The following is a 104,207-nucleotide window of genomic DNA, read 5'->3' on the forward strand; positions in this document are numbered from 1 at the left end:
TTTGGCTCCAGTTTGGGGATCGGAATACCAAGTTCTTTCATACGACCACCTTGGTGCGGAGGAAGAGGAACCGTATTGAAGCCTTGCTGGATGTAAATGGTAATCTAATTACTGATTATGATGTTCTTAGGAATATGACCTTTGATTTTTTCAGGACTAGTTACATGGAGGATGGAATACATGTTCCCTTGGTGTGCAACACATCCTTTACCCCTCTGTCAGCGGCGTTCCTAGATCACCTCCATGCTGAGGTAAATGACTTTGAGGTGAAGGATGCTATCTTCAGTATGGGCCCCCTGAAGGCACCAGGTCCTGATGGGTTTCAACCTATCTTCTTCCAGTCCCAGTGGCATCATGTGGGGGAGAGCACCATCGACTTTGTCCTACGTTACTTTGCGGACCCATCTTTGATTGGTCAGATCAATGAAACTCTTATTGTGCTCATCCCTAAGATTGAGAGTCCGGAGCGGATTAACCATTTCAGGCCTATCTCTCTTTGTAATGTGATCTTCAAGGCTGTTACCAAAATCATCACCAACAGATTGAGAAGTGTCATGAGTGATCTTATCTCTCCAAATCAGTGCAGTTTTGTACCTGGCCGCCACAGCTCGGATAATATAATCATTACCCAGGAAGTGTTCCATTCTATGAGAACGCTTCGGCGGGACAAGGGGTGGATTGCAATCAAAGTTGATCTTGAAAAAGCTTATGATCGCTTGAGATGGTCGTTCGTGTTGGACACTTTGCGGCTTGTTGGCCTGGAAGAACATCTTTGCAATCTCATTATGCAATGTGTCACTACTTGTAGCTACAGGGTTTGTTTTAATGGTGACCGTACTGATGCTTTTAATCCTCAAAGAGGTCTTCGCCAAGGGGATCCTCTCTCGCCTTATCTTTTTGTCCTTTGCATGGAAAGGTTGGCTCATAGGATTAATGATGCTATTGTTGCTGGGGAGTGGAAGCCTATTAAATTGTCAAGGAATGGACCTTCGCTTTCCCACCTTTTCTTTGCGGATGATCTTTTGTTATTTGGGGAAGCTTCTATTGGTCAAATGGATACTATTGTGGCTTGCCTTGAGGACTTTTGTCATGATTCTGGCATGAAGGTTAGTGTGGCGAAAACTAAGATGATGGTGTCATCTAATGTGGGTGCAATTGTGGCTAACCAGTTGTGTGATGTAGCGGGTATCTCTCTTACTCATGACCTAGGTAAATATTTGGGTGTCCCTCTAGCGCACCAAAGGATGACTGCTAGTTCCTATCAGTTTATTCTTGACAGAACCCAGAGGCGTTTATCTTCTTGGCGATCAAATGTTTTAAACTTTGCAGGGAGGGTCACTCTTGCAAAATCTGTCATAGCTGCCCTTCCTACTTACTGTATGCAGACAAATCTTATGCCTAAAGAAGTCTGTAACAGATTAGAGAGAATGCAGAAGGTGGGAGGGTGGCACACCCTGTGGCTTGGGATAAGCTTTGTCGTCCAAAGCGAGAAGGTGGGCTAGGGCTTCGCCAAATGCATGCGTTTAATCGGTCTCTTGTGATGAAGCTTGGTTGGGGCATGGTTACCAACAAGGAAGCGTTGTGGGCTCGGGTTCTTCGTGAGAAGTATGCTTGTGGCTCGGGTCCGTTACCAATTGTTCAGAAGCGTCATTCCGAGTCTCACGTTTGGCGGGCTATTCGTAACACCTGGGAAGAGTTGAACTTGAACCTTCGGTGGAGAATAGGGGACGGTTCTCATGTCAGTTTCTGGTGTGATAAATGGGTTCATTCGGGTATGATTCTGAGGGACGTGGCTATGCATCCTGTCAATTTGCTAGATGAAGTTTTAACTGTCGCAGATTTCTTTAACCATGACCTGCGGGCTTGGAAAATCTCTCGGTTTCAGCATCTCCTTCCTCCCCACGTTTGTGCTGAAATCCTTGCTATGCCTCCTCCTGCTCCTAACATCGGGCCAGATAGGATAATTTGGAACCTGACTCATAATGGTATTTTCTCTTCCAAATCAGCGTATGATGCGCGCCCCGGGATGGTGGAGGGGAACCCTGGGTTGTCGTGGCATCACATATGGAAGTGGGATGGGCCGTTCAAAGTTGCTAATTTTCTGTGGAGGGTTCTTAATAATGGTATTTGGGTTAATTACCGGCGCTGGCGTGCGGGTATGGCTTTGGACTCTCTTTGTCCCCTCTGTAATGAAGAGAGTGAGACAATTATACATCTTCTTCGAGATTGTGCTTGTGTTCGTCCTCTTTGGCAGCAACTTGTTCCTGGTCACCTTTTTCAAGCCTTTATCGCGAGTGATCTCCGTCCTTGGTTGCTGGGGCAGCTTCGCAGTAGCTTGCTAGCGCCTATAGGAGGAGGTGTTGTTCCTGATTTTGGTCTTCTCCTGTGGAATATTTGGACTTCTCGCTCGTGCTTTGTGTTCCAGGGGGTTCCTTTCGATTTGCATAAAGTTCTGACGTCTGGATTACGGCAGCAACTGGATTATGTGCATTGCAGAAATATGATGCAGAACCCAGCTCTTCCCCGTCGAGCTAGTTACCACACGGTGCAAGTTGGTTGGTCTCCACCTCCACCGGCGTGGGTGAAGAGTAATACCGATGGCTCGGTTAGAGGCACATCGAACTTAGCGGCGTGTGGTGGCGTGTGTCGTGACAGCTATGGGCGTTGGCTCTTTGGCTTTTGCAGAAACTTGGGAACTTCCAACGTGTTGTGGGCTGAGCTGTGGGGGATATTTTCAGTCATTCAGCTTGCTTGGGATCGGGGTGTGCCGCGTTTAGTGGTGGAAAGTGATTCTAGTGTGGCTGTGAAGCTCATCAATGAAGGTAGTGATGTTCTGCATCCTTATGGTGGGATGATTTCTCAAATTCGACAGTGGAAGGACAGAGATTGGGACTTCCAATGTGTTCATGCTTGTAGAGAGGCTAATAGTGTGGCTGATGAACTCGCTAATATGGCGCATGATCTCGATTTCGGTATCCACATTTTGGATTATCCTCCCCCCAGGGTGTCCAACCTTCTTCTTTTTGATGTAATGGGAGGTTCTCTCCCGCGCGCTACTCGCGTGTAGTATTTTCGCTTTGGGTTGTAATCCCTCCTTTTAACCAAAAAAGACAAGTAAAGTTTTAATATAGAAAACACATTTCTAACAGAAATGCTACGGAATTATTGGAATAACACAGTATTATTCAATCAAAAAGTAAATGAAGAATATGATCATGATATTAGTTGTTTTCATCGACCTACATGAGTAGGTGCTGCTACTCAAAGAGAAGTTGTGATTATTCTACAATTAATGACCACACACCATACATAATTAAGTGGTTAAGGTCTTAAGGAGGTAAATTAAAGAGTTAAGCTGGGTAAAATTTAAGAATTTAAGTTAAATAAATGGATTGAAATTAGTTCAACAACGATAAATATGTTTTTAATTTCTGTAAAATATGGATGAATTTAGTCTGGTCTTTTGAAAAAAATAAAATCAAAGCTAATAGTCTCCAACATTATTGAATTTAGTCTTTGTCATAGTTTTTGTGTATTAGCGGTAATTTTCATCCGTCACAAATTATTTATCTTAGTTTTAGTGAATAATGAACCGATGACTAATTTCACTTATTTCATTAACTTTCAAGAGCTATGAAACATTTTTAAAGATATTAGAACCAATTCATCACTATTTTATAGGGACTAGAAACATATTTAAACCTTAAAAATTTCTAGGTTGAAGTGATTCAAGTCCGTCATTTTCATAGAAAAATCGACCCGAACAAGTTCAATTTTATCTTGGGGTTATATAAATTTTAATTTGAGGTCTGCTGTTAAACTACCTTTTAAGGCGAGACTAATATAAATTGATTATTGATCATTCCATATGTGTTTTTCAATTTTTAGGAGCCAAGTTATCTATAATTACACTTTCAAAGATTTATTGGTGAATTCTTAAAAAAAAAAAAAAAAAAAACCGATAACTACATTTTAAGGGACTCAAATTAATGATGCTTCGTTGTTTCTATTAATGATGTTTTTTCTTGGTTGAAGGAGAAAGTTTCAGGGCTCTAACCAGCTATGCGGCAAATGAAGGATTATGATGATCAAAGCAACTTTTGGTCATCACCTTTTCCACTTTGATTCAAGTTCAAGCAGGGTTAGTCATGAAACGAGTCCCTTCCATAAAGAAAATGGTAGGCTCATTGAAGTTGATTAGACAGAACTAAGGCTTGTTTGGTGGACAGGATAAGTAGACATGATATGTTAGCAATCATATCCTGCTGTAATATATCGTTTGTTGCGTCAGCAGGATAAGATAATACTATCGTGTTCCTTATTATATCTTGTCTAATATATGTAAAAATTATTCTGAGTTGAGAGTTATGATAGAAATTATCCTGATAGAATAGGATATCAGTTTATGAAGATTATGAATTTTTTATTTTAAAGGAAAATTTGATACATTTTCCACTGTTTCTAGGATAAAAGTCTATCATTCTTTTATCATAACATGTTCTTATTCAATCATTTATCATATCCCGCTCTTATCATATCCTGACCACTAAACGAGCCTTAAATGTGTAAGGGTACAGATTTTTTATTTTATTTTTTTGGCTTGAATCTAGTTAGAATTTGACCAGATTCAAAACTTTTAAATAGTCAAGGTAATAAAACATTTGTTTGTTCAAAAGGTGAATCAAATTATTAATGCGGATGTTTGTTGATAGAAAATTAAATATGAGTACTGTTCAACTATCACATTCTTCATTTCTCGTGACCAATTTTTACTCTTTCTCTTTTGCATCACTCTCATGTGGTTATTTCTATTGCTATCTACTCTAAGAATGTCTCTTTCAAGCAAGTTCGTCGTGAGACAAACTCTTGTCTTGATTGCTTAATTAACTGCTTCACATTTGTGCATGCAAATTTTATATTGTTAATTTTTTTAGGACTGAACCCTCAATTTATTCGTTAAAAGATATTGGGTCGGACGATGTAATTCGTATAATGATATATCTCTGGTTGTCCTTAAATATATATTTTGACATGATAACTTTTGTCGGACATACAAAAGTCACAACATTAATATATGTGAATCTTAATTATTACTGGCAGCCACAATATGCAAAGTAAAAGTATTTTAAGCAAAGATACCCAAGTGGTTTGGCAATGTTTAGTAAGAGTTTCTATTGGCATAAACTTTTTTTTCACTCTTCCCATTTAGAGGTAGTCAAAAACCGATGTTAAACACATATTAAATGTATGTCGCACGACGCAATTCATGTATAAGGACTCTTTCGTCATTAAGCTTATAGAAAAAAATGATGTGCTAGACTCTGTTTACACGCCCCTGTTTTCAAAATTATGTTTTATATAGCTCAAACATCAAATTTTGAATTAAGCAAACAAAATTCTCTTCATAAATACATTAGTCCAACAAAATCTGTTACATATAAAACATCCTTAATTGGAATTGAAATATAGCTGTGTACAAGATTTCAGTACTAAAATTAGAACACCCAAAATGAATGAAAACCCACTAGATGAAGTAAAGAGTGAGGTGATGAACAGAAAGCTGAAGCACTATTCATTCAACTTCAAGCAGAGAAGAGGCAGTTAGAAGCAGCAGTGGCAATTTGGGTTCTGGGTTCCAAAACCCAGTTCATATTCACATTGGCAACCTGCAGCTTCTTTTCCTTCATCCTCGACACCATCGTCGATGCCCAAGAAAACATGTCAATTTCTGCCGCTGCTAATCCTACACCGCCACCATTACTAGCACCAGCTCTTTTTAAAATCTTGACCCTCCTTTCATACTCCTCAGCCACCAACATAGCAATGTCAGACATCTTAGAATTGAATCTCAATCACTGTAATATGAAAGCAAATGAAGTGTGGAATGTGATGTGAATGTTAACTTGTTGTGTGCTTTTGATTTGAAGGTTAATGGAAAGTGAAAAACGATTTATATAGGAAATGGAAGGTACATCATATTTTCAAGTTGAATAGAATACTGTGAGCGGTTTTGGATAAGGCTGAGGCCTAATTGTGAAGTTGTTGCTGCCTGTTGGATCTTTTTTTGTTTGTTTCCTGAATCATACTTTACTTTACTGTTATTGTGGGTCGGCACATAGTTTTTTAATAATAATGTTGCGTTTAGAACATAATATTTCACCTGTCAATTTAAGCGTGAAATCCTTTCGTCTCATGTGCTCGCATTAAATTGTAGATGCTTAACAACAAAATACAATTCATATTAATAAGAGATAATCAAAAAACCTTAAGAAATGAGGTGAGCAACAAAATAAGTCTCATGATACTCAATTCAATCAATTGCACATCATGGTTTTTTAATGATTATTGATAAGAATGCAGATGAGGATGTTTTTTGATAGATATTTTATTAATAATCGAAGTGGGGGGTGAGTGGGGGAGCACATTGAATGAGGAACGTGTAGAAGAAAAAGCTCAAAGGTAGGCCAGGGGAGATGTCATTGTTCTGTTCGGTGTGCATTGCATAATGCATACTGCCTTGCCTGCCCACCGGATCACATGCCCAAGTCTCTTTCCAAATTGATTATCCCAACAACGTGAAAAAACACAATCCAGGTGAAATCACAACAACACTGTTGTAATCACTTGCACACGGTAACAAGGTTATCTTTTAATACGTGTTTGGCCCAATTATAGGCCCAATCCGATCCATATGAACCATCCCAATCACCCGACCACCGATTGAACTTGAACCCTAACCGCCCGACTGTGCCAATTTGGTGTGATTGGGCAACGCACTACATGTATTGGTTTTAGATGGATAGAGCTAAATGGGCTCGAACCGACCGAACCACCCAATGCTCTTCCTACACCCAAACATCACTATGTCTTGGCTTATGGTAGAGCTCGAGTTCTAGCATACATATTCTGGAAGCTACACACTCTCTATGGTCCATGAGGCCATGAGCTCTATTGATTTGTGTAATGTTTTATCTCGACATTTTCATCATTTTTTATCCCAATCTCCTTTATTATACTTTAAACTTATTTCTTGATCTAAAATTTCAAGATGATACGCCACCCCAAACTCCTTGAAGTTGCAGGCTCAATAAACTAGTCGTTTATATTGCGGTCACCATATACCTTGAACTTATGTTTAGCGTCAAATTTTTGGAGGGAACACTTTGGTTTACATATGCAAATGGTTTGCACATCCAAGTTTGGTGATTCCTTAACAAAACTTACTTCTCTAGGTGATTTCTCTCGAGTGAGCATTATTTCTAAGAAAACATTTAATTTGACACCCTAAGTCCACTTACACACATAAAGAGAGAGGACATAAAAGATAAAATTATAAATATGATAAGTGATTTGATAAAAAATAAGAACAAGATGTGGGAGACCAAGTGAAAAAATACACAATACCTATGGTACATGCTACTAATGACACGAGTCCTCAGCCCAACAGAAATACAAAGGGCTCCTATAATGAAAAGTAATTTTTTTGTCAGTCTACCATAAAAAAAAGCTGAACCCAAATACAAAGATGAGCCTTGAAAAGGTAAAATGGGCCCATACAGCCCAAACATTATTGTACTATTTAATTACAAAGAAATATATTGACAAAAAAAGAGTTACAAAGAAATATATGTTAAGGAGTGGTCTATAATTTGACCAAAAAAAGAAAAGGAGTGGTCTATAAGATTTAACATTACACTAGAAAGATTTAAACAAAAGTATGTCAAAATTATCACAAGATTTAATTTGTGTATTATGAAATAATAACTAGTTTAAAAACTTATTTGTCTTGGATTCGCAATTGCTAATTTTACTATCACCAAGATTGGAGTATTATTTTTGCTAATTTTCCCTTACTTAGCCAGTGCCATTTTAGGCTAAAAGTCCAAGGGTGGCAAGTTCTGCCAATATCAGGAAAAGAATTTCTACAATCATAGGACTTCTTTTCCCCCCTTAGATTATTAACAATAGAGGTCAAGGAGGGAGTAAAGTTAAGTCAAAACTCAGATCATAAACTTTTCTCTTTTAAAATTTGACATTGCCTGCTCAATAAATGTAGCATTCTAATTACGCAATGGTAAAAACAGATAACAATTAAAAAGTGTCCTACATAGGCCTCCTTATGAAGTGAATAACAACATGGATGTTTAGCACAGGAAAAAAAACATGGAAGTTAGAATCCAAATTCGTACACAACAATACAAACAGGAGGAGGCTCGACTCAGCTAATGTTGTTTACTTCTTCCTCTTCTTGGGGGGCTGCAGTGCTTCCTCATCTTCCTCATCCTCCTCCTCGTCTTCATTATCTTCCTCTTCAACACCCTCTTCCTCCTCATCTTCTCCACCATCATCCTCTTCATCGTCATCTTCATCGTCGTCATCATCATCCTCTTGGTCCTCACCATCTTCATCTTCTTCATCTTCACCATTTTCTTCTGGCCCAGCACCAGCACCCGGACCACCTTCAGGAGCCTTCTTTGAGTTGCTCTTGTTGTTTGAATTGTTGCCATATCCAGCTCCATCTTCAGATGACAAATCCTCTTCACCCTCTCCGAATGGGCCATCACCATCATCATCTTCATCGCCCTCATCGTCATTGCCATCTTCTCCCTCAGCATCATGTTGCTTGTCTTCACTTTGAGATTTAGTCTCTCCTTTGGTTGTGGCCATGTTGATTAGTAACAGCCCACAGAGATCCTGCAGCAAACAATGATTCAAAAATACATAAGTTTCGAAGATTTAGGACAACTATACGTGCTACAACCCTAAAGTGCTATAAAGCAACTTTATATATTAATTGCCACATTCACTCAAACAAAATTAAGAACTCAGTTTCATTCAATTCTTTTGGTTACTAAGTTTTCATTCAATTTAGCCGTACTTTGGCATATAATTGAAATTGAAATATAGTACTCCCAATCAAAGTAGTCAAATCGAGATACGTATCGTGTATCGTTAGACCCTATTTCCGTGTCGCGTATCGTATCGTAACATGTATCGTAAGATACGGACACAAAAAAATTTAAGTCATAAATGAAATAATATACTAATATATCATATAAATATAGTTCAAAATAATCAAATATCCAAGTCATAAGTAGAAAAATAGTCTCACAAAGTTTAATTTCAACCTAATTCGAAGCCATAAGCCAAACTAAAGTACTAAACATCAATAAAATGACTAAATGCAAACAATTAAAATATAATTCAGAGAACAGGGCAAACAACGTGAAAGTTTGAAACAGAGAACAAAGGCAGCAAGACGTGAATGGGCTGGTTAAGGTGAAACAGCATTTTTTAGGTTAATATTTAATGAAATTAAATGACCCACTTCCTAATTTCTAGGAGAATAAGTTGAAACAGCATTTTGAACCCTTTTTTTAAAAAAAAAAAACTGAAAAAAAGCTGAAAAACGTTCAAAATTCAAACCGGGCCGTGGGATCCGACCCGGATCCAAGCTGTGTTGGAATCGTGCGATTCAGTCCTAGAAACGATACCGGCGATACATGTGCGATACCAACGATACGCGGCGCGATACGAACACAAATAGATACATGCATGGGATACGCATCGTTGAGTCGATTTTCGTATCGTATCGCGATACGTATTGTACGATACTTGCGATACTAACTACCATGCTCCCAATGGAGTAGTATATAAGAGCAAACCCAATGATATTTTTCCCAAAAAAGAAATTAAACTACTATTGTGACGGAATCTAGAAAATAACAATATTTTTTTGTTTATGTGGAGGGCCTAGGCCCAATATCTACCCTACTTTGAGTTTTACCATTGACACGTATGAAGAAAAGTCACGTTTAAAATTACATTTGAAAAAAAACATCCTAAAATTCAATGTAGTAAAGCCTCCTAATGATTATGTCGACATCGCATAGGATTCCACACTTTCGTACCCAGGATGCTAGGAAAAAGGACACGCGTCACTGCAACGCACAAATGGCATATCCAAACGAATAATCCTAAAATCCACCACCGATTTAGAAACCCACTTCCCTTGACTTTTGACTTTTACCATCCCATACATACGACAAAAAGATATTTTCCATTCTCAACACGGAACTTAAACTAAACTCACAACTACACTTCATACTTCAAAACCAGTTCCGCTCCGGGCAAACAAAAAAGTCACCGAAATTCACAAACGAATCAAAATCCACACTTTATTCCAAAAATAGAGTAAAAGACACATTTTCATCCTAAAATAAAATGTATGCAAAAGGCCTTCTTCAATTATATATATTCTCAAGATAATAAAAGTGGAAAAAATACTAAAATTTCAAAAGACCATCTCCTCAAAAATTCTTTCATATTATTTTCTTGTTACTCTACAAATAAAAGAAGGCTCATGTTAGCAAACACCAGCACAAAAAAACTCAAAACCACCGGCGCACGTTAGCCCGACGATAATCCAAGCCTTATTCTGCACCCAGCGGGTGTAGCATAGGCGCATATTGACAAAAAGCCCAAAGAGAAAGAAAGAAAGAAAAATTCCTCTAATTGATTAGACCATAAAAAACGAGAAAAAATAACACAAATTGCTGCTTTCAATAGAAACACAAATAGATAGGGTTAGTTACTTAGATCTGGTCAAGGTTGAAACCAGTAACTAGTAAGTTGTAACTCACCGCGGCCAAAAGCGTAGCTTTGACGACAGCAGAAGCTACCAAAGTCACCACCACTTCCGCCAACGCGCCACCACCTAGCGTCACCGTCATCATTCCGTGTTCAGTCTCCATTCCGTACGAAGAACAAACAAAAAATAACTTCTCGAACCAGATAATCTTATCCTGTAAAAAAATAATTAAAAAATGTTATCACCACCGTCAGTCAGATCTTCTGCAAAATCACGTCAGTTTCTGTTCTTGTTTCCACAATTATCACACCAAATTTTATTTTATTTTAATATAATATTTTCACTTTCCTCTGTATGGTTCAACAAAGCTTATTAAAACGAAGGATAAAAATAAATAAATTAAATTAAAGAGACATGAAAAATAGAGAAAGAGGAACAAAATAGAAATTCACAGCGGAAAATTGAAGCTAAGAACAAAAGCATGAACATGAACTACAGAGGTAGCATGAGAAGAAGAGATTTCAACGAAGAAACTGAGAGATTGAGAAAGATAAAGCTGAAAAACAGAGAATTAGCGAGAATTGTGAAGGAAGAAGGTTGAAAGAGCTTACCAGGAAGGAAGATCAAGAGACAGAGAAGCTGGATCTGAGGGTTTGGAGCTCTAAAACCTCGGGAAACTAGAGGAACAAGCTCCGTGCATTGTGGACCGTTGGATCGTGATCGTAGAAACACGGAGCACTCAAAATATAGAAGAAATATCAGAGTGAGTGTGTGAGAAGAGAGAGACAAGGGAAACACAGAGCAAGCGTGTGTGTGTGTTCGTTCGTAATTTCTGAACGAAGAATCGGGCAGTTTGGGCAGCGTCCGGAAACCCAAAAGATTGTGTCACGGGCTGCCCGGAATGGCAGGTAAGGACAAGTGTGGGTTTAGTTAATTTGAGAAAAATGGTTTATCTGTTGGAATGGTTTTTCAGTAATTACCCGCTTCTTCACCGGAAATTCAATTAAGTTTTTAAATTAAATACATGGGATTCGGCACGTGTGCGAAGCTTCCCTCACGCGTGTGCTTGTACTAGTGTTATCTTCTCCTACCATGGTTACTTACTTACTCCACTCAAGCTTAACTAGGGTTGACTTCACTAACTAAAGGGTGTAGGATAGGAAAGGGTTGTTGAAAACTTGAATGGAATTCATTAATTAAAATTGACTAAAATAGTAACCAGCCACGAGGATATCCTGCAGTATTAAAAATAAAGGAATTTTGAAAACTTGTGTTTGAAAGTTTGCCTCTTAAGAAGGGAGTTGAATAAAGAAAAAATTATTCTAAGAGGTGTATTTAGTTAATTCTTGGTTAAATTGATACAATCATATATTTAGTACAGGATAGTGGGGTGGAGAATGGTAGTGATAGTGGTAGTTATGGGTGATGGTGGTAGAGATGCTAGTGATGACAACGACGGTGGAGGGGGATAATAATGACAGTGGAGTCGGTAGTGGCAATGACGATAGCAATGACAACAACGGTAGTAATAGTTGTGGCAGGGAGCTGTATAATTTCATATAACTTCAACTCACAATGCTCGATGATGGTTGCTAATAGATAATCATCTTTTCTTGAATATAACTCATTGATAGTGTAAATAATACTCAACACCCGTTATGAAAGGTTAGTGCAGTGTTGTTAAAAAAGTAAAAGTGGTTTTTTCTTTTTTTAAATAATATAGGAGAAACACTTCACGAAAGGTTTAGTACACCCTTAAATAATTAATAAGACTTTTTTAGTTAAGATTAATATAGTTTTCACAACATGAAAATACTCATTATTATGCAGCAAAAAAAAAAGAAAATACTCATTATTGATTTTGGATATAATGTTCTATAAAAAAATTGACAAAACCATTTAAAATCATGTGTATATATATATATATATATTTTTTTTTTTTAATTTTCTAATATTGGGCTCACTTAGTCTCAAATGTGTCATGATAAACATTTTTTGTGTGTTAATCATATATGAACTGCAGGCCCAAATAAAGGCACACCGAAAAATGATTTAAGAAAAAAGGTAAAGGCAGGCAAAAAAGACGAGACATTATAAAGTCTGAAGTATAGTGCATGCTTTGCCAAAGCATTAGCAATTTGATTGCCCTAGTGGTAGAATTAGATTCCACAATAATATTAACTATTCCCACAATGCTTTAATATATGAAGGCCCATAAGATGCCCGGCTCTCAATTTTGCCTTAATTCATAATGGAGCAAGATGCCTAAAGATGAAAATGAGCAAGCACAGTACTCCTTAAATATAGACTCACAAGTGACAAGGGTCTTATAGGTTAACCAAGCTTTGATGCATGAGAATATTGACCTTCAACAATACCACGTGAAAATGAATCACATCTGATACCAAGCAACTAACGGTAACTTAACTACTTTTAGTGGGCGAATTGCATGGCCTCATTAAGCCAATCCAAGGAATCGATCAAGCAAATCAGAATCTGCGGTGTTCATGTGGAGCGATTAGGAATGTTGAAGAGGAAAGAAATAAGAACCAGGTGGTTAGATTTCTTAGGGGTTTGAATGATCAATTTTCTGAGGTTAGGTCTCAGTTGATGTTATTAGATATCCTCCCCAATGTAAATCGTGTGTTTGCTCTTGTTGCTCAACAAGAAAGACAATTTTCTTGTGAAAATGTTTCTGGATCCAAAGCTATGATGGTCTCAAGAGAAGGTACAAGTGAGAATCGAGGTGCTCAAGCTGAGAATAGGTCTACACATTCTGAGAATAGGAATTCTCATCACTCTTCCTCAGGAGGTTGCAGCAGCAACTATGGAGGAAACAAGTGGTCCAACAAGAAGTGTTCTTACTGTGGAAAAATGGGTCATACAGTAGAGGATTGCTACAAGAAACATGGATTCCCACCAGGTTTCAAATTCAAGAATCCTAAGTATGCCAACCGTTCTGCAAATTGTGTCCATAGCAATGAAGAAGACCAAGATTCTCAGGAGGCAGTTTCAGGACAAGAGAGCACAAGGTTTGGCTTCACTGCAGACCAATACCATCACTTGCTAGCCCTTCTTCCACCTCAAGAGCAAAAGGGTTCATCCTCAGGTCATCAGGCTAGTGTAAACTCGTGTGTTCAAGGTCAATCGTCTAAGAATGGTAAAGGCTCTTCACAAGGTGTACTGACTAAGAATGGTAATCCCCTTGACACTTTCTGGATACTTGACACTGGTGCAACAGATCATATTTGCAATACCTTGAGTTACTTTCATTCATATAAGCATGTAGCACCAATTCCTGTCTCTATGCCAAATGGTACAACAGAAACAGCTTTGATCAAAGGGTCTATTCATATTACTCCATCCTTTATTCTCACAAATGTCTTATTCTTGACAAACTTTGATTCCAACTTGATCTCAGTGCATAAGCTAGTAAAGTGTCTTCACTATAAGCTAACATTTGAGGATGATGTTTGCTTAATTCAGGATTCCAATGCTTGGAGGACGATTGGCACAGCTAAAGTAGAGAGAGGAGGGTTATACATCTTCAACAAAGCCTCTGTACATCCATTTCAAGCTACACATTCAGACAGTGTAAATACCAGTGCAAATACTACTGTAAATCCCTTGAAAACTTGTGATTCTGCTTCATTTCCTACCATTGTAAATAGACACAGTTTAGCTTGTGTTTTTCAGTCTAGTGTACAAAATTTGTGGCACTATAGGCTAGGCCATCCTTCTTTTGTCAAAGGTCAATCAATTAATGACCTCTTTCCATATGTACATTGCACAAAAGATACTGTGTGTGATATTTGTCCACTTGCAAAGCAAAAGAAATTGAGTTTTCCCCTTAGTACATCTGTTTCTACTGCTATTTTTCAGCTTATTCATGTGGATATTTGGGGTCTTGTTTCTGTTCACTCTTTACATGGTTATTCTTATTTCCTAACCATAGTTGATGACTACTCTAGATATACATGGGTATACTTACTTAAGTCTAAGGCTGAAGTAAGAAACCTAGTTCAGGAATTTTGTGCTCTAGTAGTTAATCAATATAATACAACAGTGAAAGTTGTTAGGAGTGACAATGGCAAAGAGTTTGCTTTAGATCAGTTTTATGCCACAAAAGGGATAGTTCATCAAACAAGTTGTGTTGAGACACCTCAACAAAACTCCATTGTTGAAAGAAAACATCAGCATATTTTGAATGTGGCTAGGGCTTTGCTATTTCAAGCACATCTCCCTAAAATTTTTTGGGCACATGCCATTATCCATTCAGTCTACTTAATCAATAGACTTCCTAGTCCAGTTTTAGACAACAAATGTCCTTTTCAACTGCTTCATAAAGAGCTACCGGATTTGACCACACTTAGAGTGTTTGGTTCTCTTTGCTTTGCTTCTACTTTGTCAAGTCACAGGACTAAATTTGATCCACAAGCTAAAAGGTGTGTTTTCCTAGGGTTCAAATCAGGAACCAAGGGTTATTTAGTGTATGATCTGAAGTGTAGAGACATCTCTATTTCTAGAAATGTTGTCTTTCATGAAAACATATTCCCATACCAAGCTCACACTGAAACTGAAAACAAAACCGAGCCTTTTGTGTTGCCCCAACCCAATTTCTTGAATGAAGAGTTCTTAGGTCTCATTGACACTGAACCCAATGTTGTTGACCAGTTAGAACCCATTCAACAAATTCCTTCACAGGATAATCCACAAAGGATTTCAACTAGAACCAGAAGACCTCCCTCTAATTTGCAAGACTTTCATTGTACCTACCACTGGATCATTCACTGCTTTGTTACTGTATGTAGATGATGTGTTGTTAGCAGGGAATGACATGACTGAGATAAACTTAGTCAAGGAATCATTACATGCTCAGTTTCGAATAAAAGATATTGGTGAGGCCAAATTCTTCTTAGGCTTAGAAATAGCAAGGTCTCAAGCAGGCATTGTCCTGAATCAGCGCAAATATGCTTTAGAGCTACTCTCAGATTCAGGCCTACTTGGTGGAAAACCAGCTTCAACACCAATGGATCACTCTCAAAAGATTGGTGTTACCTCAGGAACTCCACTTTCAGATGTGGGATCATATTGACGTTTAATTGGAAGACTTCTCTATCTGACCACTACACGTCCAGATATATCATTTGCAGTTAATCAACTGAGTCAGTTTTTGTCTGCACCTACTGATGTTCATGAAGCAGCTGCATATCGAGTTCTCAAGTACATTAAAGGCAACCCTGGCTGTGGTCTTTTTTATCCAGCAGCTTCTTCAACTGTCCTCACAGCCTTTAGTGATTCAGACTGGGCAGGGTGTGTGGATACCCGCAAATCTATTACTGGATATTGCATGTTCTTAGGGTCTTCTTTGATATCTTGGAGATCTAAGAAACAGAATACTGCTTCTCGTTCTTCTTGTGAAGCAGAGTACCGGGCAATGGCAGCAGCAGTGTGTGAAGTTCAATGGTTGAGCTATCTTTTGAAAGATCTTCAAGCTTCACCTACTTCACCTGTATCTCTCTACTGTGATAACCAATCAGCTCTGCATATAGCTCATAATCCAAGCTTCCATGAGAGGACCAAGCACATTGAGCTTGACTGTCACATTGTGCGTGAAAAGCTTCAACAAGGACTGATTCACTTACTCCCAGTAGCTTCCTCTTCTCAGCTTGCAGATATTCTCACTAAACCATTAACACCAGCTCCGTTTCGATCTATTTTCTCCAAACTGGGACTGTGTGACATACACTCTCCAGTTTGAGGGGGACTATTAGATATAGTAAATAGTTAATGTACTTTTACCCAGCTCTCAACCTTAGGTTAGTTAGTATGGTTGTTAGTTGTAGTTAGTTAACCAAGCTAGTTGGTTGAGTTAGTTGCTTTATCTTTGATTGTTCATCTTCTGTATATAAGGAGAACACTTGTACAATTCTAATCATCAATTCAATTCAGTTTTCAGTCAGTTATCAGTTACAACTGATTTCTCTTTCTCCTACCTTCCGCATCAAGAATTTGTTACAAATAATTTCTTATTCGACAATCAGCATCCCTACTTCCCTAGTAGAGAAATTGTGAATAAATGATGAAAGAGTGGATTTGAAGGTTGTTTGGTATGAGAGGAATGTTAGAATTTTATTCTAATTTGGACGTTTGTTTTGTTTTAATAAAATTAAATGAGTTAAATGTTGTATGATATGTTTTTTTTCTAAGAGCTCATTTGTTAATGTAGTCCTTTTGAGTTATTTTAGGAATCACCATGACATCATGTGCATATAAGTTTATTGAGCTGAGTCCAATTAACAAGTATGTGTTAGCTTTTGTGTAGGGCTCAATAGGCCTAATATTCATGACTGATAAACATTAGGTTTTCTATGTTTTGTTAATAGAGAGTATGATCCCCACTTGTCTCTGACGTCATTTAACAACTTCGTGATCCATTGAAAAAGTCAATTTGCAAAAGACGAGAGAAGATCATGTTCTGTACAATTGTGTGCGTGCTTCTACAAATCAGAGAGACTAGTAAAATGTCTTGAAATGTACTCAAATTTATCCTAATTTTGTATGGTATTCTAATTCCTAGTATAGATTTAGTTAATTATAATTTCTACAAGAAATAGAGGTGAATGAGAAGAAAAATAATTAAGGTAGATATTGAAAAATGAAAAAAGAGAAAAATATATATTTTAGTATCTGTAAAATAGATGTAAATAGAATACGGTCCCAAAACAAAGCGTAGTTTTTGGTCCATTACATTAATGAAATATGTGAATTTAGTCATGTAGTGTAGGGGTGCAAAAATGCTATACTACACTTTACTTAAATATATTTGACCTACTTAAAAAATTCAAAATCTGAGTCTGGTATATTATTTTTCATAAGCTTTTTTTAAGGCTTGTGTCTAACCTTTTTGAATATGGTCATTCAGTAATCAAACTATGATAAAAAAAAAGGTGGCTCATGAATAGTCAACTGAGAACTATGATAAATGGAAAAAAATGTTTTCCAAATTAAAGTAAGCATGACATGACATGAATTTTCATTACCGTAATTGAATTTAAATTTTTTATTTCTTGAAGTGAAAATTTATTAAGAACCAAAAATTGAAGTTTTAAAAGTGTAATAATTTTATGAGAAAAAAATTTAAAAATTGTGAAAGTTAAGAAGATATGTGTTTTATTTTTTTTGATACATCGGAACAAAAACTAAACACCTAGAGCATCCTTCAAGAAAAGGGTCTGGAGATCAGGAGCTGGGGAAAGAACCAAAATGGTACCACAAACCAGGCTCTGGTAACTACTCTTCGCTAGCCAATCTGCCACCATATTGATCTCACGCGGCAACCAACTGACAGAAGCATGCCAAAACTCAACTTTAAAAAATCTAAAAACTATATATTTAATTATATAATTTGAAATTCTGAATATATAAATTTAAGAATGTGAATAAAACTTGTAACTAATTTTTTTTATTTTAAAGGTGTTTTAAAAAATTTAAATGATTAAATATGTAAAAATTAATTTTAGGATGTGTAAATATGTTTTTTTTTTGGTCGAAATATGTTTTTATATGCTTTATCAACCTTTGTGTTTTTTTTTCTAAAGATCTATATCGAAAAAGGATCTCTCGGCCCAATTTACCCAAATATAGGATCCCTTGTTTCTGGGCCGTTGGGCCTAGACCCTCTTTGGGTAACCAGGCTTCCTGGAACATTTGACCAAAAACAAAAACACAGGGGTAGGAGTGTAGGACCCATTATTAATACCCTACCCTCAAGTCCAAACCTTCTTCCTTCTTTCTTTCAATTGACATTTCAGTCCTCAGTCTTCTTCTCTTGATAACGGTCTCTCCCTCTCTCTCAAGGTTGTTTCCTCTTCTCTCTTGTAAATTTTATTTTATTTTCTGGTAAATGTTGTTTCCTCTTACTATACTATATGCATCAAGTAGACTGCAACTGGTTCGTTCACACAAGAACATATACATGTATGAGAAAAAAAAAAACGCTGATCATACAATTTAACTGATCAACAAATCTTATGGCTGCATCAAATTAAAACTGCTTTCACTTGTTGATATTAATAATGATTCATTGAGTAATCTATAAATTAATAGAGCTAGTTATAACTTATGACAGAGATTGATTAATGTGTCACAATGATCACGAGTTTCTCTTTAAATTCGTTCTTCTTCAATTTCGTTAATTCTTTTAATATTTTATATTCTGTATTTTTTTTTTGAACAGCTTAATATTTTCTATTCTACTTGTGTTATTTGTGGTGTTTAAGAGGTGTTTGGTGGTTTTATTTGGGGATTTATTTTTTTTGAACTTATTTGGGGATTTAATTTGGATTAGGTTAATTAGTGAATTGGTTAGGTCAGGGTCAACTTAGGATAATTTTAGGTGGAAAATAAAACTTGAAAGAAAAAAGGAAAAAGATCCAACTAAATTTCATTAAACACGTGACAATTTGGTAATTTTATTTGGAATTGATTTTTTTTTAAATTTTAAATAAATAAATCAGTTATTAATTTTATTTTGATTTTTGATATTTTACAAAATTGGAAATAGTGAAAGAACTAATAAAATCCGTTGGTTTAACAGCTCCGACATCCTCATACGTGAACACCATGAAGTGTTTTCCATCTTGTCACAGCCATCGCAGCTGCGCCGCTACCCCGCCATCCACGACCGCTACCCGGCCATCCACGGCGGCTACCCCTCCATCCACAGTGACAGCCTCTCCGCTCCATTCCTCGGCTCTTCCTCAACCTAGTCGGCGCCGTGGCGGTTCACATTGGAGGCCAGCGCTTGCTACTATATTGGAGGATCAGGTTTTCATCCCTGATGACTACCACGACAAAGTAGAAAAAAAAATCGTAAGTCTCTTAATTTTTCAATTATAATAGCTATAGTGATTATTATTATTATTATTATTCCTTTATTGATACTAAACGTTGAGTTTATAATATTTTTCAGGAAAAAGGCGCCATCAGCACTAATCATGTTTTCATCATTCTTCATGTTCTGAGTGTTGTCTTCCTTATACCTGCTGATGATAGGGGAGTTTTCTTTACCTATCTTTTTCAATTTCAATTTTTATGGTTTATTTGCATGTCTTGTGTTGGTTTTTTTGTTGTTGTGTGTTTAATGCTTTGGTTGCATGTTTTGTGTTTCTTTTTTCGAGTTTTGGTCTTATTTTATTTTACTTGTGTTAGTAGTGGAGTCGGTTAAAAAAGAGTGATTAGTAGAGAGTTTTTGCATGCCTATGAAATGAATGTGATAATGTACTAGATGTACTAGTTTTAGTCCTCTTTAGTTTTGGTTATTAGTGAAAATTATTTTTTAAGTGTTGGGTGCTTTGTTAAACATGTTAGTGTGTCTCTTGTTAATGTGGGGCAAGCAGTACTCTTGTGGGGCTGTATCAAATGTGTTGCTTTTATATTTACTTGAGCGATATTCTAGTAGTTGCATTTCATTATTTGCCTTAGTCGAGCACTAAATTCTACTATATAAATTAATAAACGTCTAAACGGTATTTGAATATTCATCAAAGATGTGATAGTTGACACATAATAACTTAATAGAGTGTTCTAATGTAACTCCTCAGCCTTAAACAAATTGAGCTTCATAATAAATATCTGAAGGGCATGCATAAGCCATAAGCTTCACTATGTTGCTTGCCTCACCTTGGTAAGGACGGGCTACTTCTATCAAATGAGTGTGTGTTCGATCCCGCTGCCAAGGTGAGTGCTCAGTCGGTATGGACATGCTACTTCTGTCAGAGGATTGTGTGTTTGTTCCCGCTACCGACTGATTGTCAAAAATAATAAAAACGTCGAAGGGCATGATTGAGGCAGGAGAAATCCCTAACATTAAAAAGTGTTGACCCGTCAATGGTGTTATTTGAATTACTTATAAAAGACGTGACGAAAAAGGGGCTCTACTCCGCTACCAGTGAGGCATGAATACGTCTAAAAAAACTCAACGGTTGAAAAAGTGGGGAGGCAATTACCATCACCACATCCCGGGACCCCATGTAGGATTTGTGTTCCTTCTTTGGCAGTGAAGAAATTCAATGAAAGAAAAGTTGCTTAGGTGTGTAAAGGTTTTCCATTTGTGTGTGTCCCTGAGTTTGTTTTGCTTTTCTTGCTTGAGCACACTCCTAATTTAGCTTTGCACCTAACATTTAATATGAATTTTCTCTCTTTAGCCTTTACTTTGGAGGTTTGTTAATTAGTGCATTTTCTAATTTCATGGATGGGCATGTTGGTGAGGATTTTTTTGTCTTTGTGTTTTTGCCTGCAATTTCATTTATTGTAGAATAAGAACAAATGTCAAAATAAAGGCTAATGTTGGGGTCGTGTGGGTTTAGGGGTGTTAAGTTTTTAATTTATTTTCCTGCTTTTAAGTTTGTTAGTGTGTAGTTTTGGGTTTTGTTTAGCTTCTAAGCATTTCTTTCGTTGTTTTGGCAGGACACCCCACGTCCAGAGGGGTTGGGTCTCAGGATGCTGGTTTGCTAGTATCTCAGCAAATATTGTAATTAATTTGCCATTTTTTTCTCCTCAATACTTATGTACTCATAATGATGATTATAGTGGATTTTTTTACTGGACTAGGTCCTGTGGTTTTTACCTCATTGCACTTGGAGAGGGTTTTCCACGTTAAAAATCTGGTGTCGTTTTATCTTTTATTTATTTATTTTAATAGTTTGTATGTTTTTCATCGCTGGAAGCATATAATTTAATTTTGAATCACATTCTCTTTTGATTCAGCATGTAAACCGTAAATGTGCAGCACATTTGATTCAGCATGTAAAATGTAAATCTGATAGATTTCTACAATTGGGAGAATGGTTTTGAATGAATATACTAATAGTAATTTTATCAAGTGAGAACTGATTTCGAATGTACTTATACTAATAGTATCAAACAAGTTCTTATACTAAGAACAATAGCTTTAAAAGGTTTATTTTCTTGGGTGCTTTGAACCTACTAAATTCCTGGTTATTTTGGCATAAGTGTCAATGCACATGTGATTTCATGTATCTCAAGCCAATAACAAAGAGATAAAATTCGTCACGTCTAATTTAACGTGGATCGGAGAAACATGATTTTGACACATTGAATTTAACCTAACCTGGATCCACATTTTGTTCTAAGTAGCCGAGCAAACCTGTGATTTATGATGTTCATGATCATGACCTAACTCATCAATGTTCGTGATCATGACCTTACTCATCAATTTTCAATTATTATTCAATTAGAATTCAAGTTAAATTATACCAAGATCACCTATTAATCTAATGGACTGAATGCAAACTCTTTAATGCCATGAAACACGCAATTTTGTTCACACGAATCCAAGGTCAACTTAAAATATCCAAATCAGAAAGGAAAACCCCCTTGGGTGAACATTTCATTATCCAACATATGTGAAACTGAAATATATAACTTGTAAGAGCTGTTACAGCAGCAACTTGCCCCCATTTTGAAGAGTCATCTCACAACTTTGATAAAGAATAGTCCAAAGCATCCACAAGAAAATCTGCACAGAAGGGGAACAGTCAGTTAAGCAGTATTTTGCTAGGAGAAGGCATCAAGAAAGAATGTCGAACTCGCAAATCTCAGTTAAGACCATGTCTTAGTTTATTTTTTCTTAGAATCAATTCAAAAGCGGCTTACAGATGCTTCTCTCCAGAATTGTTTTGGTTTTAGAATAAAAAATAGAAGAATTTCCAAACATGCACTAAGAGAGTGAGGAAATAATTATACCTGCATCATCTTTGGTGAAACACATTGGTGGCTTAATCCTGAAAACATTTCCATGCATTCCTCCTTTCCCAACCAGGACACCGAGCTCTTCAATTCATATGCAAGTAAATGGTTGTTAGACTATTAATTTGAAAAAAATTTAGAAAAAGAAGGCTTCATATGAATGTTGAAATGATTCTTGTCTCACCTCTAAGTTTTTCATGCAAAACATTAGTTTCAGCCTTTGCAGGAGTCTTCTCCTTTTGATCAGTTACAAACTCTACCCCGACCATCAAGCCTCTTCCTCTCACATCACCAATGACTGCCACATTATATAATAACCATGAGCATAGTCAACACAATTGCAGCAATATGAGAAACAGTCTTGTGTATAATAAACATATGACACAGCTCCATACTGAGGGTTGGTTTGGGTAAACAGTTTAATTAAGTGCTTATGGCAATAAGGGTCAGCTTATGAAAATTAACTCAAAACAGCTTATTCAAACACTTGCATAAGCGTTTATGCTATAATGTATTTCCAAACAAGGTCTGGTGCTAAAAGATCAGTACTCAATTCAAAGTTTATGCCTCTACTATGGGATGCAGGTAGATAGCTATAAAGTGCAAACGTGCCATCAAAAAGTATGTCACAAAAGCAAAAAACAAACTTTTTCTAGGATGTTAGATTCGAGATAGACATACTATCATATCTTTGCTGAAGTGATCTCAAACGCTCGAGCATGTGAGAACCAACATCAGCGCAATGAGCCTGGCACTTCTCCTTATCAAGAACCCTCAGCACTGCGAGCCCTCCGGCAGAACATACAGGATTCCCACCAAATGTGTTCAACTGAACCTTCTGGGCCATCACACTTGCTATTTCTGGAGTTGTAACTACAGCTCCCATCGGCAAACCATTGCCAATACCCTAAAACAGATTAACATGAGATACCATGTAATAACAACAGAAGATATTTAAGTTAATATATTCTAATGTATGATTAGGGTGTCCAGGACTCGGTATATGGCACAAACCTTTGCCATTGTAACTATATCAGGAATGACACCCTGTGTCTCAAATCCCCAATAATGGCTTCCTGTGCGGCCAAACGCAGTTTGTACTTCATCTGCAATGGTGACACCACCAGCCTTGTGTACAATATCATAAACAAGTTTCAAGTACCCAGGTGCCAGTTCCACTGCTCCTCCAACTCCCTAATAAGCCATGAGAGGAGAGTAAATAAAAGGGCCAATCTTAATTCCACTTCAAATATTAAACATGATAGATTATAGTTATACATACCTGAATTGTTTCAGCTATAAATCCAGCAACTTTTCCTGAAGTTCCATAATCAATATGATCTTGGACCTCTCTGGCATAACTATTAGCATCTGCACCAAAGACTCCACGGTATGGATCTGGATTAATAACATGTTGAATTTCTCCCTGAAAGGTTTAAACCATTGTTAAGAATAATTATATTGCAACATCTCTAATAGAACAATGAATGGCCACATTCACAACAACAAAATATTACAACGAGACTAGCTTGGAGTCAAATATATCTTATTGTTGGTTTCTTATGCAACAATAAACTGAAAAATGAAAAGCAAGTGATGACAGAATTTTTGAAACAGATTTGAAGTTTTCCCATTTAAGTTTCTAATACATGTGATCATCTTGCTGAATCCTATAACCCAAAAAAAAGAAGCTAAAATGAGAAAAATAAATTCATCAATTTTGTTTATGTTTAAAAGCACCCAGTAAATAATTACAAAAGCTGCAACCACCAACTAGTTATTGAGGCAAAAAGGGGAGTCTTAGGTTCCTCTGCCACAGATGTATACTCTATTTCCAAATTCTCATTGAAATTTAATAGTGGCCAACTGACATATTGAAATATTGTGATCAAAGGCATAGATAGACAAACCTCTGGTATTGGGTATTTCCATGTGTTCAAAGCAGTCAGGCCAATGGTACCTGAACTCCCACCATGATATGCATTCCTTAAAGAAATCATACCAAGATTACCAGTATATAATCGAGCCATAAGCATTGCTAACTCATTTGCTTCTGAACCAGAATTTACAAAGTAAACAACCTGCAATTAAAAATTGTGCATTTGACGATTATGTTCTACATTGAAAGATAACTGGACATTGCATGTCTCCAATGAATGCATGACATGAAGCATGAAACAAGGTAATGTTAAACTATAAGACATTTCAAGGAGAAGCATTCGTCAGGGTTTCAAATTCAGTCTGCAACAGCATCACAACCGCAATTGCGGCCGGATCACCCTGCATTTGTTCACAATTCTACAACACAGCGGCGACAGCAACCACAATTTAAAACCCTGGCAATACTATTAAATTGTAATGTAGACCCCTCCATCCTCATACTATTTTTCTAAAACAAATTCCAGGAACACTATCTAGACACAAGGGATTAACAGAAAACTGACCTTAAGGTTTCCAGGCATTTTAGATGCCAATTCTTCAGCAAAATCACCAATAGCATGGTTCAGGTAAATGGTTGTAGTATGCTGCAAAAGTTTACTCTGCTCTATGATAGCATTCACAACTTCAGGATGGCAATGTCCACATGAAACAGTAACTATCCCAGCAAAAGCATCAAGGTAACGCCTCCCAGTATCATCATAAAGAAATTGCATCTTCCCCTCCACAAGATTCAGCTATTACACATGAAAAAGTAATTAAAATCTGAATCAGACATTCATAAATTCATAAAAAATAACAAAAACAACAACATTGGCAAAAATCTTTGCCTGATCAGAAAAACATAAACTTTCACACTTTTTCAAATACCCAATACATGAAAATAATCAGAAACATCAAAATAAACAAAAGGGGGTGAAGAAAAAAATCGAGCGTCACTCACAGGCTTCTGATAATAGTAGAACAGGGAGGGACCGAGAAACTTTTGCCGCTTGGCGAGGACTTCATCGACGAGTGGCCCATTATACGGACGCGGTTGGTAGTCAAACGGCGGCAGCTGCGGCGGCGCCGGAGCGGGGTTTCCGGCGGTGGCGGCGGAGGAGGAAAAGCTGCTGCATGCACGGAAATGGGAGTGAGTAACCTTGGAGGTTGCGAATGAGATGGTTCTCTTGAGCATCATCGCAGCCATGAGTGAGTGATTGATTGGGTTCTGATTTCTGAAGTGAAGAGGGAGATTGGGTTTATTATATAGGGAAGGTGGCACGTGAAGCAAGCAAGAAACGTTTGATTTGTTTGATGATGTTTTTCCATGTTTGCTGGCACCATTTAATGTTGAAATGAAAATGGAAATGCTGATATTAATTTGTTTTTTCTTTATTAGAAATGGGATTGTTGATGAGTTTCTTGACAAGGATCGGAATCAGAGGATGAAGATGATGACTTTTTGGACCACTTGAGATTATCCATCAAGCCATTTTAATGTGGCATTTATGATTTATATATGGTATTAGTAGTTAATAAGATATTATCAATCAATGCATTTTGAGTTTCAAAAAAACAAATCAATGCATTTTAATGTTATTTATGATTTATATGGTATTAATAACTAATGCATTTAATAGTTGTTTAATGCATTTCATTGGTGCATAAGAGCATCTACATCCATCATACTCACTAAAATATCTACACATCATTTTTTCAATTTCCCATAATGCCACATCATCTACCCTATTTTACTAACTTTTTTACTCCAACCCAACAACTCTTAAAAGTTTCTATAGTGGATCTCACCATCAACATCACATTTGTATATTTTATTATTTATCTCCATTTTAATTAATTGTAAGTGCTTGTAATAAATACAAGCTCACCTTTCAAGTCTAGTGATGAGTATCTATTCCCACATACTCATCTTTGCCATGTTGGAATTGAATATGTACTCCAATGGTAATAGATACTCATATGAGTATGTATTTAACATTAGATACTACCATTGGAGATGCTCTAAAACTGAATGGAAGAGGACAAGGCGGAATCAAAGGAGAACAAGAGAGATGACTAAGTGAGTAAGTGGTCATCAATGCATTCATTTTCAAATAAGAAGGCTTATAAAAAAAAAGTCTTATGAATAATAGGTGTCGATCGATCGTAGTTGTTAAAAGTGACTGTTTGGATTCTTAGGACTCGTTTGGTGGTCAAAATAAGATAAGAGCATGATATGATAAACGATTGGATAAGGACATGATGAACCCGTTTGGTGGACAAGATAAGCATATATGATAGGATAACAAATTCATATCCTGCAGTAATACGTTGTTTGTTGCGTCAGCATGATAGGATAACACTATCATGTCTTTTATCATATCATGTCTATCATGTGTATACGTTATCCTGAAGGGAGAGTTATGATAGAAATTATCATGACATGATAAGATATCAGTTTATTAATATTAAGAATTTTTTATTTCAAAGGAAAATTTGATACATTTTCATTGTTTCTATCATCCTATCAATATCATGTCCACCTCAAATGAAGATAGGATAAGAGTCTATCCTACTCTTATCATATCTTGTTCTTATCAAATCATTTATCCTATCCTGACCACAAAATGAGCTCGATATAATAAGAGCATGATAAGATAAATGATTGGATAAAGACACAATATGATAAGAGCATGATAGACTCTTATCATATCCTGCATTTGAGGTGGACATGATATTGATAGGATATGATAGAAACAATGAAAAATGTATCAAATTTTCCTTTGAAATAAAAAATTCATAATACTCATAAACTGATATTCTATTCTGTCAGGATAATTTCTATCATAACTCTCCCTCAGTGTAACTTTTACATATGATAGACATGATAGGATAAGGGACAAGATAGTGTTATCTTATACTGCAGGCGCAACAAACGACATATTACAGCAGGATATGATTACTTCTATCATATCCTGTCCACCAAACAGACTCTTATGGCTAAAAAAATCGATTCTTAGGAGACGCATTTTTAAGAGATTTTTGCAGGTCAAATAAGATTGAGTTAAGAGCACCCATGCTTAAAATGAAAAAAGTAATGGTGTTGTATGGTGTATGTGGTATAGATATTTGGAAGACATAATGAGTTGTGTTGTAATGTTTAGTTGTTGTCTGTATGCTAATTATGCAATTGCTAACGCTACCTCCATGATTGCAGAAAAGTTATTATTTTAGTTTTCCTCTTCATTTAAAAATGATGGTTGTTATTCAAGAATCAAGACATTTTGTTCTTTTTAATTCATACACTCAATTGATAATAATTTCATATTAATTAATAAATTTTATTCCACCTATCATCTCATAGTTTAACACTTTAACCAATCATATTTTCTTTTATTAATCCGTTAAATAATGCAAAGAATAAATGACATGTTTCTTTTTAAAGATGACATGTTTCTTTTTAAAGAATATTGAAGCAAATACATTAGCGTTCACAAAAAAACACAACCTTTGAAGAAACGTCTTCCTCTCAAACTAAATTGACGTAAGAGAAAGCATTCTTAGTGAGGAAGGAAATAAGTCACATCATTGCCACCTCTAAGATGAATGAAAGAGCAACATAATCAAAACTAAAAATAAAAGAGGGACAATCTGAAACAACTGCTAAATAGGAGCCTCCCCATATAAAAAAGTTTCTCTTCAAAATTAATTTAAATTTAGAAAAACATACATTTAAGTGGTTTAATTTTCTTCCATTGTAGATTATTCTTCAATCGGTGGAAATAACTGTTCTTTCTGTTCTAAAATGCACTTTTTAATTTAGGTGGCCATTGCCCTATATATTGAATTCTTAACAATTCTTTCAAGTTGGCTCAATCAGTGTAGCATTACTACAAATATGACAAGTGCAGAGTGCTAACACAACAGAAATTTTCAACACATTGTTTTATCAATCCATTGCTTTCATCACTGTCCAGGAAACACAGTAATCCTTAGAGCCTTGATTTTCAAATTGCATCAGTATGATCATTGTACATGAACTATCAATAACATTTGTAAAAAAGAAATTCACATATAGTATTAAATTTATAATACATCATAGAAGAAGCATAGTTTTGGCTGCCATTGTCATCTACTGCACCATCACCAGCAAAAGAAAGCATTTGCCATTTCAGACATGAATTAGTTGAATACAATATATACAACATGTGAAGCCTTGACAACAGGACTTTATGTGCTATGTCTACATTTCTGTCGATAAAAATAAAAACATCACCAAAATGGGTTAAGTGCTACATTTGCCACTGGCAAACTTGTTAAGGACAGAAAATGAAAAAGCATATTAAGATGAACAGACAGAACTTAAGAAAACCAAAGACAGACAGGGTGTGTTACACATGAATCAAACTGCATTCTGCTGTTCTTATAAATTTCTTTACCATATCATGAATAAAGCAAAGCAGATGAAGTCTCTTTCTGAAAGTGGAAAACAAAAAGGAAAGATATCATCTTCTGAAAAGCACATAATTGTGAATAATGGAGATATGGCAGTGAGCCAATTGAACTCAATACAGATTAAGATTAAGGAAATTGTTGTAAGTGACAAAAGGAAGGCTGTAAAAATCACAAAATTTTCTTGCTTAAGCTACTGTTTGGTTCAAAGGAGGGGAGGGGAGGGGAGGGGAAGGGAGGGGAGGAATTTTAATACTTATTACGTTTGGTTCATAGGAGGAGAGGGGAGGGAAAATACCTTATTTTTATTTAGTCCATGAGGGGAGAGAAGAGATTTTATAATTAAAACTACTTTTATACTCTTTTATATATTTACTTAAATTTAACAACACAATATAACATCCTTCTTCATCAACAATTATTCTGCATAATTTTAAGCCTTCACCCCAACATCACAAATCAGAATTTTTGAGACCTTGCACAGTGATAAAAAAGAGAAGGCAAATGCACAAGTTTGGTATCTAGTGTATTAATCATCAAGTTTTGTACTAATTGTGTAAAAAACGTGATTCTCAATTTATGCATAGGAGAAAGGGCTGAACCTCTTCTTATTACGATATTGAGAAACACGATTAAGGAGAAAAGGGAGTAACACATCGCAATTTTGAAATAACACAATAAGTAACAGCGACTAACATGCAACAAACACAATCAAAAGCTTTAGAGTAAGAATAACATGTTTCAGTTTGGCTCCAGTATTTAGAGTAATATATTCCCGACTTTGCAGACAGGGCTGTTCACATGACAAAACTGCTATTCTGGGCAACAAGACGATAGGAGGGGGCCGGCGCCGCTGAGAAGGAGGCGGTGGCGGCGGAGAGAGAGACCGGAGAGGGGGGCTAGCGGTTGGTATGAAGAAGGAAGAAAATAAAAGACATGAAATAAAGAAAGGAAACCCTAGGATAAAAAATTGAAATTTTTAGATTGGTGTAGGGTTATTTTTGTCTGAAATTTATTTCCCCTCCTAATTCCCCCACTTTTGGGGGGAACAAAAAATTGAGGTTGGAGGGATTTTGCTCCCCTCCATTTCCCTCCCCCTCCCTCCTAAAGTTTGAACCAAACAAAATTAGATTTTTAAAATCCTTCCCCTCCCCTCCCCTCCCCTCCGTTCTCTTCCAACCAAACAATGCGTATTAAAACAATATTTAAAACAATATTAGTTTGATACAAATGATATTATACATATTAGAATCTAGCAAGCATAACATGGTGATGAAACATTAAACCATGATGGAAAATAAGCACACATCATTCTCTTTTCTAGTTTCTTTTGTCCTAAGAATCTATACTTTGAGCCCCAGCACTAAGCATAATTTTTCAGTACTTGTCATGTACATGAACAAACGAACTGCATCCAACAAGAATTATTCAATTTCAATGAAACAACATTATCATAGTATTGAGGAAAAGTTGAAAAAAAGTGAAATGCATGGAGACCAAGTGAAAATGTGAACTCAGAAAAACCAGCACGACGTAAAATAGAAATGAGGGAGAAGTGACTGCAACATACCACTGAACGGAGCTGCTCGTATGCCAGTCATAGGTGAGCCAAAAAAAATTCCTGAATTGCCAACTATGTTTCTAGCTGAGTTTCCCAAAAAAATTGGGGCTTTTTGAATGAGTTGCAGAATTAGCAGATCGTGAATTTGCTGGTGAAGATCCAATAGCACCCAAAGCATCCAAGAAGAACCTCTTATTAGGAATGATACCATCTTTATCCATATGCTTCAGCAATTTATCTAGAAGTTCCTTAGAGTTGGCCTTAGTGTATGCCTTATAAAGAAGTTTATATGTTGATGCATCTGGCAAAACTTTTATACTTCTTGCTCTCTGAAACAGGGAATCTGCTTCCTGTGGTAAATTATTTATGCAGTAAACATCAAGCATAGCATTTAGGGTTGAAACTTTGATCTGAACCTTCGATTCAACCAGCCCATCAAACAATTCTTTCGCCTTGGAGACACAATCGCAGAAGCCATACATATAGATGAGACTCTCATGTGTGACAAAGCTCGGCGCGTAACCCATTTCAGTCATCTGTTTGAAGACATTTTCTGCTTTATCCTTAAGCCGCGCCTTCCCATAGTTCAAAACCATTGAATTAAATGTAGGCAGTGACGGTTTCTCCTTGGAGCGCAGTAAACTCTTAAACACTTGCTCCATCTTATCAAATTGCTGCTTCTTCCCATATGAATCAATCAGCAAGTTAAAGGTAATCAAGTCAGGCTTACACTGATTGCTCTTCATCCGAGTAAGCATCGCTTCCATTTCGCGGATCATCCCTCTTTTCCCATATGCGTCCATCACACCATTATAGGTGTAAATATCCGGCGAAACGATGCTCTCATCAAGATCTTTAAACAGAGAGTTCACCTGCTCCACCTTCCCAGCTTGAGCAAAAGCTCTCAAAATAATATTGTATGTGACAATGTTGGGCTTACACCGCTCCATTCCTTTCATCTTCTCAAAGTAACCAAGAGCTTTGGCCAAAGCCTTAGTTTTGTCCCGAGAATGAAGGTGGGCTGAGATGAGTGAATTGTAAACAGAAGTATCCGGGCGACAGCCAGTGTTACGCATCTCCGAAAAAAGCCACATAGCCAGCCTGGTTTGTCCTTTCTTCCCCATAACTGATATGAGTTTTGAGTAAACCCCATTATCAGCCATATACCACCGTTGTTTCTGCATCCATCTGAATACCTGAATGCCAAATATCATTACTCATAAGTGACTCAAATTTAACCATTGACATTATCCTTCATGCTCCCTTATCTGAATGCATGCTAACTTCTAAGATCTAACATAATTTGATACTATTTTTTTTTTAAAAAAAGGAACTTGTTGAGTAAGAAATTATGGGAGTACTAAGATTCATACAATAATATCAGTAAATGTAACAAAAAGTACGACAACAACAACTATTAAGTGCATGTCTAAATACATGGTGGAAAATCACCGTGAAGTCAAAATCACTGTAGACAACCACAAAAAAGTTGCTTCTTTTCATGCACTAAGTATCTGTGGGTTGGTGCATTGTGGAAAATCACGGTGAAACTAATATCACCGTAGATGAAACTAATATCACTGTAGACGGCCACAAAAGCTAAGGGAAGTTACTCTTGTTCACCATGATTTTCCACATTGTATCCAAACATGCACCAAGTCTCTATTAGTTGGTGCAAGTTAAACATGCTTCCATCTCAATCCATAAGAAGAGTTTTAATGGGTATCCAAACACAGCCTAAAGTGAATCAAACAAGCCTATCACAACCTACTAAAAACACAATTAAATCAAAACAACAAAATTGATAAAAAAAAATTACTCTTTCCAGACACCCATTTTCCTAAAACATAAGAAATTCAATGAAATTAACAAAATTGGGGAAGTTACATATTATAGAGAGTTCACTGACCTCAAGGCATGGAAGCCACTTATCATGCTTGCCGAGTTCTTCAAAGAGCAAGAAGCAATGCTCGGTTCTGACAAGCCTCACGTACTTGTTCAGCGTCCTCTCAAGAGGCTCTTTGTCGCTTATCTTCCTCGTGAGCAAACGAACCAGCTCTCTGGTTTCCGAGTCATCATCGTTCGTCTTCTTCCTCTTCGGACGGGTCGGAATCGACCCGAACGAAATTCGGGTCGGTGGGGCCGAGCGTGGAGCGTTGCTACCGCACCTTGCAAATGAATACGAAGAAGAAGAAGAAGAGGAGCAAGAAAGAGTAGACATGGCAGAAACACAGAGAAGTTGCAGACAGTGAGAAGAGTATATCTCCACTGGTTTTTTTTTTTTGTCTACGAGTAGGGATGGCAACGGGGCGGGTATCCGAACCCGCAACACTACCCGCGGGTAGTCGACCCGTATCCGTACCCGTTAAGCGTCAAACGGGTACCCGTTTACGGGCCTTAAACGGGTTTGAATACCCGCGGGTACCCGTTTACAATTTTTTATTTTCCTAAATTACTTCAAATTAACTTTTTTTTGTTGGAAATTTAAATTGATTTCAGATCTTAAATAACACCCATATAATTGAACATTAATTGAGCGGATGAAGCAAATAAATATGAATTAATTTCAATTAGTTTGAAATATCAAGTTCATTAAAACAATCCAAGATTATAAATATTCTTCTCAAATCGAAACTTAATTACCACCATTATACACCAAACTTTGCTTATATTTTACTAAAAAATAATTATAGAATATTGACTTTGAATGGAGAAGAATTAAACCCTAAAATTTTAATTTGGCCTTAAGTAAATAGTAAGGGCATTTATGTAATTTTACTCTAACGGGTACCCACGGGTAGGGTACGCGGATATCCGCCCCGCCCCGTTTTCGGACGGATATTTAAAATATCCGTTTTTCAAACCCATGGGTACCCGAACCCGCGGGTTATTATACCCGTGACGGATTTTTATCCGCGGGTACCCGCGGGTTCGGGTTTTTTTTTGCCCCATTGTCATCCCTATCTACGAGTATCGATTTTTTTAACAAACTATGATGTTGGGCTGGGCTGGGCTGGCCCAAAGTAACAATTTTCACTAATATTTTTTTCACCACGGATTTCCACCTCTACATAAAAAAAAAAAAAATAGGTGATGCAAAAATGTAATGTGATGTGATGAGATGAGAAAAGAAGAGAAAGATAATTAAAAAAAATAAAGCACATGGACTTCGAGTGAAAAAGAATGTGAGTGTGAAAGTATCAAAGATAAATAACTTTACATGTAAACAACAGGTCACTCATCACGGCTACAAGATATACACACTATATGTCTACTAAATCTTTGAGTGACTTAAACTCCTGAGTGTACAAACTCTCTTTTGCCACGAGAACTTGAAGTTCAACCTACCAAGGTTACCTAGAGACAAGTTGGTCTAACTGAGCTTGATAGAAGAATGTGGGTAAATGTTATAGTGTTGAAGAAGACGTGGGGAAAGAAGAACGTGGGTAACCGCAAGGATCACGAGAGCTCTGGTGCTGGCAATAGCACGTTCATGTTCTAGAACAACCACCATGCAGTTGCAAGGAAAACTTATAAATAGGAGAATCAGAAACCGGAGAAGAGGTTCGCAAGCTTAGATTCAAAAAATCACAAGTGCTCTGAAATGTCCAAGTCACGAGACTAAGAGAACAATATTTGAGTTCTACTGAGTATGTGTTTGTTTGAACCTCTCGCGTTTTTGTGAACAATGCAATGTACTTTCTTATTTATGTAATGAACTTCATTTATAGGTTAATGCGTGTTCTTTTAATGCACTTTTGTTTTTAAGCTTTTGGTTTGATCGAATTTGTCTTTTGAACTTTTTTCTTCAATTTAGCGTTAAACTTTGTCACTTCTGATAGCGTTTTCATTAAAGAACCTCCAATCGACTTGTTTATGGTCTAAGAACTGGAAAATATTTGTTTACCAAAAACCACTGTAAACACATAGTTAATAAGCTTAAAATTTATCGTAAAATTAATCATAATCGAGGTTAAAAACTGCATGAAAATACATTTTTGTTTGCATCATGAACCCTAAGAGGCCAAGACAGAGCAAACACGACTCAAAATTCTAATCTCCGATAATACAAGTGAGCATACATTCTTCATTTCCTAGTCCGTCTCTTATATTGAGAAGTTTAATTACATTATTAAGTCCATTTACTTCCTCCCTTATGTCTCGCCTCAATCACGACCTCTGTCTCCTCCCTTGCACAAGCTCCCGTTGGACCTTTGATGCACAATCCCTTTATTCCTTCAATTTCAATCGTGTTTCCCCCATAAGTACTGAGTTGGACCTTACCTGAAAATGGGCCAGAACGTAAATTCATATGGGGCCGATCTAAGCCATTGATCGGTTGGTAGGGGCACTCCACTTTCTTTAGTTAATTGACAATGACAGTGGGATGGCAATGGGTAGAGTCTGGGTAGGGTACTATAGTACCCATTCCCATACCCGAGTTTTCAAAAAGTACCCGTACCCGTCCCCATACCCGCGTGGGTAGCAGCCTGAATGCCCGTCCCCGTACCCTGTGGGTATCTATATGCCCATACCCGTACGGCCGTACCCGTTACCCGCAATTTAGCTAGCGAAAATTTAACTTTCTTTAATAGAAAATCAAAATATAATTGTTATTATAAAATAAAAAGCATAAATTAAAAATACAAACGATCATCCGAATATTTAAGAATAAAATCATTGGAATAGGTATAAATTTTAGAAAAAGAATAAGCGAGAATTGAAGCTTTAAATTTATAAATTTAGATTAGTGATAAACTCCTAAAGTTGTCGGTTAATAATTTATTTTAAAAATAAGTGAGAATAATTATGATTTGTATACATAATATTAAGACTTCACTTACGTATTTTTTAAAAGAAGTTAGGAAGTTATACTTTAAGTTTATTAACATATACTACCAATTATGTGTATGCATATGTATAATATGTGTGCGGGTATGGGGCGGGTTGGGTACTATAGTACCCATACCCGCACCCGTACCCATTAGTTTTTGCGGGTATTTATCCATACCCAACCCCATACACATTTAGGGGGTTTTTACCCTACCCATTGTGGGTATTTTTTGTGGGTACCCAATGGGTCTTTTCCCTAATGCTTTGTTTGTTAGAAGAGAGATAGGAGAGAGAGAGATGCAAGGGAGAGAGATAGGAGAGAGTTACCCTGTTTGGTAGGAGAGAGGAGGGAGGGAGGAGGGGCTGCAGAGGTGGGGCCCACCCATTTTTTGGGTCTCTCCAATTTGAGGAGAAAAGGAACAGTGATCGTGGGCTGTATTTTTTTATTTTTTTTTTCTACTTTTTGCTCACTTAGTGGCGGTTTATAACCGCCACTATGTTACTTTTTTTCAAAAAAATATTATTTTAATTAAAAGTTAATCTTTTCTCTCTCTTCCACCTCATTATTTCTCATCTCTCTCATTTATCTCTATCATACCAAACAACTTCTTAAATCCACTCTATTTCTCACCTATTTCTCTCTACTCAATCTCTCTCTTCTCTACTCTCTCTTTTCTATCTCTCTCTACCCTACCAAACATAGTGTAAATGACACTCTCAAAAGCCAAAAATGAGAATAGACAAAGAGATGTCGTTGAAGAGAGACAAACATCTCCAAGTGGTGTTTTCCAGTGTGCAGGCGAAATCATTAAATGTAACTAATAGCCAACATCACTAATGAGATATCATATAGTATTCATATATGTATCTTGTTTTCCAGCCATAAGTTTCCACGCCACTTATCAATCTCATTCTCTTCACATTCGATAGTATGGGAACAATTATCATAGTATAAAAACGACATTCGATAAAAACTAGTATAATGTCTATAATATCAAATCTATTCTATTCAAGGTTTTTTCTTTAAAAAAATATTTGACAAGTTTCTTGTTAAAACACGAAAGTTGCTTTCATTGTATTCGTGATTAAATTCCTAATTCCCTACGTAGCCTTCAAGTATAATTAAGTGCATGAATGCGGTGCAAAAAATCTTCAACGACTTCATTAAAGATCGAGCACATGCTTCATTAAAGATCGAGCACATGCAATCAGAGAACAGAGAAGATAGAGATAAGGATTGCGTGGATGTCTTGCCAAATGCCAAGTTTTCCTTTTCTGAAAGCTTGCTTGAATACTTACTTAACATAGTATGCATATTATGGCAATAAGAGAGGGGGGACCGGGAAATGCAGAATGATTAAGAACCCAAGTCCTAAAAAACCAGGACTCATTGATACAATTGAGCTACACGTGATGCACATTTTTACAACTAGCTGTTGAAGTTCTTACTTTTACATATTCCTTTGACATGAATGAATCCTCTCAATTATTAAAAAAATAAAAAATAATAATATATCAAGAGTTTCACCATCTAAGCATTAATTTAAAATTGAGTTTTATCCACACTCACATAAGTGGAAATGAAGTAGAGAAAGGAGACAGATAATTAAAAAGAAAAGAGAGAGAAAAAAAGGTTATATATATAATGAGTCATTTGATCAAAAGAGAAGAGAAAGATAGATAGAAAATGAAGGTAAAAATGTGAATGGATCATAAATCATTAATTTATTCATTATTATTTTCAATTATCAAACACACACAAACATTAGTGGTTGAATTGAAACTTCACATTTTTTTCTGATTGGGAGGGTGATCACTTTCCTTCCTTTCCTTCATGACACTTTTTTTTCATAGGACATGTTGGCAAGTCATTAATGGATACTACAACTAACCATGAATTTCAAGATTAACTCTCACATCATAGGTCGTTGAACTTGTCATTGAATACCAAACTCAAGTGGCAATTTTGAGGCCCAGCATCCATTCAAGAAGGGAAAATCTGACCGTGAAATTCCAAGACCCTTGTGGGTTCATGGTAGATGTCAAAGTGTTGAATGAGGTGAGGCAACAGGGTCGAGTTTGGTGGGCATTGGAGGCCAGCAAAGTTGCAAATTGGTATTTGCACACTGCAATAGGATAAGGCAATGCCCTGACATATTCATTGAAATTTTCAAATCTGACTCATTTGGGTGTTGTTTCATATGTTGGTAGGCAATCTGTAGGTACCTATGTAAACGACTTATAATCTCGGATGCATGCTCTACCCATGGTAGTGACCAGAACAGCACACGAAGTGACCCAACTTTTTGTTAAAAAATAAAGGCTTAATTGCACTTTTGGTCTCCCAACTATTGCTTTCTTGTGAAAATCGTCCCTAAACTTCAAAATTATCAAAAAATGTCCTCCAACTATACCTTTTGTTGCACTTTTGGTCTGTCGTTTGCCTTCTGTGAGAAAAATAACGTGAGAAGCTGATGTGGCTCCCTCACGCGCGTCTCACGTGACTTTCTTCAAAGAGCTTGATGACTGGACAAGTCACATGTTTCTCACGTAACTCTAAAAGGCTCCAACGGTCATCTCCCTCCTCCATCGTCTTCTTCACCATGGAACCCTTTTAGAGTCATGTGAGAAGCATGTGACTTGTCCAATCATCAAGTTCTCTGAAGAAAGTCACGTGAGACACGCGTGAGGAAGTCACATCAGTTTCTCACGTTAGTTTTCTTACGGAAGGCAAACGACAAACAAAAAGTGCAACAACATGTATAGTTGGAGGACGTTTTTTTTGCTAATTTTGAAGTTTGGAAACGATTTTCGCAGGAAGGCAATAGTTGGGGGACCAAACGTGCAATTAAGCCAAAAATAAATAAGAGAGAATCAAAAGGCCGGTAAAGAAGAAGGCCGTTGAGAAGAGACAAACATCTAAATGATTTATCCAAAGTTTAGCTTTGGTCGCTATCCTATGCAGGTGAAATTATTGAACTTAACTAAATACCTCAGTCCTTTCAATATATAAATGTTTGATTACTAGTCACGATAACATCAATCAAATATTATATAATAGCATGTTTGCTCACACATTAAAAAAACAAGCAAATAAATCTTAAAACGAAAAGCCTCCACAAGGAAGCAAATAAACTTCTTTTCTAAAATATATAAGTTGCTTTCGGTGATGATGGAGTAATATATTTACATCTACTTCCTATTCTATTTCATTTCAACTCATTTTTTTCATATTTCTCTTTCTTTTTCTATCATGTAGCTCATGAACATAATATTTGTCAGTTGTTACACTTTCTCTTCTATTTCTATCTCTATGTGGGTGTGATGTGAAATTGGGGTGTGAAGATACTTTCCTTAAGATGTTATATAACCATATTTTGCTCAGTTGCATTTGGCATCAGAGATAAACAAGTTTCAAAAGAAAATTGAACTCTCTCCCAAATAGGTTGGATGATTTGGATAGCAATTTTCCTGGCTTCTCTTGCTTTCCTGTGGCTATGGAGAAGCAGGCAGAAGGCAGAAACAAAGAGATTACCTCCAGGTCCAAGAGGGTTGCCAATCTTGGGGAGCCTACATAAGCTGAGTGCAAATCCTCATCGTGATCTACACCAACTAGCACAGCAACATGGACCTATCATGTTCTTGCGCTTAGGCTTTGTTCCCACCATTGTTGTTTCTTCACCCCAAGCTGCTGAACTGTTCCTCAAGACCCATGACCTTTCCTTTGCTGGCAGACCACCTCATGAGGCTTCAAAGTACATCTCTTGGGAGCAGAGGAACCTCAGCTTCGGTGAATATGGTCCTTATTGGCGCAACATGCGCAAGATGTGCACGTTAGAATTGCTTAGCCAAACCAAAATTGACTCCTTTGGAGGCATGAGGAGACAGGAGCTTAATCTGCTGATCAAGCTTCTAAGAGAAGCATCCAGTGATGGGGTTGCTGTAGATCTTAGTGCCAAGATTTCAGCACTCACTGCAGACATGAGCTGTAGAATGGTTTTGGGGAAGAAGTACATGGACCAGGACTTGGATGACAAGGGGTTCAAGGGTGTGATGCAAGAGGGCATGCATCTAGCTGCAACTCCTAACATGAGTGACTATATTCCTTACATTGGTGCACTTGACCTTCAAGGGCTAACTAAGCGCATGAAGGCAGTTCACAAAATATTCAATGATTTCTTTGACAAAGTTATTGATGAGCATATGCAATCAGAGAACAGGGAAAACAAGATCAAAAGTTTCGTAGATGTCATGTTGGACTTTGATGGCACTGAAGAATCTGAATACCGGATTGAACGCCCCAATATCAAAGCCATATTGCTGGTAAAAGGAATAACATAGTTGAGCTATTTTTCATAATTTTATTTTTTAAAAGCTTACATACTTATAGCATGTTTGGATCAACTTTACTATCACCAGAATCAATCATGAAACCCAGAAGTTACTCATAGAAACTTCTCTGCAATTGATTTCTTGTTTCGGAATCAACTGTAAAAATGTTTTAAAAACATGCACTTAACATAGTAGCTGCAAGCCTGCAAGTTTATGGCTAGAGCCTAGAGGTAAGGGGGGAAGGTTAGCATGACTGGTACCAATTGAGCTGTTAATACTGATTATGACAACTAGGTGTCACGGTTCTCATGTCTCACTATTACAATTTCCTTTGACACTTTTTTTTGTGTGCATAGGATATGCTGGCGGGATCAATGGATACTTCTGCTACTGCCATTGAGTGGACAATGTCAGAGCTCCTCAAGAATCCAAGGGTGATGAAGAAAGTCCAAATGGAGTTGGAAACTGTGGTTGGTATGAAGAAGAAGGTGGAGGAATCAGACTTGGAGAACTTGAAGTATTTGGACATGGTTATAAAGGAAAGCCTTAGGCTCCATCCAGTGGCACCATTACTAATACCACATCATGCTGTGGAAGATTGCGTGGTTGGAGAATTCTTCATACCTAAAAACTCCAGGGTCATAGTTAATGCATGGGCAGTTATGAGAGACCCAAGTGCTTGGACTGAGCCAGAGAAGTTCTGGCCTGAGAGGTTTGAGGGAAGCAACATCGATCTCCGAGGGCGTGATTTCCAGCTGATTCCATTTGGTTCAGGCAGAAGGGGTTGTCCTGGATTGCAGTTAGGTCTAACTATGATTCGGTTAGTGGTGGCTCAGCTTGTGCATTGCTTTGATTGGAAGCTACCTAATCACATGTTGCCAACCGATTTGGACATGACTGAGGAGTTCGGACTCACAATGCCTAGGGCAAAACATTTAGTTGCCATTCCTACTTATCGTCTTCAAAATGAAAAAATGTAATGCGAACATTGTAAAATTAAATAAAGTTAAAACAAGAATAAGGGTCTATACCAGGCCATATGTCATACCTTATTGTCTTTGTGTTGAATTGCTGCCGAGGCATGTTACCTTCAATTTTGAAAGCAACTTATCTACAGTCTTAATGTGCTTCTGAACTCTCCTAATCTTCACATTAGCTGTAAAAAAATGACAGACGTTTCAAATGCAGAACGGTGTCGATAAGTAGCTAGAGGGGTGAGTGTATCGGGACGAACCCTTAAAAGCCTCATCTCACGTAGAAGGCAAGGCAACTTATGAAGTGAACCATAGTGATAAAAGCCTAACAGGATTGCATTCAAAGAAGCAATGTACCTTCTGGGCATTCCAACAAACACATGGTATGCATCCTTCAACTGACCTCATTACATAATGAAATTTTTCTTCATATGGCAGAAAAGAACGAGGGGTGACTGTTTTAAGTGTCCGAATGTGATTTACATTTTTATGGTTTTACCTCACTGGAAAATAGTCTAGCTAGACGATTCCTCCACAAAAATTGGTGGTGCAGGTGAGGTAACTGGTCTAGTTTAGTTGTGCACCTATCATTAATGAAGTCTTAACTTTTTAGTATCGATAAAAACAGACAAAAATAATATTCTCATGTAAGAAAATCATGTAAAATTTTAATAAGAGTGAATATCCTACATCTGACAGTTTTATTGTGTTTTGATTCTTTCATACTCACTTTCTTTTTTATTCCATTTTCACTCAAGTTTCTTTACTAATTTTGAATGAGGCAGTCTACCCAAGTGACAGTAAATTTGTTTGATGTGTAAATTCCTCATTACCTAACATTTCTAGTTCTGTCCCTGTCTCTCATTTCCCCCTCTTCTCTTCTTTTCACTTCATATTTCTTTGTTTGCGGATGAAAATGGGGTGTAGAAGAAATATTATTGCAGTTTTATATTGTTTAAAGTGGCAAATCTTTACACTTGCCACGGATCTTCTTCCACTCTGTTGCCTTGCTTTATACATATTTTTAAAGTGAGAAAACACCAATACAATCCAACCAAGCTCTTGAGGATCGAGCTTTATTGCTGAGGAATCCGGAGACAGGTCAAAGAATATTGCTGAACACTCTTGATTCAATATGAAATGATAACAATAAATAATAGGCTTAAATACTCTAGGGGTCCCTGAAATTGTACCCCGTATCAAAATAAGTCCTTGAAAATTTTTTTTCCGATTCCGAATCCCTGGAATTGTTTTTTTAATCAGAATAAGTCCCTACGCCGGAGAAGACGGTGGTTGACGACGGCGGTCATGGCGGCGCTACGACCAGGGTGTTAGGCCGGCTTCGTCTCGTCCTCAGGAACTCAGTGGTGGTGGTCTCGTGGGCTGGGTCGTCACAGTTGAAGAGAAAAGGTCAGTCGCAAGTTGATTTCTTCTCGCCGAAATTTATGGAGCTTCTGGGCTGGGTCGCCGGCTTTGTTTCTTGCGATTTCTTCGCCCAGATCAGATATATGAAGGTCTAGGAGTGTTTTAAACATGTTATTTCATGGTTTGTGGAAACAATAAGGAGGCAACCACTGTCTTTTCCGGCGTAAGGACTTATTTTGATCAAACAAATTTTTCTAGGGACCCGGAATCGGAAAATAAAAATTCAGGGACTTATTTTAATACGGGGTACAATTTCAGGGACCTACAGAGTATTTAAGCCTAAATAATATCATGTCTCACTCAACATCTTGTCAATGCTGTCGGGTCAATTTTTGATACCTCATAAATTTTGTTATATAAGTGAAACTAGCTAATCCTTTCTACTTAATTTGCCACACTACACAAACACACATAAATCAATCATACAACACAATGAGACTCTTTATACCTGCTCTGTTTCTCTTTCTAGTATTTACCTTCAATGTGATGATACATGTTGTTCAAGGAGGTCGATCATTTATCAACAAAGAAGTTGTGGCTACTGGAAGTTCTGCCCCTACTGTAAGTTTGAATCTCACTCTCAGTCTCTATATCCACTAGATCTCTTGATACTTTTTTTTCATTTACTGTTTCAGTGTGTGCATAGATATTTGTTAACCTGTCAAATTCTAACTTCTCAGCTAATATTTTGGATATGTGAAATCATGTTTATGTTTACACCGGCGCCAAAACAAACACACACTTAATATTTTGGAGAAATTATGCAATGGGATGCGATTTGGAATAGTTAAAAGCTTGTGAACTAATAGGTTTTTTTTATTATGCAGAGAAGAGGTAACTGCGAAAAGCAAAAGGGTGGATGCAAGGAAAGAAGTGGGGGATTGGAAGAGTCTGTAATGTTTGAGCATGAAGACTATGTTTATACCAACTCTTTACCTTAGATGACATGGTTTTGCTTATTCCTTTACTCGATGATATGATGTAATAGTTATGAACTTATGGTGATCTTCAGCTTGTCTGAAACAAGTTAGATTGATGATTGAAAATGATCTGTATATAAACTGCATATTTTCATGAGATCACTAACATCATCAGATAGCTCTTCTCATCCTATGACCACAAGGCACAAGGACAAAGATTAATTATGAGTGTCCTCCACAATTTTTTCTCATCTTGGATTCATTCTCCTTCTTAGATAGCAGAAAACTTGTTGTATTTAGTGGAGAAGTTGTAATATTTGATTTACTTTTTCTCTTACCTAAAACAAAATATCAAATTACGACTATCAGTTGGGCTTAGATCAAGTTAATAAGTTAGCTTCAGATATTGCACAATCCTTTGTAAATGTGGGATTATTTTTTAATGTAATATGACATCTTTACATACCCCATGAGATCATGCTGATTCTTAAGACATTTGTGTTGGTCTAATATGAAATTTAAGATAGATTTTGATATCATTTTGAATAAGATCCAAATTCAACCACAAAAACCAAGTCAAGAGATGACCATTTTGAATACAACATATTGATGATAAATACAAGATACTTACATTTGCATTTTCATTGGACAAATTTATGTACGTCAGTTACAAGCAAGGCTTCCCCCTGCCAAATTTATTGGAAGCTGCATCATACATTGTGGTACTTTCAAGTTTCAACAATAAGCCCTATACTAACTCCTACAATATTTACTAAACCCGATGAGGTTAAGAAAAACATGATGTACTGTTATTGGAGAATATAATCAATGGCAAAAATGTGGCTAGCCAATTGGCTACCTCAGGGCCTGATCCTTCAAGCAAAGTAATCAAATGAACAGAAGAAGCCTCCAGCATGCTTGCCAGTTGAAAGTTCTTGCACATTCTCATGTCTTTCAAGATGTTAGGCAGCTATACTTGAGCTTCTTATGCTTTTTTATGCTCTGGAAGTTGACTCGTAACCATGACTTCAACGTGAGTTACATGTCAATCCAAAATCTGCAAAATGGGCTTAAGTAAAACAAAAGGAATAAGTATATGGGGGATGTCAAGAACCACAAAATTGTGTTCAATAGCTAAACTATAATTGTATCTCAATCATGTAAGTGACTAGGTAAATCAGCAACATTCACCTAGTAGTTGCTTATGCTGTCCCTGTAATCAACCGTTCCCGTTCATCTAACTTCTTGATCTTGAAAATGCCAAAGAGAACTTGAAAACCAAAGATTGCACAAAAGAAATAAGCTATAGTGGCAGGAACCTGAAAAATATAATACGTGATTGATGAATGAGTAAATACCACCAGATAAGAAATTAATTGACTTGATAATCACCACAAGAAAGACAAGTGGAATGGGAACAGCTTACCCTGATTGAATTGAGATACAGAACTGTTGCAAGGTTTATTAGGCTTCCAGCAGCTACTGTCTGTTAGTAGACAAAAAAGGCAACATGAATATGCATTATTAGCCCAACAGTTTTTCTCACCATTTGTCTCATACATAAATAACACAAACTATATATAAGAAACATGCATGTGGTTTACAATACAAAAATGCATGGCATGCACTTTTGTAAAGAGTCGACTAACTATATACAATTATACATGCCCATCGTTCACTCATAATTTATTTAAAGAAATTAAAAATACAAGATTTGTAATGTGGAAATTAAAGAAAGTTGATTCATAGCATATGCAACATATGAGCATACACCTGCATGCGAGGTCACTCACTATTTAGAAGTCTCACATTGACTAGAGATTGGCCAAATAAGTGTTTATCATGGGTAGAACAACCCTCTCCTCTAAGCTAGCTTTTGGGTAGAGTTAGGCTTACCTCGAATTCTAAGACTCACAAATGTCCCAATTTTGTTTTTATTTTTTAAAGTTGATAAAAAGATAAGTACAATCATGTAAAGGTAGGTAAGTTGACTAATTGTAGCACATGAAGTAGCAAAGGTGTCCATTTTAATTTCTATAATTTAATGAGTTGTTGCCATTACATGCGTGATTCACAGTCAGCAACCAACAGTTACTTGTCAAAATTAGTTTGAAGCCATGCATAGTCCAAAAATGACAAATATATGAACATTTACAGGCTTTTAAACAGACATGAACCAAATCCTAAGAAACAAATAAATTTATAATTTAACAAGCTAGGGCCAGCTTCACTCACATTCAGTATTGTTTTCTGCACAGTGGCAATACGTTGGAATGCCCTCTCAGATTCCAAAGTCCGTACTCTGAGCTTTAGATCACCTTGCTCCTGTGGAGAAATGAAGTTCAGCAAGATGAGATCTAGAATACCAAAAAGAAATACTGAACAAACAAATGATACAAATCAACTAATTGACTCAAATTAGTGAAAATCGAATACAGACCAATCTTTCAATAATGTTGGCAAGCTTTTCAACCCTATCAGCCTGTCTAAATAAGTTATAAAATGCTTGAGATTGTCTGTCCCATCTCTTTCTGAAGTCCTGTACATTTAGAATAAGGATATGAGAAAGGAAATCATAATACTTGGACTGAATTAAAGCACAGTAGAACAAGTTTGTGACTGCCTTTAGGACAACTTCAACTCCTGCCTCACGGAATTTCAGCAACTCCAGGGCATAACTACAAGGCCAGGAAAGATAGTTGCGTTAGATATGCATAACAAACAACTTTAAAACTTTAATCACATTTTGGTACGTTGGAGACCTGCAAGGCCAAGAAATAGAAACAGACAGGTAAACAAAACTAAGCAAAAGCACCAGCTCCGCTGGGCAAAGGTGTCCCAATTATATTAGCTAGAAGTAGAAGGTTCAAATACTCCAATATTTTTAAAGTATTTTTATAAATTATAAACTATGAAGGTGGTGCTCACGGTTTGGCAATCTCAGTAATATCAAAACGGGCGTCAAGGCCCTTTCCAATGCCATCTAACACTGCAATAACAAATTAGCCTGTGATTTTGCAGTCACTTGCAAAGAATATGCGGAGTAACACATTAAAGTCAGAAGTTTACCTGAGAAGGCTCTAACAACAAATGTGAATGTCGCAGGAAACCGGAAGGGCTGGTCTGCTGCAATGGATAATAAATCTTCACCTGTTTAAAGGATGAGAGCAAGGAGTCATATAAGCCTCTGTGTGGAATACTGTTATCGTACTGTTATTGAACTAATTCATGTTTGACTTGATGAAATGATTTTTGAACAGACGAGAATGAGAATGGGAGCGAAAGAAATTTGTGTTCCAATGTTTCATTTGCTATGAATAGGAATTGGATGGTGACTCCCCTGACCCCTATTATACATGTAGGCCAGATGGGATAGGCCGTTTTCAACTCATGCTGGTGAGATGGAATGGGATTCCATCACTTCTGTAATATCTAAATTTCCATTCCAATTACCTCACTAAAATTGGGAATGAGAATGATCCATTCCGTCCAACTAAAAAAGTACTGATACAAATACAATGCAACGACTAATAAGTTGAAGTACTGGAAGTTCTGATGCAGTGCATAATCTTTTAGTTGAGGCTGGTCCAGTGTTATCAAATCGCGATCGCGGTGAGCCAAAAATCCGCTATTTCGGCCGCTATTTGGCGGCGAATAGCGGAACTAGCGGGCAATAGCGGGCGTCGCGATTAGCCAAAAATCCGCTACGCTATAGCGGCATAGCGCCGCTATAGCCGCTATTTGATAACACTGGGCTGGTCATGTCAAACTTCGTGGACTGAATCATTTTAACCAATCAGGAAAAGCAACGTAAATTAAAAAATCATATTATGGAATTAAACAGTTTTCATCCACTTAGAAAGCTACTACATAAAATAATAACCAATAGCCAACGATATATTCTTCCCTAGAATAGTAAAACTTATCTATTTTCATCTTCACATACGGCTAACTTCATCTACAATAAATATTGAGCACTTGCATGCATACGTCTAAATAATCTAAACCTAAAGACACACTACTAGACTTACCAATAGCAGCCAGACGTTCTTTCTTCTTCATTACTTTTTCCTCTTTGCTTAGTGGCTTTTTGAATCCCAGTTCAGCTGCAGCCAACTCTCTCTCTCTCCTTTGTGCAACCAGACGCTCTTCAAAACTATAGAAAAGAAAAATAAACAGGTCAAGTTCATAGTTGCGGTGGATAGCTACACAAATCAGTATAGATAAGTAATCATAGACCATAAGATTTGAGGGCAGAAAAATATATTATAAACCTAAAGTATCGACGACTAGTCAGAAATGTGCAGTAACACATTTCAAATAAATATATATGTCTTTTTCTTTTGGTGAAAGAAGTTTAGAGGATGGGAGGTTGATTCATTTCAAGGTCAAGGCATGCTATAATCCTCAAGGATTGCTCATAACCCATAGTGGTAAATAAAGATTACTTGGCAATGAAACCAACAAGAATCAAACCTAAAAGGCCTTTGACAGTTTGACATGGTTTGATCCCACCACATGAGCCAACATTAACATCACAATATTCCTAATCCTAACATAACTAATCTGCACAAACCCCAATCATTTCACTAAAATTTCCTTTACTAATATTAGAGTATCCTTTTTAGAACACTTGTTAAGTGTTTTTAAGCATCCTCTTTACATATGGTGGAGTCACTGGAGGTGTTTCTACTTTTGATGTATTCCTACTAAACTCAATAAACTACCTATTGAGGAAGAACTGTGCTGTTCGTCTAACGGCAGTCATATCTCCAGTTGGGACAAGAACGCCCATTTGAATCATTGCTTGAAGGACCTAAATCAATGCACAAGCTTCATTTGGTAAGTAATTTAGAATAGAGAAAGGAATAGTCATATTTTATGACCTTAAGGGACACCAAAAGAAAAAGTTACTTTACCTTATCTGGATCCTTCTCATAAACTCCATAAAAAGTTTCAAGTAAACCTTCTCGGATATTTTGACTGATACTGTAAGGTTCAACACCAATCATGATTGAACAGGCAATTATCTCATCAAGCTTAAAATGTTTGATTTGTAAAGTCATATTTTAAATATACAGAAATATAACGTACATACCTTCCCATCATTCCAAAATCATAAAAGATCAATCTTCCACCATTGACATCATCAACTGCAATATTTCCAGGATGCTGCATGAATAATGTATAAATTAATAATAGGCAAGAAGAAGCATCAAATTGAACTTCCTTATAATAATCATGAAATACGAGAATCTATTATTCCTCATTTAACACAGTTTAATATATTAATCATAACTTAAAGTATCTTATATGTTAGTTTTATCTTAGAGTAATTAAGGCAATTTATATTAGTGCTAAGATTAATTTGTTTCCTTATTTAATTAGGATTAGGAGTATTATTAGTTTCCTTATTTAACAGGAATTAGGAGTCTATCCATTACCATAAACATGGGTAAGTATTTTATCTTTTATCAATCAATTATTCAGAATTCGTTCAGTTTCAACAAACATAACATAGTAGGCTTCACTACAAATTTTTTCGAACCCGGAGGAGGGATTAATTTACTAACATTTCTAACAACTAACATTTGCCTATAAAAAAAAAAAACCAGCTAGATAATTCCAAAGAATCATCGAAAGAGAGAGAGAGAACTCAAAAACTACTAAGTTATAAAACAACAACGCACAGGGTCAGCATGGAAGAAACCATGTGATAGAATCTGCTCCAAGTAAGACTCAACAGCATATCTCCCTAACCTGTAGAAGATAGAGCAAATATTGTATTAATTTGAATTTTAGATGCCATTCTCATTTACTGAGATTCACAAAAGTAAAAGGTAACATGGCAATAATGATTTTCCGCGCAGAAAAACAGATTCTATTAACCTTTTCCTGTCAACACCTAGCTGATCTAAAGCTTGTATTTTGTTTATTTTAATCCCTGGAACATACTCCATTGTCAGAATCTGCATTAGAAAAATACTTAAATTACAGATAAATAGGAAATATATAAGTAAAAGATGTACAATTGCTATATCTATGAGCAATGGAGGTTAAACCTGTGGTGTTGTATAGTCCCAATAAATCGAAGGGACTTTGACATAATCCATATTCTTAAAGTTACTTGCAAATAGTTCTGCATTAGCAGCTTCCTTGGTGTAGTCAATCTCCTGAAAATTGTTAATTCATGTTACATTAACAGAATAAAGTTGAGGATGTGCAGAAAACACATGCAATTGTACAGAGCAGAGCCCGCAGCCTCTTGACCCCATTCCATGCACCTGAACATATCAAACTCTAAACGAGTAGTGTTCATATACAATCTTCATATTGAATTCACAACAACAGAATCACACCAATATGACTTTCTTCAGTTGATGTCAATTAACGTAAGAATGGAGCAATTTTTCATAATATCATCACCTGATATAAAACAGAGGCACATTCATCATAAATAGCAACCCAATCCCTCTTTGCACCATCTGATTTAGGATCAACTTTTTGAAGATATTCAGCAATAACCTGGAGGGGAAACCAAAGTATCAGTGTTTCATGAAATGCTGCAACTGCAAGCTTCACAGGCTGGAAGTCCTATTACTAATCATCTTCATGCAAGGATTTTTTGTAAAAAAAAAGGAAAGGAAGTTCAAATTTTGAAGACTTGTCAATCTTGACAGGTTCCTAAAAATAAGGGGATAAATTAAGGAGAAACAAATGGATTTATCTCGAAGTAATATCACATGTGTGCACATGGTCGAAAGTGTAAAGCATGACACAAAATGCTTATAAGACTGACCCTCAGGTTTTTAAGATCAATATCAAAAAGACTCTTGAGACCAGGCCTTTGCACTTTGACAACAACCTCCTCTCCCTTTAATCTCGCACGATGAACCTGGCCTGCATAGGGGGAAAATATTTCATTATTCGTTTCATCAAATCAAATATTACACCTAAAACAAAGGTACATCTGATCGGATGTCTCTCTCTGATTGTACATTTTTAATTAAATATACATGCAGAGTAAAATATTAATTACCAAGACTTGCAGCTGCTATTGGTTCATACTCAAACTGATCAAAGACGCTAGCTAAAGGAGCTCCAAGCTCTTCCTCAACAATAGCTATAGCAGTCTTTGAGGGAAATGGAGGAACTTGATCCTAAACCCAAAAAAAAATTAGTTAGGCGAAATACAACCTTAATATCTTTTTCTCTTCTTGACTTAAGCTTTCAGCTATTCCTTGGGTCAAGATTACTTTTTCATCAGCTTTCTTAACTTAAAGTCAGATATTCTCAGTCCTATTAACATCATCAAACAGCACTAATTGATGCCAAACTAGATAAGCAAGATGTACAACTAATTACTTAATAATACAAGGGTAACAATGCTCCTATCCAACCTTACAAAATGAAAGTTTAATTCTAATGTGTAACTAATTCCAACATTTGTATGTAAATCAAAATGAATTTGGTAAGAAAATATAGGCACTCAATTACCAAAAAATACTTAATAAATTTCACATTAAAAGCCTCAGGGATTAACATCTTCCTTGGGGTTCATGAATGCAAGTAATGAATAAATTTTCTCAGAGCATTAGCAATAAAAATCAAATAGGTATCACTTCTATCAATTTTCCGATGTTTTTCATTTTCCTTTTCAACAATTAGATGACCTGTATAGTAAGACCACCAAAAGAGGTTGAAGTAGTCAACTCTAAATGATAATTACCTATTCTATGAGGAAAAAAAGAAGACAATAATAGAATGCAAATGAGTTACTATTAGAATGCCAATATAGAAAGCCAGACAACAAATAAAGAAACTAATGAACAAATCTGAAATTCAGAGAAACTTCCCTATTTTTCCAATGAAACCATAAATACCATTAATAACAAATTGGATAAGAAAGGTGACACACAACTGAAGCAAATTCTAGATAGTAAATATCTCCATGCAGGGAAATAATCTTGCAAGGAATAAGATTGCAAGGGTTGTTTAGAAGTCGAATTTCACCTGAAGTTCTGACAACTGGTCAACGTATTCTTGAGGAAGAATGTCCACTCTCGTGGAGAATTGTTGTCCGATCTTGATAAACGTAGGACCTAATCTTAGAATGCTTTCCTTCAGCCACTTGGCAAGGGCCTTTCGCCTCAATTTTTGCTTTTCCTCAGTCATTCCTCCTGCAAATAATATATTTGAATCAAATGAAAAACAAACAGTTACCATATTGAGACTATCCAACACAATAAAAGACACTTCATGATTAATTGATCACAATTCCAAGAACAATATTAGAACATGCTTAATTGTATCAAATTGTAGAATCTCATTCAAATTTCATTCATTCATGAAATAGACAAACCTCTATACGAAAACTTCTTACTATCCAGCCAAGACTTGAAGACAAATGTGATGACAAATCCCCAAATCTCCAACGTTCTCTGTATAGTGGAGTAAGTCTTGAACCTGCTCCAACGACCTCCAGGCGCAACCGCCACCTCAACCTGCGGTTCCTTACTTTGTTTAAACCACGCATCTTCTTTACCAATCTCCTCCAACCTCCTCTTCCTCTTGCTCGACGCTTCAGCAGAAAAATCTCCTCCCGCCACCGCCGCAGCTCCATTCCCATTCCCACTCCCATACTTCACCAAGCTTCCATTCAAGTCGTAACCTCTGACAGAGCCATTAGTGCTACCTCGTGCAGCAGCAGAAGTAGCAGCACCGTTTCCAGTCCATTTGACATCGCTCGCTCTCTCCGCCAAGTCAACCACTGCAGCACCTTCTTCCTTGACAGCGCGGATTCGCATGCGAAGAGAGACATTGTGCCTGGAAACGGAGTAGCATGGGCAAAATCCGGTGAGGGAGAAACGGCGCCGTTTGGGGGTGATTTGCGGAGGAAGAAACCTGAGCTCCGGTCGTAAGAGTAAGGAAGATGAAGAAGCCATTGAGAGAGAGAGAGAGAGAGAGAGAGAGAGAGAGGGGAAGAAGAAGAAGAAGAAGATGAAGATCAAGCTTGAACCCTAGTTTTCATGGCGCGTGAGAATCGAGGTTGAGAAAGAGTTGAATGAAGAAGTGAAGTGAAGACAAAGAGAGAAGAGGGAAATAACTGATAAGGAGGACACGTGGCGAGATATGATGCGGCGTGAGGGTTTTCGAAGATTGTGATTGGTTGGGTGGGGGTTTACGCGAGTTGTTGTGAGCCACAAAGTGAAAGTACTTGGCTGGCGTGGAAGTTATTTTCGTACGCTTTACGATGACGTGGCTCTTGAGTTTTGAGATTTTTATTTTTATTTTTTTGGTCTGAAAATGTTGACATTTTAATGGGCCTCGGACAATTTAATATTTAAGCCCAAGCATGAGCCCGATCCACAATGCCCGCTTTTGTGTCTACTTTGTTGCATTACACAAATATTTTTTATTTTAGACAAGGTTTGACAAATTAAGGCATACAATCATGAGATTGAAAGAGAAAACTAATTTGGAGGCTATTCAATTCAATACTCCTTATAAAATGATAAATATGGATTGGAACTTGCTACCACTTCAAGAGAGGCATACTATTAAGTAATTTCGGTTTGGTTTAGATGGGTTTGGTTTTCAACACATGAATTAAAAACAGAATCGATTTAATCGAAATTCATCAATTTTTAATATTTTCAGTTTTTCTTTTTCCACTGTGTAGCGATTTGGAGATGGTTCTACTGCACTTTTATAACTTGAACTTGCTAAATTTTTGAGTTCTTGAAGTTCAATTTTTTAAAGTGCAAAACAAATACACTTTTATAAGATGAACTTCCATAACAACAAATTTAGTCACCAAGGGTGTATTTGTTTTGCATTTCTGGAACTTTAAACTTTTGGAAGCTAAATTTTTATATCCTTCCAAATGTGCAAAATCGATATAATTATGGAGGTTGCACAAAATTTTAAATTTTGGAAAAATTGAACTTCCAATAGTGCTCCAAGTCACTTAAGGGGTATTTTAGGCAAATTTTTATTTTTTATGTCAAAAATCATCTAAAAAGTATCCACTAACGCTTATAACTATACTACCAATTCTGGCATCTTATGCATCTAATTATTAGATCTTAGAAAATAATGTGACAAAATGCAAACAGAAATGAGTGATGGCTTCATTAGGACTAGTGCTTGTTGAGAATGGTGGAGGGTGGAGAAGAGGCTCATGCTATTGATACTGATACCTACCATCATCACAGTAGAATATGAAAATTAAAGAAACAAACAGACATGACATTTTTCAAATATAAAAATTCCAAGAGAATCTCATGACTAATATGCATGGCCTGCTGAGGCTCTGAGCTCCAATAATCTACACCATGTTTATGAGCTCTGATTGTGATGTTATCTGACTTTCTAGCTGTCTCTGAAAGCCGGCTAATTGACTAGCAAATCCTCAAATGCTTATAGTATTTTTTATGGTATGGTCCTCAAATGCTTATATAACTAAACAAACCATAGGGTAATATCTTCAAATTGTTTTATTCAGTTGTCAATAATCCTGCAGCTACAAGCATAAGCACAAGCCAATACTATAAGTATATATACAATATTAATACAGGATCAATCATGATGTAATCTCACTTCACGGATTTAGCCATCAACAAACGCAAGCAAATGTTTTCAGACCTCACATAACTGAATCAAACTCAAGCTTAATTATAATGTACACAGTTCACCAAACTAGCTAGAACTATATTATTAACGTGTTTGGATTGACGTTATACACACAATTTAAAGCACGATAATTTTAGAAACTATATTTATAGTTTTTCTTCTGAGACTCTCATGCATCCATAGAATCAAACGCGTTCTATGAACAACTTAATTTTATAACTAAACATATATAGGCAAAAAATTTGGATTTATCTTTTTAACTTACCTGCATGCAAGAGTGTGATTAAATCAGGTGCACTAGCTGGATGATGCATAGCATTAAATTGACAACTAACCTATTCTTAGTTGAAGGAAGGTTCAAAACAGAAGTACAACTAGCATACAAGTTTACCAAAAGAAATCAAGATACTTATGGTAAAAGAATAAGAAACCTGAAATTGGCGAACAGCTATAAAACAGAATCTTAAAATCTGATATTGCTGATAAATAATCCCCCTTGAAAACATTAACATACAACTGTAAGTAGCATGAAACACTAGTGTCACTTTAATTAGTGCCTCTTTGGTTTCCTATTTACGTAAACAGGAAACACACATCTTAACGCATTAATTGAGAAACAATATTTTAACACAATAACAAATCTAAATCGGCGTGAGTTCAACAAAAATTCATCATAAATACATGTACTTCACTTGAAGATATATAATTAAAATTTTACGTACATAAGCTCATCTGAACCAGAATTTAAATAATTTTCTTATTTTGACCATAAATCTCCTTGTGCCAACAATTATTTCCTAAGGCTTTCACAATCCATATGTTGATAAACTTTCCTCTTTTTATATGTGCCTATGTATCATATTTTATGTGTTTAATCACACCCCTGTATGTTGTATAATTATGGTTTTGACTCCAAAATTTCCAACTTTGTCAAATGTTGCTTAATGTGTTAGTATAATGCACTTAACCATTTTTCAAGTCTCATTCAATAATTGAATTTTGTATGTGCAGCTTGCAGCTCTAATTAAAAAATAACTAGCACACTAGGTAAGAGCCGGTTCAATGTATATTTTTAGTGCTAGTTTTCAAAATGTTCCATGTGTCAGAAGCCTGCTGGGTAGCTCTTTTTCTCTTGTGAGGTGCTGAAATTTTTTCCTCAGAATCCTGGTGTGGTGAGACTTGACAGGTAGGAACTGATCAAAGAACCAAGCCAGTTTAAGCCATATTCTATAGGGGAAAATTCAAAAGCTAAATGTTTCTACTTAACAACATATTATTTTTCAATTTCCCTAATGTGGTTGAACATTAGCATAGTATTTGCTTTGTTTCAAGAACAAGTCAAGTGGAAAAGAAGAAAATTTGGACTGAGGGTTGAGATGCCTATACTCTCCACTCTCCAGCAATATAAGAGAATCTCAGTGAGACAAAGCAACACAAAAGCAAATTGCAAAGTGAAGCATATATACCAGTGTTTCATCTTTTTTTAGCCCTTTTTTAAAAGCCGTACAAAAATAACACACTAGTACGAATAATTCATGTTATGGGGTGTGATTAAGAATTCCAAACTAATTAAAAGCCAACATCAATTAATGGAAGTGTTTGTTTTGCAAATGAAATCTTATATCCCAAAATGCATGTCTCATGTTCAACCAATAAAATTTTGACGCATCAATTAAAATTACTATGTAAGTTTACAATTGTCTAATTTATATATTTTTTAATGAGATAGAGTTTTAGAATAGAAGATCTTGTTTCCGGTCTTCTAGTAAACTATTTTTTGTAAGAATGACGATTTGTGTACAACAACTTTTTATAAGACATTATACACTTACAATTTCTTTTTCTTTTTAAACTCTTCAATTTATAGTAGCTAGTAAGAAACCACCACAAACTGCAGTTGTCGGTCGGTGTCTCAACTGTTCAGGAATCTTTATCATTTCGATAATCATTCTCTCATCATTATAGCTTGAAATTTTGAACAGTGGCTGTTTTGAAATGTAGTTCTTGGTCTATCTGGAAAGCTTTTTCTCTTTTTCCTATAAGTACCACAGCAAAGATGCTCCATGGGGGATATATACGAAAATATTTTGCCACACCTTACTTTGAACTTAATCCACTGCACTACAACCATGAATAAGTTCCAACTTGAACTTTGAACTTTCCTGCCTCTTCTCTTCTGTCCCTCCAATGTGTTTGATTTAATCTGTATAATAATAATATCTCACAAGACCAATTTGACATTGGATTCCAGAATGACATTTATTTTAACAACATTGCCGACCCTTACTATTTGTTATTTTAATTTTTTTTTTCTTTTCAATATGAGGCTGGTCTTACAAATTGGTATAATTAAACACATACTTCTGATACAAGGTGTTATCTGAATTAAATTTGAAAGATGTTTAGTTATCCTAATGGGATGTAGCCTAATTAGCTACCCAAAATAAGAAATATGAGAAAGGAAGAAAAAGAGAGTGAAAGAATAGATGAAAGATCAATGTAAAAAATTATAGTGAACAATCATAAATTTTAATAGAAGTTGTTTTGTTTACCATGATTTTGATTTTACAGTTATTTTTCATCATGTATCTAAAAATGCACATAATAGGCAATAAACAAACAAACGAATTTTATAACCAATTAAAGTTGTTTATGGCGATACTTACACGTCCTTTGATTTGTGACACACTTGTGACATATAGTTTTGTTGCAGTTTTCAAGAGCACAAAATTGTGTGTATTAAATTATACAATTTGTGGCGGTTAAAAATCTCACAAAATATCTATGTTGAAAGTGTGTCGCAGATATGTGGATGTTTCGTTAAGTTTCGGGCTGAGACTTTTCATAATATTTAGCATTATTTTTATGATATACTATGTGAGGACGTAATATAATGTAATAAGAAAGATGGAGAAGAGAAAATGAGGTGTTTGGTGGAAGTACTATATCAGGAAGTTTAAAAATCAGAATTGTTTAAATTTTGAAGTTGTACATGGTCAATAAAAGTACTTCTTATTTACTTTAATTTTTTCTACTTAATTTATGAGTATGACCAATTGAGGATCCTGCCAATTGATATATAAAGACCATCATTGGTGATCTTCTTCACCACCCTTTGCTTTCATCCAATATTCCACATCAAAGCACTTTTCTTCTGCTTTTCCTCATTAAATACCACACCAAAACAACACCTAAACCAACCATCACAATTCACACACACCCCTGCTTCTACACTTGCACTCACTGCAAAAACAGAATCTTATTCTTTCTTCACCATGACAGGGAAGAGAAACAACCAAACCAGCCCTGTGGGAAGTCCTACATCAGGGAACATCTCAGACGGTTCCAACTCAAAAGAGCAAGACAGGTTCCTCCCCATAGCCAACGTGAGCAGAATCATGAAGAAAGCACTCCCAGCCAATGCAAAAATCTCAAAGGAAGCAAAGGAAACAGTGCAGGAATGTGTCTCTGAGTTCATAAGCTTCATCACTGGTGAAGCCTCTGACAAGTGTCAGAGGGAAAAGAGGAAGACAATCAACGGTGATGATCTTCTCTGGGCCATGACAACCCTTGGATTTGAGAACTATGTTGGACCCTTGAAAGGGTACCTCAACAGCTACAGAGAAACTGAGGGAGAGAAGAGTAATAACTGTTCTGTAGCTAAACCAGAGGATCATGATGATGCAGGGGTAGTTGAAATCAACAACAAAATGCTTCATTCTTCTGTGGACTTTGCAACTAGCTTCAATGGTGGTGGTGGATTCTATAGTTCTTCTTCTGTTGGGTCTCAACAACTAGCCCCAAAGACTACTAGCTTCCAAGAGATTGGAGGGAATAATATCAGAGGCTATAGTGAAATTAGTTCAATGAACAGGGCAATTGCTCAAAGTGTGGCCAGTGGTGATCAAGATGCAAGTGGTAATAGAATGATGCCATATAGGGTTCAATGGTAGATCAATGTGCCATGATAGCATAAAGTTCCTTCATCATTATATAGTAAAATAATATTTTCATTATGGATGTATCTTTGTTGGATGATTGAGTAATGATATGTGGACATCCATACACCGGGGACACTAGACAGACACACAACATGAAAAATAATAGTAAAGAGATGTAATGGATAGAGAGAGAAATGGTGTCTATATTGTTTTTTTTTTCTAAATATATATCATTGCTAAATTGTTATAGATCAGGGAAAGAGTCAGTTTGAATACCTAAATCTAATGATATATTTCAGTCACTTGGAGGATATATTAATTAAATTACAAATTAATTAGTTGCTGAATGCAACTGTTTCTATTAGTTACTAAATTATTATGTAGCTTTTATCCTGTGACATACTTCATTTCGTCCTTATTATAAGAAATCAAATTGGAGGAGTAATTCATCTTTCATATAGTTTGGGTTAATAATTAATAGCTTGCAGTTATCTATGAATCTATGATCAATTCTTTTTACCAAAAAATGGAATTTCACCCAAAAAAAGAATCTATGATCAATTCTTGTTGTTGATGGGGTAAATAGTTCATGGGATTTACTAATTCACCTGAATTCGTGTTAGAAGGTGCATTAATTATTGACCAGCTGCATGAACTATAGACCTGTGTTTGCGTTAAGGTTTATTCATTTAGCTAATCATCATTATTATCATTATCAAAATACAATTCTTAAATTGATTCTTAACATTAACAAAGTAGAGAATTGATACAAAGAAATAATACTGGAATTGTATTCAGTATAAGTTTTTTTGTGTATTACACAAGTTTATGTGACGGGAAAGCTTATGGTTTGGGTTGCTGACCTTGTTCTGTGTCATGTTTGTTGTTCAAAGTTTCCTCCCACATTATTGTCATGACGTGGTCATAAAAAAGGAAAATTGAGTCTTCTTGTTATGTGTATGTCTTGTGTCATTTTGTGTGATAAGAAAGCAAAGTTGTATGTGACTGGCCAAAAAAACTCGTAGGGGAGAGAAGTAATGGGAAAATGTTACTATGGATAGCATTTGTAAGGCAAGAAACGATTCTGAAATTTAACCGATAATCTATAAATGTTGTAAATACACCTTTAGGAACAAGGCATGAATGAAGAAACGACCAATAATGAATTTATTTCTTCATTTAAAATCTAATTGAAAATATGTCATGAATCTAATTTTGAAAGGAAACAAAATTGTATATATAGGAGAAAACCAAGACAAGCTCGAGCCATGCAAATTACAGCTCCCAGAGCCAGGAATTCTCTACAAAATTAAAGCCAAAAACATGTCTCAGATTCCTCTCAAAACCTAGTTCACTTAACTAGGATTTCTGGCCTACAACTTTAGACAACTACAATGATAAAGAAAACTCAATGGGGGCGCCAAGGGGTTGCCTCCTGAACTTCATATAGAACAAAACGACTGGTTGGGATAAGCAGAGCAAGCCTGGAGGGTAGTCATTATTGTGTTGGAGCCAATCACAGAACCTCATGAGCCTTTCCATAATACCTGTTTATGAATGGAGACTGCAAACACAGACAACAATACTCAGTTCATGATAGGTGGAAGGAATAATAAATTCAGAATCAGCAGTCATCCTGCAGTGCATATGGTCATCCAAAGGAGTGTTCTTTACTAAACAAGTAAACATTCAAGCTAAGAAACAACGGATTTTGAGCCTTGATATAACAATGTTTTATTTTATCTCTAATGTCTGTTCTATTCTTATTTTACTTTGTCAAGAGGTTGTGTTCTATTCTTTTTTTACTTTGTCAAGAGGAGGACACCTTATCCTTCTAACTATTTAAAACAATCTCTTAGTCCTAATGAACTTCTTTTAGTAATTAATAAAAAGTCATCTTAAAATGTCCAAACACCTACCTTGACTTCTGATAAATCAGGTGTATCTGGAGATTGAACAGGGTAGAACTTATAAAACTTCATACTCTCAAAGGCAGCTTTAGTTTCCTCGCTCATTTCTTCAATGGCTTTTCTCCTAGCTTCTCTTGCCTACAAGAGAGGAAACAGGTAAGAGAACAGAAAGCAACAACACTATGTGCAGAGCCCAACACCACCATAGAAAAGTACCTCTCTATTGGCTCTCTTTGCTTCTCGAACCTTTTCCTTGACAAATTCCTGAAGAAAGCAAAAGAATCAGCCTAACTTATCACTTAAATATAGAAATTGTGAAACTAGATATCATCTATTATTTTGTACCTTGAAGGCACCCTTTTCATCTTCCGATAATTCTTCTGCCTGTATGAGATTATCAGTGAACTCCTGCAGAATATAGTACAAATGAGTGAAGAGTGAAACAACAAAAAAAGACAAGTAAAAGACCTTTCTCTCCTCATAGATCTCATCATAACATCCCACAATGCAGTGAAGTTAAGATTTTTAGAACTCGTTAACATAGAAACATGCACCAATTTAGAGTCAACAACAGGAATTGCAAAACGACAAGCAGAAGATTTAAATTCCCAGCAAATTGATGTCAAGGTTCATGAAAATTGGTAATTATACAATTGTGAGTTGTAAAAGAACGACTATAATCTCTAAACTGCTACTGCAAGCTGGCTTGATCTGAAATATATTAAACTATAGACACAACAAAGTTAATTCCTTACCTCAAGTTCATCCATCTCCCAATCAAATTCACAGAAGATCTGCAACAAGCAGTACATAGGTAAGCATATAGAAAACCAATTATTGAATTAACCGGCCAATTTTTTTGATAAAAAGATAATCAGAAATTTTACTATGTACTGTCATAAGAAAAGAATTATCCTATCCAAATACAGTCAAATCACTAGGAAAATATCTCTTTATCATAATTATAATTATAATTACCGGCTTTTGCTCAGATGGAAAAATGATTTGAACCTCAGTGCTCTGCTCAAGTTCATCTTCCTTAAAAGGCTGATAAAAATCTGTAGAAAGAATAGCAGTCATTAACTCATTATAAATTATCTTAATAAGAACATGCACTAACTGGTGATGAACCATTATGGCTCAAACAAAATGAAGCACCAATTGATCAACCACATACTAGCACCATTAAAAAATCTCCATCATTGTCATTTAAAAAAAAACAATGACAATCAAATTTCAATATCTTTTTCCAACTATAGATAGATCTAATAAACATATACCGATTAATGGCAACAATTCTAATATTCTAAAGAAAGAAAACTTACAAGGCAAGCAGTATTCGTATTTTTTTAGCCTATCCACCTTCAGGTGTTTCAAAGCAGACCTGCACCACAGATTATATACAGGTAAGATAAAGTGATATTCATAATAAGTGACATCAAGAACAACTCGTCAGGAGAGGTGGATGATAAAACTAATCATATGCAAATGCCAACAACTACTATAAAGGGCCAATTCATCAGGCTGCACATGAGATAAGTTGCTAAATACTTCTTAGGATACGATCAACTTTCAGTTTTCCCAACAAACATTCACTTTAAGCTTTTTTGGATCCACATAATCATTTATTTTATCAGGTATTCAGGTTCCTAAGGTTCCCCGTGTTAATCTGAAGATATCAAGCAAAGGGAACAATAAAGAAAATATAGCTATAATTTATATGTCACACAGATCTTGAGGTTGAGTCTTTTGTTTGATCATGGGACGAAGACCATGGCAAACAGGACAGACTGGGGATAATGTAAACACTTTCTAAAGTTTCTACAATCTACAAGAAGACAAAATACAGTTGCATCAATTAAACAAGTCATAGAGGATTGAAGGGTACTTCACAACTTCTTGATGAGTTTGTACATTACTGGAATTGCTTTTGGCTACAAACAGGAAAAGGGCATCATGCAAGGAGAAGGGTGTGATGCAACTACCCATCAAATTTAATATGGTTTACAGCTTATCCTCAGTGAAAAATGATGACTTAAATTAAATAGAGAATAGATAAAAGCACAAACAACAAGAACATCTAGCAAAACAGCCCTTTTATTCAACACAATAAGGAGACAAATATAATCACAATCAAACAAGAGCCTATCAAGATGCAAGAGAATGTTCCCTAAAAACAATCATCTTTGGAGACAACCTTTTAAATCAATAGTTCTAATGAATCACCATCTTCAATAGCAATACTTGAATGTCTGAAACATGCTAGGGAATATTGTATTACAAAGGAGGGTTAATAACAAGGCAAAATGTTATACCTTCTTTGAGTGCAACTCAAGATAAATATTTGAGAGTTCAGTCTATCAACCATGCTACTTCTGTTGAAGGCAGAAAATCAAATGAAGAAGTTAAGAGGTGACAAAGGAGCAATATTTCATCTAAAGAATACAAAGGAACCACTAAATATAAACAAATTGGGATGAATACCGGTTCTCCAAAGGAATGTATGGAACCCAGTCCATTTTCATTTGTTTCATGGGAATTATCTCTTCAGCCTCTCTCTGAACTGAGTTAATCCCAATTTTATCAGATGGTGGAAATGGTGATACAACCTGTTGACAGAAGTAAGTTGAAATGTTTTTAAAATTAAAATCATGACAAAATAAATTTCAAACCATCAAAATTCACACAAGGTTGATTCAACATGTTAAAACCGACATTTCCAAATAACGCATAAAACATTGAAGATGTGATTCCAATTCTTAACCCAAAAACAAGGTCTCACAAGCAGATAGAGACAAATTACATCCAGAAGGAACAGACTATCAAACATAAATAGGTCAAAACATCTTCATGTTGCATGTGGAAAGCCCAGTTTGACAACTTACCGCTACGACAACAGGTATGACGACCATTTTGTGTTCCCCTCTAAACGGTACGAGTTGAGCTGCAGATAACAAGATGTATAAAACCAATGTCAGATGAATCGGACCAAATATACGGAAATGACTACAAAGCAATTCGGTCGCATAGCCACCTCGAAATTCAATAAAGAAAAAAACAAATCATTGAAGTTTGCAAGCTACTTACGCTCTGTGCAACCAAATAGGTAAACCTTCTTATCATACAGTTTACCACCCTCTTCAAATGCATTCTAAACACACAAACACACATCATCAGCAATTAATTAAACAAAGCAGTTAACTGAATAACTTCACTCAATGAAAATCCAGGGTTTCCCCAATACTCACCTCTAGATTTGAGAAATCCCACTTGATTTGATACACAGAATCCAATTGATCCCACTGCAATTAAACACAAGACAGTAAGCAAAAAACACAGAACAAGTATCATCTAGTAAAACGAAGAAAACTCGAAAAATCGAAAAAACCTCAGTTCCAACAGGGAATGTCTGCCTCCACAAATCTTCCTGCACAATCCCAAAATTGAATTAACACGAAATTTAAGAAAACCAATCAATGAATCGTAGCAGTAACTAACCAAGTTGCGTTTATCCTCGAAGTATTCGGGTTCGGATTCGGGTTTAACGCGCCGGACCCGCTTCGCTCGAGGTGGTTTGGGGGGTTGGTCGTTGATTTCTTCCGACGGTGGTGCTGCCGCTGCCGCTTCTGGTGGTGCATGATTAGGTTCGGTGTGCTTGGTCTTCCTCTTAGTTCCTTTCCTCATGGTAGTGAAGGAGAATCGAATGGAAGATACGAAACAGTAACAGAGAAGAGAGATAGGGTTTTGGAATTGAATCGAAGGCGCTAGATGCGGATTCAAATTGAGAGAGAAAGAAGAGAGAGAGAGAGAGACCTATTTATACAGAGGAATTGAACGAGTGAGATATTTTCAAACGGCGTGAGAACAACGCTCATGGTAAGAGTTCAATTTTCGGATTTAATTTAATTAATTATTTCAAAAAACATTATTTGACTTCAAAAAAAAAACTCAGTGAATTTGGTTTGTGATTTATGTGTATTAATTAATTGAGTAACACATTCTAAAAGAGGATTTCATTGTTGAAATTAATTTAATTTTGTGTGATTTTGTGTATTGAATGGTTAATGAGCAAACTTAAAAGGATATCTATTCAAAATATTAACAAATTCGGAGAATTATTTTTTTGACTAATAGGAATAATATTTTATGTATTAACTTGATTAAAAAATTTAATAAGTTGTCAAAGTCAGAGGATTATTGTTTTTTATTAATAGAAATTTTTCATTTAAAATTGTTAATATGTTTAATTATTATATTTTATGAATTATATTAATTATTAAATGAAAAATAATGTTTATCAAAATTTTCAAAAAGCATTTTAAAATAATTAAATTATACTAAATTATTAATGAAAATAATTTGTTTTTCTCTTTACAAAAAGTGTATATTTGGTTTTGTTTTATTGTTGGACTCTCATAAAGGTAAACTATAGTTCTCCAAGGTTCATCTATGTATCTCCCCAACTCATGTGTCCACCAGGTCTTATTGCTTGAGTTATTCTTCAGAGACATTTGTTGGACTCTTTTTTTGCTTTACTAAAAAAATCTTATGATTCATAAAGAGACTAATTAGAAAGAAAAAAATCAATATTTATAACATTTAAAAAGAACAAATAATTTGAGAAAAATGGAAAAATCAAAGAAACGGGGAGTAAATATATGTAAGATTTTAGGGTGGACCGACTAAAATAATGGTTTGCTCATTACACTAGGTAACAATAGCATAAAATTTCACAAACACAAACTAGTCTCAATCTTATTTTTCATTGTCCTCTCCAATGTCAGCAAGTAGCAAAGACGATAGTGAGGACGACAATGAAGACGTTGGTGAGGACAACTACAAAGGTGGTACGACGCAATGGAGAGCTCGGTTGGGTCCATTCGTTGTGGCAGTGGTTGGCCTAAAGGTAGGGGCTGGACAACGTCTAGGTTGGGCATGAGGTTATGGTGTGGCATGAAATTGGTTGCAGAGTTGTGGTAAGGTGGTTGATCCAGTGGATGTTAAAGGTAGGTTGTCGGAAAATGATGGATTTGGGAAGTTAATGACTTAAGGTGTTTTGATCTCAATGTGGAATATGGTTATGGGCCTTGTGGCTGAGATACTAGCTTGGTTATGGATCAGTTTGGTTTAGATGGTGGCCGGCACTGGGGTTTGGTGGTGGTTTCAGCCTTTCAGGTGAGTGGTTTAGGTCCCCCCTTTGCCAGTTAAGCCAAGTGATTGATCTTGTTTGGCAGTGGATCCTGCAAGAGAGCAATTTGACCGAGGTGGACATGAGATTGATGGTGGTGTCTAAGAAGTGATGAGAAATGGTGACATGAGGTTAACTATCCATTGTTTGAGGATCAAAGCCCGAAAATGGGGTGTAGGTTGAAGGAGACCTTTTATCGACAACCACCTTTAGAGGGCAATTTGACCGAGGTGGACATGAGATTGATGGTGGTGTCTAAGAAGTGATGAGAAGTGGTGACATGAGGTTAACTTTATAATTTGAGGTTTTTATTTGTCAGCATTTGAATAATTGACTCATTCAAAAAAATTAATCATATATCTTATGGTTAAGAAAAAAAATCACAAGTTGTTTACATTGTGGCCCACCTATGAACCACTAGAGACCATGGTGGATGAGGGCCACACTTTTTTATCTTGGTAAGAATTTTATGCTGAGTTTGTGATGGTCTGATGGACGAATCATTGCCCCATAAAAGCAGAAGCTTCCTTCTGTAATGCCAAATCATGGAGAAGCTGGGGCCCAAAAAATTAAAGAATTAGGAAAATGAATTCAGGAAACTGTTGAGAATGATGAGAAACTTTCTTTTTCATATTTTGTCATAAATGAGGAGAACATGGTTTTCATGATCAACTTTCTTTCCTTTTCATATGCTTTTGGGTTGGTGGAGGAGGATTCTCATCAGATTCAGACGAAGAATCCAGGCCAAGACATTTCAGAAATGCAACTCTGGCTAATTTGAAATAATAGCAAGGGTGGAGAAAATAAAGTGGTGAAGAAGCCTCTCCTTCTGCTGCTACTGCAACCTCTTCTCTCACTATCCCTCTGCTTGCACTTCTTGCTACTATCTCGCCTTTAACACTTAGGTTCTCTACCCCCTGCATGCCAAAATACTCTATCAGTTAGCAGCTTAAGCAATAAGCACTTATCATGTAAGCACTTATTTATAAGGTTATTCAAGAAGCTTTAGCTTATAAGCAGATATAAGACCTTAATCATAAGTTAAAATGAAGAGCCTGTAAAAATAAACTTAAAAGAACTTGTAGTAGGTTATAAACTATTTTTATAGCTGGACATTTTTGTAACTGTTTATACTATTAGATAAACCCAAATAAACACTTCTAAATGCAGCTAAAATTGATCAACATGAAGTTCATGACAAGTGGACATGGATTTCCTACTTATTGGGATTTAACATACGATAAAACATACACATTTCTATACATGCTGTTTTCTCTGTTTTTCAATTACAACATGACGCATGGGTTCAAAGCGAAAAATTGAGGTAAGTTATCACTTCAACAAAATTGATAAAATAGATGTCTGCATTTGTTATTGAGCAACAATACATATAATACAGTGGTGACTTTTGTGCTTTAGCAAATTCAACAACAAACCAACAATCCCCTCCTGTTGACTAATGAAAGAAATACAATTATTCAACTTCCAGAACAAGTTCAATTATACATAAAAAGAACCTTATAAACCCTGATGATTGAAGACACAATACCAAACATTAAATGATTAAGTTGCAACCGACATTTTCCCCCTGATAGGGTCATAGGGAGATCCAACACTTACATCGTTAACAATTAGTCAAATACTTCTCAACAACAATTGGATGGTTAGAATTTGGATGGAATTCTGACTAATATTGTTGGATAGAATTCAAAACCTGTTGTTGAATAGAAGTAAAGATGCAGGAATCTCTTTGGTTGAAGGCCTCAAGCAGATCAGATGACTATGGAAGTGAACAAATGGCAGCAGGAATTTGAGACTAGGGGGGGCAAGATCAAAGAGGAGGGGCCAAGGTTAAAAGAATATGGTAGACCTACAATGACTTATATAACTCACATACATATCATGTGTTAAAAAACCAAAAGTGAAAAGCTTGGGGGCCATGACACGGGTGTCCCCCCCTCCCTCCGCCACTTAGCGAAGTGGTTAATGGACTTTGATTCTAATTCATAAAAAGAGTTTCATTCATATTTTATGCTTGCACTAATGACAACCGGTATGCAAACATAACCTTTACAATGTATGGTCACAGTTTGAAAATGACAAATAAATTTTGAAGGTGAAAACAAGATGGAAGTCAATCAAATACAGCCTCCAAGAAATTGACAAGAATTCATATCATTCCCTATCTCACTTTTTTTCTTATCATTTTTTTTTAAGAAAAAGGTGTAGTAGGAATAGAATTTAGAAAATTCAATTCATGAAAGGGGTGAGAAAGTTCTCTCTCGGTTGTTGTCTACCTAAAAAAAAGCATGGGTCTGCTATTATAACTCAAAGTACAAAAGTAGATGAATTGCAAAATTATATTTATAAAAAAAGATTTAGTCAATTTACTTTCTATCTCCTGAATTGAAACATTTATTCAATACCAAGTCTCCAACTTTATTAACCATACCAACAAGTCAAAGGACCACTTCAGTGGCGGCGGTGGCTCAATCCACCATTCCCAGATCACAGACCAAACTCTCAGGGGTCAACAAACAAACAAATTGAAGGGTTTGATTAAGATTGACAATTACAATAGTACAAACACTAATATCATCATCTAGATTTCACAGAAGAAATCGGTAAGAAGACATCAAATTCAAAAAAGAAAAAAAACCAATACAGTAAAGCTAAAATCCTAGATTTCAGAGTGAGATGGAGCAAGATGCGACCTTTTATGCATTAGAGGCATGAAAATCCAAAAGGGTAGAAGAAAAACAAGAGAAATTGAAATGGGGTGTTCGTATACATACCCGGGTGCTGTGTAGAGCGTTGGTTATGACCGTTGAATGATGGTTGGCGAGGGGTTGAATGGTGGATGCAGAAGCTGCTGCAACAGTGTCAGGTGAGGGATCTGAAGAAGCAAAGATGGTGAAGGAGAAGATGAAGGCAAGGAGAAGAAGCAACACTATGATGAGCTGAATCCAAATGAGCCATGGGATTCTGAAACTCTGTAAGATAAGCTCGTCGCCAAAATCAAACATTATTGTTGAGGAATGAATGACGAAGGGAAGAACTCAACGGATAACAATGAGAGCGTGTGAGGGGAGAGAGAATCGGAGAAACAAACAAACAAACCACAACTGGCAAATGTTTATGTTTTGAGTTGGAGTTTCAAAGTAACGTCAAAGGAGGGCACGGAGTATATACAATGTACTTAGCACAGTGTATTTTGAAAAGGGAAGATAAACTAAAAAACAAGGACAAGAATCTCAGTGGAATGGATTGGTGACTATTGAAGATGTGTGAAAACTGAAAACTGAAAACTCTTATCTCAGAGATCCTTATATCTGTTTTTGGTTTTTAAATTATAATTATAATTATTTTAGTGTTGTGAAACATTTCATTAGGTTAGGTTGACACCAAAAACATAAAGAAATTCGGCTAACAAGTGTTAATTGAGGGTGTGTTAATCAGCTAATTTTAGCTAAGTGGATCAATTCTTAGATGATCGATCGACTATAATCAACTGCTAGCTAGTGGGTTGGTCGTAAATTAATTGTTAACCGATGGATTGACCGTTAATTAGTTGATTGAGGTTTTTGAACAATTAGCTTATTTGGACTTTTTTGAATCGAACAACTTTTGAAATAATAATTGTTGTAAACTTGTAATCAACTTGAGGTTTATTTGTTGTAATCAATACAATTTTCACTACCACAAAAAAGGGCTTGGGTAGCGGTTATGTTCAATGTTGGGTAGCGGTTAAGTGGGTGATGCTAAACTCAGCGTTGCTAAAATTGGGTAGCGGTTATGAACCGCTACTCAATTAAAAAGATGGGTAGCGGTTCCGCGACCGCTTCGCATTAAAAGATAGGTAGTGGTTTTCAACCGCTACGCATATAGGCATAAAACCGCTACCCATCTTTTTTTTTTTGGCAGGAACCGCTGCCTTACTCTATTTTTTTTTATAAAAAAAGCAGGCAAATGAATCAGAACCCAATTAACCCTTGATACCCAATGTGAAATATAACAGTAAGATCGAAAACTAAATAAAGAACAACTCAATATCCATATAATTGTGCTGAAACCGAAAAATTAAAAATTGTGCACCAAAACAACAAATTCAATCTGATATCCAAATACACTTGTTTTGTTTACAAAAAGAACAAATTCATCCCTAAGTTATACCTAGCTAAAAGATTTTGAATGGAGGAATCACGTTTATTCTTCAAAGACGTGTGACCCTGCAATACAAATTAGAGACAAAATTACAAACAACATTCCTCATGACTGGATGTCAGTATAGCTGTATAGGCAACATGTGTATCAATTCATTTACCTCTGCTTCTATTTGTAGCTTGCTAATCTCCCAGATGGAATCATCTTCTTAAGGAAAGAACTTTGGGTGTCATTCATCTCTCTTTCCAACTTGCTTATTTTGTAACATTGCAACATTGCAATCCTTTCTTTTAAACTTGGTCTTGCAATTCATCAACTCTTCATCAGTGTCTAATCAATACAAGAAGCAGAAAAAAGCATGAGAAACATACAAATATAACTAGCAATTCATAGAAAACTACAAACCCAATACAGATCTAAAACTACAATAAAGCTATATTAATAAGTCACCTGCAACAATACTTAAAACTATAATCCTAATAAACAAAATGACATAGTCAGTAAGACAAGAGCCTGCCACCTAAATGTTTCCTAGCCAACACAACAGAGTCTTCAAATAGCCATAAAATGAAGCCAAATAATGCCAAAAGCAGGAACGAGAATAAGACAACAACTACAAATTCCCTACATTCCAATGACTAAGCAACCTCCCAAGGAACTCAAAGCTTTTCAATGTAGCACTCCACTGTTGAAACTCACTAGACATGAATCTTTACTCATGAGGCTCAAATCTGCTATAAAATCCAAATAGCAGTCAACTAACATCTCAGCATTAAATTCTCCAAATCCCCAAGAAGGGCTTCCCAATTTGGAATCAACATATTAAGACAGTAACAAAATGTAAGAAGAAACCTCACATAGAGACAACCAAACAAGCCAACCCAGAAAACAGGACCAGCTATGGGGGTATCCACCCAACAGTCATCGTTATATGTTAAAATTACTCAGCGTCGAGCCCCAGTAAAAAAAGAAGGTAAGATGAAAGAAAAATGAGATGTCACTTGCAGAACTTGCGCCCATGTCGAGCACCAAGCACTGCCAGAAGGGGAGCAGTAGTCAGTCAAGGCTTGTGGTTCAGATGCGGAGACGGTTACGGCAGGGAGCAAGGGTTATTGCGTTCACGACAGAGGGAAAGGGAAAAGGATTTCCCAGGTAGGGTTTTGATAAATTAGGGAAAAAAAGGTTCAATTTGGGTAGCGGTTAATGTAAGCGCTACCTAGCACCGAGAAATTTTACTTGGGTAGCGGTTTCACTATAAGATTGATTTTTTCTTTTCTTTTTTAATGTTACAATAGTTGCTTTTCATATTATTTTTTTCTATAAAAAGCTTGGGTAGCGGTAAACAGTGAACCGCTACCCCATAGCCGCTGCCCAATGCCCTTTTTGTGGTAGTGTTTTACAGTTTTCCATTTTTTTGTCCTTTACTTACATTCTAACCTTTAAAGTTCAATTTTACAGCTTTATCAACTGTCTTTATGCCAATCTTCCCAATTTCTCAATAAATCAGAAACTAAAAGCTCTTTAAAGTATCTTAAAAATTCATATTGAGAAACAAAGTTTTTTCCTCAAGCAACTATCCAAGTGAGGGAATTAACTATATTGATCGTTATCTAAATTCAAATATTTGACCATTGTGTTGCTTTTATAAAATCAACATGTCCAAGCAATTTGTTCTTTTAAAAAAAACTAATTTAATAATTGTTTCTGAAAAATATTTTAAAATTCATAAAATAAAATAAAAAGTCAAACAACCCAACTAGTATTTCAAAAGAAAAATCCCACTAGGCATTACCCTTACTCTAGGCATTATTTTAAAGTTTCACTAGCACTCTGTTTGGTAGAGAAGAGAGAGATAGAGAAGAGAGAGTAGAGAAGAAAGAAGTTGAGTAGAGAGAAATAGGTGAGAAATAAAGTTGATTTATAGATTGTATGGTATGATAAAAATAGAAGAGAGAATGAGGTGAATAATAATTATTAGATAAAGAAAAAAAAAAAAATTTCAAAAGACACTTGTATCCTAGATACTGACAATTTAAGAACCACTTTACAGGGATAAATAAGGAAAAGAAACAAAGTTGTCAAGGTTCTTCCCATCTCTTCGATTTTTAAGCAGACCCCAAAAAGTGTATTTTCTAACATGTGCTAGTTCTCTCTTCGCTACAGTAAATGGAACCAAACGGAGGTAAAATCCTTCTTTCTTGTCAAGTTATCTCTTGGGCATCTCTCTCTTCAAAGTCACTGATACCAAACATAGCGTAAATGTTGAAAATGAAGTTTATGGTTGCCATATCAAATTTTAACGAAAAGAGACAATTCTGAAGAGTTCTAGAGTTCTTGAAGCTAAGATGTGTTGTCTTTAACACACTGTTTGGTAGAGAAGAGAGAGATAGAGAAGAGAGAGTAGAGAAGAGAGAAGTTGAGTAGAGAGAAATATGTGAGAAATATAGTGGATTTATAGATTGTTTGGTATGATAAAAATAGAAGAGAGATAGAGAAGAGAGAATGAGGTGGATAATAATTATTTGATAAAGAAAAAAATATTTTTTTTTTCAAAAGACACTTGTATCCTAGATACTGACAATTTAAGAACCACTTTACAGGGATAAATAAGGAAAAGAAACAAAGTTGTCAAGGCTCTTCCCATCTCTTCGATTTTTAAGCAGACCCCAAAAAGTGTATTTTCTAACATGTGCTAGTTCTCTCTTCGCTACAGTAAATGGAACCAAACAGAGGTAGAATCCTTCTTTCTTGTCAAGTTCTCTCTTGGACATCTCTCTCTTCAAAGTCACTGATACCAAACATAGCGTAAATGTTGAAAATGAAGTTTATGGTTGCCATATCAAATTTTAACGGAAAGAGACAATTCTGAAGAGTTCTAGAGTTCTTGAAGCCTAAGATGTGCTGTCTTTAACACTCTGTTTGGTAGAGAAGAGAGAGATAGAGAAGAGAGAGTAGAGAAGAGAGAAGTTGAGTAGAGAGAAATATGTGAGAAATAGAGTGGATTTATAAATTGTTTGGTATGATAAAAATAGAAGAGAGATAAAGAAGAGAGAATGAGGTGGATAATAATTATTAGATAAAGAAAAAAAAATTCAAAAGACACTTGTATCCTAGATACTGACAATTTAAGAACCACTTTACAGGGATAAGTAAGGAAAAGAAACAAAGTTGTCAAGGCTCTTCCCATCTCTTCGATTTTTAAGCAGACCCCAAAAAGTGTATTTTCTAACATGTGCTAGTTCTCTCTTCGCTACAGTAAATGGAACCAAACGGAGGTAGAATCCTTCTTTCTTGTCAAGTTCTCTCTTGGACATCTCTCTCTTCAAAGTCACTGATACCAAACATAGCGTAAGTGAAAGTAAAAAATCCCTGTCTTAGGTACAAGTTAAAAGTTAATTGAACTCTGCCATGAGCCCATGACAAGGTTAGTTGAATAATGCTCCATATATTCCAAATATTGTTTGTCATTTAAGTTTAAAATTAAATTACATGGAAGAGATGGAGATAAATAGTTTTAAATTTTTAAATTAATAAAAGTTTTTAATATAAAAATCTAAAACAACAAAAGATTATGAACAAAGGTAGAAGTCGCAGAAATTGAAATTTGAGGTCAGAGGAGCCAAGATCAAAGAAAGAGGCTAAGAATAAAAAACATGGCATTTGTACAATAATTCCTACAATTCACATATATATGAATAATATGTACACAAGATTGAAAAGTTTGGAGGGGTCATGGTCCCAACTATATCCCCCTCTCTCCGCCTTGGGAGGGAGACAGGGAGTATAGCTCAAAGATGATATGTAGTAAAGTGGTGACAGTTTAATAACAAACTTAAAAAAAAAAACTTGCAATTAATAGAAGTTACTATTTTAACTCATAATTAGTAGTTATAGGTGGTTGCATGTCTATGTAATATATTTCAAGTTAGTTAATAGCTAGCAGTTATAAGTAGTTGAGGACGTGTATCAAGTGTCTAAGCTAGGAGTTAATTAACTGTCAATTTGATGTCAAGTATTTATGACTTAGCCCTTGGGAGGTTAACCTACAAATACTTGGATGTTGATCATACTACAAATAAAGAGATTTACTATATATAGTTTAAACACTTCTTTCCATGCTTTTCTAAACTTCAATCCAGTTTCAATATTGGTACTTAAATAAGCGAATCCTTAGGTAACAATTCAATTATGCCTCTGTGCTTCCATTGTAAAATCAAACATCATCCAAAATTAAACCAAACTAACATTAGAATCTAAAAAATCACCATATATAGAAATAATTTTCTTACTTCCTAATATCATACATGTATATGTATATATGTTAGAGTCTCTATATGTTATAGCTATTAATCATTCTTTTCAAACTTAAATGTAATCATTATAGATTTTCATTTTGCTTTATGACAAGATCTTGATATCTTCATTCTTTTTCCAACAACCCAAATGAATGAATCTACTTTCTCATCCACTTAAAAGCCTCTTTGAAAAGTAGCATATTGTCTTGTCCGTGGTGGTTAAATACTTGTTTCATTTATAGTATCAAATGAAACCACATCCCAAACAATGGATAGTTTTTTCACTTTTTTCTTGTAAGCAAAACAAAACATATATTCATTCAATCAAGCAATTAAAGAGGCATTGTGAACATCCCCTCAAGTAAGCCATATAGATTTAGACCAGGATAGAAAAATCAATAAAATGTCCATCGATTAGATTGACCTTCTTATCAACACCATGCTTAACAAGATAATCTGCCAACATATTCTTTTCTCTAATTACACGCACCACCTCAACACATTAGATTTTTTTCCCTTGGTTTAGCTATTTTAAGAGTTTTTTTGGGTGAATTTATTTTATTTGTCCAGTCAACGACAAGTGAGGAATCACTCTCAACAATAACATTATTTACATGAAATTGTCTGCAAAATAACAAAAAAAATCATAATTGCCATTATTTATGCTTCAAATGCCCACAAACTAGCCGATTGGTTCGGAGGAGAAGTATCACTATTTTTCAATTGTTTCAAAAAATATCTCATATTCCACTTTCTCTTAGGTCACCTCTCGAAGATCCATCGACATTTAACTTCACAACATCTAAGACCATTCACAATGGATGGTTGAATGAGGTGTTTGATGTTGTTGAAAGTTGTTTAATAGGTTTGATGGTTTGTTGAAATTGGTTGAAAGGGGAGAGAGAGTGTCAAATTGTTGAAAATATTCAACATGTTTAAAGAGCCTGCGGTGTGCCACGTGGCGCGAGGCCAGTGGCCACCGCAGGCGCGTGTGCAACACGCGCAGACAAGTGCAGGAGAGAGAAACGACTTTTTCTCCTCCCCTGCCACGTGGCTTCCTCTGGTTGGTCAGTCCGGATTTCGTTTTTTCCTTATCTTTTGAACTCAATTATTTCATCAAAAAAAATATTTTCTGAAAAAAAATTATACCAAAATTCATGATTTTTTTTCTCTATAAATAGAGACTTGGTTCGTTTGATTTGGACACAGAAAAAAAAACCAAGTTTTTTCACTCTCTCACCATCTTATTTATCTATCTATTAGCATTTGTATTAAAATTATAGTCTATATTTAAAAAAAATATTGTTAAGTGTTTATTATTTTAATTTAATTTAAATCGATAATTGTAATTTTATGTAATTATAAAAACAAAAATATAAAATTAAATAAAAATGTGTAATAAAAAGTGGTGGGGTAGGGTGAGTGGTGAGTGGTGGGGTAGGGTGTTGAGAGTTAAGTAAAACCATTGGAGTGGGTAATTGTTGAAAGTTTGTTGAATTGGAGAGAGAAGATGATGTGGAGTGTTGGGAAGAGAAAAAGTGGGGTAGAAAAGGGTTAAACAAAACATTTTTTGTTTAACCATTGTATATGGTCTAAAGCAAGTGATTCCGACCTTCTAGATTTGTTTGCACGTGCTTGACGCAAGTAAAATGCTTATAATTAATAAAGACAATAGAACGTAGATATAACCTATTAGTCCAATCAGGTTTCAACCACGAGTATACCTCTACGTTCAAATTTCTAACCGCGGTTCTTCCTCCAACAACCAAGTCACCATATATTAATATTGCATCACCGATGGTTTATTGAACATTATCCCGATTTTGCACAAAAGTCAAATAAAAAGTGGCATGTTTGAATTCTATTAAAAAATGTACAAAATACATTTTCCTTTAACAAATAAATAGTTGACTTGTCTTGTCCCGTATGATAGCTCAAGTTGTGTGGTAGGAGTTGGGGGGACATATGAGTGGGTATGGAGAGTTCCAGAGATCGATTTCTGACGGGTGCAATTTATCTTTCCGATGTAAAATAAATAAATAAATAGTTGACCGTAAAAAAAAACAAGTAAATAGTCAAATAGAAAGTTTTTGTAATTTATTTATGGGGTTGTCTAAATGACCCATAGTAAAATTTGGGTTAAATAATCCATTGTCTAGGTGGACCAATCACATTTAAGATAAATTAGTTGAATTTTTTATATTTTATTTATAATATATTTAGAGTTAAATATGTTTTTAGTCCCTCACTCATACACATAAATATAAAATGGTACCTGAAAAAAACCACAAAAGTTTTAGTCCTTGAAAAATTACATTTAATCTAAAATGGTCCTTATGATATCATAAAACATACGTGACAATTTTGATCCCTTTAAAATTTCTCCCATCAAATTTAGCCCTCTTTCGTTCATAATTATTTCATATTGTACAGGAATAACTCCACGTTTCCATTTTTGCATATGGTATAGGAAGCCATTTTTTGGTCCTACGCAGGTTATATGAATTCATTTTTGTTGAAAGACAAATATTATTCAAATAAAGAACAGAAAACATCAAACGGTGGCCCAAGGCTCACCTACAGTAACGAAGAAATACATAGCAAGATAACGCAAAATAAAACGAATAGATTTGCCAAATTCATTATTCTATATATTTAAATTTGAAGAACACAACAACATGAAACCAAGTGATCTGAGAATCCCATGGCTGCGTTCTTTGAGTTTTGGGATATATAAAATTCTAGGTTTTGAAATAATTATGAGGGGAGAGGACTAAATTTAGTGGAAGAAATTTTGGAGGGACTGAAATAGATGTGAAAAATAATTTTAAGGACTAAAACCTGTTTTTATTTTTCAGGTAGCATTATAGATTCATTTGTATAAATTATGGACCAAAAACATATTTATTCCTAAATAAATTAATAAATAAAATATAAAAACTCAATCAATTATCTTAAATGTGATTGGTACACCTAGACAATGAGTTATTTAACCCAAATTTCAACATGGGTCATTTAGACAACCCCTTTATTTATATATGATCCTCTTGAGTGCTACGTATCCAATGTATCTCCCACACCCCGCGCTTTCCTAGAACAACACTCACCGGTGTCGACAACTGAAAACAACGTTACCGAACATAGCACTAGACACGTAGTAGTAACCACCGTGTCCGTGTCCCACACCCTTGTACCTTCTTCAACTCTTCCCTCTCCATCAAACACTTTCTCTCCTCTCCATTCTCAATCTCCCAAATCTCTCTCTCATGGCATCAGTTTCGCGTGTTGCGCACTGCAACCTCCGGCAGGCAAAACCCGCGGCGGCTCGACCGAGAAACCAGCCCGGTCCGGTTCAGCTCTCGATCCCCCGGGCCAAACCGGTGGAATCCGATCAAACCGGAAACTCAAACATCGTCCTGCAACCGCGCCTCTGCACTCTCAGATCCTACGGTCCCGATCGAGTCATCAACAAGAACGCCATCAACCTCGCCGATGACGTGTCACCGTTCTTCGCCACGCTCTCCGACTACATCGAAAGCTCCAAGAAGAGCCAGGATTTCGAAATCATCTCCGGTCGACTCGCCATGGTAACCGCCAAAACCATAAATCAATTTTTTTAGTTTTATTTTTATTTTTGGTGATGTTTTGATTGAGTGATTTTGTTGGATTTGGCGCGCAGATGGTGTTTGCGGCGACGGTGACGGTGGAGATCGTGACGGGGAGCTCGGTGTTTAGGAAGATGGACGTGGCGGGGATTGCGGAGGCCGGTGGGGTGTGTTTGGCTGCGGTGACTCTGGCGGCGGTTTTTGCTTGGTTTTCGAGTGCCCGAAACAGAGTTGGTAGCATCTTCAATTTGAGCTACAATGCCTTCATTGATTCCCTCATTGACCAAATCGTTGATGGTTTGTTCTATGAAAGTGAACCTAGTGATTGGTCTGATGAACTCTGAAGTGAAGCCAATGCCATTGCTAATGTTCGGAAATCTTTCTATAATTGATTTTAAAGTCGTGATCAACTATGTGGAAGGTTATGTGTGTAGCTTCCGACTCGAGATTCGAGATTCTGAGGAAATAGAAGCTGATCTAGATATGCTATATGTATTAGAAGAAAATTAGATACACTTAGGGGGGATGTGAGTGAAGTGAAAAGTCTATTGTATATGGAAGTTGAATATTTGAGAGTTGAAACAAACTTGGGTCATCCATTTGTATGAACAAGAAGAAGATCCAATGTTGTAATTTTTATATAAGACATTGTATTGTATGTCATGGCTTAAAGCAGTTTAATATTTAATGTTGAACTCTGCTGCAACACTTTCGATTGTTTGAATGCACTCCACTACACTTGCCTTCTTTGTCATTGATGCCATCAAGGCTTCATGACTCTCCTTGTTATTTTTCAAGAGACTAGCAGCAAACATAACCTGCAAGCATAGCAAAAAAAAAATGAATAAACTTGGGGATGCATGGTTTCCTGGTACAAATCAAACTGTTCAATGAGTGCTATTTTGGGCATGGCTTTGTGTTAGAAGAACATACTGCCCATCTAGTCAGATTTTGTTGCTGATCTTTGCTGAGTTGAGGCTTGGTTCTGTTTATAAATCTCTGCAGGAAAAGAAAAAAAGTTATGAGATGATATTGCTGAGTAGTATAATATCAACACCTTACAAAAATTGAGAGGGCTGTGTCAGTGCTACCCTTTTATTGTCACTGAAATGAAAAATTCAAAACATGACATATATTATGGAGAGTGAAAAGTTTTCCAAATAGAGATCTCAAACCTGGAGAGTGAAAAGATCAGCTGATTGACCAATCACCTTGTCATATATTAAACCTTCTGCTGCCAGTCCAGCCATTGACACAACAGCCAATCTAAAAAAGAGGCAATGAGTAACAACTTTACCTAGTTCTACACAAAAGTATTGTAGTTGCAAACGCATGTTTCTTTTACAAATCATGTTTTGGGTCAGCTCCTCTTTCATTAGAATCAATTCTGATATCTAGAAGCTACTTACCGGTCTGAATTGTTTTTGACACCGAAGAAGTACATGGTTCTTTAAAAAGTATTTGTTGTCATCATGGCTTTTTTCTTCCACATTGAATAAAACTAATGAAAGTTGTCTGGTGAATACCTATCTATCTCTTTAGCATCAAGCTGGCCACTATAGATAAGCTTTTCAAGCCTCTGATCAATGAGATTGACATGCTCTTTCCCAATATCCAGCGAATACCCCAAAATGGGTACACCAAGCAGATAAGCAACTAAAATGCACAAATAAACCAAACAGAAGCTGAGCTAGAGTACATGAAAAGTCACAACTGATATGTAAATGTAAATCAGCCAAAAAAAGGGCAGTACTCAAAAAGTGTGCTGCTTCATGTCTAGCAATCCTCTCTTGATAATCAGGAAAAACTGTTGAAAAGCTGCCAATAGCTGCTTGGAGAAGCCTACATGCATATGTTAAAATTAATGCTAAATCAAACACTAAAGCTACTCACAGAAGCTTCCCTAAAATTGATTTTGACTTCATAATCAATTGTAGAAGAGTTTCCAAACATACACTTACCCAGGGGATATGCTACCCACAGCTAAAACCACTAGGGATATACTTCCAATCAAGTATGGTACAAAAAAGCCCCAATCCTACATGAGTCAGCAAGCATTAATCAGAATTAACAGGCAAATATAAAAAACAGGTAAATTATTATCACCAAATCTTTTTCCCACTTTCTATTTGTTGTTTCAATTTAGCTATAAGAAGCAAATGTTAAAGGACTTCTATTCCAAATTTTTCACTTTCTACTACTCAACCAAGCATGGCCTTAAGCTTCTATCTAATACATAAAAGTCATAATCTGAATGCATGAGTTTGCCAACTTAGAAGAGGAGACAATTCTAAACAACTAAATAAACACAGAATCCTGATATGTAGAAAAGGAAAGAATTGCTAAATCAACCACTGTGGCTGCTCTTTGATAACCAAGACAGAAATTATAATCCATAAAACAATACATCCTACATGAAACTCCAATCATATTGCGTTTCCTCAATAATTCATATTAGTAATGCAGGAACAAATTACAAGTCTATAAACCAAATGGAATGCCATATCCGCATTTACAAAAAAAGCCTTTTAGCACGTTTGGAAGTCCTTCTGCAATTGATTCTAAAACCAAAATCAATTCTGAGAAGAACCTTTGGGTATCAAAATTGATTATGAGGGAAAATAAACTGATCTAAAATCGAAGTTAAACAGACATACATAGCAAGATAGAAGTGTGCAAGGGATACCCTACCCCGGGAAGCTGACCAGTCAGAATACCCAAAAATCCAGTTGTTCCAACAACAGTAAAGAGAAAAGCTGCCTGCACCATCAAAGATTAATGTTACTTGTTGGACTTGGAACAAACTCATTTTTCTAGAATTCTTACAAGAAAATTCAAATGTTAAGTTCTCAATAATCAAGATTTAAGAGATTTACAAATTGCAGACTAAAAAGTACTACTCATTCCACAAGATACACAAATAAGATAAAAATTCTGAAACTCACATCATTTCTGACACTAGGAATTGCAAGGTTCTCAGCATTTTTAATTCCCAGAGTTGTCAGCTCTCTAAGTGATGTCTGGTAGCACAAATTTTGAAAGGTCAAAATTTATATGTATGATGAAGCTTACACATTGAATTAAATACTGGAACTGGAAGCACTGAACAAGTATACATGATGCTATAGCTATGTCCAAGAATGCTATAGTTGGTGGCACTTCCCCAGAACTTCACAGTTGATAATGGACACTGACCGTACGACGTGAAACATATGGCTGTGAACCCCATTTCTTGGCCCAACCACCTTCACTCAGCTGATCAAGTGCTTCTTTAACAGCATTGCTATCTTTCTGTTCAAAAATATTCATACAACTCTAAGTTAAATCACTAGATTGTGAATACTCTAATGGGGTCATAGGTAAGAGGCCAAAGAATCTAACTTTAAGTCAATTTTCAGAAATCTCCATTGTTCTTAAGCACAACATCATATCTTATTGACATGGATTCAAAGAAGAAATATTTTGCTGCTCAATTACATTATTCAGCTGATAACAAGTTCATGTTTATAAAAAAATTACAACTTCTAAGTGTCAAAAATGATTTTTAGGAAAAAGAAGCTAATCCAATCATGTTATGTCCTTAGTATGAAAAGCAGGAACAACAAATTGGTGCTAAAACCTTGGCAATGGCAGATTCAAGAGTGTTGAGTTCAACACCAGGGGCAGCAGAGGAAGCTCTAGTGGTCCATTTGGGGAGGTTGATCTTGAAGCATCTTTGATGGTGATAATGGAAGTTCTGGGAGTAGCATGGTTTGGGCAGGGATAATGAGTAAGCCATGTTTGTTACCCAGATTATCCTTGCTATCTGTTTTTTTCTAGTTGTTGTTTGATTATTGGATGCTGGAGCTTGAAGCAGATAAGACTAGATAGGACAAAGGAAAGGGAATTACAAAAATAAAAATAAATGTTGAGAGTGGGATTTGAACCCACGCCCTTTCGGACCAGAACCTTAATCTGGCGCCTTAGACCAACTCGGCCATCTCAACTTGACGCAAATTATTACAATAGTAAACTATAAATAAGTGATTTAAAATTATTTTAATAATAAATTGTCTCACCTATTACATCATATTTTAACCAATCACATATCTATTTTATTGATTAATGTGATTTAGTTGTAAAGAATGGAGAAGAACAAATGATATATAAATATTAATTATGGTATTTTAGTCCAGTGATTAATAAACAACTTTCTAACCAAACACATGTTGGCTCAGTTGGTAAGAATGAAGTACTTCTTCCCTTAAGAAATTTGTGTGCTTAATTCTCACTGCCGATGCGAGGGTTGCGCTAGTGGGCGAATGCAATAGCATGTGGTTAGACGAATTGAATCAACCTTAAAAAACAACTATTTGTTCAACTTCATACACATCAAATAGTGTGCACAAATTAAAATAGATTCTACTGTAAGCATTGTTGGTAACTTGGTATCATGCGAGATGGGAAATATACATTTTACCATGAGACGAATGTAAGTTTTCAAGTATGTTTTTAACTTTACCAAAAGCTATTTACATGATAATTTGGATTTTAAAATGAATGGTAGAAGGATTTCTAAACATGCGCATAGTAGATTTAAAAATATAATAATATCACTTTACATTTTTGAACATTCAATCTCTAAAATGAAAGCACACAAATTGATCAACGAACTTGAATTACAACAAACACATTGTATAGCAAAGTATATACATCAACAATGAAACAAAAATGTATAACTCAAATAAGGTTGCTATTGGCTGTCAAATTATGCTTAATTTGCCAGCACAAATTATACATAAACAACATGTGCCATGTTGCTTTATTCTTATTTTTATTTATCCACACAAAAGACACTGCACAACAGCGTGAGCAAATTACAAATTGAAGAGAAAAATATAAACAATCAAAACATGCTTGCGTCCAAATATTGTACTAGCATCCTGCATAACGGCCATCTTCACCCTTCAAAAAAGTGTCAATTTGCTCTAGTGCCTGCCAGATACAAAGGGATACATTAGATATGCATCAAATATACAAAATTTATATTCAACATAAGCGTCAACGAATATTTCAGTTTGCCCATAAGTGTATGTTTGGATTTCTGTTGAACTCAATCGTGTTGAATGTAAAATTGAGATACGTGAAATCAAATTTGTGTTTGCATCTATGCTAAACCAAACATATACTAAGTAAACAAACTAAAATGGAGTTACAACTGCAAGGGCATGAGACAGAAATTGCTGAAGACCTCAATTGCAATTGCAGTTGGAGACAAATCTAACACATCTCTTTGGCCCCGTTTTGTAGCTATCTCTGCATAAAACAACAGAACAGTATCAGAAATTGCACTTTTATTGTTGTTATTTATTTATTTTTCCTTGTCAAGAGTCATTTAGATTAAAGCCTTCAATGCATCCAAAATGGCACTTACATCAACAAGCAAACAGGGAACACAAACTTCTAGATAAGCACAAAAGAGCAATACTACAATGCTTAAGCATATAACACTACAATACATAGACTTGAATTTGATAAAATAATACTTGTATTTCATTGATTAATACTTGACTGAAAACTACAATATATATAGACTAACAAAGAGATAAAAAGAAATTAAATCTATCTAAACCTATCTCTATTTAAATAGATATCATCTCTATTTAAATAGATACTAATCTAAGATATACTAATCTAAGATAGAGAAACAAATTTAAACTATATCTCAATGAGACAAGACTAATTATAAACTAAATCTTAATAGATATTCAACACTCCCCCTCAAGCTAAAGCTTACTTAGCTTTAAGCTTGTAACAAATCAAACCCAAAAAGAAAATTATCTTAATAGATATCCCTTAACAATGACGGTCTTGGCGAATCTCTGAATTGAATAACTTTTTAAACTTCTAGTAAATCCGTGGCGGCAAAAGACAACTTCTCATACTTCAAATTGAATAATCTTTCGAACTTCTGCAAAATTCACGGGCAGGCAAGAGATAACTTCTCATACTTGATCTGGCTGAAATTGATGCAAGACAAAAACCAATTCTTCTGAAGTGTCGTAGGGTAGCTGAGCCAGCAAATAAGGGCGAAAAACCAGCAACAATACGCCAGAAAACAAAGGCTGAAGCAACAACTCCCCAACAACAACCACACAGAAATAAAACACACTTGAGGTCGATCGATTGATGGCTTCTAAGACAAACAATGGTGTCAACTTTGACACAGACAACTCTCAAACATTAGAGAGTGGGCCCGCGCAACCCGCAGCTGAAGCCCTAAAACCAGAAAACCAAACAACTAGAAAACCAAACAATCGAGACAAAACAAACGAAGGTGACATTGTCACCTTTAAAACCAAATTGCATAAAATCAGCCAAGATCAATATAATAAGAGCATCTCGAACAATGAGACGCAAACAACAACTCAAGTCTCAAAAACCAATGCGGATCTGAGCGTCAAAACAGAGTTAAAACTCTAAACCAAACTAAATCAAACCAAACCAAACCAAACCAAACCAAACCAAACCAAACCAAACCAAACTTGGCCAACAATGAGAGATGGCACAACACACGTCAAAACAGAGGATCCTTAAAACCAAACCTGGCTGATACACAAAGAGGACCAGCGAGAACAAAGCAGCGGAGAGAGCGGCGCAACCTGGCTGATACACAAAGAGAACCAGCGAGAACAAAGCAGCGGAGATAGAGGCGCGTGGACTTCACACGCAGAGAGATGGGAGGCGCATGGCTTGGAATCCGGCGGCGGTGGCTGACTGTAGTCTCTAAGATATTTAACAATATCTAACACTTTCCCCCCTCAAGCTAGATCATATATATCATATATATCATTCGTTGTGGCAGTGGTTGGCCTAAAGGTAGGGGCTGGACAACGTCTAGGTTTGGCATGAGGTTATGGTGTGGCATGAAATTGGTTGCAGAGTTGTGGTAAGGTGGTTGATCCAGTGGATGTTAAAGGTAGGTTGTCGGAAAATGATGGATTTGGGAAGTTAATGGCTTAAGGTGTTTTGATCTCAATGTGGAATATGGTTATGGACCTTGTGGCTGAGATACTAGCTTGGTTATGGATCAATTTGGTTTAGATGGTGGCCGGCACTGGGGTTTGGTGGTGGTTTCAGCCTTTCAGGTGAGTGGTTTAGGTCCCCCCTTTGCCAGTTAAGCCAAGTGATTGATCTTGTTTGGCAGTGGATCCTGCAAGAGAGCAATTTGACCGAGGTGGACATGAGATTGATGGTGGTGTCTAAGAAGTGATGAGAAATGGTGACATGAGGTTAACTATCCATTGTTTGAGGATCAAAGCCCGAAAATGGGGTGTAGGTTGAAGGAGACCTTTTATCGACAACCACCTTTAGAGGGCAATTTGACCGAGGTGGACATGAGATTGATGGTGGTGTCTAAGAAGTGATGAGAAGTGGTGACATGAGGTTAACTTTATAATTTGAGGTTTTTATTTGTCAGCATTTGAATAATTGACTCATTCAAAAAAATTAATCATATATCTTATGGTTAAGAAAAAAAATCACAAGTTGTTTACATTGTGGCCCACCTATGAACCACTAGAGACCATGGTGGATGAGGGCCACACTTTTTTATCTTGGTAAGAATTTTATGCTGAGTTTGTGATGGTCTGATGGACGAATCATTGCCCCATAAAAGCAGAAGCTTCCTTCTGTAATGCCAAATCATGGAGAAGCTGGGGCCCAAAAAATTAAAGAATTAGGAAAATGAATTCAGGAAACTGTTGAGAATGATGAGAAACTTTCTTTTTCATATTTTGTCATAAATGAGGAGAACATGGTTTTCATGATCAACTTTCTTTCCTTTTCATATGCTTTTGGGTTGGTGGAGGAGGATTCTCATCAGATTCAGACGAAGAATCCAGGCCAAGACATTTCAGAAATGCAACTCTGGCTAATTTGAAATAATAGCAAGGGTGGAGAAAATAAAGTGGTGAAGAAGCCTCTCCTTCTGCTGCTACTGCAACCTCTTCTCTCACTATCCCTCTGCTTGCACTTCTTGCTACTATCTCGCCTTTAACACTTAGGTTCTCTACCCCCTGCATGCCAAAATACTCTATCAGTTAGCAGCTTAAGCAATAAGCACTTATCATGTAAGCACTTATTTATAAGGTTATTCAAGAAGCTTTAGCTTATAAGCAGATATAAGACCTTAATCATAAGTTAAAATGAAGAGCCTATAAAAATAAACTTAAAAGAACTTGTAGTAGGTTATAAACTATTTTTATAGCTGGACATTTTTGTAACTGTTTATACTATTAGATAAACCCAAATAAACACTTCTAAATGCAGCTAAAATTGATCAACATGAAGTTCATGACAAGTGGACATGGATTTCCTACTTATTGGGATTTAACATACGATAAAACATACACATTTCTATACATGCTGTTTTCTCTGTTTTTCAATTACAACATGACGCATGGGTTCAAAGCGAAAAATTGAGGTAAGTTATCACTTCAACAAAATTGATAAAATAGATGTCTGCATTTGTTATTGAGCAACAATACAAATAATACAGTGGTGACTTTTGTGCTTTAGCAAATTCAACAACAAACCAACAATCCCCTCCTGTTGACTAATGAAAGAAATACAATTATTCAACTTCCAGAACAAGTTCAATTATACATAAAAAGAACCTTATAAACCCTGATGATTGAAGACACAATACCAAACATTAAATGATTAAGTTGCAACCGACATTTTCCCCCTGATAGGGTCATAGGGAGATCCAACACTTACATCGTTAACAATTAGTCAAATACTTCTCAACAACAATTGGATGGTTAGAATTTGGATGGAATTCTGACTAATATTGTTGGATAGAATTCAAAACCTGTTGTTGAATAGAAGTAAAGATGCAAGAATCTCTTTGGTTGAAGGCCTCAAGCAGATCAGATGACTATGGAAGTGAACAAATGGCAGCAGGAATTTGAGACTACGGGGGGGCAAGATCAAATAGGAGGGGCCAAGGTTAAAAGAATATGGTAGACCTACAATGACTTATATAACTCACATACATATCATGTGTTAAAAAACCAAAAGTGAAAAGCTTGGGGGGCCATGACACGGGTGTCCCCCCCTCCCTCCGCCACTTAGCGAAGTGGTTAATGGACTTTGATTCTAATTCATAAAAAGAGTTTCATTCATATTTTATGCTTGCACTAATGACAACCGGTATGCAAACATAACCTTTACAATGTATGGTCACAGTTTGAAAATGACAAATAAATTTTGAAGGTGAAAACAAGATGGAAGTCAATCAAATACAGCCTCCAAGAAATTGACAAGAATTCATATCATTCCCTATCTCACTTTTTTTCTTATCATTTTTTTTTAAGAAAAAGGTGTAGTAGGAATAGAATTTAGAAAATTCAATTCATGAAAGGGGTGAGAAAGTTCTCTCTCGGTTGTTGTCTACCTAAAAAAAAGCATGGGTCTGCAATTATAACTCAAAGTACAAAAGTAGATGAATTGCAAAATTATATTTATAAAAAAAGATTTAGTCAATTTACTTTCTATCTCCTGAATTGAAACATTTATTCAATACCAAGTCTCCAACTTTATTAACCATACCAACAAGTCAAAGGACCACTTCAGTGGCGGCGGTGGCTCAATCCACCATTCCCAGATCACAGACCAAACTCTCAGGGGTCAACAAACAAACAAATTGAAGGGTTTGATTAAGATTGACAATTACAATAGTACAAACACTAATATCATCATCTAGATTTCACAGAAGAAATCGGTAAGAAGACATCAAATTCAAAAAAGAAAAAAAACCAATACAGTAAAGCTAAAATCCTAGATTTCAGAGTGAGATGGAGCAAGATGCGACCTTTTATGCATTAGAGGCATGAAAATCCAAAAGGGTAGAAGAAAAACAAGAGAAATTGAAATGGGGTGTTCGTATACATACCCGGGTGCTGTGTAGAGCGTTGGTTATGACCGTTGAATGATGGTTGGCGAGGGGTTGAATGGTGGATGCAGAAGCTGCTGCAACAGTGTCAGGTGAGGGATCTGAAGAAGCAAAGATGGTGAAGGAGAAGATGAAGGCAAGGAGAAGAAGCAACACTATGATGAGCTGAATCCAAATGAGCCATGGGATTCTGAAACTCTGTAAGATAAGCTCGTCGCCAAAATCAAACATTATTGTTGAGGAATGAATGACGAAGGGAAGAACTCAACGGATAACAATGAGAGCGTGTGAGGGGAGAGAGAATCGGAGAAACAAACAAACAAACCACAACTGGCAAATGTTTATGTTTTGAGTTGGAGTTTCAAAGTAACGTCAAAGGAGGGCACGGAGTATATACAATGTACTTAGCACAGTGTATTTTGAAAAGGGAAGATAAACTAAAAAACAAGGACAAGAATCTCAGTGGAATGGATTGGTGACTATTGAAGATGTGTGAAAACTGAAAACTGAAAACTCTTATCTCAGAGATCCTTATATCTGTTTTTGGTTTTTAAATTATAATTATAATTATTTTAGTGTTGTGAAACATTTCATTAGGTTAGGTTGACACCAAAAACATAAAGAAATTCGGCTAACAAGTGTTAATTGAGGGTGTGTTAATCAACTAATTTTAGCTAAGTGGATCAATTGTTAGATGATCGATCGACTATAATCAACTGCTAGCTAGTGGGTTGGTCGTAAATTAATTGCTAACCGATGGATTGACCGTTAATTATTTGACCATTGTGTTGCTTTTATAAAATCAACATGTCCAAGCAATTTGTTCTTTTAAAAAAAATAATTTAAAAATTGTTTTTGAAAAATATTTTAAAATTCATAATATAAAATAAAAAGTCAAACAACCCAACTAGGTATTTCCAAAAAAAAAACCCCCCACTAGGCGTTACCCTTACTCTAGGCGTTATTTTAAAGTTTCGGGATGGGCACGACGTTCTTGGCGGAGGTTCAGGCTGTGAAGCTTGGCTTGCAGCATTGCTGGGATCTAGGCGTGCACGATGTGGTGTGCTTCACAGATTGCACTGGTGTGGTGGAGGCTCTCCAACCTAAAGTTGCAGTAGATCAGTGTTGGGACAGAGATGTGCTATCCTCAGTTAAGGACTTGCTCAAGCGTGACTGGACAGCTAAGGTGGCCTTGGTTGCCAGGGAGCGTAACACAGCAGCTGACACTCTTGCCTGCACGGCGACGAACGTCGACGGACCTCCCAGGAGATGGGGTCAACCACCCTCAAGCTTGGTCCAAGCCTTGCTTGTGGATGGTGTTGGATAGTTCTTTTCCTCCGTTCTTGCTTTTCTCTTGTTTTTTTTTTCATATGTAACCGAAAAAAAAATCAAATTTTAACGGAAAGAGACAATTATGAAGAGTTCTAGAGTTCTTGAAGCCTAAGATGTGTTGTCTTTAAGTGAAAGTAAAAAATCCCTGTCTTAGGTACAAGTTAAAAGTTAATTGAACTCTGCCATGAGCCCATGACAAGGTTAGTTGAATAATGCTCCATATATTCCAAATATTGTTTGTCATTTAAGGTTAAAATTAAATTACATGGAAGAGATGGAGATAAATAGTTTTAAATTTTTAAATTAATAAAAGTTTTTAATATAAAAATCTAAAACAACAGAAGATTATGAACAAAGGTAGAAGTCGCAGAAATTGAAATTTGAGATCAGAGAGCCAAGATCAAAGAAAGAGTCTAAGAATAAAAAACATGGCGTTTGTACAATAATTCCTACAATTCACATATATATGAATAATATGTACACAAGATTGAAAAGCTTGGAGGGGTCATCGTCCCAACTATATCCCCCTCTCTCCGCCCTGGGAGGGAGACAGGGAGTATAGCTCAAAGATGATATGTAGTAAAGTGGTGACAGTTTAATAACAAACTTAAAAAAAAAAAACTTGCAATTAATAGAAGTTACTATTTTAACTCATAATTAGTAGTTATAGCTGGTTGCATGTCTATGTATATATTTCAAGTTAGTTAATAGCTAGCAGTTATAAGTAGTTGAGGACGAGTATCAAGTGTCTAAACTAGGAGTTAATTAACTGTCAATTTGATGTCAAGTATTTATGACTTACCCCTTGGGAGGTTAACCTACAAATACTTGGATGTTGATCATCTATATACTTTATAAAACAAAATCACTAGGAGAGAGACTCTGCTGATGTGTCACTCCCACAAAAATTCTGCTCTAAGAATGACTCTCAATGCCTTCTCTCTTACGTGTCGGCTTCTCATGCATTTGAGCTTCATGGGCTCCACTTGCCTTCTTTTTACCCAATAAGCGTTCAAGTTTTCCACTACTCCCTTCCGTTCCTCCATGTGCCATTCCGGCTTCTTTTTCTTGATTGCCTCCTCAAGTTCCTGTGTTTATTGCTGCCGCTTCGATTGACCAATTGAAAATCTCCTAAAAAATTAAGTAATCCCAATTTTTTCTCCCAATATCCGTCACCGCCCCTCTTTACCAATCGGATATGGCGTTTTCCCCTAATTTATGTTCATGCGTGCTTTGGCTTTCTATTTGCAGCTGCAATTAAACCTAAATGCTTTTCACCGGCTTATCTACCTAATCGTTTCCCTTGGCATTTGATTTCAAATTTTCGTTCTCCATTATTTTTTATCGATGGTGTGCTATAAATACCCCTTTCTCACTGCAATTCCATCACCGTCAGTTTTCCTATTTATCAATCTTTTTGCTCTTATTTTCCAATGGCTTTGGCTAGAAAGGTCGATACAATCTCAGCCCTTAATCCTTCGAAAGAAACATGGAACATTGTTTCCAAAGTTGAGCGTCTATGGGTTAGCTCGAGTCTGTATGGTTCGAAGTTACCATTTTCCATGGATATGGTTCTGCTTGATTCCAATGGCGACAAGATTCACGCCACCGTCAGCAAGACTTTGATTTATCGTTTCCAACCTCTGTTAACAGAGGATAGGGTTTATCGAATCTCTTTTTTTGGGGTTGGAAAGTGTGGTCGTGATTTTAGGACAACCCGTCATCCCTACAAGATCAATTTCCAGATTCATACATCTGTTCGTGTACTTACCAATACTCAGATTAATCCAACTCCATATTCTTTCATGCCCATTTCGGAAATCATATTCAATGACCCCGACACTTCTTTCCTGATAGGTTGAAAGCTATGCTTTCCGTTATTTTCATTTCTATGATTATATGATTTTACTTTGCCGTAGCTAATTGTGTCTGAAAATTATTTTTTTATGTTGTGCAGATGTTATTGGAATATTAACTGGGGCAAGTGCTGAGCAGGAGTTTGAGAAAGATGGTGTTAGGCAGAAGAAGATCACCCTTGAGCTTGAACAGGATGGGTAAATGTTTTGTATAATATTCGTTATTTTCAAAGTTTCCTTTTTTATTATAGATGTTATCGTTTTGACATTTAAAATTTTTTTACAGTGTTAGAATGGAATGTGCTTTTTTTGGCAAATATGTTGCTGAGATTTTGGGTCATCTCTCATCTGGAAATATGACTAATGCTGTGGTGGTTGTGCATTATGCTAAAATTAAGCCTTTCAAGGGTACAAATCTAATCTTTTTTATTTAGGTTTCGAACCCTAAGTGCATTACTATAATGTGTGACTTTTCTGTAGGTAAGGGGAGTATTCAGAATGTTTATGGTGCTACAAAGATTTTGTTTAATCCGCAGCTCGATGAGGCCAACAAAACTCGGGAAAGGTACAATTTTGAAAAGGATTTTGATTAGCTTATTTACATAATCATGTTAATTAATCTATTGCTTATTGTTTGTAGTTTTTTCGAGAGGAATGATCCTGCGTCTCAAGTTCTGAGTCAGCTTCAGGATTCTGGTCGGATATCTGTTGAAGAGGATTTATTGAGGCAAACTGATGGTAAAACCATACAGCAAATTAAGGATCTTGCTCAGGTATATCTTTAAGTGTTATAATACATATGTTTGTTCTTATTACTTGATGTTGTTATTAGTTGAGGTTGTGATTGTAACATTGTTTTTATTTCGTGCCAGAAATCGTACTGTGTTGTCCTTGGTACTGTGAAGTACATTTCTGATGGCATGGACTGGTATTATCCAGCTTGCAAGTGTAGTAAGAAAGTGTTTCCTGCTGATGGAATGTATTTTTGTGAAGCTTGCAATCGACATGTTGTTTCTCCATTGTACAAGTTTCGTATTCAACTTCGAGTCATGGATTCCAATGATAGTGCTACTTTTGTGGTGTTTGATCAAGAGGCTTCTGCTTTGCTGAATAAGAGTTGTGCTGAATTAGTTGATGCTTCTAACAAAGCTGTGAGTATTCTTTTTTCTTTTACCTTCTATGTGTAACATCCCGATCTGACGACTGGCCTCACGGTAACAACACGAGTCTTTTCAGTGCGCTTTGTCCTCACTCGCGCACTTCCCGGGAAAACTTCCCAGGAGGTCACCCATCACGATATTGCTCCAAGGCAAGCACACTTAACCATGGAGTTCTTATCAGTTGGGCTCCCGAAAAGAAGTTGCAACTTGTTGTTATGGGTAGTACAATCAAATCATATATGTCTTCCTCAACTGTATAGTCCATCCCTACACAGTCTCGGAATACCTCTTGTTCGGGTGCGAGATCGGCTCATTCCTGTGACCCTCCGCCTAGAAGCCTGCCAGGAGCCGCTCCTTGTCCGTGCCTCATTGCACCAGCGATCACTCCCCGCCCTCGTCAGCCCCGGGTGTCACAGGCCCACCAGCTTCCGCTTGGTTCGTCCTCGAACCACACCGTACTGGGAGAGGTTGGCTCTAATACCACTTGTAACATCCCGATCTGACGACTGGCCTCACGGTAACAACACGAGTCTTTTCAGTGCGCTTTGTCCTCACTCGCGCACTTCCCGGGAAAACTTCCCAGGAGGTCACCCATCACGATATTGCTCCAAGGCAAGCACACTTAACCATGGAGTTCTTATCAGTTGGGCTCCCGAAAAGAAGTTGCAACTTGTTGTTATGGGTAGTACAATCAAATCATATATGCCTTCCTCAACTGTATAGTCCATCCCTACACAGTCTCGGAATACCTCTTGTTCGGGTGCGAGATCGGCTCATTCCTGTGACCCTCCGCCTAGAAGCCTGCCAGGAGCCGCTCCTTGTCCGTGCCTCATTGCACCGGCGATCACTCCCCGCCCTCGTCAGCCCCGGGTGTCACACTATGCATTGAAGTTTTTATATATTTTTTTAATAACCATGTTCTATCTTTTTAATAACCACGTATATGTTTCATTTTCAGGGACTTGATGCTTCTAATGTTCCGGCTGAAATTTTGGAACTGATTGACAGGACTTTTCTATTCAAAATTGAAGTGTCAAATAGCTCAAACTCCATATATGAGCCTTCCTATCGTGTTAAGAAGATTTGTTCCGATACTGATATTATTTCTCAGTTTGTCACTAACTTCCCCCCATCGGAGGTATAATTGAAAAATTCTATCAGCGTGTATTTCACTCATGCGTCATTGCTGTGTTTGACGATTTATGGTTAATACGTTTCCATGATGGTTCTGATCCTTTCGAATTTCTTGCTACCCCAACTTCTGCTGTTAAGAAGGAAAGTGTGAACCCAATAGTGTCTAAGGTTTCTTTATAAAACTCATACTTTAATGAAATTTGTTTTATAATCAATAAAAATTCTGGATTTTGACCCAAATAAGCTCTTTTTGATCTTTTAGGATCTGAACGCTGATTTCGCTGTTGCTGTTGAAGTACCCTCAACTGAGCCGCCATCCGGAAAAGTTGTTGATTTGGGTTCTGATTCTCAGAACCTCACACCTTATGCTGGGTCTTCTTCTGAGAGCGGGCAAAAGATGAAGGTAATTCATAATTAGTTTATGCAGTTGTCACTTTATTATCTACCGTTGTTTATGCAGCCATGCTAACGTGTTTATTTTTTTGTAGACTTTGAGTGATGTTGCTGTTAATGTTGTTGGTTCTCCTGCATCTGGCGGGTCAGTTGAATCTTCTACCTCTGGCAAGATGAAACTGAAGGTGAAATTGGAGAACATGAAAGAAGATAGGAATGAGAAACTTAAGGTCAAATATTCTAATAAGGAATTTTTTAAGAATTTGATGATCCGCTGGCGTTAATTGTTTTAATTTAATGTTTCTCAATTATTTTCATAGACTCTTCATGCTGAGGTTGTTGCTGCGGTTGTTGGTCCAAGTCTTTCTACTGATAATGGAATTGATGTTGCTGATTCTTCTGCTGAAGCATCTCCTCCTACCAAGCGCCCTTCCCCTCCTGATGTTGATGTGAAGTGTCGTTCTGCCGGAAACAAGAAGATTTTGAAAGCTGTTAAGAAGGAAAAGATTTAAAGATGTCGCTGTCTTTTAGTTTTTGTTTTATGTTTTTCGTGTTTTTTTTAAGAATTTGGCCAAGACTGTGATGTTCCTTTGTTTTGCGTTGCTATGTAATCTTGACATTTTGAAGTGCGCTGCGTGCGCCAATTTTGCAGGTTTATGAATGAATTTTGGATGTTTGCGACAATGTTTGCATTATTTTTTACCTAATGCTATTCTGTTTGATTCAAGTGAAAAATTTGAAATAATTAAATACAGTAAATTGATTGCCTAATGTATACAATTAATGTGATTTAGTGGCTGTCACTTTGTTTTTGGAGATGGAAGGGTAGTGTGATTGTGATTGTTCAGGTGAGAGATAGGTGGAAGAAGAAGAATCTGTTTTCATGAAAGGTTCAAGTGCTTTCATGAGTTCTTCACTATATGGATCTGAGAAATGATCCATTGTGATGTTGCCGCTGTTGTAACTTCCTATATCTGTAGCCATGTTTTGCAAAGACTAGAAGAAGAACTTGATTGTTTTCTAATTGGGTTCAGAGTTGGTAAGATGAGAGAAATTTGAGTGGGGTATTGAAGAAAGATAGTGGAGGAGGTATCAAAACGAGCAAGATCAGAAAGGAAAAGAAGATTGAGGAAGCTTTTTTTTTTTTTTTTTTTGAGTGGCTTCACTTTCTTTCACTCTTGCATTCTCTTGGTGACCAATTTATGTTTATATATACATGCTCATGTTGTGGTCGAAGTTGCTCGCTATGGTGACGTTGTTCCTTCTTTGATGAATCACTTGCCACGTCAAAGTCTACAATATACATTTATTCCATGGCGGCTAATCTATTAAGAAATGTCATTTATGTAGGGCTAGGGCCAGATTGGTTTCCCATCTAATAGTGTGATGTTCTTGAAAAGAACCCTAAGACTAAGTAAGTTGTGCAAAACGAGATCTAAGAGTGGTATATTGATAAAAGTTGAGTTACAATAGTTATAGTAAGCCTCCTTTATAAAATAGATAGGCTAACCATGCTAAACGTCTAGAGACATTGAATAGATTTGGTTACACGTAGCAGAAAGGTAACATCGTGATAGCAAAGCTAGCTAACTTATCCCGGGAGTCAGTAAAGACTTGGTTAAAACATCGTCTTTCACAGTCTTACGTGGCAAGTTAGCCCCGATCCTCTCTGGAGCTCTTTAACGGGTTGTTCTTGTTGGGCCGCCTTTGATATGTCCCAGGAGCCCAAAACCGATATCATGGTGAGCTGGCCCAAAATCCTAAGCGGTACACAGCCCTAAAGGCTTGCGTCTAGATATTAGGCGCAAAAGAATTGTGAGAAGCCCTTAACCAAACCTTAAGCGCCTAAAACCCTTATGTTGGAAGAGACAACCCTCCACTGGAAACATAATGCCTTGACGGGCCTTGAAAAGTGAGCCATCCACGCTTCCAATTATTGTTTGGTAAGACGGCCATCCATAACTCCACATGCAATTTTGAACCACCCAATCAACCACGCTCCAATGCCTTGATCCCCTGATTCGCGAGCCCCACTACAGAAGGCTTTCCTTCCCACCAGGCCTGCTTACCCCCCCATTCATTGTTAACAAAATTTAAGTATGCCTTCAAGACCGATTGGGGAGCGCCCAAACTACCCAAGAAAGTGAATGGAAAGATTGAGCAGTATTTTCAACAACATAAAATCTCCAGTATTCGAGACCAGTATGTCTTTGATACTATTATCAGTTCAACATCTCTTTTATAAAATCTTAATTACAAGTAAATATTCAATTTTTCAATCTTGTCAACATAAGCTATGTTGACATGTATAACCTAAAACCACAGACATAATTCATCATATTCATATACTTTTAAATCCTTCAACATCCGTGGTGAGAGATAGTTGACCTGACCACGATGAGAGATAACTTATAGAAGTCGCTTGAGTTAGCCAATGACATGATTAAACAGATGAAGCTTTAAAAGGCATCCGTGGCTGAGCTTCATGAAGCTAAAGTGAAGGCCTTGTGGCTGAGCTTCATGTTTGGAATATAGTGTGAGTGTGTGTATGGAATTGTCTAACTAGTACATATTGTTAATTTTCATTTTTCAGACTACTTCTAAAAGTTTGAGAAGTATTTTCAACAACATAAAATCTCCATAATTCGTGACCTGCATGTCTTTGATACTATTATCAGTTCAGCATCTCTTTTATAAAATCTTAATTGCATGTAAATATTCAATTTTGTAATCTTGTCAACATCAGCTATGTTGACATGTAGTAGTTAATCCTCATTTAGTTTCACTCTGCTGGTTATGATTATTTCCATCTTCTAGTTACCCATTTAATACATACCTTTCTAGTTTATCGTGTGAGTGTGTGTATGGAATTGTCTAACTAGTACATATTGTTAATTTTCATTTTTCAGACTACTTCTAAAAGTTTGAGAAGTATTTTCAAGAACATAAAATCTCCATAATCCGTGACATGCATGTCTTTGATACTATTATCAGTTCAGCATCTCTTTTATAAAATCTTAATTGCATGTAAATATTCAATTTTGTAATCTTGTCAACATCAGCTATGTTGACATGTAGCAGCTAATCCTCATTTAGTTTCACTCTGTTGGTTATGATTATTTCCATCTTCTAGTTACCCATTTAATACATACCTTTCTAGTTTATCGTGTGAGTGTGTGTATGGAATTGTCTAACTAGTACATATTGTTAATTTTCATTTTTTAGACTAATTCTAAAAGTTTGAGAAGTATTTTCAAGAACATAAAATCTCCATAATCCGTGACATGTATGTCTTTGATACTATTATCAGTTCAGCATCTCTTTTATAAAATCTTAATTGCATGTAAATATTCAATTTTGTAATCTTGTCAACATCAGCTATGTTGACATGTAGCAGCTAATCCTCATTTAGTTTCACTTTGCTGGTTATGATTATTTTCATCTTCTAGTTACCCATTTAATACATACCTTTCTAGTTTATCTATCGTATAGTTCAAAAGAGATGTTGTTGGTACAATTGTTTATGAGATTACTGGAAATCCTTCTGACCACATGTACCGAACTATTACACTGTTGAATTCATTCTTAGACTTGGCTTTGTTAGCCTCTATTATGTTGTGTCTTGTCTTTATGTTTGAACGGCTCTATTGTTTTGGTATTAATGCGCTTTCCTTTTGACTGATCGTAGTATAAAGACATTTTGAATGTAAAAAAAAACAGAGATTGGTAAGATTCAGGCACACAAAAACAAAATCGGGCCAAGATCCCATAAGGCAATCAGATATGGTTTATATTGTTATATTAAAATAAACGGTAAAGGCAATCATACAGAAAACTGGGTTACATCCCTATGTAACTCCCTAAGTAAGAAGCGCATGAAAACTACTGATTGACACTCCTAGTAGGCACAATTTTTTTTTTTGGACCATCTAAATGTCATCCGTAAAGAAGCTCCTAAATCGTTGCTCTTGTTTACAATGCATGGAAATTACTTTATAAACCTCAATCAGCAATGAAGGAAACCTTGACCGAAAGTACTCGTAGAATTCCATAGGAAGTCGCCCAACACGTCTCTGTAAGCCAAAATAGAAAATGATAAGCCAATACATCAAGCTTTGCTAAAACAAAATATTTAAGAGAAGAAATAACCTTTGCTGGTTGAGTCAGCTGTCCATAGTGACAATACTTGTTGCGTATAGCTTTGATCAAGTCTCTTGGTTCTTGGTCGTTATATGTAAGACTTGTTTGATGAGATGGTGGAATGAGTTGATTAAGTAGAACGGCGTCCAATTTTGCTGTCCAACCTTTCCCAACAGCGATCAGCTGAATGTCATTTAGAATAAATGCTGGCGCTTTATCCAGTCTTTCACTTACCTCCCTTAGAAAGTCAAGACATTTTTTTGGATTCCAGAAAAAAGGATGATTTGAAACATTCTGGAGAGTGAGCCTGAAATTACACAAAACAAATTAAAAAAAAAATTAAAATCTCAAAGTTGGGGGTTAAAGAGTCCTTCAAATGTAACACTACCTTCGCTCAACATTAGGTTCTAATAAGCCTTCAATTAAGTGAAAGGCTTCCGGCGAATGCTGAACAGCGGAAATATTACTTACACCACACATGATATTTTTCTGCCGTTCCAACAACGGATCAAAGGGGTGTCCCCCACTAGTTAAACAGAAAAATATTAGACAACCTAGACTAAAGGAGTCAACCACAAGCTTCTGGCGTGAACTAGAAAGGACTTCCGGTGCCATCCAGCCAACACTTCCCATGCCTGCAACAAAAAGTACAAGAGTACGGATTAGATACCTCAAGCTTCAGAGTTAGTTATTCTTTTAGTACACTAGAGTTAGAGAATACCTTGGACGATAATTATATACAACAATTCATCTACTTTTCGTTATTGTTTTCTATCTAGTACTAGTAGCTACCTCTCAACTCTTAATGAAAAGTGGTACAATCTTTCATTTTTTTTTGAAAGTCCAAAATATATATGGATTAGGGATAAGCCATGAATCAGTACCAAAAATCGATAGCTCACATATCCTATAAAGCAAAGAAACCAAGGGGTACTTACCTGAATTCTTCTTTGCTAGTGAACTTTGACCCACCGGAAGTGCTCTGCTGATGCCCATATCAGCTATTCTAATACACAGTGTGTTCCGCTCTCTGACTACTAAAATATTTTCCGGTGTGATGTCTCCGTGTATGATATTTAGCTCATGCAGATGTCTTAGCCCCGCCACTATTTCTCTGTAGATCATGTAACAGTCATTTCATCAAAGTTAGAATATAAGTTCTGTACATCATATAACACTTTGAGCAAAGTTTACATAAATTGAAAGGCATGCGTACTTGAGTAACTTCATTAAGAGAGGAGAAGTCGCTCCATTACTACACTCTAGATCTGGATTCAATTCTCTTCTAACTCTTTCAAGAAAATCATTAGAACCTCGGTGGCTGGAAGAGCTTGGTGAAACCGGTGAGAAGTACCGAATCAGTTCTCCGAGGTTACAGTCGCACTTCTCCAATATAATGTAGTGGAAGTCGTTATCCACTTTTATATCAAAGAACCTAATTATGTTCTCATGACTGTCTGACTTCATCAAAATTTCCATTTCGTCAATCGCTTCTTTGTGATGGTCATTAATAATTTTCTTCACTGCTACTGGTCTCTTTGCATATCCATATGTGCCTCCATAAATCACAGTGTCATTTGATCCAAGTCCTAGTTGATCTTCAGATATTGTCAGTTGTGTAACATCTGTCAACCCATCGTTACCTATCTGCGTATTTGATCCCTGTCCACCGTTATCAATCAGATCACTTATGATCTGTTTACCTTTCTTTTTATTTTTCTTTTTTTTGGATTTTGATTTTTCACTTGTGCCCCTCTCCTCGTATGGAAGCCTTTCTGTAAACCAGAACCGCAGGGTCACAATAATCCCCAGAACAAATATAATCAAAATTGCCACACCAACAACCATTGGCCAAGAAACTTGAGCATCGTTGGAAGGAAACGGCTCATCTTGCCCTTTGCAGATGGCAATGAATAATGAAAGAATGAAAGCCCGCCATGATGTTGGAAACTCGACAATGATGCTTCTGATATCTTGAATGGTTGCCTCTCTTTCTGATCAAATATTAGACTTATAAAAATTAGAAACAAGAAAGAAATTTTTATAGTATGAAATACAGGATACAAGGTAAAATTCACACAAAAGGTAATTTAAATAAATCTCAGGATACAAAGATCTTTGGCTGTCTTTGTCCTTGAAAAAGTGTATATGGGGCAGAAATCCTATGGTTTGGGGCTTGCAACGGATTCAACCGATCGATTCCCCTTAGTGGGCTATCCTATGCTTTGCGCTTGCTCTTTTGATGAGGAGAAGGAAATGAACCTAATTCATATAGCTACTTGGTATGACTACCTCCCGCAAGTCCCTCCGGTCTCCTTTAGCTCACAAGGTGAAGTCTCAAAAAGAAAGATGGAAGATTGAAATGCAAAGCCGTTTTTTGCTCCCTCTATTTATAGATTTCCGGTCTCATAAGGCTTCCCTCACAAAAAAATTCTGACTAGAGCTATTGATGACATTGGGCCATAGGCAACATTTAAGCACAAGAGGATCATTAAGAGACCAGTTCGGCTCAGGGATATTCTTAATTGAGAGGGCTTTAATTCTTTCTGGAGGACTTCAGCCCGAGAAAGAACTGCTCAATTTGAAAATAGATTGGAACTTTCACAAATTAAAACCAGATCAAATCTTCTGAAACAAAAACAGATTTGATCACACTTGATATATTTCTTGAGCAGCACACATAAGCTTTTTCAACAACCCTAACTTGATTACCATGAAATCAATCCAACGCTTCACAATTAATCATCCAAGCACACAACAGTTCGTAGGGACACATGTCAGTCAAGATGTTAAGACATCGTGTTCGACATCTTGTCACAGACTCAAAAACGGTAGCAAAAATGCAGACAATCATAACAAAGGAACAACATGATAGTTGAGCGAATCCATAATCTAGCTTCAAGACTGGTGAAGGTCACTTTCCACAACATAAACAGGAAGGCAAATATGAGGCAGACAAATTAGCCAGCATGGGACATCAAGCCCAAAACTTAGTTTTCAATGGAGAGAATGCCCCTCCTTGGTTATTCTCTATGCTTAGAAATGATGCTAGAGTTTTAGCTCATGTTAGTTCTCGGGCTTAAGCCCTCTACATTATAAAAAAAAATGACATTTTAGATTAATTATCATTTACGCATTTTTATTTCACCTTTTTATCTAAAATTCAAAGGAAAAAAGTATTGTAATTTATGCAATTTTTCGGATTGGATCTTTCTTTTTTTTTTTAAAGAAAGAAAGAAAGAGATTGGATGTTAAAATTCATTTCGAGTGTATAATTAGATGTGTGAAATATAATTAGATGTTTTGTCACACTTATTTTTGAATAAGTGTGTATAGATTTTAGATGTGGCACTAGATAGGCATAAAAGTACAAATCCAAATCACCATATATACTTGGAACTTTATCCATTGGCAACATTGACATGGATTAATTGATATAACAATATAACATGTTGTAGCATATGCCCGCATATCATATACTTATTTCGGCACGGAATAATTCTGAACTAGGAGACCGCTTGACATGTCCAATGACAACCAAGTTTTCCAATTGCTAAGGCCTAAGGTTAAGGTTTCATTGCAAGTTTCCTGTTTCACAGGTAACACAAACAGAGGGAAAATGAATAATTTAAAAAAAAACAGCAAGTTCAGGTAACATACTATTAATTTATTATTTTAAATGAATAATATATTAGCAAATCAACGTACTCTGACTTCTTGTTGATGAAACTTATCACTCAAGAAACTAGATTCTGAAGCCAACTTTTCAATTACTGCTAAAAGTCCATCTTTAGCATCTGGAAGAAAAATATACATGGTGAACTCATGCATTTTATCTCTACCTTGTTTATAAGGAAGGCCGAAGACTTTGAAGTCATCAAGTACGCTAATAAGATGCTCTTTCTTTTTGTTTCCCATGGAAGGAATCTTGTCTGAGGTGCCATTAAGGAGGTGGAAATTAAATTATTTTTTTGATGGAAAGAAATACTTTCAAAGCTATTAAAATTTACACAATATTTATTTGATAACAACTCCAATAGTTGGGAGGCTGATGTGAGATACACCCCGAGCCAAAAAAAATCCATTTATTTTAACGTTCAAAAAACTCCATTTACTTAAAAAACATCATGTACAATTGCTACAATGCAAAACCAAAAAATTGACAAAAAAAAAAGTGTCTAACTACAAATTCCACAATCAATTGTATCGGGTATTTTTTTTTTTTACATCGAAAATATAAAGAAAATAACTTATAACGGCAAATAGTTCCTTTTTTTTTCAATTAAGGACCAACTGAGAAACTTCTACTTGTCTCAATATCTGGAAATGGCGTAATAACGCGATGCTGGATCCCCACCCGTGGTCGGAGGAACAAGTGTGGCGTATGGTTTGTCACGACCACGATGATTTTCTCAGGTGTTGGGCTCACCCAGATATGGCTACAGCTTTGGACTTTATGTTACATTCCTGGAAACCCCCCTGAAGAAGGCTTCATCAAGTGCAACTCTGATGGCAGTTATAGAGAGGGGATTCAAGTTATGGGAAGTGGAGGAGTTTTGCGTGACCATCGAGGTAAGTGGTTGGGCGGTTTTTATTCAAAGGTTCCTGATAATCCTTTGGCCAGTCCGTTCATGGCTGAGGCTTGTGCTGTCCGCGACGTTTTGCGCCTTGCTTGGGACCAAGGGCATCGAAAGATTCGCTGTGAAACTGATTGTGCGAACCTGGTATCCACTTTGGAAGACGGTGACAACCTCCATCTCCATTCTGCATACTCAGTCTTATTCTCTATCAAGGAGCTCTTGCAAAGAAACTGGCTGGTGACTCTGAATGTAGTCTCTAGGGAGTGCAACAGAGCTGCTGATTATTTGGCCAAGCTTGGTGCTGCTGCTACTACGTCAGATTTCTGGGTTTTGAACCATCCAGATGTAGAGCTGGAAGTCCTTTTAATTAAGGACTCTGGCGTTGCTTGTTAGTTTTGTCGTTCCTTGTTTTGTTTTCCGATGTATCAAAAAAAAAATTGAACATTATCAAATAAAAAAAAGGTAGTAATGAGCAAACACTACATGCTAAACAAAATAGGTTCAATCAAATCAAATATCTTTAAAAGAACATATCGAAATACTACACAAAGATAAAAAAATTCAACAGCATAATAAAGAAAAACATGAACCTTCAATATACTCAGATATTGGGCTTTCCAAATTTCACCGGCGTGGCAGATGCATCCGTTCCATCAAGTGGATTGAGCACTTGTCCAATAAAGAGAATTGTTCCGTTGAAATCTTCTCGGATTAGAAAAAGGAAATGGTGATCAGCTACAAAGTCTATAGTGGTAACCGGACGACTACCTCTTAATGCCCGAGCAAGGGATGCTGCCGAAGCTATGGTGCCTTTTTCATTTACCTCAATGAAAGATTTGTGAAATACGTTTTCCACACATAATTTATCCAAATGAGAGTTCATTTTCACCACCATTTTTGTAAAATCAGCATCTCGGTGAGAGTGGCGAAATCAATCTCAATTCCTTCATAACATTAGAAGCTTCAAATATAAAAGAAATCTTGAATTTTGGAATAAGAAAGTCACGTACTTGCAATTTTTCACCGAGGAAACTTGTCTTTTAAGAAACCAGATTCTGAAGCTAACTTTTCAATTAATGCTAATAGCCCATATTTTGCATCTAGAAGAAAAATATACATGGAAAACCGACGCATTTTATCTCCACCTTGTTTATAAGAAAGATGGAGAACTTTAAAACCATCAAAAGCACTAATGAAGTGCTTCTTTTGCATGCTTCTCATAAAGGGAGCAGTGACTGAGGTGCCATTAAAGAGGTGAAATTTAAATTTGATTGGAATAGCCGGAAACTTGTGTTTCCTTGAAGCGCAATACATTTTCACAGATAAGTCTGGTTAAGTTGCTTACAGTACTGGGAGGAAGGAGATGTGTGATAAGGTCATTCATCTTTTTTCAACCCACAAATTCACTTCATGGTGCACTTCATCACCCTTTAAAAGCCCATCAAAATCAAAATCATTTTTTTTCATAAACAATTAAATAGACATATATGTTGATCAATTACAAAAAATTAAGATGTTGATAAAAAAAGAGAGATCGATAGTACCTTGGTTTTAAAATCAACGGAAGCAAGAGTGGCCTTGTAATGGGTGGCCACAAGTTGTTTAAAAGAATGTGAAAGGGAAAATAATTCATCAACCCACATTTCATTGGAAAAACGCAGATGATCGTCAGAGAACAACACATGAGAGATGACCTGGGAGAAGAAGGTGGTGAGATGGTCGGTGGAGTCAAATCGGAGGAAGGAAAGAAGCTCGTCGGGTGTGCTTCCAGCGCGGCCATGACGTTAAAAACAACATGGAGAGACAAGGGAGAAAAGAGGAGGTTCTTCTCGTGAGAATCTTCTTTTGAGAATAAATGCTTTGTAATGCTGAGTCCAACATCTTCTTGACACCTCATTGCTTTTTTGAGATCCATGGTTGTTTGTTCTGATTTCTGAATGAGAGAGGGATAGTTACAATACTTATAGGGCGACTCATAATACACATACCTAATTTTAAGCATTAAATAATACAAAATCATATAAATATTTTTAATATTTGTACTTCTATATAGTAACAGAATCACACAAATCATATATCGAAATACAAGCAAGAAGAAAATAGTTTCAAAAAAAACCAACAAGAATATATTATGAATTGATTGTGGGTGCAAGGTAATTGTAAACTTCATCCAATTGAATTCCAATGAATCAGTAAATATATTCTTGTTTTAATTAAAACTAGTGTTTTTTTACCCGTGCGATGCACGAGAATATATGTCTATTGTATTTGATACATCAACCAATCTCTTGATTTTTTGAAATATATTAAACAACAGATGAAATATAAGAGTCTGAAATGATGAGCAAAGTTGTCAAAAAGTCTTTATTTAAAAGCCTTGTTACATTGGTTTAAATTCGTGCAATTGATTTACTAATAAAAAGATTGGTTAACGAAATCTCAAATACTGCAAAACATATTAGGGGATTGTTTAATGTTGGCTAATAAACAATAACTTAGTTAATCTACAGTGAACACGATTATGCGTGTTCGTTTCTACTTATATGTTCTTAAAAACTTCTTAGTAGACAACAATAGGCGTGGAGTTTGAAACTACCCCTTGTTCATCTGTCAATGAGTAAACATGTACAGGCCTCTGAAAGTACAAACCCACATGAGAAAAAGATTGTCCCTGACTCTTGTTTATAGTCATTCAGATCAAAATTACTCAATGAGTACAAAATAGACAAAATTGCCCAAGGAGCCAAAACCAACCAAAGAATTGGTGCACAACACCACTTTGGCAATAACAATTTAAAATCGCAAAAATGTAGTCCAGAGGAAATAACACCGCTGGAAATAAAAAATATAATAAAAGTAGAAGGCTAAAAAAAGGCTCTCCAAATCTTCTCATTTTTCACCACCTTCAACAACTTGTTTCCAGCACCAAAAGGGCTCTTGGCTTCAACCTCAGGAGGGGACGGGCCCTTGACCGGGAGAGAACCGGTACAGTCATCCCCAACTTCAACAACACCATTTGGAAGAGTATCAACATCAACAACCCTGTTATTAATTTAACAAAATATTCCCCTGTTATTAATTTAACAAAATATTAGGATTTGAATGCTTAGTGAAGGTAAAATAAAATAAACATAAATCAGGAATTTATTGTCTTACT

The 104,207-nt window shown here is 36.2% G+C and overlaps 14 protein-coding genes, 2 long non-coding RNA genes, 1 other non-coding gene and 1 pseudogene across 20 annotated transcripts; 7 read left to right on the forward strand and 11 right to left on the reverse strand.

Annotated features, from left to right (window-relative positions):
* The first annotated feature begins 12,929 nt into the window (after nucleotides 1–12,929).
* On the forward strand, nucleotides 12,930–14,454 carry LOC130714651 (uncharacterized). Its single transcript, XM_057564572.1, has 2 exons — nucleotides 12,930–13,787; nucleotides 14,078–14,454. The coding sequence occupies exons 1-2, from the start codon at nucleotides 13,202–13,204 to the stop codon at nucleotides 14,110–14,112; spliced, it is 621 nt and encodes a 206-aa protein (XP_057420555.1). The 5' UTR covers nucleotides 12,930–13,201; the 3' UTR covers nucleotides 14,113–14,454.
* A 7,443-nt stretch (nucleotides 14,455–21,897) lies between these two features.
* Nucleotides 21,898–25,747, reverse strand: LOC130714364 (alanine--glyoxylate aminotransferase 2 homolog 1, mitochondrial). Its single transcript, XM_057564260.1, has 9 exons — nucleotides 25,245–25,747; nucleotides 24,808–25,038; nucleotides 24,274–24,444; nucleotides 23,646–23,789; nucleotides 23,378–23,557; nucleotides 23,045–23,270; nucleotides 22,548–22,661; nucleotides 22,361–22,447; nucleotides 21,898–22,133 (listed from the first exon to the last, which is right to left on the reverse strand). Exons 1-9 carry the CDS (start codon nucleotides 25,488–25,490, stop codon nucleotides 22,090–22,092), a joined length of 1,443 nt encoding a protein of 480 aa, XP_057420243.1. The 5' UTR covers nucleotides 25,491–25,747; the 3' UTR covers nucleotides 21,898–22,089.
* A 2,449-nt stretch (nucleotides 25,748–28,196) lies between these two features.
* LOC130714720 (pentatricopeptide repeat-containing protein At4g39620, chloroplastic) lies at nucleotides 28,197–32,563 on the reverse strand. Of its 2 annotated transcripts, none has more exons than XM_057564654.1 (3): nucleotides 32,206–32,563; nucleotides 30,306–31,492; nucleotides 28,197–28,534 (listed from the first exon to the last, which is right to left on the reverse strand). In XM_057564654.1, the coding sequence occupies exons 1-2, from the start codon at nucleotides 32,515–32,517 to the stop codon at nucleotides 30,377–30,379; spliced, it is 1,428 nt and encodes a 475-aa protein (XP_057420637.1). In that variant the 5' UTR covers nucleotides 32,518–32,563; the 3' UTR covers nucleotides 28,197–28,534; nucleotides 30,306–30,376. The 2 variants fall into 2 exon arrangements, with proteins under 2 accessions (XP_057420637.1, XP_057420638.1); XM_057564655.1 differs by lacking the exon at nucleotides 28,197–28,534 and adding an exon at nucleotides 28,541–28,759.
* Nucleotides 32,564–38,246: 5,683 nt separating this feature from the next.
* Nucleotides 38,247–40,506, forward strand: LOC130714749 (cytochrome P450 71AU50-like). The gene is made up of 2 exons (XM_057564697.1): nucleotides 38,247–39,452; nucleotides 39,818–40,506. The coding sequence occupies exons 1-2, from the start codon at nucleotides 38,580–38,582 to the stop codon at nucleotides 40,439–40,441; spliced, it is 1,497 nt and encodes a 498-aa protein (XP_057420680.1). The 5' UTR covers nucleotides 38,247–38,579; the 3' UTR covers nucleotides 40,442–40,506.
* A 1,746-nt stretch (nucleotides 40,507–42,252) lies between these two features.
* Nucleotides 42,253–43,513, forward strand: LOC130714750 (uncharacterized). Its single transcript, XR_009011404.1, has 2 exons — nucleotides 42,253–42,421; nucleotides 42,688–43,513. It is a non-coding gene; the product is annotated as an uncharacterized LOC130714750 (long non-coding RNA).
* On the reverse strand, nucleotides 43,387–51,859 carry LOC130714748 (protein ACTIVITY OF BC1 COMPLEX KINASE 8, chloroplastic-like). Of its 2 annotated transcripts, none has more exons than XM_057564696.1 (20): nucleotides 51,143–51,859; nucleotides 50,794–50,960; nucleotides 49,820–49,940; nucleotides 49,580–49,680; nucleotides 49,207–49,305; nucleotides 48,843–48,953; nucleotides 48,670–48,749; nucleotides 48,471–48,540; nucleotides 47,879–47,952; nucleotides 47,700–47,769; nucleotides 47,508–47,596; nucleotides 46,812–46,936; nucleotides 45,850–45,930; nucleotides 45,709–45,769; nucleotides 45,404–45,458; nucleotides 45,221–45,319; nucleotides 45,016–45,105; nucleotides 44,207–44,266; nucleotides 43,972–44,099; nucleotides 43,387–43,837 (listed from the first exon to the last, which is right to left on the reverse strand). In XM_057564696.1, the coding sequence occupies exons 1-19, from the start codon at nucleotides 51,723–51,725 to the stop codon at nucleotides 43,983–43,985; spliced, it is 2,253 nt and encodes a 750-aa protein (XP_057420679.1). In that variant the 5' UTR covers nucleotides 51,726–51,859; the 3' UTR covers nucleotides 43,387–43,837; nucleotides 43,972–43,982. The 2 variants fall into 2 exon arrangements, with proteins under 2 accessions (XP_057420679.1, XP_057420678.1); XM_057564695.1 differs by having other exon boundaries at nucleotides 43,387–43,849.
* Nucleotides 51,860–56,506: 4,647 nt separating this feature from the next.
* On the forward strand, nucleotides 56,507–57,675 carry LOC130716030 (nuclear transcription factor Y subunit B-1-like). Its single transcript, XM_057566202.1, has one exon. It carries the CDS (start codon nucleotides 56,691–56,693, stop codon nucleotides 57,366–57,368), a length of 678 nt encoding a protein of 225 aa, XP_057422185.1. The 5' UTR covers nucleotides 56,507–56,690; the 3' UTR covers nucleotides 57,369–57,675.
* Nucleotides 57,676–58,505: 830 nt separating this feature from the next.
* On the reverse strand, nucleotides 58,506–63,070 carry LOC130714437 (protein HEAT INTOLERANT 4-like). The gene is made up of 14 exons (XM_057564334.1): nucleotides 62,765–63,070; nucleotides 62,655–62,693; nucleotides 62,515–62,568; nucleotides 62,354–62,417; nucleotides 62,152–62,210; nucleotides 61,751–61,875; nucleotides 61,582–61,641; nucleotides 60,592–60,650; nucleotides 60,245–60,324; nucleotides 60,022–60,060; nucleotides 59,612–59,674; nucleotides 59,483–59,530; nucleotides 59,276–59,404; nucleotides 58,506–58,920 (listed from the first exon to the last, which is right to left on the reverse strand). Exons 1-14 carry the CDS (start codon nucleotides 62,948–62,950, stop codon nucleotides 58,873–58,875), a joined length of 1,053 nt encoding a protein of 350 aa, XP_057420317.1. The 5' UTR covers nucleotides 62,951–63,070; the 3' UTR covers nucleotides 58,506–58,872.
* Nucleotides 63,071–65,063: 1,993 nt separating this feature from the next.
* LOC130715222 (uncharacterized) lies at nucleotides 65,064–67,743 on the reverse strand. The gene is made up of 2 exons (XM_057565300.1): nucleotides 67,250–67,743; nucleotides 65,064–65,371 (listed from the first exon to the last, which is right to left on the reverse strand). Exons 1-2 carry the CDS (start codon nucleotides 67,478–67,480, stop codon nucleotides 65,123–65,125), a joined length of 480 nt encoding a protein of 159 aa, XP_057421283.1. The 5' UTR covers nucleotides 67,481–67,743; the 3' UTR covers nucleotides 65,064–65,122.
* A 742-nt stretch (nucleotides 67,744–68,485) lies between these two features.
* Nucleotides 68,486–69,134, reverse strand: LOC130716049 (uncharacterized). 2 transcript variants are annotated; one of them, XR_009011852.1, is made up of 3 exons: nucleotides 69,069–69,134; nucleotides 68,779–68,948; nucleotides 68,486–68,683 (listed from the first exon to the last, which is right to left on the reverse strand). It is a non-coding gene; the product is annotated as an uncharacterized LOC130716049 (long non-coding RNA). The 2 variants fall into 2 exon arrangements; XR_009011851.1 differs by lacking the exon at nucleotides 69,069–69,134 and having other exon boundaries at nucleotides 68,779–69,051.
* A 6,838-nt stretch (nucleotides 69,135–75,972) lies between these two features.
* Nucleotides 75,973–77,213, forward strand: LOC130711897 (stress enhanced protein 2, chloroplastic). The gene is made up of 2 exons (XM_057561670.1): nucleotides 75,973–76,500; nucleotides 76,593–77,213. The coding sequence occupies exons 1-2, from the start codon at nucleotides 76,180–76,182 to the stop codon at nucleotides 76,860–76,862; spliced, it is 591 nt and encodes a 196-aa protein (XP_057417653.1). The 5' UTR covers nucleotides 75,973–76,179; the 3' UTR covers nucleotides 76,863–77,213.
* LOC130711896 (uncharacterized) lies at nucleotides 77,051–80,366 on the reverse strand. Its single transcript, XM_057561669.1, has 10 exons — nucleotides 80,138–80,366; nucleotides 79,714–79,809; nucleotides 79,464–79,538; nucleotides 79,210–79,278; nucleotides 78,480–78,556; nucleotides 78,272–78,360; nucleotides 78,045–78,174; nucleotides 77,694–77,784; nucleotides 77,452–77,517; nucleotides 77,051–77,336 (listed from the first exon to the last, which is right to left on the reverse strand). The coding sequence occupies exons 1-10, from the start codon at nucleotides 80,294–80,296 to the stop codon at nucleotides 77,196–77,198; spliced, it is 993 nt and encodes a 330-aa protein (XP_057417652.1). The 5' UTR covers nucleotides 80,297–80,366; the 3' UTR covers nucleotides 77,051–77,195.
* Nucleotides 80,367–80,423: 57 nt separating this feature from the next.
* TRNAL-AAG (transfer RNA leucine (anticodon AAG)) lies at nucleotides 80,424–80,504 on the reverse strand. The gene has a single exon. It is a non-coding gene; the product is annotated as a tRNA-Leu (tRNA).
* A 3,763-nt stretch (nucleotides 80,505–84,267) lies between these two features.
* LOC130714500 (uncharacterized) lies at nucleotides 84,268–86,949 on the reverse strand. Its single transcript, XM_057564398.1, has 2 exons — nucleotides 86,456–86,949; nucleotides 84,268–84,575 (listed from the first exon to the last, which is right to left on the reverse strand). The coding sequence occupies exons 1-2, from the start codon at nucleotides 86,684–86,686 to the stop codon at nucleotides 84,327–84,329; spliced, it is 480 nt and encodes a 159-aa protein (XP_057420381.1). The 5' UTR covers nucleotides 86,687–86,949; the 3' UTR covers nucleotides 84,268–84,326.
* A 485-nt stretch (nucleotides 86,950–87,434) lies between these two features.
* Nucleotides 87,435–87,782, forward strand: LOC130713403 (uncharacterized). The gene has a single exon (XM_057563174.1). It carries the CDS (start codon nucleotides 87,435–87,437, stop codon nucleotides 87,780–87,782), a length of 348 nt encoding a protein of 115 aa, XP_057419157.1.
* A 1,438-nt stretch (nucleotides 87,783–89,220) lies between these two features.
* Nucleotides 89,221–92,842, forward strand: LOC130713404 (replication factor A protein 1-like). Its single transcript, XM_057563175.1, has 10 exons — nucleotides 89,221–89,644; nucleotides 89,745–89,841; nucleotides 89,930–90,051; nucleotides 90,124–90,208; nucleotides 90,284–90,416; nucleotides 90,516–90,794; nucleotides 91,762–91,941; nucleotides 92,200–92,340; nucleotides 92,426–92,560; nucleotides 92,651–92,842. The coding sequence occupies exons 1-10, from the start codon at nucleotides 89,221–89,223 to the stop codon at nucleotides 92,840–92,842; spliced, it is 1,788 nt and encodes a 595-aa protein (XP_057419158.1).
* A 3,417-nt stretch (nucleotides 92,843–96,259) lies between these two features.
* On the reverse strand, nucleotides 96,260–100,388 carry LOC130713405 (serine/threonine-protein kinase/endoribonuclease IRE1-like). Its single transcript, XM_057563176.1, has 7 exons — nucleotides 100,179–100,388; nucleotides 99,986–100,058; nucleotides 97,687–98,464; nucleotides 97,409–97,584; nucleotides 96,859–97,105; nucleotides 96,480–96,777; nucleotides 96,260–96,403 (listed from the first exon to the last, which is right to left on the reverse strand). Exons 1-7 carry the CDS (start codon nucleotides 100,386–100,388, stop codon nucleotides 96,260–96,262), a joined length of 1,926 nt encoding a protein of 641 aa, XP_057419159.1.
* Nucleotides 100,389–101,651: 1,263 nt separating this feature from the next.
* On the reverse strand, nucleotides 101,652–102,364 carry LOC130713407 (serpin-ZX-like; annotated as a pseudogene).
* Nucleotides 102,365–104,207: the final 1,843 nt, after the last annotated feature.

This window comes from Lotus japonicus, chromosome 4, assembly GCF_012489685.1.
Source record: "Lotus japonicus ecotype B-129 chromosome 4, LjGifu_v1.2".
Taxonomy (NCBI): Eukaryota; Viridiplantae; Streptophyta; class Magnoliopsida; order Fabales; family Fabaceae; genus Lotus; species Lotus japonicus.

What these genes read in the sequence shown, in the direction of transcription:
- LOC130714749 (XM_057564697.1), top strand. Translation starts at nt 38,580, where the DNA reads ATGATTTGGATAGCAATTTTCCTGGCTTCTCTTGCTTTCCTGTGGCTA. An exon ending in ATATCAAAGCCATATTGCTG is followed by an intron (nt 39,453 to 39,817) that starts GTAAAAGGAATA and finishes TTGTGTGCATAG; the next exon opens with GATATGCTGGCGGGATCAAT.
- LOC130714748 (XM_057564696.1), bottom strand. Translation starts at nt 51,725, where the DNA reads ATGGCTTCTTCATCTTCCTTACTCTTACGACCGGAGCTCAGGTTTCTT. An exon ending in GGGACTATACAACACCACAG is followed by an intron (nt 48,750 to 48,842) that starts GTTTAACCTCCA and finishes TTTCTAATGCAG; the next exon opens with ATTCTGACAATGGAGTATGT. An exon ending in AGAACGTCTGGCTGCTATTG is followed by an intron (nt 45,931 to 46,811) that starts GTAAGTCTAGTA and finishes TCCTTTAAACAG; the next exon opens with GTGAAGATTTATTATCCATT.
- LOC130714364 (XM_057564260.1), bottom strand. Translation starts at nt 25,490, where the DNA reads ATGGCTGCGATGATGCTCAAGAGAACCATCTCATTCGCAACCTCCAAG. An exon ending in ATATAGTTACAATGGCAAAG is followed by an intron (nt 23,271 to 23,377) that starts GTTTGTGCCATA and finishes AATCTGTTTTAG; the next exon opens with GGTATTGGCAATGGTTTGCC. An exon ending in TTTGCATGAAAAACTTAGAG is followed by an intron (nt 22,448 to 22,547) that starts GTGAGACAAGAA and finishes TATGAATTGAAG; the next exon opens with AGCTCGGTGTCCTGGTTGGG.
- LOC130711896 (XM_057561669.1), bottom strand. Translation starts at nt 80,296, where the DNA reads ATGGCTTACTCATTATCCCTGCCCAAACCATGCTACTCCCAGAACTTC. An exon ending in TGAAGCAGCACACTTTTTGA is followed by an intron (nt 78,175 to 78,271) that starts GTACTGCCCTTT and finishes TGTGCATTTTAG; the next exon opens with TTGCTTATCTGCTTGGTGTA. An exon ending in AAAATCTGACTAGATGGGCA is followed by an intron (nt 77,337 to 77,451) that starts GTATGTTCTTCT and finishes CTATGCTTGCAG; the next exon opens with GTTATGTTTGCTGCTAGTCT.
- LOC130713405 (XM_057563176.1), bottom strand. Translation starts at nt 100,388, where the DNA reads ATGGGAAACAAAAAGAAAGAGCATCTTATTAGCGTACTTGATGACTTC. An exon ending in TTCATCAACAAGAAGTCAGA is followed by an intron (nt 100,059 to 100,178) that starts GTACGTTGATTT and finishes CCTGTGAAACAG; the next exon opens with GAAACTTGCAATGAAACCTT. An exon ending in CTCTTAATGAAGTTACTCAA is followed by an intron (nt 97,585 to 97,686) that starts GTACGCATGCCT and finishes CATGATCTACAG; the next exon opens with AGAAATAGTGGCGGGGCTAA.
- LOC130714651 (XM_057564572.1), top strand. Translation starts at nt 13,202, where the DNA reads ATGTTATTAGATATCCTCCCCAATGTAAATCGTGTGTTTGCTCTTGTT. An exon ending in AGGTGTACTGACTAAGAATG is followed by an intron (nt 13,788 to 14,077) that starts GTAATCCCCTTG and finishes TGCTTAATTCAG; the next exon opens with GATTCCAATGCTTGGAGGAC.
- LOC130713404 (XM_057563175.1), top strand. Translation starts at nt 89,221, where the DNA reads ATGGCTTTGGCTAGAAAGGTCGATACAATCTCAGCCCTTAATCCTTCG. An exon ending in CGACACTTCTTTCCTGATAG is followed by an intron (nt 89,645 to 89,744) that starts GTTGAAAGCTAT and finishes TATGTTGTGCAG; the next exon opens with ATGTTATTGGAATATTAACT. An exon ending in AGAGCGGGCAAAAGATGAAG is followed by an intron (nt 92,341 to 92,425) that starts GTAATTCATAAT and finishes ATTTTTTTGTAG; the next exon opens with ACTTTGAGTGATGTTGCTGT.
- LOC130714500 (XM_057564398.1), bottom strand. Translation starts at nt 86,686, where the DNA reads ATGTTTGATTTTGGCGACGAGCTTATCTTACAGAGTTTCAGAATCCCA. An exon ending in ACGCTCTACACAGCACCCGG is followed by an intron (nt 84,576 to 86,455) that starts GTATGTATACGA and finishes TTTGGCATGCAG; the next exon opens with GGGGTAGAGAACCTAAGTGT.
- LOC130711897 (XM_057561670.1), top strand. Translation starts at nt 76,180, where the DNA reads ATGGCATCAGTTTCGCGTGTTGCGCACTGCAACCTCCGGCAGGCAAAA. An exon ending in TCTCCGGTCGACTCGCCATG is followed by an intron (nt 76,501 to 76,592) that starts GTAACCGCCAAA and finishes TTTGGCGCGCAG; the next exon opens with ATGGTGTTTGCGGCGACGGT.
- LOC130716030 (XM_057566202.1), top strand. Translation starts at nt 56,691, where the DNA reads ATGACAGGGAAGAGAAACAACCAAACCAGCCCTGTGGGAAGTCCTACA.
- LOC130714437 (XM_057564334.1), bottom strand. Translation starts at nt 62,950, where the DNA reads ATGAGGAAAGGAACTAAGAGGAAGACCAAGCACACCGAACCTAATCAT. An exon ending in TTGAGTTGCACTCAAAGAAG is followed by an intron (nt 60,651 to 61,581) that starts GTATAACATTTT and finishes TCTGTGGTGCAG; the next exon opens with GTCTGCTTTGAAACACCTGA. An exon ending in CTGATTTATCAGAAGTCAAG is followed by an intron (nt 58,921 to 59,275) that starts GTAGGTGTTTGG and finishes CTGTGTTTGCAG; the next exon opens with TCTCCATTCATAAACAGGTA.
- LOC130715222 (XM_057565300.1), bottom strand. Translation starts at nt 67,480, where the DNA reads ATGTTTGATTTTGGCGACGAGCTTATCTTACAGAGTTTCAGAATCCCA. An exon ending in ACGCTCTACACAGCACCCGG is followed by an intron (nt 65,372 to 67,249) that starts GTATGTATACGA and finishes TTTGGCATGCAG; the next exon opens with GGGGTAGAGAACCTAAGTGT.
- LOC130713403 (XM_057563174.1), top strand. Translation starts at nt 87,435, where the DNA reads ATGGGCACGACGTTCTTGGCGGAGGTTCAGGCTGTGAAGCTTGGCTTG.
- LOC130714720 (XM_057564654.1), bottom strand. Translation starts at nt 32,517, where the DNA reads ATGTCTACTCTTTCTTGCTCCTCTTCTTCTTCTTCTTCGTATTCATTT. An exon ending in AGTGGCTTCCATGCCTTGAG is followed by an intron (nt 31,493 to 32,205) that starts GTCAGTGAACTC and finishes TTTGGCATTCAG; the next exon opens with GTATTCAGATGGATGCAGAA.